The sequence below is a fragment of the Oncorhynchus kisutch genome, linkage group LG10 (assembly GCF_002021735.2).
Source record: "Oncorhynchus kisutch isolate 150728-3 linkage group LG10, Okis_V2, whole genome shotgun sequence".
Classification (NCBI taxonomy): domain Eukaryota; kingdom Metazoa; phylum Chordata; class Actinopteri; order Salmoniformes; family Salmonidae; genus Oncorhynchus; species Oncorhynchus kisutch.
This window is the reverse complement of record NC_034183.2, coordinates 34,676,264-34,820,442: the sequence shown is the minus strand read 5'-3', so window position 1 is coordinate 34,820,442 and position 144,179 is coordinate 34,676,264. Positions and strand designations below refer to the sequence as shown.

The 144,179-nt window shown below is 42.6% G+C and overlaps 1 protein-coding gene across 6 annotated transcripts; it reads right to left on the bottom strand.

The window, feature by feature from the left end:
* Positions 1-51,954: 51,954 nt before the first annotated feature.
* LOC109898080 (CMP-N-acetylneuraminate-beta-1,4-galactoside alpha-2,3-sialyltransferase) lies at positions 51,955-143,552 on the bottom strand. 6 transcript variants are annotated; one of them, XR_004211213.1, is made up of 12 exons: positions 143,339-143,552; positions 140,001-140,127; positions 123,754-123,796; positions 112,148-112,240; positions 93,223-93,317; positions 84,274-84,337; positions 83,038-83,133; positions 82,593-82,779; positions 75,549-75,695; positions 67,462-67,608; positions 59,964-60,531; positions 58,704-59,754 (listed from the first exon to the last, which is right to left on the bottom strand). XR_004211213.1 is itself a non-coding variant. In XM_020492859.2 (11 exons), the coding sequence occupies exons 2-11, from the start codon at positions 140,116-140,118 to the stop codon at positions 52,408-52,410; spliced, it is 1,095 nt and encodes a 364-aa protein (XP_020348448.1). In that variant the 5' UTR covers positions 140,119-140,127; positions 143,339-143,551; the 3' UTR covers positions 51,955-52,407. The 6 variants fall into 6 exon arrangements, 5 of the variants coding, with proteins under 5 accessions (XP_020348448.1, XP_020348449.1, XP_020348450.1 ...); XM_020492859.2 differs by lacking the exons at positions 58,704-59,754; positions 59,964-60,531 and adding an exon at positions 51,955-52,512 and having other exon boundaries at positions 143,339-143,551; XM_020492860.2 differs by lacking the exons at positions 58,704-59,754; positions 59,964-60,531 and adding an exon at positions 51,955-52,512 and having other exon boundaries at positions 140,001-140,124; positions 143,339-143,551.
* Positions 143,553-144,179: the final 627 nt, after the last annotated feature.

Genomic DNA, 144,179 nt, shown 5'->3' with positions numbered 1-144,179 from the left:
TTGAGAAGTCATGATTAGAAATGGGCTATATTTAAGCATTCTTCCAATTCACTTTGAATCCTGATACAACACCATCCTATATGTGTACTGTAGTTTAAAAAAAATGACAGAATGTTCTGGTTCAGATAAATAATTAAGTGATAACGCCAGAGAAGCCGGTGTTTGTTGGAGTGCTCTGGAAGGTGTCTGTGAGTTTCCATCGGTGCCACGTCGTTGGAGAGTCCAGACCAGGGTTCCATGGTGCGCATCCCCCCCGAATATGCCGATTTGGCAATCGCTTTCAGTAAAAAGAAAGCGACTAAATTACCACCTCATCGACCGGGAGGGGGTACTGTCACGACTCCTACCGAAGGTGGCTCCCCTTCCTGTTCGGGTGGCGCTCGGCGGTCGTCGTCACCGGCCTACTAGCTGCTACTGATTCTTTCCTCCCCCTCCTTGTCTGTTTATTGGTTACACCTGTTATGTATTATGGTGATTAGTTGGGCTTTATTAGCCAGCCTGCTCTTTGTGCGGGATTGTTTGTGTGACATTTGTGCACGTTTGAGGTGAACGTGTTTTTTCCCTGTTCGTTGGTTTTGCTGGACTGTTTTAGTCCCTGTGTTTGGGGCATTTGTTTTTGTGAGCGTCTGTCTTGTCCCTCTTGATAAATGAAATTATTCTGAAATCTGTCCGTTTGTTTGTATACAATGGCTTGCGAAAGTATTCACCCCCTTGGCATTTTTCCTATTTAACCTGAAATTAAAATACATTTTTTGGGGGGGGTTTGTATCTTTTGATTTACACAACATTGAAGATGCAAAATATTTGTATTGAGGAACAAACAAGAAATAAGACAAAAAAACTATTCACACCCCCAAAGTCAATACTTTCAAGGGATACCTTTTATTTGAACTATTTTCATAGTTCCTTACTCATGATGATACATTTGTGTAAGAGCTTCCCGCAAAGCCATGCTATAATTTTGGGGGGAGATAATAGTTTTCTGCATTGCAAATGTGTAACCACGGACACCATGCTCTGTTTGTTTCTATGGCAGAGGCTAAACCCTTGCCTGTGCTAATAGGCAAAGTGAAATTATACAAATTACTTTGCTCAAATGATACAAATTTAGCAACCGCCTAAAAAACACTGTCTAAGAGGAACTGGGAGAGAGAATGCTTGGATCTCCAAACGTGTCCACACTAAAGACCCTGTCTTTTAAAGATAATTCGTAAAAATCCAAATAACTTCACAGATATTAATTGTAAAGGGTTTAAACACTGTTTCCCATGCGTGTTCAATGAACCATAAACAATTCATTTACATGCACCTGTGGAACGGTCATGAAGACACGAACAGCTTACAGACGGTAGGCAATTAAGGTCACAGTTATGAAAACATAGGACACTAAAGAGGTCTTTCTACTGACTCTGAAAAACACCAAAAGATTGGATGCCCAGGGTCCCTGCTCATCTGCGTGAATGTGCCTTAGGCATGCTGCAAGGAGGCATGAGGACTGCAGATGTGGCCATGTCCATACCATGAGATGCCTAAGACAGCGCTACAGGAAGACACAACGGACAGCTGATCGTACTCGCAGTGGCAGACCACGTGTAAAAACACCTGCACAGGATCGGTACATCCGAACATCACACCTGTGGGACAGGTACAGGATGGCAACAACAACTGCCCGAGTTACACCAGGAACGCACAATCCCTACATCAGTGCTCAGACTGTCCGCAATAGGCTAAGAAAGGCTGGACAGAGGGCTTGCAGGCCTGTTGTAAGGCAGGTCCTCACCAGACATCACCGGCAACAACGTCGCCTATGGGCACAAAGCTACCATCGATGTACCAGACAGGACTGGCAAAAAGTGCTCTTCACTGACGAGTCACGGTTTTAACTAACCAGGGGTGATGGTCAGATTCGCGTTTATTGTAGAAGGAATGAGCATTACACCGAGTCCTGTACTCTGGAGCGGGATTGATTTGGAGGTGGAGGGGCCGTCATGGTCTGGGGCGGTGTGTCACAGCACCATCGGACTGAGCTTGTTCTCATTGCAGGCATTCTCAATGCTGTGCGTTACAGGGAAGACATCCTCCTCCCTCATGTGGCACCCTTCCTGCAGGCTCATCCTCACATGAGCCTCCAGCATGATAATGCCACCAGCCATACTGCTCATTCTGTGCGTGATTTCCTGCAAGACAGGAATGTCAGTGTTCTGCCATGTCCAGTGAAGAGCCCGGATCTCAATCCCATTGAGCACGTCTGGGACCTGTTGGATCAGAGGGTGAGGGCTAAGGCCATTCCCCCCAGAAATGTCTGGGAACTTGCAGGTGCCTTGGTGGAAGAGTGGGGTAAAATCTCACAGCAGGAACTGGCAAATTTGGTGCAGTCCATGAGGAGGTGATGCACTGTAGTACTTAATGCAGCTGGTGGCCACACCAGATACTGACTGTTACTTTTTATTTTGACCCCCCCCCCCTTTGTTCAGGGACACATTATTCAGTTTCTGTTAGTCACATGTCTGTGGAACTTGTTCAGTTTATGTCTCAGTTGTTGAGTCTTGTTATGTTCATACAAATATTTACACATGTTAAGTTTGCTGAAAATAAACGCAGTTGACAGTAAGAGGACATTTCTTGTTTTGCTGAGTTGATGTGGACATCCCTTCAAATTAGTGGACTTTGCTATTTCAGCCACATCCATTGCTGACAGGTGTATAAAAATCGAGCACACATCGACAAACATTGGCAGTAGAATGGCCTTACTGAAGACCTCGAGGCACTGTCATGGAATGCCACCTTTCCAACAATTCAGTTCATCAAACTTCTGCCGTGCTCTAGCTGCACCGATCAACTGTAAGTCCTGTTACTGTGAAGTGGACATTTCTAGGAGCAACCACGGCTCGGCCGTGAATTGTTAGGCCACACAAGCTCACAGAACTGGACCGCCAAGTGCTGAAGCACAAAAAATGGTCTGTCCTCGGTTGCAACAATACAGAGTTCCAAACTGCCTCCGGAAGCAACGTCAGCACAATAACTGTTCATCGGGATCTTCATGATGGGTTTCCATGGCCGAGTAGCCGCACACAAACCTAAGATCACCATGCGCAACTGCAAGCATTGGCTGGAGTGGTGTAAAGCTCGCCGCCTTTGGACTCTGGAGCATTGCAAACTCGTTCTCTGGAGTGATGTATCATGTTTCACCATTTGACAGTCCGACAGACAAATCTGGTTTTGGCCAGGAGAACGTTACCTGCCACAATACATTGTAAATAACTGTAAAGTTTGCTGTTAGAGGAAAATGATCTGGGGCTAGGCCCCTTAGTTCCAGTGAAGGGAAATCAGCATACAATGACATTCTATCTAGACAATTCTGTGCTTCCAACTTTGTGGCAACAGTTTGGGAAAGGCCCTTTCCTGATTGCCTCATGCACAAAGCGAGGTCCATACAGAAATGGTTTGTTGAGATCGGTGTGGAAGAACTTGGCTGGCCTGCACAGAACCCTGACCTCAACCCCATCGAACACCGTTGGGATGAATTGGAATGCCAAATGCGAGCCAAGCCTAATCGCCCAACATCAGTGTCCGACTTCACTAATGCTATGGTGGCTGAATGGAAGCAAGTCTCCGCAGCAATGTTCCAACATCTAGTGGGAAGACTTCCCAGAAGAGTGGCGGCTGTTATAGCATCAAAGGGGGAACCAACTCCATATTAATAGCCATGATTTTGGAATGAGATGTTCCACGAGCATGTAGCGTATGTCCATGTGTTTACAGTTTAGAGAGAGACAATGTGAAGTATGCTTACAACAGCACTGGGGAATGTGACGTTGCGTCACTAGACTGCTACCCTGGAACCCAGATCTGTTAGTGCTGTCTTGTCATTTACTATGTTCATTGTCATGTCAAACATGAAGGATGTGGCTATACAGCACCAACAGATCTGTGACCAGGCTGCTAGGAAGTTTTTTTATACTCATCCTCCACTATTTATCATCACGACTATAATGATGAGTGACTGGTGACTAATCATCATGGGTTTCAACCACAGATACACATCACATAGAATTGAACTCTCTCCTGTGTGGGGAGTGAAACATCACTAATATATGCTTCTGATATGTTATGGTAGGTAGGAAATCAGTAAACTGAAAGAAATTCATTAGGCCCTAATCATTGGATTTCACATGACTGGGAATATAGATATTCATCTGTTGGTCACAGATACCTTTAGGTGGGGGCGTGAATCAGAAACCCATTCAGTATTTGGTGTGACCACCATTTGCCTCATGCAGTGTGACATCTCCTTTGCATAGAGTTGATCAGGCTGTTGATTGTGGTCTGTGGAATGTTGTGTCACTCATCTTCAATGGCTGTACGAAGTTGCTGGATATTGGCGGGAACTGGAACACTCAGTTGTACATGTCGATCAAGAGCATCCCAAACATGATCAATGGGTGACATGTCTGGTGTGTATGCAGGCCATGGAAGAACTGGGACATTTTCAGTTTCTAGGAATTGTGTACAGATACTTGTGACATATGGACGTGCATGATCATGCTGAAACATGAGGTGATGGCAGCAGATGAAGGACACAACAATGTGCCTCAGGAACTTGTCACAGTATCTCTGTGCATTCAAATTGCCATTGATACTGTCATGACTTTCTCCTGGGTGAGGATCAAAGGTGCCAGATAAGCTTGGCAAATGGCTGACAGATAGCCAAACCCACCCTCACTCCCACAGGAGAGGAGAGGAGAGGAGGAGTTGTGCTGGTTTTGACACCTTAACACCCAGTCATAAATTGTGTGCCGCAAAAGGGTCTTTCCTGCCCTACAGTATTGGGAAAGGATTGTGTGTAGAGAGAGACTCTTGCCGCCAAAACTCTTCTCTCAAAAAACTGAACATTGGAACATTATTTCTGACATCCAAATGTTTGGAATGGTCAGTGGGGCTCTAAAGAATAATCATGTCATATTGTTTATTATTTTGTGATGTCATTAAGGATGGCATAACGAAATAACTGTAACTCAGAATGTGTACACATTCTATTTGCCAAATTAACATCTTAATGTTCTATAAAATATATGATTAAGTATGAGAGTATTTTGGTGAAGATAGGAATGTGATTTTAGTCTTCTAATGAGAACTGTTTTTCTTATAAACTTTTGCCCAGTCAGTAACAGACATTGTGTCGGCGTGATAGATTTGACCCCTTTCTACCCAGTGATAAAAGCCTTGGTAACGAAATGTTCATTCAGACCAGAAAACGTGAGACGGTAGTCTAAACTTTTGAAATGGTGAGACCAGCATACGGACAGCGTGAGCTGGACGTTACGAATGGTTGAAACTCTAAGACTCAACACGAGGTGAGAAGATAACCCCACCTATCAGACCAGAAAAGCATGGAGCGTTGGCCACATGTTGAAATGGTTATAAACTCTGAAACTCTCAACACGAGTGAAGAAGATGAAAATTAGACCAGAACATTTGACAGTCCGCAGCTGTGTATGTAAAGGGATCTAGAACTTGACTATCTACCCGAGAAAGGAAGGAGAAGATCCCATCTTAGACTATTATTGGTGCACCTGAAGAAACATCCACTACAAGCCGGAACAACTAAGAAGGACATTTTGACCTCTGGTGGACCTCTGGTGGACAACCAGAGCCTTACATCCATCCAGCCCCTTCCTCATAGAAGGAAGAGAGATGACGACATTGCATTTATTACCCAAACGGGCAGCAGTTCGTGTGCAAAGTATTAGTATTACTTTGAGAGTAGTTTCCAAATGTACGATAAGTTTGTCTCTGTCTCTCCCTCTCTTTATCTACCCTTCTCTCTCCATACGTCTAACAAGCTGCTATATCTTGTCTCTCCACTAGGGACTTTTGTCTCATGTAAGTGTGTATGTGTATTCTGTGTTATTATTTAGTTAGTTAGTAAATCAATTATTAAATCAATTTGTGTAGTACTGAATAATCAGAATGGCTGGGGTTCTTACGGATTCAAGAGGCCTGCGACGTTCAGAATAAAACTGATATGAGGTAATGATTAATATGTGACTGTTATCGATATATAATTGATATATATATATCTTTGACTTTAATTCGGGAGATGGTAACTCATTAAATAACTTCTTCCATGGTGCCCCAAATTCCTAATGAGTTAATTGTTACATGATTAATTTAATCGAGTAATAATTCAACATAGTTAGTTGATTCAATAAATAATAGTCATCACATTAATGATAGTCACGTCACGACAATACAATGCTGTTGTGTTCATTGTCCATAGCTTATGCCTGCCCATACCATAACCCAACCACCACCATGGGGCACTCTGTTCACAACACTGACATCAGCAAACCGCTCACCACATAACGCCATCTGCCTGGTACAGTTGAAACCGGGATTCATCCGTGAAGAGCTCACTTCTCCAGCATGCCAGTGGCCATCGAAGGTGAGCATTTGCCCACTGAAGTCAGTTATGATGCCAAACTGCAGTCAGGTCTTGATCCTGGTGAGGATGATGGGCATGCAGATGAGCTTCCCTGAGACAGTTCCTGTGACAGTTTGTGCAGAAATTCTTTGGTTTTGAAAATCCACAGTTTCATCACCTGTCCGGGTGGCTGGTCTCAGATGATCCAGCAGTTGAAGAAGCCGGATGTGGCGGTTCTGGCTGGTCGGTTGTGAGGCCAGTTAGGCATATTGAAAAAGTTTCTAAAACTACGTTGGAGGTGTCTTATGGTAGAGAAGTGAACATTAAATTCTCTGGCAACAGCTCTGGTTGACATTCGTGCAGTCAGCATGCCAATTGCACGCTCCTTCAAATCTTGAGATGTATGTGGCATTGTGTTGTGTGACAAAACTGCACATTTTAGAGGGACCTTTTATTGTCCTCAGCACAAGGTGGACCTGTATAATGATTATACTGTCTAATCAGGTTCTTGATATTCCACACCTATCAGTTGAATGGATTATCTTGGAAAAGGAGAAATGCTCACTAACAGGGATGTAAACACATCTGTGTGCAACATTTGAGAGAAATAAGCTTTCTTATTTCTGGGATCTTTTATTTCAGCTCATGAAACATGGGACCAACACTTTGCATGTTGCATTTATATTTTTGTTCAGTTTATAAAGAATATAGGCAAATCCTTTCTAGATCCAATATAGGTTCAAAACTAGTGTAGCCTTCCCCAGATTGGGCCTATGTTAAATGATATCTAGAAATGTCACTAAAATGCATAGGCCTGCAGTATATGCATATTACGCACTCGTCAGAATAGGAAATTGGTAACACTATCAGGCAGGACATTATTTAAAGATGATTTTTATTTTATTTTTTATTTAACTAGGTATGTCAGTTAAGAAAAAAATATGATTTACAATGACGGCCTACCCCGGCCAAACTCTCCCCTAACCCGAACGATGCTGGGCCAATTGTTCGCTGCCCTATGGGACTCCCGATCACAGCCGGTTGTGATACAGCCCGGGACCAAACCCGGATCTGTAGTGACACCGATGCAGTGCCTTAGACTGCTGCACCACTCAGGATCCCCGGGGACGTGTCAAAACAATACTGCAGCTACCTCAAAGAGGGACACAGCCTGGCTGCCCGTGACTGAGCCATCATGGAGGTCCAGTTTCCTTTCAGACTGTGAAAAGTAGAACCACTAAACATACCTGAAGACCTGTTGGCTCAAGGGAGAAAAAAACAAGAACAATACTGCAGCTACCTCACTTTTTTAACAATAAAGTATTTGTCCTTCGAGAGCTGACAGGTGATGTTACTTTTGACCATGAGAGTTGACCAATGGAGTAGCTGTTCAGTTTAAGTGCCATGGTCACAAACAGTAACACTTGTTTTGCATGTTACAATCTGTCTAAAATAAGTCTTGAAACACAGTGAAATCCTTCATTAGGCAATGGGTACTCAGTCACGTCATCTATAACCTAACAGAAGTCTGAGTAAGACTAATGATGTTTGACAGGACTCCTGTTGACCAGATCTGCAACAAATACTTTGCACACCCAAACAACTAAAGTGGCTTGTGGTTCAATCGGGATTTAAAGCATATTAAGCATACTATTCTACCATGGGCACTGCTGTATTTACAATATACATTTACAATCCTAGAAATCTGATTCTTCAAACAAAAACAACCTGTCAGAAACCCTTCTACATCAAATGAAGCACATTTAGTTACATTAACATAATAAGCATCACTACCTTTGAACAATATACAGAAGTCACCCATGCAGTTAGTTCCTGTACTGAAGTTACAAGATGGAAGGTTCTGGAAGGTACTGAAGGTTCCAGAAACCACCCTTTCATGTCAAGTCTACTTGAGCTATGGCAAAACAAGTGTCATAGTAGGACGTGAGGGTATGGTGGCATATCATGCCGTATTCAGCGTGACAGCCCTGCATTCATTAAGGTATTTAAATAGCATGCAGCAAGTGTTCACAGATGGATGCCTATATCCCTGGTTACAGTGACTTGTTTCACTAGAATAATTCACTAGTTTAATATCAACACAACACAATATAAGTATGTAATAAAGAAGGAAAATGATTACTAAAAGAGCCTTTATCCAGATCCCCTTTACCCTTCAGAGAGTAATCACCTTCATCCATTTATCCAGCGTGAGAATACCGTAATACACAGCAGGTTACAGTCTAGATAACTCTCCACTGAGAAGAAAGCCAAAGGTACTGTGGCTAGGGCTCTATTCAATCAGATCTGCTTTAGTGATATAGAGGTTGTTTTGAAGGTGTCGGTAGGTGGAAGTGCGTTAGAGCTGTGAAATCCACAAGTGGCTCCTGGCATTATACCTAAAGCAGACATTGCCATTGGCTGCACAGAGTCACATTAACAGAAATCCCTTGCAGCCTTTTTTACACGTTCGAATCCTGAAATGTGAGATGTAATCTAAACCCTCCATTAGCATGATAGAAATCTCCATTATTTGGTTGAATGACTTTTCAATTTGACCATAATTATTTTTATATAGCCTACACTTTCTCGTTCTGAACTTCCAACTCGAGTGGTGCAGGTGTGGCTTGATGACAAGGATGGCAAGAGCAGCTGCTCACCAATTTTGATGGCTCCAACGCAGTTCCAGCTCCGACACTGCCAAAACATCAGCAATGCAGGTGTCTGCTATCGCTGGTCTGATTGAATTTAGGCCTAATATGGAATTCAGACCTCCAATCGTCCAAACAAAACACTATTCCACTTCCTTAAAGGCGCAATTTGGACTTACAAATTAATGATATGTACCCATTGATTCTTGATTAATTTAACTTATAAATGCCTCATGACCTTAGTTCAACTGTCATACCCCTTCAGAATCCAAAATATAAGCTTGTTTTACTCCAATGTTTCTACACAAAGTAAATGTAAGCTAATACTATATAGCCTCAAAACATGGTCACAACTATAATTTGATATCATGGATGGGCAGTCCTTACAGCCATTAGCTCTGTCTATGAATTTGAGAGTGGTTACATTTCTCTAGCCCCATCACTCAGCTTTTTACTGAAACAGGGGCGGAGAGTCCACTTGTTTTTGTTTCAACTGCAGATTGGCCCCTTTAACAGTACACTACCGAAAAAACACTATATTTAGATGAAATGTATGTTTATGTGTGTATTACAAGTTAATTAGTAGAAACTCTTATCCAGAGCAACTTACAGAAGCAAATAGGGTTAAGTGCCTTGCTTCAAGAGCACATCGACAGATTTTTCACCTGGGATTCAATGCTCTTAACCGCTAGGTTACCTGGCCTACTATGATATTTTAAAGCGTTGTATGTGTGAGCGTGCGTGTGTGTGTGTGGAGCAGTAAACAGAGCCAAAGCCCGCCCACACAACCCAGCGGCCTGGCGGACCCACTCCGAGCCTCTTGATGGATGAGTCCCTGTCTGGAAGACATTTTATAAATTTGGCTTTTACAAATTAAGTGGAGGCTGTTTGCATTCCCAGCATGCTCCTTCCGTGTGAGCGTGACTTGTGTGGAGCAGATGTTCAGCTGGGCTAATAGTGAGGCTGTGAGGCCGCAACTGCGCTATGAGTCTACAGTGTAAAAAAATATCCTGTCATTTCTACAGTAAATTACTAGCAGCTCAGAACCCGGTAAATTAGTAGATTTACAGGACCTGTACTGAAACACATATTTACAGCATATTTGTGGAACACCTGACTACAGCAACATGCTTTATTTCTAGAATGTACAGTGCATTACTGGAAGGAAAGTGGATAGTGAACTGTTGCAGATTTACAATGCAAGTAACTAGTGCTAAAGACGGGCAGTATTTCTGTTACATGTATTTGATATAGGTTTTTCAATAGTTTCAATGTTTTGAAAAATGTGTATTTCACTGCCATGAACTACAATGCATGTAGAGTATTTTGTAACAGTTTAATTGGAATGCATGTATTTTGTATTCTCTAATACAAAAATAAACTTGAAAGTACCCGCTGAACTACAACAACATTCTCGGTAATGGTATGACTGTGATTTGTTTTTGTTTATCTATCTTAGTTTAATGCACTGACTGTAAGTTGAAATACAAAATATTTGAGGGCCAAGCTCATTAGAATAGTACCCAGCAGTATGATTGAAAGAGTTGATTTTTACATTTACGTTTTGGTCATTTAGCAGAAGCTCTTGTCCAGCGTGACTTACATTCAGTGAGTGAGACTAAGGTTGATTTTAAAAATACACATATCAGTCATAGCAAGTAAAACGTTTCTGTAACCATTACTGAGAATGTTGTTGTAGTTAAGGATACATTGTTCTTCAAGGTACTTTTGTATTAACTTGCTTGACCATGCTGCAGGTGATATAACTGCTTGTTACATGCAATGTTGGCTTTGTGGACTTCATTGGAAAGATGTTGCTATCATGTTTTGTGCTATATAAGTAGTTGAATTTTTCCGCCACTGTTTGCCTGTTGTCTTTTTGTTGTCACCGCCTTGTTGTATATCACGGTGGTGTATTAACCAATGGGTTATAGAGTAAACAACGGACTTATTACAACTTAATGTAGGTTGTAATACGGATTTTTTTTTACTGGTCTGGCTTGGCTTCCTCGGTGATTTTATCTATGAACCGCTACTGTCCGGAGCAAAACCATTTAATCACACAAGTAGCAGGTGCATTGTCGCCCTCTTTGGAGAACGCTTAAGAGGCGTTGACTTCAATATTACCACACAGACTGACATCTGTGTGATCAGGAAAATAAAGTGACCAGTCACCCCGATGATTTAAAAAACAAACAAGCCGGAAATCACAATTTATCTGTGCGCCAGTTTTTCCCGCTCGCGCTCTAAGAAATATCAGTCCATGATCCGCATTTACGCATAGTGTGGCTGAGATGTACATTTTACTATCCAACTGCGTAATCAAATAAACGTTTGACTTTCCAGGTATTTTAACATCTCTTTCTTTTACAATGCTTTATTGTTATACATTCTCTGCATTTCAAATTAGAAGATACATATATTTAATTCATTGTATGCTGCCAAGTGAATATATGCTTTAAAAACACAAATATGCAGACAGAAAAGGCACAAGCTAACATTTGTATTGAATGGAATTAAAGTTTGATTGTTTGTTATCAATAACTTTATTATCATTATTGTTATTGCTATTATTATTATTGGACTATTACTAATAATGTCGTTATTATGACCACCTTAATCATGCGTTGTAGTAGTAAGATATAATCAATATCAGTTATTATGATAAGTAGAAGTAGGATTAGTATTTCTGCTATCATTGGTTTTATCAGAGTCTGATAGCAATACAAACGATTATAGGTTACATGTAATTACATGCATATTTGGCATAAAGTCAAATGATCATTACAGAGCCCGGTAGAAAGGAGTCCAGTTCAAGCCGCGCTGGAGTTTGAACATGACTGCAATAACTAAGCTGCGCTTCCTGACATATTCTATATAGTATAGGCTATATTAACTTTGTTTGCTTGTGTAGGCCCATTATATAACCTACAACATTAACATTTGTTGTAAGCAAAAACAAACAATACATTTGAATAAACATTGATTATTATACAACTATCCCACAAAACAACAGTGTTTATTTTATTCTTACCTTTAACGACTCTGACAAGCTTCCCAATCATGGACGTGTGTATGAGCAGAAAAATCTAAACGTTATAAAAATACATCTAAATGCAATGGCACTTTACCCCCTAGAAAGCTTTCTTTGGATACCTCTCTTCTAAGCATGGCATAGTAGCACAATCACAGTTTCAATTAAAAAAATATGCGGCCACATTTTTCTCAAAAACGTCCACATTGCCAGGCTATAAGAGTTCTAAACTTCGCCTGACCCTGGGATTCTGTATGTTCCACAATGGGCAAAAATGCGCACGAGATGCGTTATGGACCGAACGCGCAACAGGTATCGTTCTCATTGAATAGAAAACGTTTCACTCTTTCTTCACTGCAAACTGCAGATGTTAGTGTTAAATTGGAACTCCAAATACAGATGTGAGTTGGCTCAGCTTTTTTAAAGCCTGGGGTGTCAAATTCCACCATCTATCACATGTCCCACACACAATACACAGGTTGCTTTCTGCGACATGACACTAAACCTACAAAAGCTTATAACAAGGCCTACTTACAGATTTTTGTTCCTTCTTTTAATGTAACTTGATTAAAATTAACTTGATTCCTTATGTCGTTCTTTGACCTGAAAGTTGACCCGGTTCAGTTTGAACGTCTGGCGCGTTCCATTAGTAGGTCTCCAAAGGCTTGCGCCCGACTGGCGGTGTCTATTAACTGCGCATATAAATGAGCGCTTCAAGGCAACAGATATGAGTTACACCCCTTTTATTAGCGCCAAATGCTTTCACACTGCTGCTGAGCTCAGCCCTAGGGCATTAACTTTACACACTGCACTGCAGTACTTGTATAATGTGTCATATCATGAAAAAAAACTATAGACCTAAATTACCTCTAACAATCATAATTTGCCACCCATAAAAATGTGTAATTGTTATATTGTCTTCTCGTTTTGCCTGTTGAATGACCTTTGTGATATTTCGACATATCAGTACTTGATTGACTTGAAAGAGTTTGTATTTCAAGTGGTTTTCAGGGCAAGTACTTATCAATACCCAGACTTCTATCTGACAGCAATTGACCCAACGCTTTAAGAAAGGGACGTTGTATTGAAAGAGGTTGTATTTCAAGTGGTTTTCAGGGCAATTATTTGCTATATGTGGAATCAATACCCAGACTTTTCTATCTGACCACAATTGACCCAAAGCTTGTTGTTTCGGAGATAAAGCTATTCAAACCAGCAGTCACACACTTGATAAAACAAACCTCAGTAATGAGCCTGGTTACTTACCAAATGGCAGTGCACTATGGGCCCTGGTCAAAAGTGGAGCACTAAATAGAGAAAAACACTCCGACAAAAAGGTTCCAAAAGGGTTCTTTGTGGAGGGATAGGGAAAAAACATTTTGATCTGAATAACCCTGTTTGTAGCACAATAGTTCTTTGTAAGGCAAAGGGTACTACCTATAACCTTTGACATACAGACCGTTTTTTGGAAGAAAGGGTGTTTGATGATTCTTTGGAAGGCAAGAAGGATTCTTTGGGAGGCAAGAAGGGTTCTTTGGGAGGGAAGAAGGGTTCTTTGGGAGGGAAGAAGGGTTCTTTGGAAGGGAATAAGGGTTCTTTGGAAGGGAAGAAGGGTTCTACATGTTTGTTTTAATATCTGTGTTGTTGCATGCAAATGGATTGATACATTCTATGCTACACAAAGATAAATAACATACTTTTTTTTTTAAACTAATCCCATTTGTTAGTAATTAGACAATTTATTGCACCCCTTGGGATGGTTGTTCCAGTTTAGAGGATTGAGGTAGTATCCATATTCAATTTTTTCTACCCTGGCAGTCATTCTGAATGCAGGTTGCAGGTGACAAAAAGATTCCACTTCTTGGATATTCTAACTCTGGCTGGATTCCAATAGGAATTACACATCACTTTGCAAGCCGGCATAATGTGACTTGCAGGCCTCATGTGGCCTGTAAACTAGTTATGGAAAACCAATGCTTTCTGATGGAGTCTTTTCACATTCACCAAATTGTGCCGATAAACGGTTCATTACTCTGCGCTTCATTATCTGTTCACAATACAAATTAGTGACATCTGCTGGTCAGCAATAAATAGCATTGTATGATTATCAGATCTAAAACAATTTTCTCTACTCTTTTCATCAAAACTCAGTAGTACAGGGGTACGTCATTGGCATTTAATAGCCTATAATCAAATATAATACCAGAATCACATCATGCTTCCCTTTTTTGCCAAGTTTAAAACATTTCAAAAACAGAATATATGGCATTATTTAGCATGCTTCAGAGATAATTACAGTGCCTTGCGAAAGTATTCGGCCCCCTTGAACTTTGCGACCTTTTGCCACATTTCAGGCTTCAAACATAAAGATATAAAACTTTATTTTTTTGTGAAGAATCAACAACAAGTGGGACACAATCATGAAGTGGAACGACATTTATTGGATATTTCAAACTTTTTTAACAAATCAAAAACTGAAAAATTGGGCGTGCAAAATTATTCAGCCCCTTTACTTTCAGTGCAGCAAACTCTCTCCAGAAGTTCAGTGAGGATCTCTGAATGATCCAATGTTGACCTAAATGACTAATGATGATAAATACAATCCACCTGTGTGTAATCAAGTCTCCGTATAAATGCACCTGCACTGTGATAGTCTCAGAGGTCCGTTAAAAGCGCAGAGAGCATCATGAAAAACAAAGAACACACCAGGCAGGTCTGAGATACTGTTGTGAAGAAGTTTAAAGCCGGATTTGAATACAAAAAGATTTCCCAAGCTTTAAACACCCCAAGGAGCACTGTGCAAGCGATAATATTGAAATGGAAGGAATATCAGACCACTGCAAATCTACCAAGACCTGGCCGTCCCTCTAAACTTTCAGCTCATACAAGGAGAAGACTGATCAGAGATGCAGCCAAGAGGCCCATGATCACTCTGGATGAACTGCAGAGATCTACAGCTGAGGTGGGAGACTCTGTCCATAGGACAACAATCAGTCGTGTATTGCACAAATCTGGCCTTTATGGAATAGTGGCAAGAAGAAAGCCATTTCTTAAAGATATCCATAAAAAGTGTCTTTTAAAGTTTGCCACAAGCCACCTGGGAGACACACCAAACATGTGGAAGAAGGTGCTCTGGTCAGATTAAACCAAAATTGAACTTTTTGGCAACAATGCAAAATGTTATGTTTGGCGTAAAAGCAACACAGCTCATCACCCTGAACACACCATCCCCACTGTCAAACATGGTGGTGGCAGCATCATGGTTTGGGCCTGCTTTTCTTCAGCAGGGACAGGGAAGATGGTTAAAATTGATGGGAAGATGGATGGAGCCAAATACAGGACCATTCTGGAAGAAAACCTGATGGAGTCTGCAAAAGACCTGAGACTGGGACAGAGATTTGTCTTCCAACAAGACAATGATCCAAAACATAAAGCAAAATCTACAATGGAATGGTTCAAAAATAAACATATCCAGGTGTTAGAATGGCCAAGTCAAAGTCCAGACCTGAATCCAATCTGTGGAAAGAACTGAAAACTGCTGTTCACAAATGCTCTCCATCCAACCTCACTGAGCTCGAGCTGTTTTGCAAGGAGGAATGGGAAAAAATGTCAGTCTCTCGATGTGCAAAACTGATAGAGACATACCCCAAGCGACTTACAGCTGTAATCGCAGCAAAAGGTGGCGCTACAAAGTATTAACTTAAGGGGGCTGAATAATTTTGCACGCCCAATTTTTCAGTTTTTGATTTGTTAAAAAAGTTTGAAATATCCAATAAATGTCGTTCCACTTCATGATTGTGTCCCACTTATTGTTGATTCTTCACAAAAAAATACAGTTTTATATCTTTATGTTTGAAGCCTGAAATGTGGCAAAAGGTCGCAAAGTTCAAGGGGGCCGAATACTTTCGCAAGGCACTGTATTTTAACAACAGTACAGAAAGTGCTGTTTTTGGTGATCTAGCCTACCACTGTAGTGTCATCTGCAAACTTGATGATTTAGTTGGAGGCGTGCATGTCCATGCAGTCATGGGTGAACAGGGAGTACAGGAGGGGGCTGAGCACGCTCCAGTGTTGAGGATCAGTGAGGTGGAGAAGTTTTTTCCTACCTTCACCACGTTGGGGCTGGCCCGCAGGAAGTCCAGGACCCAATCGCACAGGGCAGGGTCGAGACCCAGGGCCTCAAGCTTAATGTTGAGCTGGAGGGTATTATGGTGTTGAATGCTGAGCTGTAGTCAACAGCAATCTTACATAGGTATTCCTCTTGTTCAGATGGGATAGGCCAATGTGCAGTGTGATGGCGATTGGATTGTCTGTGGACCTATTGGGGCGGTATGCAAATTGCAGTGGTTCTAGGGTGACAGGTAAGGTGGAGGTGATATGACCCTTGACTAGTCTCTCAAAGCACTTCATGATGACAGAAGTGAGTGCTACGGGGCGATAGTCACTCGGTTCAGTTACCTTTGCCTTCTTGGGTACTGGAACAATGGTGGCCATCTTGAAGCACATGGGGACAGCAGACTGGGATAGGGAGAGATTAAATATATCCGTAAACACACCAGCCAGTTGGTCTGCGCATGCTCTGAGGACGCGGCCAGGGATGCCGTCTGGGCCGGCAGCCCAGGAGTTCTACCAAGAACCATTTTATCATCTAAAGGTTCTTGCTAGAATCTTCTATGAAGAGTTCTACCGAGAACCATTTAATCTTTGGAGGGTTCTTCCTAGAACCGTCGATGAACGGTTCCATCAGCCTTATTAGACAATAATGACGTATATCATAAGGCCTTTCACTCCTAACACATTGGTGTTAGGAAACGCCTGGTTTACAGTAGTGATGTTACGTTTGATACTGGAGCTCATAGGCATGCATCGAAATCTCTAAGCAGCTAACTTGGAAGCAGTGTGCCAATGTGTGTATCACTTTATCAGAAGGATGTCATCAATGACGTCCGAAACTTCATTTGATTACGTGCTTTTTCTCAGATTCCAAGCTGCTTTCAAACACCGAACTCTACTGGACACCGAACTTACAAATATAGTTAGGGTTTTGTACCAAAAGCTTTTTGATTGGTAGAGTGGAACTGTGGAACATTCAGGGACGTGAGGGTATAGAAAGAAACCTCCAAAGATTAAATGATTCTCGGTAGAACCCTTCATATAGGATTCCAGAAAGAACCGTTAGATGATAAAATGGTTCTTGGTAGAACCCTACATAGTGAATTTTAGGCAGAACCCTTCATATAGGGTTCGAAGAATAACAATATACTGGGGGTTTTATGAATAACTCTACATAGAGGGTTCTAGGTAGAACACTTAGGCAAAGGGTTCTAACTAGCACCAAAAAGGGTTGTCCTATGGGGAGAAACCGAAGAACCCTATATGGTTCTATTTAGCACCTTTTTTTCTAACAGTGTATTGTGCCATTTGGGACGCAAGCTTTCATGACCAAAGTTCCCGAAAGCGACTGGGGTGCAATCTAAATCTCAAGCTTTAGAGGAGTTATCAAGATTGGCCTGTAATCAAACCCACCCGACTGACTACAGGGTCAGCCAGCTCTAAACATTAAATGTCCTTCCCAAATGGCACTCTATTTCCTATGTTGTGCACTGCTTTTGACCAGGAATCATAGGACTCTGGTCAGAAGTAGTGCGCTATATAGGGAATAGGGAGCCATTTGGAACGTAGTAATTTCCAGATTGCGGATCTCTTCTCCACCCCTAACATGAAGCCATAGCATCGCCAAACAGCAGATTAAAGCCCCACAGAGGGTTGCCTTCTTTGGGCAGCGGTGGAAGGCTGACTGGCTCAATGGATGCTGCTGGTGCTTGACCTTGCCACCTTCCGCTGATCAAGCAGTGCCTAGCCTGGGAGGTTGTCTGACGGTGAGAGACAAGCCCCTGTGCCAGCCTACCTGGAGCTAGGGCTGTGAGACAGGACAGGATGCTGACTGGGGCTTGACTGGGGCACCGGGGCAGGAGACAGAAGGGCTCACAGGGGCACTGAGGAGTGACTCCAGGTCGCACTGTTGACTCTGGGGCCAGGTCATTATTCATGACTGCTCAGTGAACAGCATCAGCAGGACCAAAACGACCACAACCAAAAATTTATAAAACCTGAATTTGATTCAGTATCCTCACTGTGTTTTGGGTTACGAGTCACAGGTGACTGTGGAGGGGTTGGACAGGGGCAGCAGGCATCCCTGGAGTCTGTAGAGCCATGAGGAGCTAGTTGACCCCTGGACTGTGACCAGTGACTGTGAGTAGTGTTGTGGTCTAAAGGTGTGAGGTCCTGGCAGCAGACTGTTGTGGTCCAAAAGCATCAGGACGTAGTTGCCTCCCGGACTGTTCTTGTGTAGTGGTTTAGAGGTACTGTATGAGGACCTTGTTGACCTCTGCTCATAGGGAGAATATTAATGAGGTCCTCCAGCGGGGTTGGCACAATCCCGCTGGGTGCCTGCGAGACAGGCACCCAGGCACCCAGGAGACCACACTGCCAGTCCCTGACTTAAAGCAGAAAGCCTTGTCCTTTCCAGCCCACACAGGCCCTCCCTGCTCTGGCCTGGAGTAGATGCTAAGCAAACATGGGCCCATATGCTCTGTCTCTGGAGCTCCAGACACTTGGCTAGCCCACTGCCACAAGCCCATCTCCCATCCACCTCTTTCAGAAGTTCAGATCTCCCTCACCACATTCCCCAAGCCTCTCTCTGCTATAGCCTCCTACTGTAAGCGCAACCGGCTGATTAAATTCACATGTACGTCTACCGCAAACCAATGACCATGAAATAATGTTCTCAGTGCTTTCCAGGCTGCACAAGTGGACTTCCCTATGGATAAAATTAACTTTCCTTCCCTCTCTACATGAATGATGGCTGAACCCTTCAAAAGGAATTGATGACTGAAATAATTGTATTTCAAATAGCCATTTAAACTCAATTTGGCCTCTGTCAGAGTGATGTATTTTCAGTCGTATAGAATTCAGCTGGAACAACAGAGAGCTCATTGACTGCAACCCAAATGTCACCCTGTTCCCTACATTTAGGGAATAGGTTGCCATTTGGGACACCGTCATTGACTGTTAGGATAGATAATAGTAGGGAAATCGGATCCCGGGCTGACAGTGTGTGCACAAACCGAAACCTGGGTATGTGTTTAAACGGGGAGAGAGTTATTTGATGTAGTTTTCTATAAAAATAAAAAAACTTTATTCCATTCGATCCAGAGTGCTTTTTTATGCCTTTTAAGTGAATTACAGTATTGCAACACAGCAGAGATGTAGGCTATATTTCTCACGAAGCAGAACCTGTTTGTTTAGAGCAAAGTGAAATACAATAGGTTCCACATTGCCAAACCACACATGTACGTTCTGATAAGACATGCTCACACTGTACCTAAGAGCCTCCTTAGACTTGGGCTAAGGGAGAGTTTAGCCGGGGGCTAAGCGAGTGTTCACACTTGCACATTCTAAAGTGGGCTAGCACCAACCTTAGCCCAGGGCTAGCTGGCCGTAATACGGAACAGGGTTAGCGCCGACTTTTTGGGGCTGGCCCCAGAAACACGGTGCCAAAATAGCCAGTGTGAAACGGGCTCAAGAACAACTCATAGAGATTTCACTGTCCAATCACAAAAGCAGCACTTTCACTTAATTTGCATATGCTTGTGATGGTTGTGATGCAATCTGCAAACTATTTTAATAAGTACATTTATACTATTTCATCCATCTATCTGAGGACAAAAACCTGAGAAAAAAACAAATACTTTCATCTGTGCTAAAGTATTGGTTGCTGTGGCTAACAAAAACAATTGTTATGCAGGCTGGGTAATGTCTTCTCACTTACTGACTTCGCTAGCCAACTGAAACCACAAACTCTACAGCCGGAAGGGCAGCCAATGCTCAATATTCATCTGTTTTCATAGCTTTTCTATTTACATTTAAATGGATATAGCTATCCATGATAATAATATTTTTGCATGATTTTGCCTGGATCAGAAAAGTTGATGTGTTGTCTGTGCACAGCATTCTCTGTACATGGGCGACATCACATTTCAAAAGTGAAACAGTTTCCGAGGTCGGACAGGCAGAAAGCAAGGTTTATACAAACCATCATTTTTTGGAAATAAAATGCGAGGCTAGAAGCAAGAGGGAAATAATGGCGTATTACTTATAACATTGGTCGTGTGCCAGAGATAGATTGTTGGTTGCATGTGTGTTTGTCCGTTAGTCCAGGGCTTTGGAATACACGTGTGAATCCTAAAGCTTATCCCAGGGTTAACTAATACCTGTGTGAACACAGGATAAACTAGCCAAGGGCCAGTCTTAGCCTGGGGCTAAGATAGCCTGGGGCAAAGAACAATGCAGCGTGAAAAGGCCTATAAAGAGTTCACAGTAGCTGCATCAATAGGTTACATATACAGTATATTCCAACTAAAGCTTTATAGTCACCAACCGTCCTTCCAGTCTAAAATCATCACAACTTATCACTCTGTGAATCCAAAACAGAACATGACCCTAATTAACCTGTGCCCTATAGGTCAAGCCCCCTGTTGTGGTTGGCCGGTGAATCCATCCACCCACCCACCTATTCCAATGGGGTTTCTGTCTATAAGGAAACTCGTAATCTTGGCATCTGAGTAAGGCTCACAATGGCACTGGGGGCTAAGTTTAGAGAATTAGAGAAAGGTTGATTTATCTGATATCTCTTTCGACCTGGGGTCTACTGGTGAGGTAGGGTTAGAGGTCAGGGGTCAGACAGTTTTTGCATGGTCTGGCATGGTCCCCCTGGATCCCCCTGCTGTTCAAAGCTACCAGGTTCCTCAGCTCTCCTGCTGATTCACAGCATCCAGGTATTGTGAATGAGTTGGTGGCAGAGGATTCCTCCCAGGCTTAGGATGCCTATATCCGGGGAACACTGGTCTGTTCTGGTATGCACGGGGTATTGTTACAGCCCTCTGTTACCCAGACTGGAGACTTCTATTCAGATGCCATCTCTAGTTGAGAACCTGTTAATTATAGAATGGTTTATGCACTGATTCTACTATAACAGAATGCCCTCGTAAAACACTGTGGGGTAGAGTACAGAACAAAGCAAGCATACACAAATATATGCCTATTACTCACATTGCTGTATTGAGGGAGAGAGAATAAGGAGAGTGAGACAAGTCTCAGTGGATAGGCTTCTGGTTCTGTAGTCAGCACCTCTCTCTTTCTCTTTTCTAACTCACCTGTGGCCCAGAGGGACCTGTAAGGAACTACTAGATGTAGTGATTCCACTCCACTGAGCTAGGAACACAGTGAACCACTCGGTCTATTTCTGGAAAGCATACTAAACGTGACGATATCTCTAAAGCATCGGGCGACCTGAGAAAACAAGCAGTTGATCAACGTTGTAAAAGAGGATTGCTGAAGAAACCTGGTCCACATTACATTACAACTTGTTCCAGAGCACATCACGTCCTATAATCTATCCCGTCAGTGTCTGACATACATTAAACATTATAATTGGAAAAGAGAACTTGTAGTGACCAGACCACCTGTTTCTCTGTCTTCTGTCCCTACTGTAGATGTGAACTGTGTATGTCAGGGTTCCAGAACTGGCAGCTCAAGGGCCAAATCTGGCCTGCCAGCAATATTATTTGGCCCCCCCATAACCCACCAAATAAATTATCAATATTTTTTGCATAAAAATAAATGTCATTATAAAAACATCTCGGACCCAAGATGCAAAAAGTCCCAAATGCAATGTCCCAAGAAGGACGTTAGCTTGCCTAAATAATGCAAAAGTTACATATCAAATCAAATCAAATTTATTTATATAGCCCTTCGTACATCAGCTGATATCTCAAAGTGCTGTACAGAAACCCAGCCTAAAACCCCAAACAGCAAGCAATGCAGGTGTAGAAGCACGGTGGCTAGGAAAACCTCCCTAGAAAGGCCAATACCTAGGAAGAAACCTAGAAAGGAACCAGGCTATGTGGGGTGGCCAGTCCTCTTCTGGCTGTGCCGGGTGGAGATTATAACAGAACATGGCCAAGATGTTCAAATGTTCATAAATGACCAGCATGGTCGAATAATAATAAGGCAGAACAGTTGAAACTGGAGCAGCAGCACAGTCAGGTGGAAGTTGAAACTGGAGCAGCAGCATGGCCAGGTGGACTGGGGACAGCAAGGAGTCATCATGTCAGGTAGTCCTGGGGCATGGTCCTAGGGCTCAGGTCAGTTGAAACTGGAACAGCAGCATGGCCAGGTGGACTGGGGACAGCAAGGAGTCATCATGTCAGGTAGTCCTGGGGCATGGTCCTAGGGCTCAGGTCCTCCGAGAGAGAGAAAGAAAGAGAGAAGGAGAGAATTAGAGAACGCACACTTAGATTCACACAGGACACCGAATAGGACAGGAGAAGTACTCCAGATATAACAAACTGACCCCAGCCCCCCGACACATAAACTACTGCAGCATAAATACTGGAGGCTGAGACAGGAGGGGTCAGGAGACACTGTGGCCCCATCCGAGGACACCCCCGGACAGGGCCAAACAGGAAGGATATAACCCCACCCACTTTGCCAAAGCACAGCCCCCACACCACTAGAGGGATATCTTCAACCACCAACTTACCATCCTGAGACAAGGCTGAGTATAGCCCACAAAGATCTCCGCCACGGCACAACCCAAGGGGGGGGCGTCAACCCAGACAGGATGACCACAACAGTGAATCAACCCACTCAGGTGACGCACCCCCTCCAGGGACGGCATGAGAGAGCCCCAGCAAGCCAGTGACTCAGCCCCTGTAATAGGGTTAGAGGCAGAGAATCCCAGTGGAAAGAGGGGAACCGGCCAGGCAGAGACAGCAAGGGCGGTTCGTTGCTCCAGAGCCTTTACGTTCACCTTCCCACTCCTGGGCCAGACTACACTCAATCATATGACCCACTGAAGAGATGAGTCTTCAGTAAAGACTTAAAGGTTGAGACCGAGTTTGCGTCTCTGACATGGGTAGGCAGACCGTTCCATAAAAATGGAGCTCTATAGGAGAAAGCCCTGCCTCCAGCTGTTTGCTTAGAAATTCTAGGGACAATTAGGAGGCCTGCGTCTTGTGACCGTAGCGTACGTGTAGGTATGTACGGCAGGACCAAATCAGAGAGATAGGTAGGAGCAAGCCCATGTAATGCTTTGTAGGTTAGCAGTAAAATTTGATCTTAATTCAAGAGGAGAAAGAATGCAGGAGACAGTCAACTAATAAAGCAGGCAGTGGACCATTATGTGGTGCTGAAACGTAAAGCTACAAACACAGCGCAATCAATAGGAGGTGAACAGCAGCTGGTGATGCAAATATAGATAACTTATTTTACAAGTGGCGCACAGCAACAGATGGAGAAAAACTACACCAGATGAGTAACTCATTTTAACAATAATCTTCATTTCAATTTGACTTTACAAACAAAAAGTGGGCTTAATTGGAGTATATTTTTTACGAGCCTAGGCCTATATAAAATAACTTAACTGGCTGAGATAGACTATGTGTCTTAGCAGTATCTTTCACAAGAAAAAAAAAATGGTCTAATTTAATATATGTATTTTTTTAATAGAAGTGGGATTTTTTTTAATTAGGCCGTCAATTGCAACTGGTCAAAAATGTAACAACCGACATGGTGACGTCTGTGTCTGAATGTCTGTATCGGTAGTCCCGGAATAGCTTGCATCTGTAATGACAGAATAAGCAGAAAATACTGTCAGCATGACACCTAAATATCTCTGGATAAGCACTTTACTTACTTACTTAATGGGAAAAGTTGCATTTCCCTTCTTGTGGAGGGAAATACGATCTTGTGGATGTCGGGTGAGAAGGATGTGATTTTAATGCCCAGGCAGTCCTCAACTGAGTTATGTGAAAGCCAGTTACTCTCATGAGTCTTGATTGCGTTCATAGAGGAAAAGGAGGACTTGCAGTATCGTAATTATCACAAGTCGATCCAAACATTGTTAGCCCATAAAATGCAAGTTTCTTTATGGTGCTGTATTCCTCTGAGCATGCCACCCAAAACGCACACAAGAACTCAGCACTCCTGAGCGCATCACTGATTTGGCTCAATGTCTGGAATTCAATCAGCTCAGTTTGAATTGCGGCCTTATCGAGGAAGGGTATCGTTTTCTTAGCAAGGGAGGAGAATTCTCCACCTGGGCGGACTGTGAGAGGATCACGGACAAAGACAATGATATCCTTGGGCATGCTGTAGTCTTCAAATCTGGTGGAGAAGTTGTCCCTCAGCTGCTTGATGAAATCTTCCATCACCTCTGTGACAATGCTAAGGCCTGGTCCTTCTGCCTGTCATTTCTTCGTTGTGCTGAAGTGCAGTAACCTTACAAATGACAAGTCGAAATCTGGGCTGTACCCTTCCCAGTCCACCAGGCCTGAGGAAGGAAACACGAAAAGAGGGTGAGATCGGGTAGTTGGTCGGGAGTTGTAAACAGTAAATTACCTCATTGACCCTCCGGAAGACTTTGAAGGGCCCCACAAACCGGGGGCTCAGCTTCTGGCAGAGGGCAGGCGGGGCGGGAGGTTCCTGGTGGAGATCCAGACGCGATCACCAGGATGGAACACGGGAGCCTCACTGTGGTGGCAGCCTGCCTGATCCTTCTGATGGCAAACGGAACCACTTGTCCACTGCAGGGGCCTCGGTCTGGCTCAGAGTCCATGGAGCCAGGGTCGGTTGATATCCCAAGATGCACTGGTAGGTGTCAGCCCGGTGGAGGAGTAACGAAGTGAGTTTTGGGCGCACTCTGTCCAGGGAAGGAACCCGGGCCAACTCCCCTGTCGGTCCTGGCAGTGATTCCTTAGGAACCTCCCCAGCTCCTGGTTGGTCCTCTCCACCTCCATGTTGGACTGAGGCCACAGTCGGAGATGATGTCCTCCGGAAGGCCATAGTGCCGGAAGACCTGCTGGAACAGGGCATCAGCGACCTGGAGAGAGGTATGGAGACCAGGGAGAGGGATAAAATGGCAGGATTTGGAGAATCTGTCCACAACAACCATAACAGTGATGAAACCATCAGACTGGGGGAGACCGGTAACGAAGTCTACAGACAAATAGGACCAAAAGGCCACTGAGGCACGGGAAGGGGAAGTAGTTTCCCTGCTGGAGCGTGCCAGGGAGATTTGGTTTGGGCACATATGGAGCAGGAGTTGACATAGCGGGTGATGTCCTGCGCCAAGGTGGGCCACCAGTATTTATTGGAGAAGGATTGGATAGTGCGGGTGATACCTGGGTGTCGAGTGGCGAGGGATGTGTGCCCAGGTTCTCAGCAGATCTCTTACCCCTGTTGGAACATCGATGCATTCTGGAGGGCAGGTAGCAGGAGCAGTTTCCCTCTCCAGAACCTGGTGGATGTCCACATCTACGTCCAAAAAACGCAGGGCCAACGATATCGGAGGAATGATGGATGGGCTGGAGAGTACTTACAGGATTCTCAACCGGCATGGAACCACAAGGTACGGGAAAGCAACTCTTCCGGCATCATGGACCCCAGGAGGTGATTTTCATCCTCGACCAGGAGATGGTAGGGTTATGACGTTGGAGCCAAGGGAGGCCGAGGATGATTTTGTGTACGGGTGCAGTGCTGATGAGGAAAGGAAGGCTTTCCTGGTGCATGGGTACCACAGTGAGGGTGAGTGGTGCTGTGATGTGTGTGATTGTGCCAGATCTCAATGGTCGCTTATCCAGGGCTTGCACCGGAAAAGGAAAGGAGAGGTATGAAGTTATGTTCAGGGAGGAGGCGAGGGCCTGGTTGATGAAATTCTCATGGCACCGGCCTCCACTAGAGCTGTAGAGACAAAACCTGAGGGACAGCCAGCCAGTGAAATGGGAATTAGAAAGGGTTTGGCGGAACACGATGATGAATACTCATGCGGGCCCTCTGCCCTAGTGGACTCTGGGTTGGCACGCACTGGACACCACTTAAGCTGGTGCCCCTCCTGGCCGCAATAGGGACATAACCCCAGCAGTCTCCGGCGACACCGCTCTGCCTGGGAGAGGTATGTGGCTCCTAACTCCACGGTTTCAGGCTCTGCCTCACTACAGCCAAAGGAGGGAGGCGAGTGGCGAGGTGGCACCGTGGCTCCCGAAGAAGGTTATCCAGACGGATGGCCATCGCGATGAGTGGATAGGTTGTCATCCCGACACGCCAACTCTGTCTGGACCTCATCATGCATTTCTCTCTGGAAGAGAGTGCGGATCGCAGGCTCATTCCATCCACTGGAGGCTGCCACAGTACAAAGGGGGGCATACTGAGGGCATACTTCGCAGCAGTTTGGGCACCCTGCTGGAGTTGGAGAAGTCGCTCACCTCCCTCTCTGGCCTCTGGAGGATGGTTGAACCTCTTATAGGAACCCACCTCCTCCTCTCCCCTCTCCCAGACAGCCGACTCCAACGCCCGCCCGGTTAGCAGGGAAATGACAGTGGCAACCTTGGACCTCTCGATGGTGGGGGCTCCCGTCTGATGGGTGAAATAGAGGGAGCACTGGAGTAGGAAGCCACAGCATTTCGATGAAGTACCGTCATACTTCTCTGGAAGGAACAGTAGGGCATTGCTGACCTGGGCAGATGGCTGGGTAGGCTGGGAGACTGGCTCACTGTGATGACCAGTGGTACTAATCAGATGTGTTAAAAATGTTGTTCAATTTGTAGTATAGGCCTATTAATTGTGCTAATATTATTTGCTAATTATGTTCTGGCCCGCCGGCTATTAGCTCAGAAATGTGATCCATTTCAGGAAACTAGGCGTATGCCATTACTTCACAGGAGATATGTTTGAATGTAAACTTTTGTTTTTAATCTAAATGTGTGTTTTTTGGGCAGAAATGCCTTCTCGAACTTCTTGCCTTCTTCTTATTGAACTTTCATGTGACTTGACAACAAACTTGTATGCCATTTACAGATGAGAGTGTGCAAAGTTGTCAACAACGCAAAGGGTGCCTACTTTGAAGAATCTCAAATATAGCATAAATTTGGATTTGTTTAACACTTTTTTGGTTACTACATGATTCCATATGTGTTATTTCATAGTTTTGATGTCTTCACTATCATTCTACAATGTAAAAAAAAGTACAAATAAAGAAAAACTCTTGACTGAGTAGGTGTGTCCAAACTTTGGACTGGTACTGTATATACAGTTTATGTAGCTGAAAAGCTGTAAAAACAAAATAAGATATGTGTCCTCCGAAGAGGAGTGTGGGGATAAAAAATATGTATTAAAAAAAATGACACAGGATGATCATTATTCTTCATGACAATGCCATAAAGTGTATTTTCTACAAGTTATTAAAAAATATCATGAGAAAAACATGACTGCAAAGAATTCATTACAACAGCAAAGGATTTAAGAAACAAACTTTCACCTGAAAGAAAACTTATTGGCAGGGAAAAAAGTAATTTGAGTAAATGTTGGTTTTGACACTCTTATGTAGGTGTCATGACCAGCTATAGAATAACGCAATGTATGTCACAACAGGTGTAATTATACGTGTCATGACAGTGTTATCACCATATTATGACACGTTATGTCAGCTTTTAAGACATATCATGACATGTTATGACACTGAGTATCAAGTAAAGTGTTAAATGTTTTTCATCTGCAAGTGTCTTCCGTTTTCAAGTAAATACATTTTCTAGGTCAGCGTTGTAGCAGCCATGATGCAGAGTCAGTAGAAACAGGTTGTGGAACCTGAGATTGCACAGACACACTCTGCTGGAGAACAGTGCATGGGCGGACCAAAACAGGGTCAGGGTTTAATTAAAACTAAATGATGTGACCCACCAACAAGAACCAGGGCTCGTATTTCAGGTCAGACAGAAGATGAAGAAAAATAAGATCAAAAGACTTGGGAGCAGCGACTGAACCCAGTCTGGCCTTTTCTGCTGGTGGTATGTGAGAGCTGTCCCCTTTCCAGGATATCCATGTTGTCACTCAGATCTGAGGCCACCTAGATAGAGTAGAGAAGACCAGACCACCTGTCTGTGTGCACTCTACCAAGCCCCCGCCCCCAACCATAACCTTAACCTTAACCCTAACTGTCACGGCTGTGTGTAGAGACGGACCAAGGCGCAGCGTGCTCCGAGTTCCACATCTTTATTTTGTGAAACTTTAAAAAAACTAAACAAACAACGAACCGTAACATAAGAGGTGCTACATGCACTAACTTAAAACAAGATCCCACAAAAAAAACTGTGGGGACATGGCTGCCTATATACGATCCCCAATCAGAGACAACGATAATCAGTTGCCTCTGATTGGGAACCATACCAGGTCAACATCGACATAAACCAATCTAGATAACCCACCCTAGTCACACCCTGACCTAACCAACATAGAGAATAAAAGGCTCTCTATGGTCAGGGCGTGACCCCCCCCCCCCTCCCCCCTCCCCTCCCCCCAAGGTATGGACTCCGGTCGCAAAACCTGACTCTATAGGGGAGGGTCCGGGTGGGCATCTAGCGTCGGTGGCGGCTCCGGAGCGGGGTAGAACCACGGGTCCGGCCATGGAGCCGGGTACAACGCCGTGCCCGGACTGGGCTTGGCGCAGAGGAGGTCCCTGGCCATGGAGCTGGGTTGAACGTCACACCCGGACTGGGCACCGGCGCCGAAGAAGACTCCGGCACAGGACGTACTGGACTGGGGACACGCACTTCACAATGACACACTCCGCACGGTGAGTGCGGGGAGCTAGCACAGGATGTACTGGGCTGTGTATGCGCACTGGAGACCTGGATGTACCTGACTGAGAAGGCGCACTTGAGGGAGAGTGCGAGGAGCAGGCACAGGACGTACCGGAACGGTGACACACACTTCAGGGCGAGTGCGTGGAGGAGACACAGGACATACCGGACTGGGGAGGTGCACTGGAGGCCAGATGCGTGAAACTGGTGCAGATGACACTGGACTGGTGTCACGCTCCTCATCACGCCTGCAGCGACTTAATTACAATATAGCAATTAAACAGTGGAGTGATAGATGTGCAAAAGATGGGTGTGCAAGTAGAGATACTGGGATGCAAAGGAGCAAAATAAATAAAATAAATAACAGTATGGGGATGATGATGATGGATGGGCTATTTACAGATGGGCTATGTTGCAGTGCAGTGATCTGTGAGCTGCTCTGACAGCTGGTGCATAAAGATAGTGAGGGAGATATGAGTCTCCAGCTTCTGTGATTTTTGCAGTTTGTTCCAGTCATTGGCAGCAGAGAACTGAATATAACATGATTTGACGTCATTTTGTCTGTGGCCAATGACTTTGAGCCTTCTTGGATGGCTACTTCTAACGTAACTCTATGGCAGCACCCAAGGGGCTAGAATTGTCGGTGATGTAGTGTCCCCATGAGTGACAGAACACTGAGCCAATCACAGCGCAACTAGAAAACATTACCAACCCCTACACTCCATATTATTTCCCGCTGCCTGCCCGACAACCACAGTAAGCATGGAGCTGGGCTGAAACACCTGCATTTTGGAGCTGCCTTACTCAAGAAAGCAAAAAAGAGACCATGTTTGTATGCGGCTTCATTAACTCAAATTAACTTTTTCATTGTTTGCAAACTGATATGTGACACATTTTAATGCCAAAATAACATGCAAAACAGCAAAACAGGTGGGGCCCAAAACAGGTGGGCTCTGCCCCAACTGCCTTGAATGAAGGGTCGCCGGTGGACAAATGTGAAACCAGTCATGTAAGCAAACAGAAAAGCATATCAACATGACAGGTATTTCTGCCCCTTTCCCACAGTTAAGTATAAAATGATGTGACCTAAATTGTATGGCCTTTTAACTTGCAGTGATGAAACTTGGAGACTCAAGACAATGGGTAGGCTAAGTGATGATGATGATGCAAAGCATTGCACAATGACAGTCACACCAAATTGAACCTTTGGGCAGTCTTGAAAGTTGTAGTTATATATCCCGACTTTCTCTGTTTCCTACTATTTCAATCACCTTAGATATTAGCCAATACTATAAATGTCAATGTGGTCATTAAACCCATTGCACTTACAGTGCCTTCAGAAAGTAGTCATACTCATCAACTTATTCCACAATAGGTTGTGTTACAGCCTGAATTCAAAATAGATTAAATTGATAATGATTCTCACCCATTGAGAATCATCAGGTCATCAGGTCATCAGGTCTTCATGGTCGATTGCTGCAAAGAAACCACTACTAAAGTACACCAATAAGATGAATAGACTTGCTTGGGCCAAGAAACATGAGCAATGGACATTAGACCGATGGAAAACTGTCCTTTGGTCTGATAAGTCGATATTTGGGATTTTTGGTTCCAGCCACCGTGTCTTCCTGAGACGCAGAGTAGGTGAACGGATGATCTCAGCATGTGTGGTTCCCACCGTGAAGCATGGAGAAGGAGGTGTGATGGTGTGGTGGTGCTCTGCTGGTGACACTGTCAGTGATTTATTTCGAATTCAAGGGACACAACCAGCATACTCTTGTGCTACCACAGCATTCTGCAGCAATATGCCAACCCATCTGGTTTGCGCTTAGTGGGACTATCATTTGTTTTTCAACAGGACAATGACCCAACACACCTCCAGGCTGTGTAAGGGCTATTTGACCAAGAAGTGGAGTGTTGGAGTGCTAGCATCAGATGACCTGGCCTATACAATCACCCGACATCAACCCAATTGAGATGGTTTGGGATGAGTTGGACCGCAGAGTGAGGGAAAAGCAGCCTACAAGTGTTCAGCATATGTGGGAACTCCTTAAAGACTGTTGGAAAAGCATTTTAGGTGAAGCTAGTTGAGAGAATGTCAAAAGCCTGCAAAGCTGTCATCAAGGCAAGGGTGGCTACTTTAAAGAATGTCAAATATAAAATATATTTTGATTCCAGATGTGTTATTTCATAGTTTTGATGTCTTCACTATTATTCTACAATGTAGAAAATAATAAAAATAAAGAAAAACCCTTGAATAAGCAGGTGTGTCCAAACCTTTGACTGGTACTGTATGTTAATGAGATATTTCTGTATTTCATTTTCAATAAATAAGCAAACATTTCAGAAAACATGTTTCACCTTGTCATTATGGGGCATTGTTTGTACCCACTCTAACGAATGGGTGAAATAAATAAAATATATTTCATCCATTTAAATTCAGGATGTAACACAACAAAATGTGGAATAAGTCAAGGGCATGAATACTTTCTGAAGGTGCTGTAAAATATCAGAGTACATTTACTTAAAGTGATTTTGTAGTCATTGCTAAAACCGATAGAGTCACTGTGACTCTCTAGTTCCCTCAATCTCAACTATGGACCTCAAAGCAAGTTACCCTGCATTTGTCATTGTTCCCCTCTAATCAGGGACTGATTTAGACACCAGGTGGGTGCAATTCATTATCAGGTAGAATAGAAAACCAGCAGGCTCCGGACCTCATTTAACCTTTATTTAACCAGGAAGGGCTAATTGAGATTTGAAATCTCTTTTTCAAGAGCATCCTGGCCAAGATAGGCAGCATCAAGTCATTACACAATTACAGACAGATGAAAAACTACAGGTAATCTAGTAAAAAACACAGAATTCACAAGAGTATAACAAAATCATAAAACAGCCAATTTAAAACATTGACAGGTCAGGGAATCTGTCTCGAAATTCTGCATCAATGATTAGAAACTCCAATCGGGACAAATTCTTCCAGATGAAAAGCATTATGTAAGGCGTTCCAAGCCGATGGCGCAGAGTACATAAAAGCCATTTTACCAAATTCTATAAAAAAAAATTAAATTCTCAGGATAAAGTCCTGCGAAAGAAGAGAGAACCCGCCACATTTGCAAACAATAAAAATGTCCCCCCAAAAATGGTGGTAAATCCAAAATGGCTTTGTAAATAAAAGTATACCAGTGACTGAGCCAACGATTGACAAGGTGTCAATTGATATCAAACACTGAGGGGATGCATTCATATCTAAAATACCCCCATAGTCTAGTATAGGCATAAAGGTAGCTGATACTAGCCTCCTTCTGGCTTCAAAAGAAAAACAGGCCTTATTCCTCAAATAAAATCTCAACTTCAGTGTACATTTTTTTGTAAGTTACAATAAATAACAGTATCATCAGCATAAAAGTAAAGTTGCGCATTTTGCACATTTTTGTCTAAATTATTTATACAAATAGTGAATAAGAGGGGACCAAGTACAGAGCCCCGGGGCACACAATTACAGACAGACAATTTAACAGACATGAGCACATCAAATTGAGTGCACTGAGTTCTATCAGACATATAGTTAGCAAACCATGCAACTGCATGTTCCGAAAGACCAACGCTCAATAATCTCTGCCTCAGTATAGCATGATCAACGGTATCAAAGGCATTAGAGAGATCAATAAAAAATGAGACCCAATGCTGTTTTTGTCAAGGGATTCAGTGAAATAATTTAAAACCTTCATGGCTGCTGTAATTGTGCTATGCTTCTTCCTGAAGCCCGATAGGTAGATTGATAAAATAGAGTTAATACAAGGTATTTAAGTATTTTCACCAGGGGTGAGAGCTTTGAGATTGGCCTATAATTATTTAAGAGATCTCCCCCTTTTAAAAAGTGGTAGGACAAGTGCTGATTTCCAGATCTTTGGAATTTCATTACGTTCCAGGGTTCAATTGAACAGATATGTAAATCAAATCAAATCTTATTTGTCACATACACATGGTTAGCAGATGTTAATGCGAGTGTAGCGAAATGCTTGTGCTTCTAGTTCCGACAATGCAGTAATAACCAACAAGTAATCTAACTAACAATTCCAAAACTACTGTCCTATACACACAAGTGTAAGGGGATAAAGAATATGTACATAAAGAGATATGAATGAGTGATGGTACAGAGCGGCATAGGCAAGATACAGTAGATGGTATCGAGTACAGTATATACATATGAGATGAGTATGTAAACAAAGTGGCATAGTTAAAGTGGCTAGTGATACATGTATTACATAAAGATGCAGTAGATGATATAGAGTACAGTATATACGTATACATATGAGATGAATAATGTAGGGTATGTAAACATTATATTAGGTAGCATTGTTTAAAGTGGCTAGTGATATCTTTTACATCATTTCCCATCAATTCCCATTATTAAAGTGGCTGGAGTTGAGTCAGTGTGTTGGCAGCAGCCACTCAATGTTAGTGGTGGCTGTTTAACAGTCTGATGGCCTTGAGATAGAAGCTGTTTTTCAGTCTCTCTGTCCCAGCTTTGATGCACCTGTACTGACCTCGCCTTCTGGATGATAGCGGGGTGAACAGGCAGTGGCTCGGGTGGTTGTTGTCCTTGATGATCTTTATGGCCTTCCTGTAACATCGGGTGGTGTAGGTGTCCTGGAGGGCAGGTAGTTTGCCCCCGGTGATGCGTTGTGCAGACCTCACTACCCTCTGGAGAGCCTTACGGTTGTGGGCGGAGCAGTTGCTGTACCAGGCGGTGATACAGCCTGCCAGGATGCTCTCGATTGTGCATCTGTAGAAGTTTGTGAGTGCTTTTGGTGACAAGCCGAATTTCTTCAGCCTCCTGAGGTTGAAGAGGCGCTGCTGCGCCTTCTTCACGATGCTGTCCGTGTGGGTGGACCAATTCAGTTTGTCTGTGATGTGTATGCCGAGGAACTTAAAACTTGCTACCCTCTCCACTACTGTTCCATCGATGTGGATAGGGGGGTGTTCCCTCTGCTGTTTCCTGAAGTCCACAATCATCTCCTTAGTTTTGTTGACGTTGAGTGTGAGGTTATTTTCCTGACACCACACTCCGAGGGCCCTCACCTCCCCCCTGTAGGCCGTCTCGTCGTTGTTGGTAATCAAGCCTACCACTGTTGTGTCGTCCGCAAACTTGATGATTGAGTTGGAGGCGTGCGTGGCCACGCAGTTGTGGGTGAACAGGGAGTACAGGAGAGGGCTCAGAACGCACCCTTGTGGGGCCCCAGTGTTGAGGATCAGCGGGGTGGAGATGTTGTTGCCTACCCTCACCACCTGGGGGCGGCCCGTCAGGAAGTCCAGTACCCAGTTGCACAGGGCGGGGTCGAGACTTAGGGTCTCGAGCTTGATGACGAGCTTGGAGGGTACTATGGTGTTAAATGCCGAGCTGTAGTCGATGAACAGCATTCTCACATAGGTATTCCTCTTGTCCAGGTGGGTTAGGGCAGTGTGCAGTGTGGTTGAGATTGCATCGTCTGTGGACCTATTTGGGCGGTAAGCAAATTGGAGTGGGTCTAGGGTGTCAGGTAGGGTGGAGGTGATATGGTCCTTGACTAGTCTCTCAAAGCACTTCATGATGACGGAAGTGAGTGCTACGGGGCGGTAGTCGTTTAGCTCAGTTACCTTAGCTTTCTTGGGAACAGGAACAATGGTGGCCCTCTTGAAGCATGTGGGAACAGCAGACTGGGATAGGGATTGATTGAATATGTCCGTAAACACACCAGCCAGCTGGTCTGCGCATGCTCTGAGGGCGCGGCTGGGGATGCCGTCTGGGCCTGCAGCCTTGGCGAGAGTTAACACAATTAAATGTTTTACTCACCTCGGCTGCAGTGAAGGAGAGGCCACATGTTTTGGTTGCAGGCCGTGTCAGTGGCACTGTATTGTCCTCAAAGCGGGCAAAAAAGTTATTTAGTCTGCCTGGGAGCAAGACATCCGGATCCGTGACGGGGCTGGTTTTCTTTTTGTAATCCGTGATTGACTGTAGACCCTGCCACATACCTCTTGTGTCTGAGCCGTTGAATTGAGATTCTACTTTGTCTCTATACTGACGCTTAGCTTGTTTGATTGCCTTGCGGAGGGAATAGCTACACTGCTTGTATTTGGTCATATTTCCGGTCACCTTGCCCTGATTAAAAGCAGTGGTTCGGGATTTCAGTTTCACGCGAATGCTGCCATCAATCCACGGTTTCTGGTTTGGGAATGTTTTAATAGTTGCTATGGGAACGACATCTTCAAGGCACGTTCTAATGAACTCGCACACCGAATCAGCGTATTCGTCAATGTTGTTGTCTGACGCAATACGAAACATATCCCAGTCCACGTGATGGAAGCAGTCTTGGAGTGTGGAATCAGATTGGTCGGACCAGCGTTGAACAGACCTCAGCGTGGGAGCTTCTTTTTTTAGTTTCTGTCTGTAGGCAGGGATCAACAAAATGGAGTCGTGGTCAGCTTTTCCGAAAAGAGGGCGGGGCAGGGCCTTATATGCGTCGCGGAAGTTAGAATAGCAGTATCCAAGGTTTTGCCAGCCCTGGTTGCGCAATCGATATGCTGATACAATTTAGGGAGTCTTGTTTTCAGATTAGCCTAAAATCCCCAGCTACAATGAATGCAGCCTCAGGATGTATGAATTCCAGTTTGCAAAGAGTCAAATAAAGTTCATTCAGAGCCATCAATGTGTCTGCTTGGGGGGGAATATATACGGCTGTGATTATAATCGAAGAGAATTCCCTTGGTAGATAATGCGGTCGACATTTGATTGTGAGGAATTCTAAATCAGGTGAACAGAAGGACTTGAGTTCCTGTATGCTTTTGTGACCACACCACGTCTCGTTAGCCATAAGGCATACGCCCCCGCCGCTCTTCTTACCAGAAAGATGTTTGTTTCTGTCGGCGCGATGCGTGGAGAAACCAGCTGGCTGCACTGACTCCGATAGCGTCTCTCCAGTGAGCCATGTTTCCGTGAAGCAAAGAACGTTACAGTCTCTGATGTCCCTCTGGAATGCTACCCTTGCTCGGGATTTCATCAACCTTGTTGTCAAGAGACTGGACATTGGCGAGAAGTATACTGGGGAGTGGTGCACGATGAGCCCGTCTCCGGTGTCTGACCAGAAGACCGCTACGTTTCCCTCTTTTACGAAGTTGTTTTTTTGGGTCGCCGGCTGGGATCCATTCCGTTGTCTTGGGTGAAAGGCAGAACACAGGATCCGCTTCGTGAAAGTCATATTCTTGGTCGTACTGATGGTGAGTTGACGCTGCTCTTATATTCAGTAGTTCTTCTCGACTGTATGTAATGAAACCTAAGATGACGTAGATGATGTAAGTGGTTCAGCTATGAAATGAGCTGATAGATTTAAAAAGCAGGGATCAAGAAGATCAGGACCTGCAGGCTTTCTCTGTTCTAAGTATTTCAGGGCTTTATGTACCTCCTGCAGAATGGCAAAAAGCTAAAAGTTTGACCAGCTCTCACTGGTTTATCCACACAGGGTTGTACAGAGACAGAGGATACTCAAACAGCCTACCAGATGATACAAAGTGCTAATTGAAACAATTCAGCATTTCAGTTTTGTCATATACAGCAACAGACTCAATACCCATGAAGGTAATTCATTAACATTACTGTTACCAGACATAGACTTAGTAGCCTTCCAAAACTTTCTAGGGTCATTCAGGTTATAAGGGATAACAGACATAAAATATTCGGACTTGGCCTTTCTGAGACGAAAATAACACTTGTTTCGTAGCTGCCTAAAAAGAAGCCAATCAGCATCAGAACATGATTTCCTTGCTTTAGCCCAGGCTAGATTACATTTTTGAATAATACAAGACAGCTCAGAAGAAAACCATGGATTATCCCGCCCATTAACTATGAACCTGCAGAATGTGGCATGTTTGTTTACTATTTGGAAAAAAACATCATGAAATAATTTCCAGGCAGTTTCCACATCAGTGTTAAGCTCAATCTTGCTCCAGTCAAAATAAAAAAAAATCATGAAAGAAAGCCTGCTCATTACAACTTAACATTTCTCTAACGAATAAAGCATGGGTTTGTTTTAGGAACCTTTCTAACAGCAACAACAGCAAGGGGTCCAGATTAGAGTTGTATCAACTTGAACATTTTGAGTAATGAAAATCGGTCTTCTCAGGAAAACATCTGTAGTGACCTACAAACTATTATGACCACTCTATGGGGGGGGGGGGGGGGGGCGGTCCTAAAATTCCTAATCAAAATGTTCAGGTTTTCCAGAAGTCCTGGTTAGACTTTTCCTGGAAACGGATAAAGAAAATCCAAAATCCTTCATTCAGGAAGTCACCGGAACTTTGTAACCCTATTTGCAGGCCTGATGTGGCCTGATGTGTGAACTGGTGTACAATTATGCACTTATAACTAAAGGTACAAAGGATGACCTTACAGGGTACCACTGAGCTGCAAGTGTTTATATCCCTTTAAGAACAAATCAAAAATGTTTTTTTCTGAGTGTAATATTTTGGCCTTAAACTCATGGTTTACAGGCCACATCAGGCCTGTATGTCACATTATTCTGGCTTGCAAGGTGTTGAGTAATTCCTATTGGTATCCAACCAGTGTGGGGATTTCCAACTTTTTGCATTTTTAATCACCTGCAACATGTATTCAGAATGATTGCCAGGGTTGGGAAGACTAAGCAATGACTCTACATTTCTTATTGCTCAGAGATTTTATAACTACTTCTTTTACTGACTTGAGAGTAATGATTAGTTTTACTTGTTCGTTTAAATTGCTGGCCGCAATTAATTCTATAGCAAGATTACTCCGCTGGTGACTCTGGAGACGTGCTCAGACCAACAACTGTCTGTTATATGTTTAGAACTGATAATTGATGGTGCAAGAATGAATGCATATAATTGATTATTGAATGTTATGATGGATACCGCTTTGTCGAACCAAACTTTACACAGCCTCTGCTCAACAAACTCAAACATGAATCGTTTGGGGGGGCTACAGTTCACGAACGATATTGTGCTTATCAACCTCACGGCATTCAAGCAATGCATTAATCTAAGAGTCATTCACAATATAGTCAAGTTGCAGCAACAACTAGACTTAATTTTAAATAATCGTATTTGTATGCCTAGCAATCAACACATGTACATTGTACAACACATGCACGCTTTTACAAGTCTCAGTCACAAACGACAGCTTCAATAAGCACCTTACAGTGAACAATATGTGAACCAGAAGCTTGTAGAATTATGACTATTTTAAGTTTTCAGTTCATCGTTCGCTGGTAGGGGGCCCTGCGTGCGCTGGGCATTACTGAGTCAAATGTGGAAAAACACCTAACTTCCCATCACTATTGGAGACCCTGAAGGCATCTAAACTGGAACAACCATTTCAGTAACGTGTGCAATAAGTCAAGTAACATATTGGATTAGTTTAGTAATTTATATTAATGAATTAATGAATCAATCAATGACCATGCACAAACATAGATACGGAAATAAACAATTCTAAAAATCAACCTGCTATAGAGCATGATGGGAAATATGATACTTTTGTTCAAAGTTATATATATATATGAGTTTCAGGACTCTTTATTATGGTAAAACTAGGCCCTCAAAATAAAGACTTTTGAAATATGTATGGTATTGTGTAATAAATTTAAAAAATTATATTAAAAAGTCAAAATCAAGTTTTTTTAAAATTAGATGATATTTGAATGAGACCAGATCAAAGTATGATGATCAAAGTATGAACAATAACTGTTGCTTCTATGACTGGTCCCCTCACCAATGTCAAATAACTTGGATTCATTATTAAGGGAACATCGTGACATATCCTCTTATCTAATTGAAATAAATACCGTCTTGTAACCAACATCAGAGAAGGCATGTTTGGAGAGGGGCATGGTTTATACAGCAAGATAACTATTCCGCTGGTGCTAAAATTTGACTGTAGGGTGTCAAAGAATTTATTTAAAAGTTGACCCTATTCATCTATCACATCTACTTATACAGTATGTTTCCCATTTCATCTGTGTCTGGTTGTCAGCTAGTTACTGGCTAGGTCTTCAGCCAGCATGGAACAATAGGGGGGGAAAGGGTCATTGAAAACTCTGATGCAGTTATCAAGTTAAAATATCTGTCAGTGTTGCTTTGAATCGCATCACAAGAGACGTGACAAACAGGAGATGTATACAAATAGATTGATGAAATGTCAATGTTGTTTGAGATGCTTTGTGTATCACCACATTAGCTTGCGATGATTTTACTGCAATACTGCATCCAAGTTGCTTGACATAGGCGTTTCAACGAGCTGCCAGTCAAGGCGAGCTCATGAATATTAGCTCCCTGTCCACTCAGTCTGTCTTTTCATTCTTTCTGGTAGTTAGCCAGGAGAGAAAATGGACTTTTCAGTATGGCTGTTCAGGACCATTAACACTGTTCCGGTGTGTATATGGGTCCACGAACTCCACACTATCCGTCATCATTCATAAAAATAAAATGTACCATTGTATTCATGTACTATTCATGTACTAATGCAACCCTATTTTTGTCATTCGTGACTTCATTAGGTAAAATCACATTAGGCTGGGTAATAACCTGATGTTGTCTACATCCCAAACGGCACCCTATTCCCTACGTAGTGTGCTACTTTTCGTCAGAGCAAAAAGTTATGCACTTTATAGGGATTAGGGCGCCATTTGGTGATGCAACCCTATTGGTGTGTAAGGGTGGCCTTTGTTAATCCAGCCGTTCAGGCAGCACTCCTAAATTCAACAGAAATAGACACAAATTCCCTGTGGAAGAGCAAAACATACACATTAGACTCCAGCCTCTCCTGGCTTCTCCTGTTTCTCTCTACAGAGATAAGTTATGCAGTCTTAGCCAACGCCACAGCTCTCTAACTTGTCTAAGCCACAGCTTTGATCTAACTTGCAGACGAAATGGTTGGGTGGGACTCTCCCTCCTGGTTGAAGGCAATAAAAGCTTTGGTAGCTCACCAACACTTCTGGCTCAATACAAAAAAGGTATAGTTACAATGAAATAGTAACCATGGCAAAACCTATTTCCGTCCATCTGTTGTTTCTCGTTCTTGACCTTTTCCACACAAATATCCTGCTAGAATCCACCCAGGAAGGCACCAGACCTGGGTTCAAACACTATTCAAAATCATTCCAAACACTTTATATGTGCTTGATTGAACTTGCCTGGATTAATGGATGAATATAAGATAATAAAAAAACTTTTAAAAAACTGCAACAGCCACCTACCTGGCATTCCAGGCAGGATAGAACAAACTCTGAAAGAATTTGAAAGGTTTCGAATACTAGTTGAACCCAGCTCAAAGCACAAAGATGACTCAGATCCATCAGTTAAATTGAACATGTTTACCTGCACACTCCTATAAACATGTACTGTTTGTTGATGCCACCTATGAGAAGGGGAATAGTTTACAGCTCTCAAAAGTAGGACAAGAAAAAGCAGAGATGATCTTTCTGATAAGGCGTATCCACTACTGGAACACATGGATGGGTGGGTGGAGGACATATAAATACAAACATACTATATCTAAACAACATGGCATTAGAAAACAACACATAGAATTTGCTGTTTGCAATATCAAATAGATGCTTTGTAAATGCCCAAAACACGTTTTCTAGGGAAGACAGTAGATTTTATATTAAATTAAACAAGTTGTATGCATTTCATGTAATTACATGGGACAGAGTCAGGTGATACAGTTTTTTAGAATCTGTTTTATTTCGTTTGTCAAACCATGACGCATGATGATCCATAGTGTAGTCTGTGTATGAGCAATGAGAAATACATAATACATAAGTGCTTTGGCTTCCGCATACGTTGTTTTGTAATTTTATCAGTAACTTACTGTATTAATCAACAGTATAATACTGTATAAACTGAATACAGTAGATTATCATAGAATGCACCGTAAAATACAATACATTTGTGTTACAGTCACTGTCGGAAACAGAAAAAATTACTTTCATGCAAGAGAGCTAAGTTATAGGTACAACAATGCATACAATTCAAACTGGAGTTCTTCTAAACCGACAGTGACTACAGGGAAAATCAAATGACATGGCTAGCTCAACCACTCAACCATTAAAGGTTTGAGACTTGCTTCCACACCGATCTGTCCCCTACGTACATTTAATTGTTAAGGAAACCTCTACTTCGTATCACTTAAATTGGTACATCACTCTCACTGACAGGGGCAACAAATTTAGGCTCTTACAAGACATGCCTCAAAATGTTATTGAGTGAGAAACAACAATACCACACACCCACTGGTGTTCAGAAGGTTGTTGGAGCTCCAAAGATGCCGTATTGGTACTGTGTTCTGAATTACAGTTAATTAATGGGCAGCAATTTGCTAGGCTTCAAAATTGGAAGTTATTTAAAAACACCAAATATCAGTTAGTATGCTGTAATATATCATTCAATATTCACTATTAGCAATTGCTGAATTTCTTTTCAATATAATTCCACAATAAAGTAATGTATTTCTGTTTTGCTATATATTTACTGCATCATACATTAACTTACGGTGCATTGTGGAGAAATATTGTGGGAGGAAAGAATCGCTGGCTCATTGACACATTTTAAGTTCCTATATTTGCTGCACCCATTAGAGTCCTGTACCAATTTAAGTTATATTTGGTAGTAATTCCCTAACAATTAAATGCATATAGGAAAGAGATTGTATTAGCACTATCCAGAGAGAGTCAGAAATATCTTGTTGTAATTACAATTATTTTGAAGACCAATATGTGTCCTTAAATACAACAGCCTGGGTTGAATGCACTGACTGAATAATGGCGCCGGAGGGGATGACTGCTGTTTTACAGGTTTCTAACCAACCAACAGCTATTTTGTGTTTTTTTTCCGCATTGTTTATAACTTATTTTATACATAATGTCGCTGCTACTGTCTCTTATGACCGAAAAGAGCTTCTGAATATCAGAACAGTGGTTAATCACCTCGAACTGGTCAAAGATGTTTTCTTTAATGAGTCCGATGGAAAGGATATACTGCATCTCTGAGACCAGGCCCAAATCAACGTCATTCGTGTGAAGAAAAGACGTCAATACAGGGGGCGGAGATCGGGGTGCCATGTGAGAATTCGTTGGCGAGTGGGTAACCCGCTTCTACCATCCGTTCTATTGGCCAAGGTGCAATGACTATCTTGTGTTTCACGAGTCGTGGCTGAATGACGACACAGATAATATACAGTTGGCTGGGTTTTCCGTGCATCGGCAGGAAAGAACAGCTACATCCTGTAAGACGAGGGGTGGGGGTAAGTGTCTATTTGTCAATAACAGCTGGTGAGCGATGTCTAATATTAAGGAAATCTCAAGGTATTGGTTGCCTGAGGTAGAGTACCTCATGATAAGCTGTAAACCACATTATCTAACAAGAGAGAATTCATCTATGTTTTTCATAGCTGTCTATTTACCACCACAAACCAATGCTGGCACTAAGACCGAATTCAATGAGCTGTATAAAGCCATAAGCAAACAAGAAAATGCTCATCCAGAAGCGGCATTCCTAGTGTCCGGGGACTTAAAGACAGGCAAACTTAAATCCATTTTTACCTAATTTCTACCAGCATGTCACATGCAACCAGAGAATAACAACTCTAGACCATCTTTACTCCACACATAGAGACAGATACAAAGCTCTCCTCACCCTCCATTTGGCAAATCTGACCATAATTCTCTCCCCGATTCTTGCTTACAAGCAAAAACTATAGCAGGAAGTACCAGTGACTCGCTCAATACGGCCATGGTCAGATGACGCAGATGCTACGCTATAGGACTATTTTGCTAGCACAGACTGGAATATGTTTCGGGATTCATCCAATGGCATTGAGGAGTATACCATCTCAATCACCGGCTTCATCAATAAGAGCATCGATGACGTCGTCCCCACAGTGACTGTATGTACATATCCCAACCAGAAGCCATGGATTATGCATCGAGCTAATGTCTAGAGCTGCCGCTTTCAAGGAGAGGGACACTAATCCAGGCGCTTATAAGTATCCTTCTATTCCCTTAGACGCACCATCAAACAGGCAAAGCATCAATCCTACTACATTGGCTCTGACGCTCGTCAGATGTGGCAGGGCTTGCAAACTATTACGGACTACAAAGAGAAACCCAGCTGCGAGCTGCCCAGTGACGCGAGCCTACCAGATGAGCTAAATGCCTCGGGGTGGCAGGGTAGCCTAGTGGTAGAGTGTTGGGCATCCGAATCCCCGAGCTGACAAGGTACAAATCTGTCATTCTGCCCCTGAACAAGGCAGTTAACCCACTGATCCTAGCCGTCATTGAAAATAAGAATTTGTTCTTAACTGACTTGCTTATTTATAATAAGGTAAAATAAAAAAAGAAATGCTCACTTCGAGGCAAGCAACACTGAAGCATGCATGAGAGCACCAGCTGTTCTGGACGACTGTGTGACCAGGCTCTTCATAACCGATATGAGCAAGACCTTTAAACAGGTCAATATTCACAAGACCTCTGAGCCAGACAGACGACCAGGACTTGTACTGGAAGCAATGGCGGAGAAACTGGCAAGTGCTTTCACTGACATTTTCAACCTCTCCCAGACCGAGTCTATAATATCTTCATGTTTCAGGCAAACCACCATAGTCCCTGTGCCCAAAAAAGCGAAGGCCGAAAATGCCCCCATTACCATCGACAGAGCTGTAGTGGAGCGGATCAAGAGTTTTAAGTTCTTTCTGTCCACATCACCAACAAAATATCATGGTCCAATCACACCGAGACAGTCCTGAAGAGGGCACGCCAACACCAACGGCAGACTGGCCGTCGGGGGCACCGGGACATTTTCCGGTGCCCTGAGGGTTGTTTTGGCCTACCGGGAATAGTCAACTTGACCAGCGATAATATTGCAAGCAGGAATGAGTTGACGGAGAATCCACGCATCAGGCGCGACTCTCACTCTCTCGCTGCAGTGTCCCTGAGCGATGGTGCGGCGCCAAAAATGACAGAAATCAGGTCTCTCCTCGACACACATAGCAACCATCTATCCGCATCGCACAGCGAAATGGATGGTCAGAAAAGGGAAGGTGGAGCAGAGAGGGAGAGAATAAAAAAGAGGAAGGCCCTTGCCACAGACGCAGCTAAATGCTGCAAAATAAGCGACATGTTCGTCAGTAAGCGACCAGGTCAGTCAAAAACACTAGCTAAAACACCCACACGACACCCAGCATGGCTAGCTAAGTAGCCTAGCTAATAATAGTGACACAACAGCCGGTAGGCTAAACAGTTTGCACGTCTTACGTCTTCGTGGAGGAATTATATCATAGCAGTGAGTGCAACATAGCGATCATAATATGACATTGAAGGCAACTAGTAAAAAATAGTAAACCTAGACTATGGACATGCCAGCATTCGGTCTTGACTCATGTCACATAAGCTAAGGAAAGTGCACATACACTGTACAGCGAAACAGGCTACAGTAACTTTAACCATAATAAATCCATGAACGTAACACAGTAGCCTGTGTGACACAACACAGACAATGATAAAGTCCATTAGAGCCATTAGTACCAGCATTACAAGTTACTACAATAATATACAGCTCTGGGGAAAATTAAGAGGCCACTTCAAATTAAGAGACCGCTCTTAATTTTTTCCAGAGCTGTATTACACTAATGATAGTGTCTTTGATAATAGAGTATTTTCTTTGCAAAGGTGGAGAAGGAAGCAGCAGCAGCACTAGGGCTTCAGGTGCTCCTGCAGAACTGGAGATGGTGGTCAGTTCAGAGTCAGACTCCGAGCAGGAACCTTCAGGTACAACGAAAGAGCACAAACCTAAACATGGAGGCTATGATTTCAGATTAATATGTGCTTTATTTATGAGATTATAAGTAGGACTGTAATCGGTGGGAATACAATCGATGACTGCACAAGTAATACAAGTTTAAGTTGAGGTTATTTACAATGTTAATCTCATTCTGCAGAGCAGCCAGATGTGCAGAGAGAGAGAGGTTCAGAGCCCAGTACAGGGAAAATAGAATGGGACAGCGAAAGCACTGAAAATCCATTTGATTATTTTGCCTGTCCTCAGTCCAAGGATTTTGACTTATTTTTTCAGTATCATCCAAAACAAACCCCTCAATTAGTCATTCCCAATGTATTCCACTCCAAAGATGGCACAAACAGAAAATGGATGCAATAACAGTAGCGAGGTAATAAAAGTAGCGAGGCTACATATAGACACAGGTTAGTAAGGCTGATTGAGGTAGTATGTACATGTAGATATGGTTAAGGTGACTATGCATATATGATGAACAGAGAGTAGCAGTAGCGTAAAAGAGAGGTTGGGGACACACACACACACACAATGCAAATAGTCCAGGTAGCCATTTGGTTACCTGTTCAGAAGTCTTATGGCTTGGGGGTAAAAACTGTTGTGAAGCCTTTTTGTCCTAGACTTGGCACTCCGGTACCGCTTGCCATGCGGAAGTAGAGACAACAGTCTATGACTGAGGTGGCTGGGGTCTTTGACAATTATTACGGCCTTCCTCTGACACCGCCTGGTGTAGAGGTCCTGGATGGCAGGCAGCTTAGCCCCATTCGCACTACCCTCTGTAGCGCCTTGCGGTCGGAAGCCGAGCAATTGCCGTACTAGGCAGTGATGCAACCAGTCGGGATGCTCTCGATATTGCAGCTGTAGAACCTTTTGAGGATCTCAGGACCCATGCCAAATATTTTTTGTTTCCTGAGGGGGAATAGGCTTTGTCGTGCCCTGTTCACGACTGTCTTGGTGTGTTTGGATCATTCTAGTTTGTTGTTGATGTGGACATCAAGGAACTTGAAGCTCTCAACCTGCTCCACTACAACTCCGTCGATGAGAATGGGGGCGTGCTCGGTCTTCCTTTTCCTGTAGTCCACAATCATCTCCTTAGTCTTCGTTACATCGAGGGATAGGTTGTTATTCTGGCACCACCCGGCCAGGTCTCTGACCTCCTCCCTATAGGCTGTCTCATCATTGTCAGTGATCAGGCCTACCACTGTTGTGTCGTCTGCAAACTTAATGCTGGTGTTGCCTGGCCATGCAGTCGTGGGTGAACAGAGAGTACATGAGGGGACTGAGCACGCACCCCTGGGGAGCTCCAGTGTTGAGGATCAGTGTGGCAGATGTGTTGCTACCTACCCTCACCACCTGGAGCTGGTCCGTCAGGAAGTCCAGGATCCAGTTGCAGAGGGAGGTGTTTAGTCCCAGGATCCTTAGCCTAGTGATGAGCTTTGAGGGTACTATGGTGATGAACGATGAGCTGTTGTCAATGAATAGCGTTCTCACATAATTCTCACATGGCTACGGACGTGAGTGCTATGGGTCTGTAGTCATTTAGGAACGTTGTCTTTGTGTTCTTGGGCACAGGGACTATAGTGGTCTGCTTGAAATATGTTGGTATTACAGAATCAATCAGGGACATGTTGAAAATGTCAGTGAAGACACCTGCCAGTTGGTCAGCACATGCCCGGAGCACACGTACTGGTTATCCGTCTGGCCATGCAGCCTTGTGTTTGATGACCTGTTTAATAGTCTTACTCACGTCGACTATGGAGAGAGTGATCACACAGTCGTCCGGAACAGCTGGTGTTCTCATGCATGCCTTAGTGTTGCTTTCCTCGACACGAGCATAGAAGTGATTTAGCTCGTCTGGTAGGCTCGTGTCACTGGGCAGCTCGCGGCTGTGCTTCCCTTTGTAGTCTGTAATAGTTTGCAAGCACTGCCACATAAGACGAGCGTTGGAGCCGGTGTAGTATGATTCAATCTTAGCCCTGTATTGAAGCTTTGCCTGTTTGATGGTTCGTCGCAGGGCATAGCAGGATTTCTTGTAAGCTTCCGGGTTAGAGTCCCACATCTTGAAATCGGAAGCTCTACCCTTAAGTTCAGTGCGAGTGTTGCCTGTAATCCATGGCTTCTGGTTGGGGTATGTACGTACAGTCACTGGTTGGGGTATGTACGTACAGTCACTGGTTGGGGTATGTACGTACAGTCACATATGGTGTTACTCACATGTAATCAACCTTGTTCTAACTGACATCACTGGGGTTGTTGTGGCAAGTGAATCCATTTTCTCACTACTGAATGATATTGTAGTGTTCGTTCGAGATTCCTACAAGCGCATGAAGCTATGGGAGGAAACCGGTGAGGACAGGAGACACACACGGCTTGATGTAATTGCTGAAACACGCTGGTGGGCCAAAGACAAGGCCTTGAGGAAAGTATTTGGAAGCTTTGCAAAGCCTGACCATGCACTTTACACGGATGTGGTCATCACTATCAAAATAATGGAAAAGAATGTAACAATAAAACCTGCAAGGCCCAAGGGTACAAGGATGCTCTCCCAAAGTATGAAGCCATACTTACAACTGAGGTTTTTCTCAAGATTTTTGCAATACTTGCAAACAAGTGGCATGGATATTGTAACAGCACAGCACTTGGTTACGGGAATGGAGGATAACCTGAGAAAGTGTGACAAGACTTTGAGGGTGTGAAGAGGGCAGCAGACGACTTTGTTGAGTGGGCCAATGGCATTCTGGAGGAGTAGCAGGGCTGTGATGCCGAAGCGCAGACTGCTCTCCCAGAGAAGAGAACAAAAAAAAGAAGAGAAAGCCAGGTGAGTTGGCAGAAGATGAGCCCATTGCTAATGCAGACATGGATTACAAAATCAAGATCCACAATGTGGTATTGGACACTGTTGGTGAAAGTATTCACCTCCGTTATGCGGCAAATGCAGTGCTGTATACAGATGTCTCATGCATGAATCTGAAGCATTTTCTCAGATGAGAGAAAAGGGCCTTCCAAAGACAGCCATGAAGGAGCTCAGCAAATGCGTATTGGAATTTGATGAACATGCCCCTGTTGAGTCATTGTAGGCTGAACTGATCAACCTTGCACAACAATGGGAAAGACTGAAACAGTCAGCATTCGAGGAGTGCAACACCAGAGCCAAAGAAGGCTTTGAGGATCCTGATCAAAGTGTAGAGTTGGTGAGCAGACGTTGTTGCCTGATATGCTGCTATCTTCTCCTGTCTCAGTACAATCTGCTCACGGACGCATATCACATCATTGGTTTGGGCTACAAGTTCCTCCTCGACCTATCCATCACTCAGGTGGCTTGTGAGACGACATTCTCCACCCTGAAATTTGTGAAGAACCGCCTAAGAACCTCCCTCACTCAAGAGAACCTTAAAGCGTTCCTTTTGATGGCAACAGAGAAGGAGGCTCTTATGGGACTTGACAAAGATGACATCATTGTCAAGGTGGCAAAGAGCAGTGAGTTACTGTGCTGCCTACTAGTTTACTAGTGGTAATTTCCCACTGGTTACTCTGAAGTAGCTATGATATGACTCTTCCTTAACAGGCTGATAAGGGTGAAAGGCATGTTTTTGGACTTTCGTATTATACTTGCAGTTATGTAGCTAATGTTCAATTTCAATGACTCAGTGTATAGATGTGTCCATAAAGCAAACAGCACAAAAATAAACACCAGTGAGTGAACATTGTAGTCTACATTTTTTTGTAGAAGAGTGCTTTTCCCAACTTTTGTATTAAACTTACTTTACATTGTTGTAGCTTATGTTCAAGTTCAGTGAATGTGTGTGTGAAGTTTTTTGATACTTTTGATATGCTTGATGCTTGAATATAATCATTTGAACATTTGAGCTAACTCTGTACATCTCATTCTCTCATTCTCTTTATAATAAGTGTAGGCCAATTGTTTTGTGTGTCTAGCCTTGTACATTTGTATGTGCTATGATTGGTGTATTCCTAGTGAGTTTTTGAGGGTGCACCCATAGCCATAGCATACCTTGACAACTCAGTGTTCAGATAGGCTACTTGTTGGTCAGTCCCAAATGTTTGTATTTTGTAATGTGGATAACTTTCTTCCCAGATGAACACAGTGGCCAAATGTATAACTAGTTTGGTACCCGTTACATAAAAAAATAGGGTTGGCCTACAAAATGAGCGGTCTGGTGGTTTGCGTGAACAGGGTAGCTTGGGATGGAGTCAAATTCCCGGCCTGAATCATTGTTTCAGTCCGCCCCTGGCCAACACCTTTTCCCCCTCAGGAGACTGAAAAGATTTGGCATTGGTCCCCAGATCCTCAAAAAGTTCTACAGCTGCACCATTGAGTGCATCCCCGCCTGGTATGGCAACTGCTCCGACCATAATGGGCGGCGTAGCCTAATGGTTAGAGTGACGGACTAGTAACCGAAAGGTTTCAATATCGAATCCCCGAGCTGTCATTCTGCTGCTGAACAAGGCAGTTAACCCACTGTTCCTAGGCCGTCACTGAAAATAAGAATTTGTTCTTAACTGACTTGCCTAGTTAAATAAAGGTCAAATACAAAAATAAAAATAAGGCGCTACAGAGGGTAGAGTACATCACTGGGGCCAAGCTTCCTGACCTCCAAGACCTATATACTAGGCGGTGTCAGAGAAAAATTGTCAAAGACTCCAGTCACCCAAGTCATAGACTGTTCTTTCTGCTACTACATGGCAAGCGGTACCGGAGCGCCAAGTCTAGGTCCAAAAGGCTCCTTAACAGCTTCTACCCCCAAGCCATAAGACTGCTGAACAATTAATCAATTGGCCACACGGACTGTTTTTACACTGCTGCTACTCGCTGTTTATTATCTATGCATAGTCACATAGTCACTACCCCTACATGTACAAATGACCTCGACTAACCTGTACCTCCGCACAGTCCGGTACCCCCTGTATATAACCTCGTTATTGTTATTTTATTGTGTAACTTTTTATTACATTTTTTACTTTAGTTGATTTAGTAAATATTTTTTAAACTCAATTTCTTGAACTGCATTGTTCTTTAAGGGCTTGTAAGTAAGCATTTCACGATAAATTCGACACGTGACAAATAACATCTGATTTGATTTGACTGTAAATTGCTAAGGACAAGAGCACACGCTAAATGACCAAAATGTAAATCTCAAAATGAGAACTTGCAAAGAACACTGCGTAATATGTCGCTGCATGGGTAATTCCAGTAATATACTGTAAATTAGATTACAGTAAAAATGTTGGTAGCGTAAAATGCATTACCGTAAAATAGATTACAGTAGTTGTACTGTCAAATTAATTACAGTAAATTATTGGCCACTTTCTTCCAGTAAGTTACTGTAATCCATTTTAATGTCATGTATTTTACTCTACCAAAAAGGTAGAAAATAAGATAATATGTTATGATCAGAGAATGGCGGATAAGACACCACATATTATTACTTAAAAAATGTCAATGAATTTGGGCAAAAACAAAGAAAATTATAATGTTTATACAACAACTGACAGTAGTCAGTAGTAAGACTGAGTATGTTTGTGGGCCATGCAGAGGCCTGACATAAAGGATGCATCCCAAATGACACTCTATTCCCTAAAGGGCTGCAGGTAGCCTAGCAGTTAAGAGCATTCAGGTTGCTGATTCAAATCCCCTAGCCAACTAGATAAAAATTGTGCCTTTGAGCAAGGCACTTAACCCTAATTACTCCTGTAAGTCGGACTGGATAATATTGTCTGTTAAATGATGTATAGGCTCCTGGCCAAAAGTAGTACAGAACATAGGCAATAGGGCAGGGCTCTCCAACCCTGTTCCTGGAGAGCCACCCTCCTGTTTGTTTGTTTCTCCAACTAACCTGATTCAGTTTATCAGCCAGCTAATTATTAGAATCAGGTGTACTAGATTAGTGTTAGAGCGAAAACTTACAGGATGGTAGCTCCCCAGGAACAGAGTTGGAGAGCCCTGTAATTGGGTGTCATTTGGAACTCAGGCAAAGATAACAGCATTAAGACCATGGGTAACAGTGTGAAACGTGATCCAGGACAGTTCAGTGTTTGGGAACCACACTGATGGACATAAGATCACACAAAGCCCAGTGTTTCTCACAGAGAACAGTAAAAATAAAATATAGGCTCTTACAAATAATATATGTCTATCCAGTGAGGGGATTGATTGTTCACTCATCTTCTTTGCTTTGAAAAACAAAAGACAGAGTAGAACAAATGAATCTCTAAAGATAAATAATTGCAATAAATGGTAAAAGGTGGGAAGGAAGGAAGTTGTGGAGGGCTTCTAAAAGTCATGAGCATCTCTGCTTCCAGATACAGTAGAACAGAATACGTATGCTCATTATTTGCTATCCTGGCGTCAACCATCCTATAATGACGAAGCCCAGATAAAGAGGGCACCGCAGCCATTACGAGATATGAAAATAAATAACAGTTTAAGAACAGTAACAGCAGTTTCTGTGATGTGTATGTAGTGACTGAATATATTCAAGTATACTGTATGAGCAGAGGTATGCACTTCTTCCTCCTCCAAAGATATTCTCGGTCCATCTTTTCATAATGCTGTATTGAGTCAGCAGTTTTAAGTTCCTCGGTGTCCACATCACTTGTCATGGACCAACAACACCCCCACTCTTGTCAGCGTCTGTAATTCCTAAGGCGACTGAAGAAATTTGGCATGTCACCCCGGGTCCTCTCCAAATACTACCGATGCACCATCGAGAGTGCCCTGACCGGTTGCAATACGGCCTAGTACAGGAATCGCTCCATTCACGGCCACAAGGCCCTCCAGCGAGTGGTGAAGACGGCCCACCACATCACTGGGACCGTGCTCCGACCCATCTAGGACATCTACTCGAAACGGTGCCTGAGGAAAGCTCCAAGCATCATCAAGGACCCCGCACACAAATTGTTTACTCGCTTACCGTCAGGCAGACGGTATCGGAGCATGAGGTCTGATACCAACAGGCTCAGTGACAATTTGTATCTACCAGCCATCAGACTACTGAACATTTGAACTTGACTGACCACCTTCTCTGATTCTCGGCACCTTAGCACACCTTAGCGTGCGCACACACAGGCACACACACACACATGCACACACACACACGCACACAGCAAATGCTGCTTCCAGACATATTGCGATTGCTAAATACTGCACAATTTAAACACTTGCCCCCAAATCCCCTCTTGCCCAAAACCCACAGATAAATACTGGACTATAAATTGTGCCTTCCTGTATTATACTTATACAAAAAATATATTATATTCAACTGAGCCATTTACTTTATGTTCATATTCTTATCATTTATTATTTCTTACTGTTGTTGCATTGTCGAGAAAGAACTTGCAAGTAGGCATTTAGTTGGACGGTGTATACCATGTTTATCCCATACATATGACTAATAAAACTTCAAACTATTGTCACACTGCAGCAAATCATAAAATAGAACAGTATAACTCCGTGTTCAACAGAGTTCAAGTTCCCTTTGTTCTAGAGTATTCTAGAGTGTTGTGTATCTCTCCAATGAAGTCCAGTGAAGATGCCATCTACCACAGTTATCTTCTGTCAGAGATAGGAACGCTTCAGAACCCTTCACCAGCCTTCTGTCCTGACAACAGTATGCCTCAGCCAGTGGTGAAGGTTAGGTTGAGGGGAACAGAGCAGGACGTCACAATGCTGCCCCTGTGTTTCACCTCCATATCTCTCTGCGATCTGGGATTGGCTGGATGTTGTCATCAGCACCCCGAGCCACAGATCCCATGGGTCAAGTCCTGTATAACCCCGGCCTTCACCAGCTTAATCAGGAACTCCTTCTCTCTAGAAATGTTATGAGTCCAGGACTGCGAACAGGAGACAGGGAGGGAGGAGAGGATAGGTGGGGAGAGAGGGAGGATGGAGAGACAGAAAGGACAGGGGGGTAGAGGACAGGAGATGCAGAGGAAACAATTAGGTACTTTACAGGGGATGGAGGTAAAAAAGTAACATTCTTTGAAAATGGAGGCAGGGAGGATGACAAAGCTGTTGCGTCCACATACTATTACTTTACTTTCAACTTTTGATCACAGAGATTTTCTCAGTGGAGGCAAAGGCGAGAGGTACAATAGAAGACCGAAAGTAAACAGACCATTGAGGTTGACAGGGACACTATTGTGTCTTTTTAAAAGGAGCTTTCTACACTTACGGAGCTACACCTTAAATACAGCGGATGAGAGAGAGACAACACCACATGACTGTACAATGTGGTTCACTAAACGTTGTGGCTAAACCATTTTTTTTTTACCGTGGGCTGTTGGATGCAAAAGATAAGAGAGAAAGAGAAGTGATTTATTATTATGGCTCCACGAGCTAAATGCGAAAACCATTCACAGCTCAAAACAGCCATGTCCATAGTGAAAGATCTGATGGAGATGCCGGTACATGACGGTAAATGATGATGGGAAAACTAGTGTCATTGCAGGCATGTTCAAAACCTTTTACTAACCACGACCACATCCTTTACAGGAACAACCTATCCCATACTTGCCTCTGTATCGTGTGTCTGGTCTAAAATATCACCCTTTTTGATTCCAGGTAGAACCCTTTTGGGTTCCAGGTACAACCCTTTTGGGTTCCATGTAGAACTCTCTGTAGAAAGGGTTTTACATGGAACCTAAAAGGGTTCTACCTGGAAACAAAAGAGATCTACTGGGAACCAAAAAGTGTTATTCAAAGGGTTATTATATGAGGACAGACTAAGAATCCCTTTCGGTTCAAGATATTACCTTTTTTTCTAATAATGCAGTGAATCCTTTAGGTATCATTAGAAAGAGTATATGATAAGTGTTTGAACAGTCTTAGCTGTTCAGTACATAGCTGTGTTTGTTTGCTCCATTCAGAGGCAGGATAGCCTGTTGGACCGAGCGGTTCTACAGGCACAGACCCAAAGGACTTTGAGTGTGAGGCCCAGCGTTCATCTTGGAATGACAGCTTCACACGGGCCCTGGGTCACCCACAGAGAGAATAATGTACTACCACAGCTCTCAATTATACATGGCAGGGGGGTGGGAGTGGTGCTGCGATGGGTTTGTGCCACTGCAAACTAAAACACAAGTTGACACAAGGAGAGTGCACACTGACATCTGGTTCAAAACCAATCTAATTGTATTGGTTACATGCACCAAATTTAACTGGTGTAAACTTGACATGGAAATGCAGAATACAAAAATAAAAATATTTGCTACATAAAAAAGAAATAGTAACACAATTAAAACAATAACGAGGTAATATACAAGGAGTACCAGTATCGAGTCAAGGGGCAGGGGTACTAGGTAGTTAATTGAGGTAATAGCGAGATATTTCCAAGAAACTGAAGATCTTGTACAATGCTGAGTTGCAAAGAAAAAGCCATATCTCAGACTGGCCAATGAAAATATAATATAATATTAAGATGGGCAAAAGAACACAGACTATTTAATGAAGCTGCCAGTTGAGGACTTGTGAGGAGCCTGTTTCTCAAACTAGACACTCTAATGTACTTGTCCTCTTGCTCAGTTGTGCACCGGGGCCTCCCACTCCTCTTTCTATTCTGGTTAGAGTCAGTTTGCACTGTTCTGTGAAGGGAGTAGTACACAGCGTTGTACGAGATCTTCCGTTTCTTGGCAATTTCACGCATTGGACTAGCATTCATTTCTCGGAACAAGAATAGACTGATCAGTTTCAGAAAGTTATTTGTTTTTGGCCATTTTGAGCCTGTAATCGAACCTACAAATACTGATGCTTCAGACACTTAACTAGTCTAAAGAAGGCCAGTTTTATTGCTTCTTTAATCAGTACAATAGTTTTCAGCTGTGCTAACATAATTGAAAAAGGGTTTTGTAACGATCAATTAGCCTTTTAAAATTATAAACTTGGATTAGCTAACACAATATGCCATTGGAACACAGGAGTGATGGTTGCTGATAATGGGCCTCTGTCCGCCTATGTAGATATTCCATAAAAAATAATCAGCGGTTTCCAGCTACAATAGTCATTTACAACATTAACAATGTCTACACTGTATTTCTGATCAATTTGATATTATTTTAAAGGACCAAAAATGGGCTTTTCTTTCAAAAACAAGGGCATTTCAAAGTGACCCCAAACATTTGAACGGTAATGTACATGTAGGTAGGGGTAAAAGTGACTAGGCAATCAGGATATATAATAAACAGACTAGCAGCAGCGTATGTGAAGATGGTGAAAGTGGGTCTATGTGTGGCATCAATATGCAAGTGTGTGTGAGAGTATGTAGTGTGTGTGTGTGTGTGGAGTGTTAGTGTAGTGGGAATGTGTGGATAGAGTCTAGTGAGTGTGCATAGAGCCAGTGCAGGGGTGTCAGTGCAAAACAAGTGCAAAACAATTAAGATAAAGAGTAAGATAAATAATACAATAATAAAGGGGATCAATGTAAATAGTCCAGGTAACCATCAGTCTTATGGCTTGGGGTTAGAAGCTGTTCAGGTACCTTTTGGTCCCAGACTTGGTGCTCCGGTATCGCTTGCCATGCGGTAGCAGAGAGAACAGTCTATGACTTGGGTGGCTGGAGTCTTTGACAATTTTTAGGGCCTTGCTCTGACACTGCCTGGTATAGAGGTCCTGGCATTGTCGTGCCCTCATCATGACTGTGTTGGTGTGTTTGGATGATGATAGGTCCTTAGTGATGTGGACACTCCACTCCAGCCCCTTCGATGTGAATGGGGGTGTGTTCAGCCCTCCATTTCTTGTAGTCCACGAAAAGCTTATTTGTCTTGCCCATATTGAGGGAGTGGTCTGCCAGGTTTCTGACCTCCTTGCGATAGGCTCATTAGCCTTAGTGATCAGGCCTATCACCGTCGTGTTGTCGGCAAGCTTAATGGCGGTGTTGGAGTAATGCACGGCCACGCAGTTTGGGTGAACAGGGACTACACGAGGGGAATCAGCACGCACCCCTGAAGGGCCCCCCTCACCAACTAGGGAAGTCCAGGATACAGTTGCAGAATGAGATGTTCAGTCCCAGATTCCTTAGCTTAGCGATGAGCTTGGAGGGCACTATGTTGTTGAATGCTGAGCTGTAATCAATGAACAGCATTCTCACGTATGTGTTGATTTTGTCCAGGTGGGAATGGGCAATGTGGAGTGCAATAGAGATTACGTCATCTGTTGATCTGTTGGGGCGGTATGCGAATTTCAGTGGTTCCAGGGTTTCTGGGATGATGATGTTGATGTGAGCCATGACTAGCCTTATAAAGCATTTCATGGCTACAGAAGTGAATGCTATGGGGCAATAGTCATTTAGACAGGTTACCATGGCATTCTAAAGGCACAGGGACTATGGTGATTTGCTTAAAAAATGTAGGTAAACTACATGACCAAAAGTATGTGGACAACTGCCCGTAGAACATCTCATTCCAAAGTCATGGGCGTTAATATGGAGCTGGTACCCCCCCTTTGCAGTTATAACAGCCTCCACTCTTTTGGGAAGACTTTCCACTAGATGTTGGAATATTGCTGCAGGGACTCACTTCCATTCAGCCACAAGAGCATTAGTGAGGTCGGGCACTGATGTTGGGGTGATGAGGCCTAGCTCGCAGTTGGCATTCCAATTAATTCCAAAGGTGTTCGATGGGGTTGAGGTCAGGGCTTTGTGCAAGCCAGTCAAGTTCTTCCACTACGATCTCGACAAACCATTTCTGTATGGACCTTTTTTTGTGCACAGGGGCATTGTCCTGCTGAAACAGGAAAGGGCCTTCCCCAAACTGTTGCCACAAAGTTGGAAGCACATAATCGTCTAGAATGTCATTGTATGCTGTAGCGTTAAGATTTCTCTCCACCAAACCCAGATTCGTCCGTCCGACTGCCAGATGGTAGAGCGTGATTAATCACTCCAGAGAACGCGTTTCCACAACTCCAGAGTCCAATTGGCAGCTAGCTTTATAGCCACTCAAGCTGATGCTTGGCATTGCACATGGTGATCTTAGGCTTGTGTGCGGCTGCTCGGCCATGGAAACCCATTTTATTCAGCTCCCGATGAACAGTTATTGTGTTGACTTTGCTTCCAGAAGAAGTTTGGAACTTGGTAGTGAGTGTTGCAACCGAGGACAGACAAGTTTTAAGCACTACATGCTTCAGCACTCTGCGGTCCTGTTCTGTGATCTTATATGGACTACCACTTCACAGCTGAGCCGTTGTTGCTCCGAGACATTTCCACTTCACAAGAACAGCAGTTACAGTTGACTGGGGCAGCTCGAGCAAGGCAGACATTTGACGAACTGACTTGTTGGAAAGGTGGCATCCTATAACGGTGCCATTTTGAAAAATTTACTGAGCTATTCAGTAATGCCATTCTACTGCAAATGTTTGTCTATGGTGGTTGCATGGCCGTGTGCTTGGTTTTATAGACTTGTCAGCAACAAGTGTGGCTGAAATAGCCGAAACTACTAATTCAAAGGGATGTTCACATACACTATATATACAAAAAAAACTGGTCAGCGCATACTCCGAGTACGTGTCATGGTAATCCATCTGGCCCTGTGGCCTTGTGAATGTTAACCTGTTTAAAGGTCTCACTCACAACGGTTACGGGGAGCATGATCATACAATTGTCCTGAACAGCTGGGGCTCTCACACATGCTTCAGTGTTGTTTGCCTCGAAGCGAGCATAGAAGGCATTTAACTCATCTGGTAGCCTCCCATCACTGGGCAGCTCTCAGATGGGTTTCCCTGTGATAGTTTGCAAGCCCTGCTATATCCGACGAGCATCAGAGCCGGTGTAGAAGGATTCGATCTTAGTCCTGAATTGATGATTTGCCTGTTTGATGGATTGTCCAAAGGCGTAGCAGAGTTGTGTGTGTGTTTGTGTTCTAAAGGTGATTGCATGTCAGCCATGGAGGGACCAGAGCAGCCACTCTGGGCTCTGACATCCCTCAGTAAAGAGTGATTTATGACCAGGCAGAGTGCTGTGTACTTAACCAGCAGATCAGATGGCCCCTGTAGACACAGGGACTTGTGTTTGTCTGTGTCCTTAGTGTCTGTCTGTGTCCCTATTCCCTATAGTGCACTACTTTTTTTAGGGCTATGGTCTAAAGTTGTGCACTATTAAGGGAATAGGGTGCCATTTGGGACACACACACTGTGGTGCTTGTGGTAGTGTCTCCTCTTTAGAACTCAGCACCCACAGGCTCCTATGCACTTGACTTTCTTTACACATCCTACTTCATATCCTACTCAACATCTCGCCTCTCATGTGGTGGTGGGAATTGGGAAGTAAAATGATGAATATAAGAGAGTAACCACGAGACTCTTGGGTATTAAATAATGACAGAAAGGTTTGTGTAAACTTCCACTGGGGAGAAGTAAACTATCAAAGCTAAACAGACAGGATGTTGGTGGGCAGGGGAGACAGGGACACACGCTTAGCAGGGAATGCTAACACATAATCACCGGCTGGCTGTAAGGTTCATAGCTTTGGACTTTGAGTGGGCAGATGGATGGGTGGATGTTACTGGTATGTTCCAGTAACTAAGGGTTCAGAGAACAGCCGATACCACAGCAACACAGTCAGTGACCTGTATGACTCATCATCAAAGGGATCCCCCGCAACATTGTCTTTTTGTCTCTTTCAGATCAACCTAACTCTTTCATAAGGTGACCCTTTCACAACTTTACCCTTTCACAACCTAACTCTTTCAGAACCTAACCCTTTACAAACTAACCCTTTCACAACCTAACCCTGTCAACACACTTAGAAATAAAGGTACTATCTAGAACTTAAGTGTACTTCTGCTGTCCCCATAGGAGAACCATTTAAATAACCATTTTTGGTTTCAGGTAGGACCCTTTCCACAAAAGGGTTCTCCTATGGGGACCGCCAAAGTTGCCTTTTGGAACCCTTTTTGGAACCCTTCTGCACTGAGGGATTCTAAAGTGAAAAAGAGTAGCACTAACTGGCGGTGTACTCCAATAGAGGTTCTGCTTTAACATGTTGGTACAACTGTCCTCTGGTAGAAGGCAGATAATGACAAGTAGGAGACAGATGTACAGAACACGCTTTATTCCACATTCAAGACAGACAGGCACACACACAGCGATAGGAATTGGACTGATGGTGAAAGGGATAGTGGTTGTCTAGGAATCAGACAATGTACAACTGTTATAGCTGCATAGGAAGTAATAACAATGTAATTGTAATGCTACCGTAGTAATAGCAGTGCTAAGAACTGCATCATTGTAAAGTGGGGCAAGCAATATATTGGCTAATAGCACACAATGAACAGAACATGCTACAGGATGTACAAAGGAATAGTAGTAGCATGAGAAGTATAAGTACGTTAGCAATAATGGCTACACAGAGAGGCTAGTAGGACCCAGATAATGTAGCACACAATGTGACAGTATACATGTAGCACACTAGGTTAGGCAATAACAGGCTAGTAGTACGGGACAGTATATACAGAGGCAGGATAGCATGCTAGGCTGATAGACCACAGGCTCTTGGACATGGCAGACAACGTAAAAGCTATACAGTTAGCGCGCAAGGCTAATAGATAGCATTAGCATGCAAGGATGTTAACGTGTAGACAATAACAAGGTCATGGGGGCAGGCATTTCGGGAGAGGCCAGGACGTGATGATGTTATAGGCCGGCCATCTTGGGTGAGTGTGAGACACAATAGGCTGGCAGCCATCTTGGCTCATGGAGTGTAATGGGGAAAGATTTTACCTCATAGCCTGAACATGAAAAAAGTATGTACCCCTGAACTATGCCATAAGGGCCAGATAAGCAGGACTAGTGTGGCTAGTACACAGGCCTGAGATAGTAACATTTAACCCTCAAATGAATAAGCACACAGTAATTACACAGTAGTTACACAGTCCCAAGGGACTATTATATAGAGAGGCAGAATATACACATGAACCCTAAAGTCCACTTACATGGTCAGTGACACACTAACACATGGTTGCACAGTCCACGCTGGAGGCTTGTCCTCGTAGGAAGGATCCAGTGGTGAGTTTTGTTGAGGTGGTGCAAAATATTTCTGACCTGTTGTCTCTCTGCACCCCAGCAGTAAAAGGCTACAAAGTTTGTCTCTTCAGTATCAGAGATAGGGAGAAGGTTTGAATGGTTAATGTCTGAGGATTTAATGATACAGGTTAGAGGGTTTTGTACATAAAGGCTGCAGGTATAAATTACGCACTTCAGGAATTAATCACTGGAACCTAGGATAAGATAATGATCTTTAGAGTCTTCTATAAATGGGCGGTAGGTAACCTGGCGGGTAGGAGCATTGGCTAGGTACCCGAAAGGTTGCTTGATCGAGTCCCCGAGCCAACATGGTAAAAATGTGTTGTTCTGCCCTTGAGCAAGGCAGTTAACCTTTGTCGGTTTACTGCTTAGGTAGGCTACCATCCCCTGCCTCAGCTTGACCCCATTGTACAGTGGCAGAGACCACTTCACACCTCTGAGTTAGGGACCAGGTTGCTAGGGTAAGGACACAAAAAAAACAGAGGCAGTGGGAGAACCTATTTAAGTAAGTAAATACATTTTGAAAAATGTTAAAACAGTAATAGTAGTAGGCTACTTTGTAGGCTAACTCAACTGAGCTGCTAGCTAGCTAACTTTACACACTGTTTAGCTAAGTTAATTAAATGTAATCAGCTAGCTAACTTTGTTTTCACTAGCTACCTTGATGTAATCATTGTAAATTAAAAAGACAGTCCCCAAAAGCATTTGTAGAAAACAGCCATGGAATTATTGACAAGTGTTACTCCCCTTTTCCGGGACGGCTAAAAAGCCCTCCCCAGCGCCCTTCCTTCAGCAAATCAGATCATGCCTCCATTCTGCTCCTCCCTTCCTATAGGCAGAAACTTAAACATGAAGTATCCATGTTAAGGACTGTTCAACGTTGGTCTGACTAATCAGAATATATGCTTCAAGATTGTATGTTGATATGTTCTGAGTTGCCTTTGAGAATAACATTGACGTATACACTGACTCAGTGACTGAGTTTATCAGATCAAATCAAGTTTTATGTTTTTTTGCCAACCGAGGCAAGGAAACCTCTCGAACCAGCTAAGGTGTGGAAGCCCGACGAGCCAGCTGAGGCAGAGGCACCCCTGGTTCCTACAGCAGTGGCACCCGGGCCCGACATCACCAACAAAACAGAAAACAAAAACCTCCCTGATGCTTCAAATATTGGTGTCAGCATTCTGTAAGGACAGACGCTGGAGATGAGAAGCAAGTACAGGGAGAGGACATTTAATGAAACATGGACAGGAATAGAATACGGACAGAGTCTGGGCAGGGGAAAACAAAATAACAATAATGCTGACACAGGGGAACAGACAGATATAGAGGGGCCAGGTGTCCAGGTGTGTCCAGGTGTTTCAGATGAGTGCTGATGTGTGTAATGATGGTGACAGGTGCGCGTAATGATAGAAAGCCTGGCACAAGAGAGGAGGAGTGGGAGCAGGCGTAACACAATGACACAAACCGAACAACTAAAAAGGAAGGAAAAGGAAAAGCTAAGGAAAAGAAAAGCTAAAAAGATGTGTCCATGGTCCACATATGTCCAGAGTTTCAGTCTCCCTCAGGTTCTCTAGCAGGCTATTCCAGAAGCATAATAACTAAAGGCTGCCTCTCCATGCCTCTTGGTCCTAGGCTTTGGGATAGTTAAAAGGCCAGTGACAGAGGACCTGAGGGACCTACTGGTTACATAACTTAAAAGCATGTCTGACAAGTACTGGGGTGCACAATCATGGATTGTTTTAAAAAACAATAGAAGAATCTTAAAATGTATAATAAAACTCACAGGCAGCCGGTATTCATAGAGGAAGTGCATAGAGGATGTTGTTCCCACTGTGACGAATAAAACTTATCCAAATAAAATAAAATAAATTAATGGCAGCATTCGGACAAAACTAAAAGTGTAAACCACTGCAATTAACCACGGCAAGGTGACTGGGAACATGGACGAGTACAAACAGTCCAGCTATGCCCTCCGTAAGGCAATAGAACAGTCACAATTCAATGGCTCAGACACGAGATATATATGGCAGGGAGTCCAGACAATCACTGATTATAAATGGAAAACCAGCCACGTCGCTGACACCGACTCCTTGCTCCCGGACAAGCGAAACATCTTCTTCACCCGCTTCAAGGACAACAAAGTGTCCCCGGCACGGGCCAACACCGGTCATGAGGAATGTGAGCTCTCGTTCTACGTGGCTGACATGAGTAAGACATTTAAGTGTGTTAACCCTCGCAAGGCTGCCAGCCCAGACGGCATCCATAGCCGTGTCCTCAGAGCATGTGCAGAGTGTATAAAGACATATTGAAGCTCTCCCTATCAGTCTGTTGTCCCCAATTGCTTCAAGATGTCCACCATTGTTCCTGTACTCAAGAAAGTGAAGGTAACTGAAGTAAATGACTATCGCCAGGTAGTACTCACATCTGTCATCATGAAGTGCTTTGAGAGGGTAGTTAAAGATCATATCACCTCCACCTTACCGGACACACTAGACCCACAACAATTTGCATACCACACCAACAGATCCACAGATGACGCAATCGCCATGGCACTGCCCTATCACATCTGGAAAAGAGAAATATATATGTAAGATTGGTGTTAATTGACTACAGCTCAGCCTTCAACACCATAGTGCCCTCCAAGCTGATCACGAAGCTCAGGACCCTGGGTCTCGACCCACCCTGTGCCACTGGGTCCTGGACTTCCTGACAGGCCGACCCCAGGTGGGGAAGGCAGGCAACAACATCTCCACTACGTTGATCCTCAACACGGGGACCCCACAAAGGTGCGTGATCAGCCCTGTCCTGTACTCCCTGTTCATCCATGACTGCGTGGCCATGCACGCTTCCAACTCAATCATCAAGTTTGCAGACGACACATCAATGGTAGTCCTGATTACCAACAACGACGACACCGCCTACAGAGAGGAGGTGAGGGCCCTAGTGGAGTGGTACCAGGAAAATAATCTCTCTCTCAATGTCAACAAAATGAAGGAGCTGACCGTGGAATTCAGGAGGCAGCAGAGGGAGCACGCTCCCATCCACATTGACGGGGCCGCAATAGAGAGAGTTAAAAGCTTCAAGTTCCTCGCCGTGTACATCACTGACAACCTGAAATGGTCCATCCCTGTTCAACCTCACTCTTTAATCTCAGGAGGCTGAAGACATATGGCTTGGCCCCTTCTACAGATGCACCACTGAATGCATCCTGTCGGACTGTATCAACGCTTGGTACGGCAACTGCACCATCCGCAACAGCAGGGCTCTCCAGAGGGTGGTGCGGTCAGCCCAACGCATCACTGGGGGCACACTGCCTGCCCTCCAGAACATCTACAGGCTGTGGCCCGAGTCAGCTAGAGACCACTAGCTGGCCTGCGCCCAGTAGCTCCCTGAACGTTGGTAATTTTTACTAGCTGGCTACCACCCGGTATTTAACCCTGCACCTTAGAGACTGCTGCCTTATGTGAATAATGTAGTCATTGAGCACTGGTCACTATAATAATGTTTACATACTGTTTTACCCACTTCATATTGTCGTGTCTTTCCTATCATTAACTGAAGACTGATAGTTTTTATCAAAGATTCTCTGTAATTAGTTACTACGCGATCAACTGATTAATCACATAACTAATTAACTAGGAAGTCGGGGCACCAAAGACAAATATTCAGATTACAAAGTTATCATTTCCTAAAATAACTTTTCAGATATTTGATCTGATCAATTAGTCTTCGAATTAATGAATTATTTACTTGACCTCACGTTAGTCTCATTCCAAACGTCGTAAATGGTTGGTTATCTGCACGAACCCAGTCTTCACTATGAGTCATCCATACATCAATTGTCTTAAATAATTTATTTATTACTAACTAAGTAATTCACAGAAATGCATAAACAAACAAACAAGGTAAATGTAATGATAGGAGAATGTGCCCTAGTGGGCTAAACCGGCATGGCGGCTTGTTAGACAAAGGGGGAAGTGGGGGTCGACTAAGAAGTCACTACAAAGTTATAATTATAACAATTGAAATGCTAATCCTTTGCACATGAACACTCACTCATTCGGGAACAATTGCAATCAATATATATATATATATTTATGCTCAGTGTGTCGTCTTGAGCGATGGTGAAAAGTTAATTTATTTTGTAGAATTTTCCGTCTCTCTCCCTCTCTCTCACGGTTGTGGTTGGAGGGGATTGTATAGAATGGATGTTTCGGCGGTTGTTGTTCTTCGCGTTCAATGATACCGAATTCCTAGCTGCAGACTAGTAATTAATATCAAAGACTTGTTCTTATTCTGTCGGTATCGATAGTCTAAGAGTTTAACCACGCGGTATGGTTAAAAGATTCAGCAATGGTCTACAACTCTTTGTCCTCCCAATGGAGAAAAACATGGTCTGCAACCTTTAGCCATCTCGTAATTGAGGTAAGCTCGGTCTGCTGATAATTTCTCAAAGTTGGGTTTTATTCGGAATGGCAGAAAAGGAGCTGTCCCAGGAGGCCATAAGCATTTTGCTACACCCACGATAACATCGGCAAAATATATGTACATGACCAATAACATTTTATTTGATTAGGAAGATGATGGAATTCCAACTCCAGCTGTCAGTAAAGGGAGAGTGTAGGCTACTGGATAGGCTAGGTAACTTTCAGGGAGGACATTATGAAAAGATTCTCATGTTCCAGTCCCTAGAGGGAAAGACAGAGAGATAATAGCCACATAATATTCAGTGCTGTCTAATTTGAGTATAATGAAGCCTGTTTTTTTGTTTTCTGTCTTCAGGTATGTACATCAATGAAAACCTGTGTTCACAGATGAAGAGAGGGGTACCAATGAATGTCCCAAGAGACAGATTTCCATACAGGATTTACCCCAGTGTTTTACCCAAAAGGCTCAGACTTTTCTGTTTCCATCTATGCAGGCCGGCACCCGTGTCTCACTGGGCCATGGCTCCAGCGGACCTGCTCTCACTTGGGGCCAAAACCTTCTCATAAAGCAACTGTGTATACCAGCATTATTTTTTGTGTACAACATTTGCTAACATACTGTAGATAGGCTACCTATATGCCATGAGTTACATGTGTAGGCCCACAGTACCTATATTAGCACGTTATACACATTGTATACGTTATATTACTCACAATGTATCAACCTATTACAACTGGAGCAGGTCAACCCTGCTGGAAGTCTGCATCAGCCCAGCAATAACACACCGGATTCAACTTATCAACCCTAATGAGGTGATAATCAAGTGTGCTATTGCTGGGCTGAAACAGAAGTCTGCTCACTCAGTAGATCAGGGACCAGTGGAGCAAGGTTTGCCACCGTTGGTATTGATTAGTTTTTTTCTCACCTGAAATGATTCTTTAGTAATAATAGCCTACTTGTTACTACTCAATTATTTATTGTTGTTGATACCTAGATGTCTAATCTTTAAATATGAGTTAATTTATTTGTACATTTTGTAGTGATGAAGAGTTGATTCTTTGAAGAGAAGTGTTTAAAGCTGCAATATGTAACTTTTAAGGGCGACCTGACCAACTTCACATAGAAATATGAGTTATAGAAGAGGTATTCTATGTGCACAGTTTCTATGTTTCCTTTTCATAGGTTTTACATTTGAGTCTTTTACTTTCGGTATTGTACACCAGCTTCAAACAGCTGAAAATACAATATTTTTGGTTATTGAAAGGATATTTCACAGTGGTTTAGATGGTACAATTCTCTTCACTATATATATCGTTTGTTTTGTCACCTTTAAACTTGTAAATATATTTTTTTACTATTATTCAAAATGAACTAGTGTCAATGTTGGTTAATAACATATCACAATCCTGTAATGCAAAGGGGAAGGGGTTCTGTCTCTAATGTGTCTGTTTCTGTGTTGTATTCACAAATGAACATTTCCTTTTTGTCTAGTTATAAGAGCTCCAATCTGTTTTATTTGATCGTCAATCTGTCTCAGTATATCTGAATCAAATTTAGCAGTTTATCATATGGCATGCATGGCCAATGCAGCCACAGGCCTGTAGCACTCAGAGAACAGCTAAACTCACACATTGTTTACATGTTGAGCTATATGTTCTCAATTTAAAATGATTCCAGTAGACAATGTATATGAGGCAAACCATATACCAGATTTTGTACATTCCTTTGAAGTGCTGACATATGAAATTGTCTAGTGAAATTCAAACCTTGTAATTTAGGTGCAGTATGAAAAGAAGATGACAACAATTAGGCTACAGGAGATGAGCATTACAGGTAACATATTATGAGGTTCATTTAATTCAATTCAGCAATGGTGCTTGCAAAAAGGAAGTAGTTGTCTCCATAGCAGATCGACCAGGGGTAATTGAACTCTTACCCTACGAGGTCCGGAGCCTGCTGGTTTTCTGTTCTACTTTATAATGAAGTGCGTCCACCTGGTGTCCCAGGTCACCCTGTATAAGCTAGATACTCGGTCACAGCTATACCTTTAGATCAATAATATGCTGTTTTTATTCAAATGTTGTTATAATCGTGAGAGAAATTAAACTAGCTAGTAGCTAACGGTAGCTAGCTAGTTATACCTTACAAGGTTAGCTGACTTTTCTCAAAACAAAACTCATTGTAGCTAGCTACATCTTGTCCCTCATGCTAGCCTGCACAGTCAAATTTCACTCCAGAAATGTACAAATTACATTTATATGGCCAGCATTTGAGACCATTTATCCCCTCTTGCTGCAGCTTTAGCTCATCTTGAATAACAGTGAAATGCTGTGAAAACCAGCGTGCTGCAAATGTTCTAGAATGTTTTGTCACCAATGCTTGTTTGTTAAAAACATTTTGTCCGCTTGTACATTTGCTCCTACAGCACTAAACTGGTGGGCACCTTTCGAGCTCCGCCAAGCAAGGCATTTGATTGGTTTGACGTGTTGTGAGGCGTCAGTGATTTACACTGGATTCACACTCATCTTTAGCTGATTTCTGCCATGAACTTCCCCAGGCTTCCCGTACTAGGGAAGCCTGGTTTGCGGCGAGGCTAACCTAACTCTGGCTTTCACAACCTAACTTAGGAGACTAACACCTCAGCTCACACAAGTTTGCGGCTGCGTCCTAAATGGCAGCCAATTCCCAATGGACCCTGGTCAAAAGTAGTACACTATATAGGCACTATAGGGAATAGGGTGCCATTTGTTACGCAGGGTGAGTGAGTGCATGGAAAGCTCAGGTTTAATTGGAAATAGTTTACAATTACCGTGCCAATTATGGTTCAAATATTCAGGTAAATTTTGTCTGTAAATTTCCTTCTTGTTTTACAAGATATTTATAAAAGCTTTTCTTAACGAAGCTATTTTGACCTTGGCACCAAACTAAGCCATCAGTTCTTCTCACTTTGATGCTGTGTGGAATGTGTGCATGTGTGTGTGTGAACATGTAGTTGAGAGGTGAGTTGCTGGGTAAGGATGATACAACCATCATCCATAGTTAACTATCAGACTGACAACATACATTACACATGCCCCTCTTTCAGCTTCCATTATTTCAACAGGACTGCTAGAAATCTTAACAAACCTTCTGCTATACAGTAGGTCAGTGTGACCTCATGGTCAGATGAATGCATTGTATACAAAATAGATTACATATTTATTTTCATGTTTCCATGATGTATGTAAGCGTGTGTGTGTGTTTGTGTGTGTGTGTCAAGGCCCCACTGTGACCCTTTAAGGGGTCGACAGAGAATACGTAGACGGGGCAAATGGCTGTTGTCAGTGTCAGGTCACATGTACCTGTTTGATGGCCACCATCCTGATCTTCTCATAGTAGTGTAGGGGAGCGTGGGGGGTACTCATGTCATAACCAAATCCAGCCACGGCTACCTCATCACAGTTATGGAGGGCCATTGTTATGGCAACAGTCCCCAGTGTCGGAATATTCTGGAAAACACAGAAGAGAAGAAAAATGTTCCCTGAAACAAGACAGTGAGTAAAGTTGACTACCTGAACTACTGGAGGTTAATAGCACATGGGGTAAGAAAGAATAAATGTAAAAAGGTTACCAAACAGTAGTAATCGAACTATTTGAAAGACTTTAGTCACAGCTGAGTCAAGATTTGAAAAGATGGCGCCGACAGACATGGTCGTCCAGTTCCTAGCTCCTAGCCAACTTTGCAGTATTTAATTTTTTTTGTGTGTTATTTCTTAAATTATTTGCTCAGAACATTTCTTGCATTATTACCTACAGCCAAAAATAACGTTTGGATATTAGATTTCCCGGTCACTCACCATAATTTCAACCATAAATTAGACTTTCCTGAACTGGCTCCTTTGTTCGTACCTCCCAAAACAGTTCCACTCATCACAGGGGCTGCTCCAATACGCCCTCAAAGCAGAAGAGGAATATGGAGTGGGCTTTAATTTGCAAACCATCCACTGCCTCCAAGTATATTACTCACTAAGGTTTAGTCCATGGACAATAAAGTAGACAAGCTCAGGACGAGGATCTCCTTCTAGAGAGACATCAGGGACAGTAACATCATCTGTTTCACAGAATCATGGCTCTCTCCGGATATGCTGTCCCCATCCATACAGCTAGGTGGGTTCTCCGTAACATTCCTTGAACAGTAAGAAAGAACTCTCAGGGAAAAAGAAAATCGAAGGTGTATGGTGCATGCTCAGCCCCCTCCTGTACTCTATTGTTCACCCATGACTGTGTGGCCAAGCATGTCTCCAGCTCAAGCATCAAGTTTGCAGATGACAGTTGTAGTCCTGGATACCAACAACAACGAGACAGGCTACAGGGAGAAGGGGAGGGCACTGGCAGACTTCAGGAGACAGCAGAGAGAGCACGTCCTCATCCACAGGGCCGCAGTGGAGAGGGTGAAAAGCGTCAAGTTCCTCGGCGTGCACATCAGTGACAACCTGAAATGGTCCATCCATACAGAAAGTGTGGTGAATAAGGTGCAATAGCACCTCTTCAAGCTCAGGAGACTGAAGGTGTTTGGCTTGGCCTCTAAGACCCTCACAAACTTCTAAAGATGTACCATTGAGAGCATCCTGTTGGGCTGTATCAATGCCTGATACGGCAACTGCACCTTCTGAAACCTTTGGGCTCTCCAGAGGGTGGTGCGGTCAGCCCAACGCATCACCGGGGCACGCTGTCTGCCCTTAAGGTCATCTGCAGCACCTGGTGTCACAGGAAGGCCAATTAGATCATCAAAGACCTCAGCCAGCCGAGACACTAACTGTTCACCCCACTACCATCTAGAAGGCAGACAATTCAGGTGCATCAAAGCTGGGACCAAGAGACTGAAAATCAGCTTCTATCTCCAGGCTATCAGAGTGTTAAATAGTCACCACTAACCGGCCTCCGCCCAGTAACCTGCCCTGAACTTTGGTCATTTTTACTAGCCGGCTACCACCCGGTACACTACCCTGCACTTTAGAGACTGATGCCCTATGTACAGTTGAAGTCGGAAGTTTACCTACACTTAGGTTGGAGTCATTCAAACTCATTTGTCTACGACTCCACAGATTTCTTGTTAATCAAGTTGGTTAGGACATATACTGTACTTTGTGCATAACTCAAGAAATGTTTCCAACAATTATTTACAGCCAGATTATTTCACTTATAATTCACTGTATCACAATTCCAGTGGGTCAGAAGTTTACATACACTAAGTTGACTGTGCCTTTAAACAGCTTGAAAATTCCCAAAAATGATGTCATGGCTTTAGAAGCTTCTGATAGGCTAATTGACATAATTTGAGTCAATTGGAGGTGAACCTGTGGATGTATACCTTAAAACTCAGTGCCTTTTGCTTGACATCATGGGAAAATCAAAAGAAATATGCCAAAATATCAGAAAAGAAAATATAGACCTCCACAAGACCAAACACCAAACGCCTGAAGGTACCACGTTCCTCTGCACAAACAATCTGAACAAACAATAGTAGGCAAGTATAAACACCATGGGACCACGCAGCCGTCATACCGCTCAGGAAGGAGATGCGTTCTGTCTCCTAGAGATGAACGTACTTTGGTGCAAAAAGTGCAAATCAATCCCAGAACAACAGCAAAGGACCTTGTGAAGATGCTGGAGGAAACAGGTACAAAAGTTTCTATATCTACAGTGAAACAAGTCCTATATCGACATAACCTGAATGGCCGCTCAGCAAGGAAGAAGCCACTGCTCCAAAACCGCCATAAAAAAGCCAGACTACGGTTTGCAACTGCACATGGGAACAAAGATCATACTTTTTGGAAAAATGTCTTCTGGTCTGATAAAACAAAAATATAACTGTTTGGCCATAATGACCATCGTTATATTTGGAGGAAAAAGGGGAGGCTTGCAAGCTGAAGAACACAATCCCAACCGTGAAGCACGGGGGTGGCAGCATCATGTTGTGGGGGTGCTTTGCTGCACGAGAAACTGGTGCACTTCACAAAATAAATGGCATCATGAGGCAGGAAAATTATGTGGATATATTGAAGCAACATCTCAAGACATCAGTCAGGAAGTTAAAGCATGGTCGCAAATGGATCTTCCAAAAGCATACTTCCAAACTTGTGGCAAAATGGCTTAAGGACAACAAAGTCAAGGTATTGGAGTGGCCATCACAAAGCCCTTACCTCAATCCAATAGAACATTTGTGGGCAGAACTGGAAAAGCGTGTGCGAGCAAGGAGGCCAACAAACCTGACTCAGTTACACCAGCTCTGTCAGGAGGAATGGGCCAAAATTCACCCTACTTATTGTGGGAAGCTTGTGGAAGGCTACTCGATACATTTGACCCAAGTTAAACCATTTAAAGGCAATGTTACCAAATAATAATTGAGTGTATGTAAACTTCTGACCCACTGGGAATGTGATGAAAGAAATTAAAGCTGAAATAAATAATTATCTCCACTATAATTCTGACATTTCAGATTCTTAAAATAAAGTGGTGACCCTAACTAACCTAAGACAGGGCATTTTTACTAGGATTAAATGTCATGAATTGTGAACAACTGAGAAGTTATTCCTTATCAAGGTGTATATAAACTTCTGACTTCAACTGTACATAGTCATTGAACACCGGTCACTTTAATAATGTTTATGTAACGCAGGTCAACTAATGTTGAATACTTATCGTTACTAGTGAAATTCCAGTAACCAATCATATCATACTATATTGCTATGTTTAAGTTGACAGCTATTACAAATCAGCTGTCAGAAGCTGCATGACGAGCAGTTTATTTTGAGCCAATCAAAACTCAATATTCTCTTTGTCCCTCTCCTAACCTCACGTTATACACCATTCGGCACCAACATGCTGAAAAAAGAGCTAGAACATGAAGATACCGCCATTCCATGGAAGAAAAACAGTTTCAAATCTTTGAGAAGTTGTATAAAACTGAACTAAAAAGAGCAAACTGGATCAGGGCGGTTGGTAGCCCAGTGGTTAGAGCATTGGACTAGTAACTGAACAGTTGCAAGATCGAATCCCAGAGCTGACATGGTAAAAATCTGTCGTTCTGCCCCTGAACAAGGCAGTTAACCCACTGTTCCTAGGCCGTCATTGGAAAACAATAATGTGTTCTTAACTGACTTGCCTAGTTAAATAAAGGTCAAATAAAACACATTAACACGCACTTATCTATACAAATGTGCTGTGAAGGGATTGACGCCAGGATTTGGTGAGTTTTCAGAAGGAAAACGAGCTGCTAGCGATTAGGCTAGCTAAGCTATTGCTAGCATTTTGTGCGCGTTCATACTGAACCAAGCATACGCACAAGCCGATAACATTTAGGCTAGCTCAGCCATCGATCAATTGAAATAAAATTGAAATTGAAAACACTAGTGATCATGTAATCATACATGGTGAACTATTTTAGTTTTCATACTGTTATAAAATAACAAATCAAATGTGACCTAGTATCTTAATCCATTTTCGTACACTTATGTCATAGATTACTTCATAAGAAATTACGTTTAGGTGTAAGCACTAGTACTTTTAATTTGCCCGGGCTAGTCTATTGTTCAGTCCACATGAGCCTGGTGCTGTAGTTGAAGTGTAAAGAATTTTGACTAAGTTTTATTTTCTTTTTCCTGTAAGAGAATGAAGCTAAGCACTGAATTAATGGTTTTTGAAAGGTACTCATGGTATATATATGTGCTGTGATCCTGTTTGTAAAACAGGTCAGTTTTTTTGAGTATTTAATCAGTTCCACCAAGGATGGCGAGCTGCCAGAACACAGGACATCAAATCAAATCAAAGTTTATTTGTCAGTGCAATGCTTACTTACAGGCGCTAACCAATAGTGCGAAAAAAAAGGTATGTGTGTGTGTGTAAGTAAGTAAAGAAATAAAACAATAAAAATAACAGTAGCAAGGCTATATACAGACACTGGTTAGTCAGGCTTATTGAGGTAGTATGTACATGTAGGTATGGTTAAAGTGACTATGCATATATGACGAAGAGAGAGTAGCAGTAGAGTAAAAAGAGGGGTTAGCGGGTGGTGGGACACAATGCAGATAGCCCGGTTAACCAATGTGCAGGAGCACTGTTTGGTTGGGCCAATTGAGGTAGTATGTACATGAATGTATAGTTAAAGTGACTATGCCTTGCGGTCGGAGGCCAAGATATTGCCGTGCCAGGCAATGATGCAACCGATGGTGCAGCTGTAGAACCTTTTGAGGAACTCAGGAACCATGCCAAATCATTTTAGATTCCTGAGGGGGAATAGGCTTTGTCATGCCCTCTTCACGACTGTCTTGGTGTGTTTGGATCATTCTAGTTTGTTGTTGATGTGGACACCAAGGAACTTGAAGCTCTCAACCTGCTCCACTACAGCCCCATCGATGAGAATGGGGGCGTGCTCGGTGCTCCTTTTCCTGTAGTCCACAATCATCTCCTTAGTCTTGGTTACGTTGAGGGATAGGTTTAGTCCCAGGTTGCTTAGCTTAGTGATGAGCTTTGAGGGTACTATGGTATTGAATGCTGAGCTGTAGTCAATGAATAGCATTCTCACATAGGTGTTCCTTTTGTCCAGGTGGGAAAGGGCAGCGTGGAATGCAACAGAGATGGCATCATCTGTGGATCTGTTTGGGAGGTATGCAAATTGGAGTGGGTCTAGGGTTTCTGGGATAATGGTGTTGATGTGAGCCATTATGTCACGTTTGTCATAATGATTGGACAAGGCGCAGCGTGCGTAGAATTCCACCATACCAGGCCAACATAGAAATAAAAATCACAGAGATAACCCACCCTAGTCACACCCCGACCTAACCAACATAGAGAATGAAAAGCTTTCTATGGTCAGGGCGTGACACATTACCAGCCTTTCAAAGCACTTCATGGCTACGGACGTGAGTGCTACGGGTCTGAAGTAATTTAGGCAGGTTGCCTTTGTGTTCTTGGGCACTACGTATTACAGACTCAATCAGGGACATGTTGAAAATGTCAGTGAAGATACCTGCCAGTTGGTCAGCACATGCCCGGACCACATGTCCTGGTAATCCGTCTGGCCCCACAGCCTTGTGTATGTTAACCTGTTTCACGGTCTCACTCACGTCGGCTACGGCGAGCGTGATCACACAGTCGTCCGGAACAGCTGATGCTCTCATGCATGCCTCAGTGTTGCTTGCCTCGAAGCGAGCATAGAAGTGATTTAGCTCGTCTGGTAGGCTCGTGTTACTGGGCAGCTCGCGGCTGTGCTTCCCTTTGTAGTCTGTAATAGTTTGTAAGCCCTGCCACATCCGATGAGCATTGGAGCCGGTGTAATATGATTCAATCTTAGCCCTGTATTGACGCTTTGCCTGTTTGATGGTTTGTCGTAGGGCATAGCGGGATTTCTTGTAAGCTTCCGGGTTAGAGTCCCGCACCTTGAAAGCGGCAGCTCTACCCTTTAGCTCAGTGCGAATGTTGCCTGTAATCCATGGCTTCTGGTTGGGGTATGTACGTACAGTCACTGTGGGGACGACATCCTCGATGTACTTATTGATAAAGCCAGTGACTGATGTGGTTTATTCCTCAATGTCATCAGAAGAATCCCGAAACATGTTCCAGTCTCTGATAGCAAAACAGTCCTGTAGTTTGGCATCTGCTTCATCTGACCACTTTTTGAATAGACCGGACATAAGAAGATTTGCATGCAAATATGTATTTTCCTTGGAGATCACTGATTTTGCACTTCCATACTACGGTGTGGTAGGATGTTTCTTGCAAGACATCATTGCATCATAAATTGCAGTGGGATTGTTGCACATGCTACACTTAAACATCTTACAGTGTTTATTGATAGGCACAGTCACTCACATTTGATTCCATCTCATGGTCGTTTAAGTCAGTATTTGTGAATTGGTTTGTGTTTTTCTGTGCATTCATGTTATTGTATTGCTATTGAATTTTGAACATTGAAATCTGAGAGATCCTCAGATTAAGATAGAGTTGGGTGGACCCTAGGCAGGATATATGGCCGATATCTAAGTTTATTGTACTATTGATGTGTTTAATTCATATTGAGCTCATTGCACAAATATCTATATTTACTCAAGGTGATACATTTTTTGTAAGTATTTTTTATTTACAAAACACAAGACGGCCTCCTTTCCCTAAATTACTCAGTCGTGTGGTTTTCATTTCTCCCTACTGCTCCAGTAGCGGACCTAACTGGTCCAATATACAGTTTAAGCTTAAACATACAGTAGCCCAATTAAGCAATTGTTACATTTACATACTGATTTAACCACTTCATATGTATATATACTGTATTCTTGTCAAGGCTCATCCTATATTACTACTGCTGTACACACCTTTTCTATTCACATACTGTACACAATGTCTATACACACCATCATATAGACCAAAATATACACTGAGTGTACAAAAGATTAGGACCACCTGCTCTTTCCATGACAGACTGACCAATTGAATCTAGGTGAAAGCTTATTGATGTCACATGTTAAATCCATTTCAGTGTAGATGAAGGGAAGGAAACAGGTTAAAGAAGGATGTGTAAGCCTTGAGAAAATTGAGACATCATTGTGCATGTGTGCCATTCAGAGGGTGAATGGGCAAGACAAAATATTTAAGTGCCTTTGAACGGGGTATGGTAGTAGGTACCAGGCACACCAGTTTGAGTGTGTCAAGAACTGCAACGCTGCTGAGTTTTTCACGCTCAACAATTTCCCGTGTGTATCAAGAATGGTCCACCACCCAAAGGACATCCAGCCAAATTAGACACAACTGTTGTAGGCATTGGAGTCAACATGGGCCAGCATCCCAGTGGAACGGTTTTGGCGCCTTGTAGTCCCTGCCTTTGACGAATCGAGGCCTACAGTCCTTGCTCCCTCCATGGCTCGGAGCCATGCCTATATAGGTGTGGATGTTGCAACAGGGAAGCGCATCTTCTTTAGACGCTATGGCAAAGCTACTGATTGATAAGAAGGGCCAACCAACTCTAGCCTCCACATCTCCATCCCAGGTCTACTAGGTGTGGACATTACAAGGATGTTACTAAAAGCTACTACTATCGGGCACCTGGAGGGTCAGCTGTGTGTCTACAGTGTGTTAGGGTAGTATGTTAGAGCTGACCTGGTCTGCTGTGTGTCAGGGCTGACCTGTCCTGATAGGAGCAGACACACAGACAAGGAGAGAACATGAACCAGTGCAGCCCAGCCCAGCCATTAACGCATGCTTATGTGTGAAACAGCTGAGTTTTTTTTTCTTAATATTTCATTTCTTAGAATGTAATTTAACTACCTTGAGTATCCTGGTAACACATATTCTGCAAGCTATTTATGTAAATGACTAGTTGTTAGCTGTATAAAACCAGGGCCTGATTATTGCGGTTGATGGCATTATGTTTCGATCAGTTAGTTTCCCAGTCTCTCACCCCTCTCCCCATCTGTCCCTTGTTGTGTGGCAGGCCAATGAACCTGAAGGCAGCCTCCTGGATGAAGTAAGGGTTGAGGATCCTCATCTCACTGGGCTCCCTGGGGACATGATGGGCCACAGACTTCCAGAACCCATCTGTACTATGCTAGTGAGAGAGAGTGAGAGAAAGAGAAAGAGAGAGGGAGGGGGAGAGAGGGAGAGAGAGAGAGAGGGAAAGAGAAAGTGGAAGAAAGGTTAGTTTGAATAATAGCATTAAAAATGTTAAAAACAAATTAAGACATCAGTAATACATTTACCACTTGCTATGAGAATGTGATGTCTCTCTGTTGGTGATCTCCAACAGCACAAGTCATCCAGCTTTTAGACCTGACCATCAATTACAAGGGAGCTCAGCCAGCCCAGAGCACCTCAACATCTCTTCTCATCAGAGCTGAGTTCAAATACTAATTTAAATCATTTCAAAAACTTTGAGCTTTTGCTTTAGCCTGCTTGGAATGCCAGATGGGCAAGATTTGACATTTTGGGACTATTCTATTGGTTCATTAAGTCAGCCAAGCAAAATCAAACACAGACGATATATTTGAAATTATTTCAGTTTAATATTTGAACCAAGGTCTGCTTCTCATGTTCTTCTGCCTCATGATTAGTCATTCATTCTTCTCTTCAGCTGAGAAACTGGCAAAGTGAGAGCTGATGCTTAGCAGTTGGTCAGTGAATTTTTAACACACGTCACCTGTACAAATAAACCAGAGTGCTTCCTTTGATATTTCCAAATAAAGAGTGACTAAAATATGGCCAAGTGGCTTTGAGGTGGTTTGGCTGTGTGCCCAGGACAAGCCCAGACACAACCCACCTCTCTGTCAGACCAGTTCTGAATAAAGAGCCTTTCTGATTCTAATGGGGCAACAATATCACAGCAAGGGACACATAAAGCCAGGCCCAGGGACACAGTCCCCCCTCCCCTAGGTAAACCAAAAACATATGGTCTCAGGTTTCACCTGGTTGTTCAGAGGGTGAAAAGTGATGGAAGATGACACCTACTATTGAGTATTGCCTTTATTTGATTTATGATGAAGTATATTGTCCATGGTCTTGTTCAGATTCAACATGCCATAATCAACAGAATATACCCAATGTTTTTGTTATGTAGAACCTGTCACATGTCAGTCACACAGACAGAGTTCCAGGTCCTGTAGCAAGATCCCAAGCTAGGTCTGATGGGCAGGGAGGAGAGCCCAAAATATCCAGGTCGTAACCTAGCCTACTGTGGTGGGAGGAGGTCCAGGAAATCAGGGCTTATTTTTCTCTGGGGAGACCCCTCTACTGCACTAAGCATGCTGTATATACTTCACAGAGGTGTTCAAGATAACCTCAGACCGGTTTAGTCACATGGGGTTCCTTTTATGGGCTATGAGTTTATAAAAAGCAAGTAAAGAACATTGTATTCTATTTCCAGCAAGACTGTTCAAGCCATCGACTCACTGATGGTTGAAGATGATGAGTGATCGGCAAAAGCAATCAACATCGCTCGAATTACAGTCAGAACGAAAATGGCGCCGGAGAAGATGCCTGACGTTTTACGTGCTCCTAACCAACTGTGCTATTTTGTTAGTTTTTTTTGCGTTGTTTGTCACATATTTCTTTACTTATTTTGTACATAATGTTGCTGCTACCATCTATCAATAACAGCTGGTGCGCGATCTCTAATATTAAAGAAGTCTCGAGGTATTGCTCGCCTGAGGTAGAGTACCTTATGATAAGCTGTAGTCCACACTATCTACCAAGAGAGTTCTCATCTATATTATTCATAACTACTGTATCTATTTACCTCCAAAAACTGATGCTGGCACTAAGACCGCACTCAACCAACTCTATAAGGCCATAAGCAAACAAGAAAATGCTCATCCAGAAGCGGCGCTCCTAGTGGCCGGGGACTTTAATGAAGGCAAACTTAAAACCGTTTTACCTCATTTCTACCAGCATGTCACATGTGCAACCAGGGGGAAAAAAACTCTAGACCACCTTTACTCCAAACACAGAGATTCATACAAAGCTCTTCCTCGCCCTCCATTTGGCAAATCTGACCATAATTCTATCCTCCTGATTCCTGCTTAAAAGCAAAAACTAAAGCAGGAAGTACCAGTGACTCGCTAAATATGAAGTGGTCAGATGACGGGAATGCTACGCTACAGGACTGTTTTGCTAGCACAGACTGGAATATGTTCCGGGATTCATCCAATGGCATTGAGGAGTATACCACCTTTTAACAGCTTCTACCCCCAAACCATAATACTAAATAAATAAAATGGCCACTGGACTATTTACATTGACACCACTCCCATTTGTTTTTTACACTGCTGCTACTCACTGTTTATTATCTATGCATAGTCACTTCACCCCTACCTATATGTCCAAATGACCTCATCTAACCTGTACCCACACACATTGACTCGGTACCGGTACCCCCTATATGTAGCCTCGTTATTGTTATTTTATTGTTACTTTTTGTTCTTTTTTACTTTAGTCTATTTGGTAAATATTTTTTTAACTCTTTCTTGAACTCCACTGTTGGTTATGGGCTAGTAAGTAAGCATTTCAAGGTAAGGTCTACACATGTTGTATTCGGCGCATGTGACAAATAAAGTTTGATTTGACTCCAATCAAGTTGTAGAAACTTCTCAAGGATGATCAATGGTAACAGGATGCAACTGAGCTAAATTTCAAGTCTCATAGCAAAGGGTCTGAATACTTATGTAAATAAGGTATTTAAAACATTTTTTTCTTCATACATTTGCAAACATTTCTAAAAACCTGTTTTCGCTTTGTCATTATGGGATATTGTGTGTAGATTGATGAGGGGAAAAAACGATTTAATACATTTTACAATAAGGATGTTATTTATCAAAATGTTGAAAAAGTCAATGGGTTTGAATACTTTCCGAATGCACTGTATGTATTTGTGTAATGATGTTATATGATATACTGTTTTATTTTATTGTATGATATGCCTAATGTGTCTGCACCCCAGGAAGAGTAGGGGATGCAACAATAAATAGAAATACCCACCTGTCTGTCACTGTGTGAATAGTGATCCAGACTCACAGGACCACCCCAGTGATATGCCTATCATCCATCCATCTATCCATCCATTTACTGTCTGTCTATGGGCATTGGGCAGGCCAGGTAAGCCCAGATCTGAGATACTGTTGCTCTCTGATGCGCATCAGACCCCTGAATCCCATAGCCTGTCAGCCTCCAGCCCTGCCCCTCCCCAACCCTCTGAACCCCACACACCCTGACCCACCTCCTGCTCTAAGTGATCAGAGCATGGACAAGGACAGGAGGGAGTCTGTCTATGGAGCCCCTATAGATGTCCATATCCATGCAATTTATGCCAACATCAGATACAATACTATAGGATTTGACTCTGACCCATCCTTCTATAAAGATTGGAGAATGAAGAGAGGAAGGGAGAATAAGGTATGCTGTTATTTTGAAAGTAGGAATGTGTTGTATGTGTTCTATTCGCATTCAACCATGAAGGAATGACCATAGTGACTGTAACCAGAGCTAGACATTTTTCTTCTCAGAGACCAAAACCATGTCAGTCACAGCCCTCTACAAAGCAACCTTAAAATGTCATAGCCCTCTATACTAAAAAGCAACATTGGAATGCTGCTCTAAAACTTTGGATTAAAATGTACTGTATGGTTATTATTACATTCACATTCATTTACAAGCAGGGATTAAATGAAGACAGAGAAATTCCACAAGGACAATGACACCTCCCAAACCTATTCTGTGTCCCCACTTGCTTCAAGATGTCCACCATTGTTTCTGAACCCAAGAAAGCGAAGTTAACTGAACTAAATTACGATCGCCCAGTAGAACTCACTTCTGTCATCATGCTTTGAGAGGCTAGTTAGGAACATATCACCTCCACCTTACCCGACACGCTAAACAGACTACAATTGGCATACTGCCCCAACAGATCCACAGATGACGCAATCGCCATCGCACTGCAAACTGCTCTATCCCATCTGGACAAGAGGAACACCTATGTAAGAATGTTGTTCATCGACTACAGCTCAGCCTTCAACACCATAGTGCCCTCCAAGCTAATCACTAAGCTCGAGGCCCTGGGTCTGAAACCTGCCCTGTGAAACTAGGTCCTGGACTTGCTGACAGGCTGACCCCAGGTGGTGAAGGTAGGCAACAACACCACTGCTACACTGATCCTCAACAGGGAGCCCAACATGGGTGCGTGCTCAGCCCCCTCCTGTACTCCCTGTTCACCCATGACTGCATGGTTACGCACGTCTCCAACTCAATCATCAAGTTTGCAGATGACACAACAGTGGTAGGCTTAATTACCAACAATGATGAGACAGCCTACAGGGAGGAGGTGAGGGCCCTGGTGGAGTGGTACCAGGAAAATAAACTCTCCCTCAAACTTGAAAGTGTATTCCAGGGTTTCTTCTGGATCAAAAAGTGGCTTAGCTAGTGGCTGTGGAAGGGGGCATGGCAATGGATGTGGTTGGCCAATTGCCTTGGCTGAATTTTAAAGAACATTTTAGAGGCTCCCATCTTGGCGGTTTAGAAAACATGTTACAGGTTTAAAGCAAATTTCCTGCGTTTTCTACATATTCTGCCATGGAGCTGAGAGAAAATGTTGCCGTCTTAACACTCATTTCCTGCAATTTTATGCATTTGCCATGGCTAAGGATGTGTTCTTATAACAAAATACATACAGCTAAAATAATTGTTTTGGGAACTTTCATTTCTCCCAGACTGTTTAGCTTTTATTCTGGTGATAAAAATATCTAGATACATTATCTTTTCTACATGTTGTATATCTGTTTTGGTCATTTAAGCTTACACTGAAAACGGTTTTCCATCCCAAAAATGTATTTCGTTTTTTTACATTGTTTGGACTGAGGCGGCCCCAAAAAATACATACATATTCTTCATACAATTCAGTATGGTATAATGGTACAAATGGTATAATGACAGTAAATATGAATTCTCCAGTCACAACAAGTGCGGAGTTCCAAAGTCAGATTATAAGGCTACTATTATCTAGTATTATCCAATTGAGATAAACAGTGTGGTAAAGATGGGTATAAGCAGGTAAGTGACAAAATAATGAAACACCAACATAAAGTGTATTAATACGACATTGGGCCACCATGGGCCAGAACAGCTTCAATGCACCTTCACATAGATTCTACAAGTGTCTGGAACTCTATTCGAGGAATGCGACACCATTCTTCTTTGAGAAATTCCATGATTTGGTGTTTTGTTGATGGTGGTGGAAAACACTGTCTCAGGGTCCGCTCCAGAATCTCCCATAAGTGTTCAAAAGCGGAGGTGCATAAAGATGGCGGCTGGCATGCACTTACCACAAATTCCAAGTTCGCTAAATTCCTAAAATAATGTTTATGGTCATTAGTAATGTATACATGATCCCAATTTTAGCTTTAAGATGCTGGCAATTATTGGCACATTAAACCATATCGCGCTCCCTACTGTAGTTTAAAAACTCAGTGGATAGTGAAAATGTCAAGAACTTTGAACGTTTCTTCAAGTGCAGTCGCAAAACTATCAAGCACTATGATGAAACTGGCTCTCATGAGGACCGCCACACTAAAAGAAGACCCAGAGTTACCTCTGCTGCAGAGGATACGTTCATTAGAGTTACCAGGCTCAGAAATTGCAGCTCAAATACATGCTTCATAGAGTTCAAGTTACAGACTCATCCCAACATCAACTGTTCAGAGGAGACTACGTGAATCAAGCCTTCATGGTAGAATTGCTTAAAAAACACCACTACTAAAGTACACAAATATGAAGAAGAGACTTGCTTGGGCTGAGAAACATGAGCAATCAACATTAGCTTGGTGGAAAACTGTCCTTTGGTCTGATGAGTCCAAATTTGAGATTTCTGGTTCTAACCGCCGTGTCCTTGTGAGATGCTGAGTAGGTGAACGGATAATCTCTGCATGTGCGGTTCCCACCGTGAAGCACAGAGGAGGTGTGATCAAATCAAATCAAATGTATTTATATAGCCCTTCGTACATCAGCTGATATCTCAAAGTGCTGTACAGATGGTGTGGGGGTGCTTTGCTGGTGACACTGTCTGTGATTTATTTAGAATTCAAGGCACACTTAACCAGCATGGCTACCACAGCATTCTGCAGCGATATGCCATCCCATCTGGTTTGCCTTTAGTGCGACTATTATTTGTTTTTCAACAGGACAATGACCCAATACACCTCCAGGCTGTGTAAGGGCTATTTTACCAAGTAGGAGAGTGATGGAGTGCTGCATCAGATGACCTGGCCTCCACAATCACCCGACAATGTAGAAAATAGTAAAAATAAAGAAAAACCCTTGAATGAGTAGGTGTCCAAACTTTTGACTGGTACTGTATATGTTTTGATAAAGTTTGAATAACAACTAAAGTAGCCAAATCACTTCTTAAAATTAAGCACGTTAATCTGCTTTACAAGGGTTGTAGAGCCTAACTGGCATACATAAGCACTGCCTGAGTTTCAAGTTTGGGGAAGATAATTTTCACAATAAAAACTGATTTAAAGATAGTTTGCATTCAATTTCAATGCTAAATGCATTAACTCCAGTAACAGAAATTTGCCCAATTATTTTTAAACATTATAACTCATGTTTAAAAATTCTAAATAACAATTCCATTTAAATTATTTTTATTTTCCAATTCAATTCCAATTCAGGCAGTCTGAATTCCAATTCCATTCCAGGGATGATTTTCTTTTACAATATGACAATTTAAATCCAATTCAATTCCAAAAAAAAAAAATATGATTGCTACAATTCCAATTGAATTCCAAGTAAATTCTCCACTTCCTGCTTGAATTCCAGAATTGAATTTGAAATTAAATTGAAATTGACCCCAACCCTGATGTTCTCATGACATGGCTTTAACGTTTTCTCCATGAATTGGGATTCAATTGGAACTTTACCTAACGTTGTAGGAACGGTCACTCTTTGCTGGATTACCACTTACCAGCCTCTCTTTAAAGATCATGGACCGCAGCCATTTGAAGTCGAGAGCTTTGAAGGCAGAGAGAACGAAGAGGGAGTCCTGTTCGTAGCGTTCAGTCTTCTGGATGGCTCCCTCTGGGTAGGTGATACGCATAGTGGTCCGGGAGCCCACATCTTTCTCATAGCCACTCACTGGGGCCTCGTTCAACCTGCAACACACACAGGTCAACTGGGACTAGGAATCTATAAACATATGGTTCTCACAATCACTGGCTCTTACTCAATTGGTCTTTCCTTAATTCCTCGCATCTTCTCTCTTCGCCTCCTTCTCAAAACAAATTGGAGAAGGTCAGAACTTCGGCTGTTCTCCTCTAGTGCTCTTGAGAAGGAGGCGAGGATAGAGGATGTAAGGAATCTAGAAAATATTATTTAAGAACCCTGGAGGTGATGTGCCTTTTAATACTGACCTTGCAATCACATTGTACTCGTCAATCCTTGCACCCATAGACTTGTTGGTCAGAATAGCACCATTTCCCATGATTATACACTTTTTACAACTCAGACTAGAAGAGCAGGAAAAGAACAGCAGAAAAACAAAATTTCTGTGAGGTTTGTGAAGAGAGGAAAATGACAAGTACTGCAGTGATTTATTCTGATATTATGTGTAGTTGTGCAATTGCTATCAGGTTCCCTGACAGCATTATGTAGTAGAGAATGTGACCTCTGTTAAGTCTGAGTTCTACATTCCAGGTGGAAAATTAAACACATTCCCAATTTCCTTAGTTGATGATATCAGGTCGGCAAATAATGGTTGTGGAAAGAACCAAGCCCTTAACAAGACAAAACACTGGAAAATCAGCAATGGTAGAACATATTTTTTGCCTGGTCCCAGACACCCATCCGTAGCACGCGCTCCAGCAGGTGTATCTTACTGATCATCCCTAAAGCCAACACCTCATTTGGCCGCCTTTCGTTCCAGTACTCTGCTGCCTGTGACTGGAACGAATTGCAAAAATCGCTGAAGTTGGAGACTTTTATCTCCCTCACCAACTTCAAACATCAGCTATCTGAGCAGCTAACCGATCGCTGCAGCTGTACATAGTCTATTGGTAAATAGCCCACCCTTTTTCACCTACCTCATCCCCATACTGTTTTTATTTATTTACTTTTCTGCTCTTTTGCACACCAATATCTCTACCTGTACATGACCATCTGATCATTCATCACTCCAGTGTTAATCTGCAAAATTGTAATTATTTGCCTACCTCCTCATGCCTTTTGCACACATTGTATATAGACTCCCCCTTTGTTTTCTACTGTGTTATTGACTTGTTAATTGTTTACTCCATGTGTAACTCTGTGTTGTCTGTTCACACTGCTATGCTTTATCTTGGCCAGGTCGCAGTTGCAAATGAGAACTTGTTCTCAACTAGCCTACCTGGTTAAATAAAGGTTAAATAAAAAAATAAAAAATAAAAAATCTGTTTGTGCTGTATAGCCAACTTATATGGTTGTTTTGGCGTGACATTGACCAAAAATGGGCAAATCAGCACAAACATATTTGGGACCAGGCTAGAATATTTCTGAGTAAGCTGAGAGTTTGCATACTGGAGGTTAGTTTCTGAATGTCTTGAGAAACAGGCATGACCCTTTAAACACCCCAAGATGCCCCCTGATGTTGCTGAGTTAGAAGTGTGAAATACCTGTCCAGCTCATCTTCCAGACCATAGCTCTTTGTGGCCGTCAGAATATTATCTATGATCTTTTCTGAGGAGAGAAGAGAAGATTTTTAAACCAGCACATTCTCTGGGCAGCAATCCTTGGACCCCAAGGAATGAGGTTAGGTTTCCCCAAGGATAATGCCCCCACTATGTTAAAGATAATTTAAAAAACTATAAAAAAATTAATTAAATAAAAACTGTTGTAAATACTACAGTAATATCTGCAAAAACACTAAATGAATTACTATAGTATTTACAACAGTTTTTACTAAAGTAATACTACAGTATTTATACTGCGACTCGTTTCAGGAAACTAGACGTATGTCGCGCATCACTTCACAGGAGAGCCATTTGAACCTAAACTTTTGTTTTATCAAAATATTTATTTTTTGGCAGAAATACCTTCTGGAACATGTGAAATGTCATGTGACTTAATAACAAACTTGTACGCCATCTGTAAATATGAATACAATTGTTAAATTACGAGCCTAGTTTGTTCAGCCACCAAAATATATAGGAAACTTCCGACTAGTCAAGATTGGCTGAGATAATGAGAGGACTGGACAAGGCGAGACATGAGTTCGGATTTGTCTGCCATGTAGCATGCTTCTGTCTATAACATGAGCTGGTAGGTATGTGTAGCTAATCCTTTCTAACGCAGCTTTTTTTAACAATATCACATAGTAAAACCGTAAAAAGTGAAAGTGTTGCTCTCAGGTGGAATTAGAGTATGATAGCTAAGGAGACTGAGAAAATTCTGTCGTTTGATTGGAAATATGCAGAGGTAGTCGTAAAGAGAACACACAGAAGGCTATTGTATAAAACACCTGTCCCAGGACTACTTCAAATATAGGGCAACCATGGCATCTGTGACAGAGAGGGAGAAGTGTCTATCCATGTATACAGGTAAGATAGTCTAGCTAGCTACAGTTGAAGTTGGAAGTTAACATACACCTTAGCCAAAAACATTTAAACTCCGTTTTTCACAAACAATAGTTTACATACACTCAATAAGTATTTGGTAAAATTGCCTTTAAATTGTTTAACTTGGGTCAAACGTTTCAGGTAGCCTTCCACAAGCTTCCCACAATAAGTTGGGTGAATGTTGGCCCATTCTGGTGTAACTGAGTCTAGTTTTTAGGCCTCCTTGCTCCCAAGAATGAACCAGACTTGTGAAGGTCTACAATTTTTTTTCTAAGGTCTTGGCTGATTTCTTTAGATTTTCCCATGATGTCAAGCAAAGAGGCACTGAGTTTGAAGGTGGGCCTTGGAATACATCCACAGATGCACCTCCAAATGACTCAAATTATGTCAATTAGCCTATCAGAAGCTTCTAAAGCCATGACATCATATTCTGGAATTTTCCAAGCTGTTTAAAGGCACAGTCAACTTAGTGTATGTAAACTTCTGACCCACTGGAATTGTGATACAGTGAATTATAAGTGAAATAATCTGTCTGTAAACAATTGTTGGAAAAATTACTTGTCATGCACAAAGTAGATGTCCTAACCGACTTGCCAAAACTATAGTTTGTTAACAAGAAATTTGTGGAGTGGTTGAAAAACAAGTTTTAATGACTCCAATCTAAGTGCATGTATACTTCCGACTTCAACTTCACATTTTCATATATTACACATTTCTAATTTTGTCAAAGTTGTTTATTTAAAGCTTACTGTTAGCTAGCTGGCTAACGTTAGCTAGCTGGCTCGCTAGCTAACGTTACGTGTATAATGTGTGTTACTTTAGTAATATTATTTGTATCTCAGATCCATTTGCATTGCTAGTTATAGTCTAATGTTAGCTAGCTAGCTAACATTGTAACTGGTTGGTTAGCTACCTGCAGATTCATGCAGGGTAGTAACGATATGAGTTGAGATTATGGTTCATTGTTTAGCTAGCTACATGTCTAAACAAAAGAGTCCACTATGCAAGTAGCCATTTCAATAGAATCTTCATGATGTCACTGTGACAACTGTCAATAGACGTAGATGGTAAATTCGCTCTTGCTGTCTACTCCGATTTCAGAGCACTTGTCTGAGTGTGCCAGAGCGCAGAATAACTGACGAATTTACGAACGCTCAACCCCCGTTGAATATGGCCGATTTCAGTAAAAAAAGTGTCATTAAATTGTTGCCAGCAGCACAGTTATGGTCACCAAAGCTCTGGATAACATAAAAACAGCCTAACCAGCTCTGCTAGGGGGAGTAAAATGGTCAGTGAGCTCTTCTCTCATTTGTGTCTGGAAGTAGCTAGCAAGCTAGCCAACGATAGCCAGTTACCTTGAGTGCTTGACTGCTGTTGTTAGGTCAGAACGCTCGGCTCAACCCTACTCCTCGGCCAGAGTGTTCAGTGTGCGCTCTAAACGCCCCCTAGAGCGAAAAGCTCTGAATTTGCGAATGGACAATCTGACAATGCTCTGAGTTTACGAATGCCAAGAACACACTCTGGTACACCAGATTGAATTTACGAACACACCCGTAGTATAAACCAGCCTTAAGTCTTGAAATCTTGGGTTGTTTAGTACATGGCCTTACATGTGAATCCTTAAAGAGATGGGTGCGGCTAGGGCTTAACAGGGTGTGAACGATGCTGAATGGGTGCAGACAAAGAGCTCTCCAGTAGGTGTACCAAAACATTCAAGGGCCATCAACTTTCAAAGCATAATAACTTTCTCATTGTTCCTCAACTGCAGGGTATGATAGACCATTTTCTAGCTCAGAGTCTCTACTTTTATCCAAGGTTAAAAACACCACTTCAAATTTAGCAACATAAGACCAAATTGAGCCGGTCGGTCAACTATAGTAAACTTTACTACCGTATACTAGTTATGTCCACAAAAACACAACAGTGAATACTACAGTAAAGCCCATAAAAACACTACAGTGAATACTATAGTATACTCCAGCAAAAACATTACAGTGAATACCATATTATATAAATATATGAATGCTTCAGTATTTAGAGCATAGTATTTTTCATATGGGCACCGGGAGGCCCTAAGTCTTTCTGTAAACTCTACAGTAAACAAATGCTCTCACAACCTCACTTTGTTTCTTGTCCTTACACACTGCTGACCTTTATGCATCTTTGAAGTATGCTTCCCTTAAACTGAGATGCCCATTGTCTGCCTGTTCAACAACTCTTGCTATTTATCTAGTCAAGTTATAGTTGGAATACATTATTTTATAGGAAGGAAAAACTTAAGTACTGTTTCCTAGTCCATACTTTCCCTGGGTCTTTCCACTATTTACATAGCCATTTATTCTAGCAAGTCCTAGGGAGTAACTATGAAGTACAATTTCCTATAGTCCTTAGACTGAGATGCTCCTGTCTGCACAACAACACTAGCTAGGCCTATTTATATAGCCAGTTATTCTAGGAAGATATAAAAGGAAAGGAATGACTGCAATCCGGATGTTTTCCATACAATTGACAAGGGTAAATACACTTGGCCTATAATTCAGGAGATCAAGTTTAAATTAACAGTAATTGCCTAAACAATTGTGAGAGCTGAATCGCTGGACCATCTGTCACGAGATGAAAGTCCACATGATTTGACTGTATTCTGTAGGCTTAGGCCAAGTAGGCTACTTGCGTGCTATTCGTGATTATTGACGTTAAACTAAATTCCCAGAGCATTAAATTGCTATTAGGCACTTGCGTTCAATTCTCAGATGCAGTGGAGATCATAAAAACCATGACCCAAAGACCATGACCCATATGTTTTTCAGTTAGCATACTTTTTTGAACATAATTATTACTGTAATTGGAATCAGCCCATTGTTAAAACAATATTGCCTATAGCAGTGTTTCCTAATGCTGGTCCTGGGGACACAACAGGTGCACATTTTAGTTTTTGCCCTAGCACCAAACCCACAATTTCACTAGTCAATAGTTTGATCATGAGTTGAACAGTGCAAAAACAAAAATGTGCACGCTTTTGGGTCCCCAGACCCTGGATTAGGGAACATTGACTATAGTGAATTATACTATAGTAGATTGTGTCATGGGATGTGTCAGTATGACACATGATTTAGAAAAAATTACACATCCCGTGACACAATCTACTATAGTATAATTGAGGATCACTCAGAGGCAGTGAAAAGCATAGATGTAGAGACAGTCTCAGCTCTGTCCAAAAGGACTTGCATATCTGCATTGTAACTAATACTGGAGAGATGGGGAGTGAGAGGGCTGCATAATAAAAGGTATCCTTCTCCCAAAATAGTGCACTACTTTTGACCAGGGCCTATAGGGGTCTGATTAAAAGTAGTGCACTATATAGGCAACAGGGTGCAATTTGGGATGCAGCCAGGGAGAAGAGTTGTTGACTACTGTGGTGATATCCTAGATATAAACAGACAAGATCAATCAGGCTGGATGGGAATCATTTGAAAGGATTGTCTCTCCTTCCAGCCAAACCACACAGCTGATATCAGATGAGGGCTAGGCTACCATAGCACCATCTGCAAGGGTGAGGCACCTAGGCTAGGCACACTCCTGAAACAGCCCAAAGTCTGACAATGTCAAATCAAATCAAATCAAATTTTATTTGTCACATACACATGGTTAGCAGATGTTAATGCGAGTGTAGCGAAATGCTTGTGCTTCTAGTTCCGACAATGCAGTAATAACCAACAAGTAATCTAACTAACAATTTCAAAACTACTGTCTTATACACAGTGTAAGGGGATAAAGAATATGTACATAAAGATATATGAATGAGTGATGGTACAGAGCAGCATAGGCAAGATACAGTAGATGGTATCGAGTACAGTATATACATATGAGATGAGTATGTAAACAAAGTGGCATAGTTAAAGTGGCTAGTGATACATGTATTACATAAGGATGCAGTAGATGATATAGAGTACAGTATATACGTATGCATATGAGATGAATAATGTAGGGTATGTAACATTATATTAGGTAGCATTGTTTAAAGTGGCTAGTGATATATTTGACATCATTTCCCATCAATTCCCATTATTAAAGTGGCTGGAGTTGAGTCAGTGTCAGTGTCAGTGTGTTGGCAGCAGCCACTCAATGTTAGTGGTGGCTGTTTAACAGTCTGATGGCCTTGAGATAGAAGCTGTTTTTCAGTCTCTCAGTCCCAGCTTTGATGCACCTGTACTGACCTCGCCTTCTGGATGATAGCGGGGTGAACAGGCAGTGGCTCGGGTGGTTGTTGTCCTTGATGATCTTTATGGCCTTCCTGTAACATCGGGTGGTGTAGGTGTCCTGGAGGGCAGGTAGTTTGCCCCCGGTGATGCGTTGTGCAGACCTCACTACCGTCTGGAGAGCCTTACGGTTGTGGGCGGAGCAGTTGCCGTACCAGGCGGTGATGCAGCCCGCCAGGATGCTCTCGATTGTGCATCTGTAGAAGTTTGTGAGTGCTTTTGGGCGACAAGCCAAATTTCTTCAGCCTCCTGAGGTTGAAGAGGCTCTGCTGCGCCTTCTTCACGATGTTGTCTGTGTGAGTGGACCAATTCAGTTTGTCTGTGATGTGTATGCCGAGGAACTTAAAACTTGCTACCCTCTCCACTACTGTTCCATCGATGTGGATAGGGGGGTGTTCCCTCTACTGTTTCCTGAAGTCCACAATCATCTCCTTAGTTTTGTTGACGTTGAGTGTGAGGTTATTTTCCTGACACCACACTCCGAGGGCCCTCACCTCCTCCCTGTAGGCCGTCTCGTCGTTGTTGGTAATCAAGCCTACCACTGTTGTGTCGTCCTCAAACTTGATGATTGAGTTGGAGGCGTGCGTGGCCACGCAGTCGTGGGTGAACAGGGAGTACAGGAGAGGGCTCAGAATGCACCCTTGTGGGGCCCCAGTGTTGAGGATCAGCGGGGTGGAGATGTTGTTGCCTACCCTCACCACCTGGGGGTGGCCCGTCAGGAAGTCCAGTACCCAGTTGCACAGGGCGGGGTCGAGACCCAGGGTCTCGAGCTTGATGACGAGCTTGGAGGGTACTATGGTGTTGAATGCCGAGCTGTAGTCGATGAACAGCAATCTCACATAGGTATTCCTCTTGTCCAGATGGGTTAGGGCAGTGTGCAGTGTGGTTGAGATTGCATCGTCTGTGGACCTATTTGGGCGGTAAGCAAATTGGAGTGGGTCTAGGGTGTCAGGTAGGGTGGAGGTGATATGGTCCTTGACTAGTCTCTGAAAGCACTTCATGATGACGGAAGTGAGTGCTACGGGGTGGTAGTCGTTTAGCTCAGTTACCTTAGCTTTCTTGGGAACAGGAACAATGGTGGCCCTCTTGAAGCATGTGGGAACAGCAGACTGGTATAGGGATTGATTGAATATGTCCGTAAACACACCGGCCAGCTGGTCTGCGCATGCTCTAAGGGCACGGCTGGGGATGCCGTCTGGGCCTGCAGCCTTGCGAGGGTTAACACGTTTAAATCTCTTATTCACCTCGGCTGCAGTGAAGGAGAGTCCGCATGTTTTCGTTGAAGGCCGTGTCAGTGGCACTGTATTGTCCTCAAAGCGGGCAAAAAAGTTATTTAGTCTGCATGGGAGCAAGACATCCTGGTCCGTGACTGGGCTGGTTTTCTTCTTGTAGTCCGTGATTGACTGTAGACCCTGCCACATACCTCTTGTGTCTGAGCCGTTGAATTGAGATTCTACTTTGTCTCTGTACTGGCGTTTAGCTTGTTTGATAGCCTTGCGGAGGGAATAGCTGCACTGTTTGTATTCGGTCATGCGAATGCTGCCATCAATCCACGGTTTCTGGTTAGGGAATGTTTTAATCGTTGCTATGGGAACGACATCTTCAACGAACGTTCTAATGAACTCGCACACCGAATCAGCGTATTCGTCAATGTTGTTATCTGACGCAATACGAAACATCTCCCAGTCCACGTGATGGAAGCAGTCTTGGAGTGTGGAGTCAGCTTGGTCAGACCAGCGTTGAACAGACCTCAGCGTGAGAGCTTCTTTTTTTAGTTTCTGTCTGTAGGCAGGGATCAACAAAATGGAGTCGTGGTCAGCTTTTCCGAAAGGAGGGCGGGGCAGGGCCTTATATGCGTCGCGGAAGTTAGAGTAACAATGATCCAAGGTTTTTCCACCCCTGGTTGCGCAATCGATATGCTGATAAAATTTAGGGAGTCTTGTTTTCAGATTAGCCTTGTTAAAATCCCCAGCTACTATGAATGCAGCCTCCGGATAAATGGATTCCAGTTTGCAAAGAGTCAAATAAAGTTCGTTCAGAGCCATAGATGTGTCTGCTTGGGGGGGGGGGGATATATACGGCTGTGATTATAATCGAAGATAATTCTCTTGGTAGATAATGTGGTCGACATTTGATTGTGAGGAATTCTAAATCAGGTGAACAGAAGGATTTGAGTTCCTGTATGTTTCTTTCATCACACCATGTCTCGTTAGCCATAAGGCATACGCCCCCGCCCCTCTTCTTACCAGAAAGATGTTTGTTTCTGTCGGCGCGATGCGTGGAGAAACCCGCTGGCTGCACCGCCTCCGATAGCGTCTCTCCAGTGAGCCATGTTTCCGTGAAGCAAAGAACGTTACAGTCTCTGATGTCCCTCTGGAATGCTACCCTTGCTCAGATTTCATCAACCTTGTTGTCAAGAGACTGGACATTGGCGAGAAGAATGCTAGGGAGTGGAGCACGATGTGCCCGTCTCCGGAGTCTGACCAGAAGTCCGCCTCGTTTCCCTCTTTTACGGAGTCGTTTTTTGGGTCGCCGCATAGGATCCATTCCGTTGTCCTGGTTGAAAGGCAGAACACAGGATCCGCATCGTGAAAATCATATACTTGGTCGTACTGATGGTGAGTTGACGCTGATCTTATATTCAGTAGTTCTTCTAGACTGTATGTAATGAATGTAAGAAATAAAACGTAAAAAAAACTAAAAACTGCATAGTTTCCTGCGAGGCGGCCATCTCTGTCGGCGCCGGAAGGACTCTAGTTCTGCCAACCAATCAATAACAAGACAAAGGCTTACAGTATGACTTTAATAATCTATGTTCAGGCAGGAGTGGAAACCACATGCTTAGTGTGATCCCTCAAACTGCCCTACTACCGAGTCACAGAACAGAAAACACCCAGAATGTGTTGGTTAGTTGGGAGAATAGAGGGTGTTGGTTGGGCTTCCTGGTTCCTATCAGCCATGAGGATGAGGGCAGGCAGTCAGGCCACAAATAGCTCACTGATTATTACTGATTAATAGGTCTCTCTTACAGAAGAGATTACTTCAATAACCTGTATAAATAAAGGTTAAATGAAATAAAACTGATTAGATGATGCTGTGTTGAAGACAGGGTAGTGGCTGGCTACATACTGTAGCTAATCATTCCACAACTAACATGTGTTTGGGTGGGAGAATTGTGGCATGAGGAACAAAGGTGTGGGGCTGAGACTGGGCTTTCCAATTAGGGCCTGAGACTGGTAGGCAGAAGGATCTGACAGTGGTCCTGTAGTGTGTTGGTGTTTTCTGCACATGCAACATGGAGAGCTAGACTACAAAGTCATCCTCCTGATACCTTTCCAGGGATATTTATATATTTAGCACAATATGAGTGCACTGACACCATCATTATCGTCATTACATTTAGACAGATTTCTATTAAAACAGCTATAACATTGATATTTACGTCAAATGAACCCAAATGTGTAACATCAACTTTACAAGGGATTTGATGAGATTAAACACGAGTTAAATTGGTGATCAGATTGCTTTAAAAAATATATGCTTTGCTTAGCTGTGATCCCTGCATAGCTAGGAGAAACAGTGAGGTTATTCTCAATAAGGCCAGTATTTGGACATTGTGTACTGTATCTAAGCAGTCACCCAAAGCACTACCTCCCTTAGTTGAGCTAGTGGTCAACAGTGTCCTCTCCCAGGGGCTCCCCATTCCTCATGGTCATCCAAAATGAAATAGATCTAAAATGGAGGTCCATACCTTGCATTTTCATTCCAAAGGGTGGGAAGAATTTGCTGATTTTGGTGAATCGTCTAAAATTCGGATCAAGGAACATGGGGACTGGTTTAGTGAACCTGGAGAAAAACAGAGAGGGCACAAGATATAACAAGTGAGAGTGAGGCTAATGAGAATTAACAGGCCATAAATAGTGCATTCGGAAAGTATTCAGACCCCTTGACCTTTTCCACATTTTGTTGTTACAGCCTTATTCTAAAATTGATCAAATCGTTTTTTCCTTCATCAATCTACACACAATATCCCATAATGACAAAGGAAACACAGGTTTAGACAATTTAGCAAATTTATTAAAAAGCACCTTTGGCAGTGATTACAGCCTGAAGTCTTCTTGGGAATGACACTACAAGCTTGGCACACCTGTATTTGGGGAGTTTCTCCCATTCTACTCTGCAGATCCTCTCAAGCTCTGCCAGATTGGATGGGGAGGGTGGCTGCCCATTTATTTTCAGGTCTCTCCAGAGATGTTCGATCAAGTTCAAGTCTGGGCTCTGGCTGGGCCACTCAAGGACAGTATTCCTTATAATCAAATGCCGACCGCATTATCTTCAAGATAATTCTCTTCGATTATAGTCACAGCCGTGTATATCCCCCCAAGCAAATTCTATCAACATATCGAATGAGTGACACGAGCTGGCAGAATTCTGGATCATTGCTACTCGAACTTGCGCAATGCATACAAGGCCCTGCCTTCGGAAAATCTGACCATGAATCTATGTTGTTGCTCCCAGCCTATAGACAGAAACTAAAACAGGAAACGCCCGTGCTCAGGTCAATACAATGCTGGTCTGACCAATCAGATTCCACGCTTTAAGATTGCTTCGATCACGTGGATTGGAATATGTTCCGGATAGCCTCAGACAACAACATTGATGTATACGCTGACTCATACCCGCTGTGACTATTAAAACCTTCCCTAACCAGAAAACATGGATTAATGGCAGCATTCGCGCAAAACTGAAAGCGCGAACCACCGCTTTTAATCATGGCAAGGCAACCGGAAACATGACCGAATACAAACAGTGCAGCTATTCCCTCCGCCAAGGCAATCAAACAAGCAAAGCGTCAGTATAGAGACAAAGTAGAGTTGCAATTTAACGGCTCAAACACGAGACGTACGTGGCAGGGTTCTCCAGTCAATCACGGATTACAAAAAGAGAACCAGCCCCATTGCGGACATCGACGTCCTGCTCCCAGACAAATTAAACAACTTCTTTGCTCGCTTTAAGAACAATGCAGTGCCACTGACACGGCCCGCCACCGAAGCCTATGGGCTCTCCTCCTCCAACGTGAGTAAAACATTTAAATGAGTTAACCCTTTCAAGGCTTCCGGCCCAGACGGCATCCCTAGCCGCGTCCTCAGAGCATGTGCAAACCAGCTGGCTGGTGTGTTTATTGACATATTCAACCAATCCCTATCCCAGTCTGTTGTCCCCACATGTCCCCACAAGGTCACGGAACTAAATGACTATCGCCCCATTGCACTCAATTCTGTCATCATGAAGTGCTTTGAGAGACTAGTCAAGGATCATATTCCCTCCACCCCACCTAATACCCTAGACCCACTCCAATTTGCTTACGCACCAATAGGTCCACTGACAATGCAATCGCCATCCCACTGCCCTATCCCATCTTGACAAGAGGAATACCTATGTAAGAATGCTGTTCATTGCTGTTCATTGACTACAGCTCAGCATTTAACACCTCCCAAACTCATCATTAAGCTCGAGACCCTGGGTCTCGACCCCGCCCTGTGCAACTGGGTCCTGGACTTTCTGACGGCCCGCCCCCAGGTTGTGAAGGTAGGAAACAACTTCTCCACCCTGCTGATCCTCAACACTGGGGCCCCACAAGGGTGCATTCTCAGCCCTCTCCTGTACTCCCTGTACTCCCTGTTCACCCATTACTGTGTGGCCATGCACGCTTCCAACTCAATCATCAAGTTTGCAGATGACACTACAGTGGTAGTGGTAGGCCTAATTACCAACAATGACGAGACGGCCTACAGGGAGGAGGTGAGGGCCCTCGGAGTGTGGTGTCAGGAAAATAACCTCTCACTCAACGTAAACAGCACCTCTTCAACCTCAGGAGGCTGAAGAAATTTGGCTTGTCATCTAAAACACTCACTAACTTTTACAGATGCACAATAGAGAGCATCCTGTTGGGCTGTATGACCGGCTGGTATGGCAATTTCACCGCCTTCAACCGCAAGGCTCTCCAGAGGGAGAGCGCATCACCGGGGACAAACTACTTGCCCTCCAGGACACCTACAGCACCCGATGTCACAGGAAGGCCAAAAAGATCATCAAGGACAACAACCACCCAAGCCACTGCCTGTTCACTCCGCTATCATCCAGAAGGCGAGGTCAGTACAGGTGCATCAAAGCTGGGACCGAGAGACTGCAACACAGCTTCTATCTCAAGGCTATCAGACTGTTAAACAGCCATCCCTAACATAGAGAAGGCTGCTGCCAACATACAGATTCAAATCTCTGGCCACTTAAATAAATGGACTTAATAAAGGTATCACTAGTCACTTGAGATAACGCTATTTTAATAATGTTTACATATCCTACATTACTCATCTCATATGTATATACTGTATTCTATACCATCTACTGCATCTGGCTTATGTCGCACGCCATCGCTCATCCATATATTTATATTGTGGCAAAGAAGGGGGTTGAGTGATAAATGGCAGATATGTGAGAGCAGAACTAATAAACGGGCTCTGCCCGATCACTAAAATGGCCACCCCGATCAGAACTACAGATCACAAAATGGCTGGCAGCCAAAACTACAAGTCACAGAAGCAAGGGGAACCCTCAGAAGGTGGAGCCGACCCACAGATAAAGGGTCAAGAAAACCAGGAATAGGAAGAGAGAGAGAGAGGGCTAGAAGGATCCATGAACAATAGAGAAAGAGACAATAGAGATTGGCTCGATTTACCGTGTATGAGCTGGACTGTTTTGGACTTACCTGTTGGCGTTTGGACCTGGACCTACCAAGAACCAGATTCGTGTACCGAACCCTGCTACCCTTGACCTTTGCCTACGGCCTGGGTGGACCAGGACGGAGAAACAAACACACAGGTACTGTCCTGTTCGAAATAACTCTCATTCTTGGGTGATTTGGTGACAGTTTCCCCACTTAATTTGTGACAAACGCTCCTAACCTTGAAGAGGTTTGCCACAATATGTACATATTCTTTTCATCCCTTTACATTTGTGTGTATAAGGTAGTTGTTGTGAATTTGTTAGATTACTTGTTAGATATTACTGTAGAGTCGGAACTAGTAGCACAAGCATTTCACTACACTCGCATTAACATCTGCTAACCATGTGTATGTGACCAATACAATTTGAATTGATTTGATTTGATTTGTAAAGCTACAAAAAGACACACAAAACATAACAGTATTAACAATATGGTAAGCTATGCATAATTATGCATGCATGAAAACCAAAGTCTGAGACCATGACAATTCCTATTCTCTCTTCACCTGACTCTATGCCTACAGGATACTTTTCTGCTGAATTCCACAAAAATGAATGCCCTAAAAAGCCTCCTCGTGCTATCACCCAGACTTCCCCTTTCCGGCCCCAGGTTCCGAGAGGTGTTCCCAAGCCATGTCATTTTCACTTTGTTCCCCATCTCCTCCATTGCCCCCTGATAAACACATGGTTATCCCTAATCAATGCTAAATCCTCTTGAGGTAACTCAGCGTTGTACATGCTTTCACATCAATGCCTTCAAAATGTTGTTTAGAGTACAATTATCCCAACTATCTATCCTCTTTCATATGATGCATTAACCAATGAAGCAGCTAACCTAAACCAACTATGATGTTTAAAAGTAGCTCCCAAACCCAACCCATCTGTATGTCTACAGTGGAATCTAGTCTCCCTCTCTTTAGCTCCACTTCCTCTGTCATGGTGTCTTCAAGCTCACCCATTATGCAGCTGGACCTCATGTAAGAACTATGCACCCCACCAAGCAGAGACCTGGCGATCTTTACCGCTGCAGGTGCAGTAAGGAGTACTGTGTGTGGACCAGACCAACACTGTCACAAACCCCCAGCCTGGTGTATCTTGATGTACACTTTGCGTTATCGCAAAACACAGATTATGAGCCTTGTATGCAATTCATTGTACAGTATCATCCAGCCATCTCAACGTATCCATGTGATTTAACATTACAATTCTGATGACATGGTAAAACAAAAGAAAACAAAAAAAACCTTCATGATTGACCCAAGCTATCATCCAGTGAGTTCTCGAACAGCCTCACTGTCGGAAGATACTTAGAGATAAGGTTTCTGGAGCCTCCTTAGGCCTAATAAATTTGAGCAGCGCCCCCACCCCTCACCGTTCGATAGTAACTATCTCTCGCTGCATCCGAATCATAACTAAAACGTTTTATAAATGATCCAACCCAAATTCAGAATGACAGTCCTTAGTGCTTAATTTGATTCTATGACTCAAATTCAAGCTTCTCAACTTAGCACACATCATCCCGGCTAGAATGTACATTTCTAAATGGAAACTTTTAGTGCTGGTAATAACTCTTCTCATTACAGCCCCCCTTTGTCCCTGGTTTCCTGTTGCAAGTGGCCTGGTAATGAAAGATCAGTATCTGAAATCATACTTAGTCTAATCAATCAAATCAAATCAAAGTTTATTTGTCACGTGCGCCGAATAAAACCGGTGTAGTAGACCTTACAGTGAAATGCTTACTTACAGGCTCTAACCAATGGTGCGGGAAAAAAAGGTGTGTGTGTGTGTGTAGGTAAGTAAAGAAATAAAACAACAGTAAAAATACATTTGTATATAGCCTTGCTATTCTTTTTTCAAACACCTTTTAGTCAGGCTTATTGAGGTAGTATGTACATGTAGGTATAATTAAAGTGACTATGCATATATGATGAACAGAGAGTAGCAGAAGTGTAAAAAGAGGGGTTGGCGGGTGGTGGGACACAACGCAGCTAGCCCGGTTAGCCAATGTGCGGGAGCACTGGTTGGTCCGGGCAATTTAGGTAGTATATACATGAATGTATAGTTAAAGTGACTATGCCTTGCGGTCGGAGGCCGAGCAAGTGCCGTACCAGGCAATGATGCAACCGGTCAGGATGCTCTCGATGTTGCAGCTGTAGAACATTTTGAGGATCTCAGGACCCATACCAAATATTTTTTGTTTCCTGAGGGGGAATAGGCTTTGTCATGCCCTCTTCACGACTGTCTTGGTGTGTTTGGACCATTCTAGTTTGTTGTTGATGTAGACACCAAGGACCTTGAAGCTCTCAACCTGCTCCATTACAGCCCCGTCGATGAGAATCGGGGTGTGCTCGGTGCTCCTTTTCCTGTAGTCCACAATCATCTGTCTTGGTTACGTTGAGGGATAGGTTGTTATTCTGGCACCACCCGGCCAGATCTCTGACATCCTCCCTATAGGCTGTCTCGTCGTTGTCGGTGATCAGGCCTACCACTGTTGTGTCTTCTGCAAACGTAATGATGGTGTTGGAGTCGTGCCTGGCCATGCAGTCGTGGGTGAACAGGGAGTACAGGAGGGGTCTGAGCACGGACCCCTGGGGAGCTCCAGTGCTGAGGATCAGCATGGAAGTTGTTACCTACCCTCACCACCTGGGGGCGGCCCGTCAGGAAGTCCAGGATCCAGTTGCAGAGGGAGGTGTTAAGTCCCAGGTTCCTTAGCTTGGTGATGAGCTTTGAGGGTACTATGGTGTTGAATGCTGAGCTTTAGTCAATGAACAGCATTCTCACATTGGTGTTCCTTTTGTCTAGGTGGGAAAGGGCAGTGTGGAGTGCAATTGAGATTGCATCATCTGTGGATCTGTTTAGGCGGTATGCAAATTGGAGTGGGTTTAGGGTTTCTGGGATAATGGTGTTGATGTGAGCCATTACCAGCCTTTTAAAGCACTTCATGGCTACGGACGTGAGTGCTACGGGTCTGTAGTCATTTAGGCAGGTTGCCTTTGTGTTCTTGGGCACAGGGACTATGGTGGTTTGCTTGAAGCATGCTGGTATTACAGACTCAATCAGGGACATGTTGAAAATGTCAGTGAAGACACCTGCCAGTTGGTCAGCACATGCCCGGAGCACACGTCCTGGTAATCCGTCTGGCCCCGCAGCCTTGTGTATGTTGACCTGTTTAAAGGTCTTACTCACGTCAGGCTACGTAGAGCGTGATCACACAGTCGTTCAGATCAGCTGATGCTCTCATGCATGCCTCAGTGTTGCTTGCCTCGACGCGAGCATAGAAGTGATTTAGCTCGTCTGGTAGGCTCGTGTCACTGGGCAGCTCGTGGCTCTGCTTCCCTTTGTAGTCTGTAATAGTTTGCAAGCCCTGCCACATCCAGCTCAGTGCGAATGTTGCCTGTAATCCATGGCTTCTGGTTGGGGTATGTACATATGGCCAAAATTCACCCAACTTATTGTGGGAAGCTTGTGGAAGGCTACCCAAAACGTTTGCCCCAAGTTAAACAATTTAAAGGCAATGCTACCAAATACTAATTGAGTGTATGTAAACTTCTGACCTACTGGGAATGTGATGAAATAAATAAAAAAAAGCTGAAATAAATCGTTCTCTCCACTATTATTCTGACATTTCACATTCTTAAAATAAAGTGGTGATCCTAACTGACCTAAAACAGGGATTTTTTTACTCGGATTAAATGTCAGGAATTGTGAAAAAACTGAGTTTAAATGTATTTGGTCAAGGTGTATGTAAACTTCCGACTTCAACTGTACATCCGTTTCTCCCACGTACAAGTCTATCACCTGACCCTTTTTAACTTCTTATGTGTTCATTAACCAATTCAATTCAAATACTCAGTCTGTACCCAGAGTTTGTAATGTTCTGGGGGAAATGAAACAGATGGAGACCAGTCAAAAATAGTCAGTGACGTTTATTCTCGAGAGCTCTGCCCATCATTTCATGTACATTGGTTTATATACCTCTCATTACGTCATAAATGTCCCTCCTCCTCTAAGACAATGACAATGCTGTTTTTCAATTCCATTCCAACACATACATATTGCTTAGCATATGCTACTACGTTACACAATCTACTGCAAGCCCAACGGTTTCTCCCGTCCCTGGTTGGGGACCAGACATCTTTACTGTTAGTTTCACTGTGGTCACAGGTTGTCTGTTAACACTTCCTCTTTGCCTATGTACAAACATTCTTCATCAGACAGGGTAGAATTCTGTTAGTTACAATCCTGCGTTAAATGTATACATAATTTAGTCATTATTCATAAAATCCCATAACGGGTTCACACACACCTGTTTGTGGTCAAATTATTCCTACCATGCATTAAGACATGATCTAATATACCCTTCCATGATAACCTCAAAAAAGAACAAAAAAAGGACCCCCGCAGTTACCGTTTTGATCACAGGGTTCAAACCTGCCATCAAAGCAGACGTGCAAGTTATATCAATGCACTCCTGTACCCAGTCTTTCTGTGGCTGAGTACTAATACTAATTCCAGTTTTATCAGTTTGTATTTTTTTGTTGATAGAATGCTGACATCAAAATGCTGGTATATTGAGCTTTTTGATGATTCTTTGTCATTGTGCCAAGTCATAATTGCCTCCCTGAATTCTTTATTTGATTAGAATTCTCTGTTAGCAGGGAAATGTTGCACGATTTTTATGCAGTTTGCTAAATTTTTCCCATATTCGAGACAAATTTGTAGAATGCTTGTGCACTTCTTTCAGAGCCTCCATTGCTTTATTAAAATCCTCTAGCTCCTTATTACAGGGAGAATCGGGGCCATTTGTTGCCATATCAATAGTTATTTCCTAACCTCTCCCGAAGGTGTTCAGGGTATTTTAGATTTCTTCACTCCCGTCTATAATGCGCACCTTCTATTAACTATTTTCCAAGGTAGCGCTACCCACTTCCCCGGATAATAGTTATGGTATTCGTACCTATGAATTGGTTACGGACCTTAATACCTTGTATTAGAACCTATACTATAGAATCTGCAAATGTATTACTGGAGAATATGGATGACTTAATGTCTTATTCCAGTATTGCGCCTTAAATATCACTGTTGTTGATAAGCCACATCTCCAAAATTATTCACACTTCTCTTCCTATTTCCACATAATCTTTCATGGTTCACCACCCCAACAGGGCATAAAACCAACCTCTCTTTATTGCCATATAACCCGTTTTTGAGGATGCAAACCTCGTCTAGCACAAAAACAGAGGCCTCAAACCTTACAATAGCGGACTCAAACCCTTATAATAGAGCTTGTTCAAACCTTCATACACACCCCCACACACACTCACACTCTGCGCTCTCACGGCCAGTGCAACTGAGACCTTCACCTTCTTGTTACAGGTTTAGCGGGGAACAAACCCCACCAGGGTCTTACCTGCAGAGCCAACTGTTCTAAATCTAATTCTGAGGTTCTAATTCTCAAATAACTCAAAGGGAAACTATGAAAGCTTAACTATGTTTAATTCTTCCCAGAGGATCAATACAGCTGCATTATACAAAACATGTTTCCACCACAAGTATATATACTCCAGTTTAGGCACTCCTCCTTCTCTCCAATCCTTATATTGGGAAGGCAGGGTAGCCTAGTGGTTAGAGCATTGGGCTAGTAACCGAAAGGTTGCAAGTTTGAATCCCCGAGCTGACAAGGTACAAAATCTGTCGTTCTGCCCCTGAAAAAGGCAGTTAACCCACTGTTCCTAGGCCGTCATTAAAAATAAGAATTTGTTCTTAACTGACTTGCCTAGTTAAATAAAGGTAAACAAAAAATAAACATCTTATGGTTCGACAGGAAGATGAAGTAATAGGGTAATAAACCATCATTTCGCCCTTAAGGGGATCTGACCTGACCTCAACCCCTCATTTATGCACATATGTCCATCCATATCCAATATAGCAATACTGTGACTTCCTCCTGTCCATCCAACACATTCCAAAGCCAACTGGGCCGTACAGATAACCATTAACCAGTCTCTAGGAAAGCAACATTTCAAGTTTAACACAGAACCCAAAAGTGCTTATGGTCGTTGTCCTGTTGGAAGGTGAACCTTCGCCCCAGTCTGAGGTCCTAAGCACTCTGTAGCAGGTTTTCATCAAGGTTCTCTCTGTACTTTGCACCGTTCATCTTTCCCTCGTTCCTGACTAGTCTCTCAGTTCCTGCCGCTGAAAAACATCCCCACAGCATGATGCTGCCTCCACCATGCTTCACCATAGGGCCAAAGAGTTTAATCTTAGTTTCATCATTCATGTTTCTCATGGTCTGAGAGACCTTTAGGTGCCTTTTGGCAAACTCCAAGCCGGCTGTCATGTGCCTTTTACTGAGGAATGGCTTCCGTCTGGCCACTTTACCATAAAGCCGTGAATGGTGGAGTGCTGCAGAGATGGTTGTCCGTCTGGAAGTTTCTCCCATCTCCACAGAGGAACTCTGGAGCTCTGTCAGGATGACCATTGGGTTCTTGGTCACCTCCCTGACCAAGGCCCTTCTCCCCTGACTGCTCAATTTGGCTGGGCGACCAGCTCTAGGAAGAGGTTTCAAACTTGGTGGTTCCAAACCTCTTCCATCTAAGAATGATTGAGGCCACCGTGTTCTTGGGGACCTTCAATGCTGCAGAAATGTTTTTGTACCCTTCCCCAGATCTGTGCCTCGACGCAATCCAGTCTCGGAGCTCTATGGACAATTCCTTCGACCTCATTGCTTGTTGTCTACTCTGACATGTGTCAACTGTGGGACCTTATATACACAGGTGTGTGCCTTTCCAAATCATGTCAAATCAGGTGGACTGAAATCAAGTTGTAGAAACATCTCAATGATGATCAATGGAAACAGGATGCTGCTGAGCTTAATTTCGAGTCTCATAGCAAAGGGTCTGAATACTTATTTAAATAAGGTATTTCAGTTTATTTTTAATACGTTTGCAAACATTTCAAAAATGCTGTTTTCACTTTGTCGTTATGGGTTATTGTGTGTGAGGACTTTCTTTAAATATATATTTTCGAATAAGGCTGTGACGTAACAAAATGTGGAAAAAGGGAAGGGGTCTGAACACTTTCCGAAAGCAATGTCCAGACACCAACTAGACAGACAGAACCCCCATGTGGACGTAAGGCAGGAGATGCTCTGATTAATGTGAGGCAGCATGCTTTACAGGATTACAGGAGTTGTGTTTCAGATCATCTACTGGCTGTCCCTGTCTTTATCAGCACCCAGAGTACAGCGAGGGAGGGATGGGCAGAGAGAAAGAGAGAGCGAGCGAGAGGTGACAGCATCCTTCATCCAACATAGAGTGAGAGGAAATGCAGAGATGCATCTAAAAACAGATCAAGACATAGACTTAGCTGAGCGAACGCTGTCTGGACAACTGTCAGGAATGCATGGGAACACTACAATAACTACAAGGGGTTATGCCTCAACGGGAATCTCCTGCTCACTGTTTCAAACAGTTGCCAATCCACTGACAGAAAGACTAGTTTGTAGCATCACCACTATGTTGTTTTGACAAACAAACCTTACTGCTGTCTATCTTCTGTCTGTGAATGATTAGCCACATCGTCTTGACAGACCACACAAAGGTAAAACCTATTGAATATGAAAAACCTGTGATGAATGTATGTGCCACGCTACTAACAAAAGCAATGGTTCCATCATCCATTGAAATCAGATGCTTTGTGACATTCAGTAGTTCCACCCCTCATTGCAGGTAGTTGACTGATTCAGGGGCATATGATGGTGGTGGCAAGGGTGAGAAAGAGCTGTCATTCTGCACAGCATTGTATCTCATTGGTCTTTACAGTGAGAGGGAGCAACAACAGTTCACCCAGAGGCCGGAAAACCTCCTTCAAAATGCCCTGCCACCTGCACCAATGAAAATAAATTCTGCATGACCTCAGTGTAGATGTTTACTGTCCTCAACATGTCACCTGATATGTCAGATACGGGTGAGGGTATTTTCCACAGTAAGGGTATCATCACAGTAAGCTGATCATTCTACCACAGGACTTATAGTAACTGTAAGACTCCTACAAACAACATTTCCAATTGATGATTCTCCCTTTTTTATAGAGTTTTTTTCGCCATACATCTGAAGTCCGATTGAGTTTCAGGGTGCATGTTCAACAATGCATGTAAAATGCATATTACATAGTTAACAAGTCTTTGATTTAGTGTTTCAGCTAGCATTGTATTATGTTGTCTATTTACTGCTCACAGGTCTTCACTTTAAGGCATTCTGCCTCAGATGTACAGTGGCTATATTATTATGTTCCCAAAACACACAAACTGTCCAGTTGTGCAGATGACTCTACAATGGCAGGTAGTCTAGTGGTTAGAGCGTTGGGCCAGTAACCAACAGGTTGGTGGATCGAGTCCCTGAGCTGCCACGTTCAAAATCTGTTGTTCTGAATAAGGCAGTTAACCCACTGTTCCAAGGCCATGTTATAAATAAATAAGAATTTATTCTTAACTGACTTGCCTATATAAATATATATTAATTTTTAAAAGTGTCTTTTAGGCTGCAAAAACATTCACTTGATGTTACAAGAACGTTCCCAGAAAACATTTAGTCTCTTTAAAAGGTTCCCAGAATGCTTATTTAGGTTGTGGAAACATTGTGGGGATATGACAAGAAATTCCTAAAACACTAAAACTGTTCAGTTGTGCTGACATTAAGATATTATTTGTATCAGGGTGGGGCAGATCGTTTAAAGGCCCACCTCAAGTTCCACATCCAAGACCGAAGCAATACATATTCAGGAATTGGGGTGGGAACATTGTGGTGATTTCCACATGTAGCAGAGAAATAACAACAAATAGGGCACAGACTGACAGCTGTCAGTGTAACTAGCTAGCATGCTAACCTTAGTTAGCTAATGGAAGCTATGAGAGCACCTTTTCAGTTAAGACAGGCATACTGTAAGTCAGGTGAACATCATTATTTCAGAAAAAGACTACCAGTTCTACAGAGCATGCTGGGAAATATTGGTTCTATCGCATGGAGATTTTCAGAATAGTTTGTTTTACTGTAATATGTGTTTTTGTATGAACATTGATTGGTTAATACATTTTATACTACACAAAGATAAATAACATACAGTTTTCTAAACCAATCTAATCTGTTGGATTTATTGCACCCGTTACTGAGATGGTTGTTCCAGTTTAGATGATTGAGGTAGTCTCAGTATTCCATCATTCCTATCCTGGCAGCCATTATGAATGCAGGTTGCGGATGATTAACAATTCCACTTATTGGATTTCCTAACTCTGGCTGGATTCCAATAGGAATTACACATCACTTTGCAAGCCAGCATAATGTAATTTGTAGGCCAAACCAGGAGATTCCTAACACCACTGTTAGGCCCTCAAAGAAAGGCCTTATAAAATGTAATGTATTGACATAAATAATACAAAATATAAGGATAATCAGACCCCTTCCCTTTCATAGAAAGGTTCCACCATAACCCTCCAAAGACAAAGGGGTTCTGGGTAGAACAGTTCTAGGAAGAACATTTAGATTATAAAATGGTTCTAGGTAGAACCATATACAGGGGGTTCTTTGAAGAACCCTACACAGAGGGTTCTAGCTGGAACCTCTGGAAAGGTTTCTAACCAGCACCAAACAGGGTTCCCCTATGGGGACAAACCGAAAAACCCTATATGATTCTACTTAGCATCTTTTTTTTCTTAAGAGTGTACCTGTCTCAGCTAAACCATGCCTATACAATCTGTTGACATGTTAAGGGTTGACATTTTACTCTTGCCGTTTGATAATTCCAGTGAAACCGTGTTAATTTTTGGACATGCACACGGACATTATCAAATACCGATATTCTTTGTCCCGGTCTTATTTCAGCAAGCTAGCAAGCTGTATATCAATGACTATCTAAATTGTGACCTTGAATCTGCCATAGAAATAGAAAGAATATGAGCTCAGTTAATATGGATAACCTAAATAGGGAACAGTTTGGAGCATGTATTGAAGCAATGGGTGAGATCGTTTTGCATGCCCTGGTGTCCCGGGTGGATGGAGATTTCTCTTTAGGGATCAATGGAATGGTCAAACGAGCAAACCCTGCACACCCGGCCATGCAACACAAATTTGCCTAAAACGTTATTGGTCAAGACCATCTTGGGGCGACGGGGGGAGCCGGGTTCTAAAATGCAATCATATCACACAATTTTACTATTTATAAAATGGTGATTTATTTTTATGCAGACTAGGTAAAAAATAAGTAAACCTTTACAAATAATCCAATGAATTGTGATAAGTTTGCTCCATGGCAAGGTGTCCAAGTGTAGGGTCATCATTAGTTAACACAGCCACAAAGTCGGAAACACTTAAATGTTCTCTTCTTAAAATCACACTGCTAACCTTTAATTTAAGGTTAGGCTAAGGGACAAATCAGAATTGACAGAATAGTTACCTGGGTTCAGTGAATTGTTTGTAGCAAATATTTCAATATAACAGGCAGGAAGGACTGAGTACACAATCGTTTAATTTTATTTTTGTATTGGGTGTATCTACCAACTGCATGTAAAGGTCCGGAAAGATAATCCTTTGTTTGTTTTTTTTACTCTGCCTGCAAACACGCTAGATGATTCAGAATCCATTGAAGAGCTTGAACGAGGAGGCGGATGCTGGTAGGAAGCGGAACATGGCGGAAGCAGAAGTGTCGTATGAGGCTGAAAGCATGTCGAGTACAGTTAGCGAGAAAAATGTGTGGACAACAGTGAAGTCCAAGAATGGAACAAAAAGAGCTAAAATTGTTGTGGAAAATGAGTCTGACTCAAAATGAGCCTGATGAACAATCTGGACTTAAATGGCACTGTACTACATGTCACCTGATATGTCAGATACATCTGATGAGGGTATTTTCCACAGTAAGGGTATCATCACAGTAAGCTGATCATTCCACCACAGGACTTATAGTAACTGTAAGACTCCTACAAACAACATTTCCAATTGATGATTCTACCTTTTTATAGAGTTTTTTCCCCATACATCTGAAGTCCGATTGAGTTTCAGTTTCAAATATCCACCTGACCAGCCACCCCTCAGAGCCTGGTTTCTCTCTAGGTTTCTTCCTAGGTATCTGCTACTCTAGGGAGTTTTTCCTAACCACAATGCTTCTACATCTGCATTGCTTGCTGTTTGGGGTTTTAGGCTGGGTTTCTGTACAGCACATTGACATCTGCTGATGTAAAAAAGGGTTTTATAAATAGATTTGCTTGTTGGACTATTTTTTTTTTGGACAATGATGCAGTCAAGGTAACCAGGAGTGGCGTGGTGTTGACATCGTGTGTATCTAAAGAGCAAAAAGAGTGTGTGCATTGTGGCTCGCATGACGTGAACAGCTTTGATATTCCATATCTAAGGTAGTGTTACAAAGGGTCGGAAACTTTCTGGTAAATTTCCGGGATTTTTCCGGAAGTTTTCCATTGGAAGTTAAGCCTGGGAATTTGGGGAATTTTGCTTAAATTCTTCAAAAGAGTTAACTTATAATAGTGAATATTTTTGTTGGGATACACTTAAGGCAATTCTAGGTCTTATGGCATATTTTGGTTAAACTATCCCCAATTCAATGGAATTGCAACCCTCTACATGCACAGTGCATTCTTCCATCACATGTACAGCTGATTGTCAAGATCTTGCACACTAATGAGATGCATTTGGGCCCAAACTACTACACTGTCTGAGCCAAGGACTACATTCTTTCTGGCAAGCTTTGATTACAATACTGGGTGGGGTGAATATATTTTATATGACATGCATGATGATTTGTTAACTAGTAAATAGTAGCCTACAGCAAAGTGTGTTTAAATCATTTCTAACTTGTTAACAATTTATGCCAGTTAGTTTTTGCTACCATGTGGGGTTTAGCTTGCTTGAGGAGGAGTGTTAATTCACCTGTTTCCATACATGTTTCATTTTAAAACATTTATCTTTCAATGGAGTTGTTTAATCTAACTATTTATCTGTTCATGGAATTGTATTTGTTTTCTTTTCTACTCATTGTTTTCTAATCTTTTCAGGAAAATGCCACGGGCACTATCTGATGTATGGAGACATTTCACTGCCACTAATGTAGAAGGAAAAGCTGTGTACATTTGCAAATACTGTGCCAAATCATATGTGAAGAATGCAACAAAGATGCACAATCATCTGGCCTTGTCAGCTCAGGGATTTGAACTTGGAACCTTTTAGTTACTAGTCCAACGCTCTAACCACTAGGCTACGCTGCCGCCCCATTGGGAGGGCAGCTCCCAATGGTGGAACCAGCTTCCCCCTGAAGTTAGAACAGCAGAGTCCATCTTCAGAAAACATTTCAGATCCTACTTCTTCCAAGAGTATCTTAAATAATCTCACATCACCCCCCGAACTAACACTCACACTTGACTTTTTCTGCCTTACTAGCTCTGACTGATTAGTACATGTTTCCTCAAAGTAGCTTACTAGGACTGTGATATGTGGTTGTCCTGTAAACTAACTGTAAATCGCTCTGGATAAGAATGTCTGCTAAATGAATAAAATGTAAATAGGATGGGTGAAGTGATAACTAATCCAGGGAAATATTGGTATGTATAAGAAGGTTTGAAAGAAAGCGTGGAATTCCTGATTAACCATACTGACATGGCTATAAACTGAAAACATATGGGAGAGCGCTTCTCTGCTGGTGCAGAGGATAAAAGATCTGAGCTGTGTTCGAATACCCATACTAACAATGTATACTACTTACCTAATGAGTATATACTACATACTATTAGTTAATTTAATTATCATGTAAACACTGTATCGTTTCCGGTGAGCGTACTAGGGCTTTGCCTGTCTAACGGAAGTTGCTGCTGTTGCAATGCAACCTCTTGCTAGCTTGTTAGCATATCAAATTACTAGCTAGACATTTTACAATTTTGGGTGTGTTCGTAAATTCATATCTGGAGTGCCAGAGTGCGCTCTGGGCGTTCCAAAATCAAGAGTTGACAGATTGTCCATTCTTAAATTCAATGTGTTTTGCTCTCGGTGCGTTCAGAGCACACACTGGATAATCTGGCCGAGGAGTAGGGTTGATCTGAGCATTCTGACCTCGGCAGTCAAGCACCCAAGCTAACTTTGGCTAGATTGCTAGCTACTTCCAGACACAAATGAGAAAACACCTCACTCTGACCATTTTACCCACCGTAGCAGAGCTGGTTAGGCTGTTTGTTGGTGACTGTAACTGTGCTGCTGGCAACACATTTTAATTATGTTTTTTCTTTGCTGACGTTTACTAACACCGGCCTTATTCATCGGGTGTTGAGCGTTTGTAAACTCATCAGTTATTCTGTGCTCTGACACACTCAGACGAGAGTGCTCTGAAATCAGAGTAGAGAGCCAGAATTAACAATGTCCATTGAGAATGCACAATGACTATACCACTTAGCTAAGAATGACATGAATAATCAAGACAATAAACATTGGGTAGTTAGTTAGATAGCATATATATATATATATGCTATTGTTTTTTACCCCTTTTTCGTGGTATTCAATTGGTAGTCACAGTCTTGTCTCATTGCTGCAACTCCCGTACGGACTCAGGAGAGAAGTGCATCCTCCAAAACACAACCCAACCAAGCTGCACTTGACACAATGCCCACTTAACTCAGAAGCACCAATGTGTCGGAGGAAACACCGTACACCTGGCGACCGTGTCAGCATGCACTGCGCCCGGCCCACCACAGGAGTCGCTAGTGCGCAATGGGACAAGGACATCCCTGCTGGCCAAACCCTCCCATAACCTGGACAACACTGGGCCAATTGTGCACCGCCCCATGGGTCTCCCGGTAACAGCCGGCTGCGACAGAGCCTGGACTCGAACCAAGAATCTCTAGTGGCACAGCTAGCACTGCATGCCTTAGACCACTGTGCCACTCTGGAGGCCATGATAACATATAGTTAATATACTGCCTGGCAAGTTCGATGTATTAGTAGCCAACTAACATTAGGTAGCTAGCTAACATACCGGTACATACAAGCAACTGCTGTAATGATATGCTATGTGGTTCATAAGGCTCACATAGCTAACAAATTGTCAGCCAATGTAACGCAACTTATTTGAAAAGTCATTACTTTATTATATTGCTCAACATTTTCTTAACATTTGTCATAATTAGTTAAAGTAATGAATTTGTATCCGCTCTCATCAGACTTCAGCTGCATATTTTCTGCCATTTTCTTCAAATGTGAAAACATTGTGAAGCCATGCCCATTTTTCTGATGAATTGCATTATGGGTCCTAAAAGCTGCTTGTATACTTCATATTTTGGCGAATGTAGTACGCCATCCGGGAACTTTTGGCATATTAACTATATCCATACTATGACCAATAAGCATACTACATATTCAATTTGCGTCACACATTAAATCAAGAGAGAAACATAAAGGGAATGTATTCCAATCTGCTTTGTCATGCTTTACGGAGCTAAAAATGTGCATGTTGAGAATGTTGTGGTAATATTAGATCAAACTTAAATATAAAATGTTCTATATGTTAGAAGGAGAAACACCTGGATAGACAAGAACACAAATGTGAACTGGATCGGGATCGCTCACTGACCAAAGTCTTCTCTTGTCCCCAAAAAGACAAAGTCAACATTCACTACACAACATGATCGTTCCTTGCAAGCTTTGAGAAGGTATTTGTGTATGTATCGTTCATAGTGAATTACGCTTTCCTTTTAATAACGACCAATATCAAAACAACCAAATAAAGTTCACGTCAGTGGTAACTTATTGAGACATCTGACATTTGTAATAGATAATGATGTGTAAAATAGAATGTGCCTGACTTTTGTAATGACCCAGTATGAAAATGTGTTTCCATAGTGTTGTGGATGGTAGGATATCAGTGATCTTTCACCAGGCAGTGAAAGATTCTTATCTTGTATTATTTCTTATTGTTGTTGCATTGTCAATTAAGAACATGCAAGTAAGCATTCCGTTGGACAGTGTATACCCCCCCATACTCAATTGGCGGACTGTGGTCCGGATATGGACCCAGAAAGGGGTCTTGGTCGGGTCTATCTCAATTTTTATTTCCTTGATTCCTTGTGCCCTCTCTCCTCGCCTCCTTCTGAAAACACACTGGAGGAGAACATCCGAGGTCCTCTCTCTCAGATCTTCTCCACCAATATTTTTTGAGATGGCAAAGAGAGAGGACCCAAGGAATCAAGGAAATAAAAATAGAGAAAGACGCTTTGCCTGGTGAAAGGTCACTGATATCCTACCATCCACAACGCTATGGAAACACATGTTTATACTGGGTCATTACAAATGAAAGATTCATTGAGATGAATCCACAGGAAGGTCATCTTCACTGGGAGTCACTGAGGGTGCCCTGACCTTTAACCCATGATCTGTCCAATGAGAGGACCATCTGAGTCACCTATGACTCTCCATGGCTGCCTCTAACTAGCTGCGGAGGGCCGGACAATGGGCCAGTAGCCTGTCAGCAGATAAGGAAATGGTTCTATGGGGAAGTTTTTTTCTGGATGGAGGAAGCGACTCATATAGTATCTGAGATGGAGCTGACAATAATCTGTGGGTTTATTGTGATCATGCTGAGCGGAATATATAATACAGTAGGACACTGGTGATTAGAAAGTACAACTGAATGTTAATGAGATGGAAAGGTGTGGTCAGAGAGTGAAATAAAATCTTGAATAAGGCCGTCAAATTAGCGCCATCATCTCAACCGGAAGTAAAACGCTTTACTTAAATGGGAGAGGAAATATTTATGGGGTGCTGAATCATATCAATGCATCAGAAACCAAATTATAAAAACTGAAAAACAGATCAGATGATAACACATGCACATTAAAAGATTTTTCTTACTTTGGATAAATGGCAGTCATCTTAGCAGCTGCATAGCCAGGCTTGCAGACTCCCTCGCTGAGATTGCCATACTTGTACATCAGCTCCAAAGGCCTGTAGAACAAAGAGGAAAGTCAGAGACGGTCACGCAAGGAGAAGAAAGGGAAGGGGATACCGAGTAAAAACTGAATGCATACAACTGAAATGTGTCTTCCACATTTAACACAACCCCTCTGAATCAGAGAGGTGCAGGGGGTTGCCTTAATCAAGGTTATCGGCGCATGGGGAGCAGTTGTTGGGGGATAACTGTCTTGATCAAGGGCAGAACGGCAGATTTTTCCACCTTGCCAGCTCTGGGATTTGAACCAGTAACTTTTCAGTTATTGGTCCAACGCTCTTAACCGCTAGGCTAGAAGAAAGGCCATTTACTTCATGCTCATATTCTTATCTTGTATTATTTCTTATTGTTGTTGCATTGTCAATTAAGAACATGCAAGTAAGCATTCCGTTGGACAGTGTATACCCCCCCATACTCAACTGGCGGACTGTGGTCCGGATATGGACCCAGAAAGGGGTCTTGGTCGGGTTTCAACCCCTGGTGTCATATAAACACAAATTAGACATGGAAAAATTTGTAGAATTGCAAATATTTTGCATCAAAATGACAAAATGTTCTCTCCACTAACAAGAGTGCCTTAGACTGCTGCGCGAGCCCAAATAGTACTTGAGTACCCCTGGTGTATCCTGTACATACGACTAATAAAACTTGAAAAAACAGAATCTAAAAGCCTAAAAAGCTGCATAAGCCTTAAAAAAGAACCAGGAGTACACTGTAAAAGTGTAACTGTTAAGAACAAACAACCAGATCATTGAACCTTTGAATCCATAATAAGATTGCAAAGTATAGATTTTGATAAATTTGATGGCTCTTACTTTAAAGATCCTCAAATTATACTGTAAACAGATTGTCATTTCTTTAATAATGCATAAGAGCATTTATACCCTCAAACTGTTTAGCCTCACATACCCGGAAACTGTTCTGACTGGAGCAGCTGTAGTGTAGCAGCTTTAATAAGGGGCTAATTGGTAAAAAAATCTGAAAATCTTTTCACCGAAAAGGGGGGGCAGCCCCTCAGCGCTGTCATTTATTTAACTCTCACCTCTATCCAATGATTCAGTGATAAAGGATGAATCATGCACAGTAGTGATAATTTTGATTAAACTTCCATTAAAGATTAATTGTTGACATTTTATTTGTATATCAAATTAAAATAGTAAAAACATATGTTTTACCTAATTTTCAAAACCTTTAAATTGAATTGAGAAAATCTCTATTTTACTCAGTAAAATGTTAATTATATGAATCTGAAACTTGATTGAATGACTTATGCATCTAATGAATTATGTTAGGTTAAGTGATTATTTAAACATCTATCTTTATTTTGCCATGAACTTGTTTTAGTATTGACATTGCCATTTAAAAGTAGTCAACTGGGTGGGTTTCCTACGGGCAGGGAGTGATCAGCCGATGATCAGAGAGCATTGTCTTCTTCAAACTGAGTGTCTTATGGTTTGTAAACAAAAGATTAAGGTAATATCCAGGAGCCAAAACCAAGATTTATACCAGGATATTGGTCCCAAGATCCAGACCCGGTGAGTTGAAACCATGACAAGTTAAAGACTGAATTTATGTAGTCTTCCATACCACTAGATCAAGAGTCCATGGGCCCTTACTTTGAGTTTCTTACAATTGAAGTATGTGAACCCTTTGGAAATACCTGAATTTCTGCATAAATTTGTCATAAAATTTGATCTGATCTTCATCCAGGTCACAACAATAGACAAACACAGTCTGCTTAAACTAATAACACAAAAAATTAAACGTTTCATGTCTTTATTGAACACACTGTATAAATATTCACAGTGCAGGGTGGAAAAAGTATATGAACCCTTGGATTTAAAAACTGGGTGACCCTCCTTTGGCAGCAATAACCTCAACCAAAAGTGTTCTGTAGTGGTGGATCAGAGCTGCACAATGGTCAGGAGGAATTTTGGACCATTCCTCTTTACAAAACTGTTTCAGTTCAGCAATATCCTTGGGATGTCTGGTGTAAACTGCTCTCTTGAAGTCAAGCCACAGCATCTCAAATCGGGTTGAGGTCAGGACTCTGACTGGGCCACTCCAGAAGGCATATTTTCTTCTGTTGAAACCATTCTATTGTTGATTTACTTCTGTGTTTTGGGTCACTGTCCTGTTACATCACCCAACTTCTGTTGAGCTTCAATTGGCGGATAGATAGCCTAACATCCCATTGAGCACATCTGGGACCTGTTGGATCAGAAGGTGAGGGCTAGGTCCAATCCCCCCCATTAATGTCCGGGAACTTGCAAGTGCCTTGGTGGAAGAGTGGGGTAACATCTCACAGCAAGAACTGGCATATCTAGTGCAGTCCATGAGGAGAAGCACTGCAGTACTTAACGCAGCTGGTGGCCACACCAGATACTGACTGTTACTTTTGATTTTGACCACTCCTTTGTTCAGGGACACATTATTACATTTCTGTTAGTCACATGTCTGTGGAACTTGTTCAGTTTATGTCTTAGTTGTTGAATCTTGTCATGATCATACAAATATTTACACGTTAAGTTTGCTGAAAATAAATGCATTTGACAGCGAGAGGACGTTTCTTTTTTTGCTGAGTTTATATTTTTCAAAGTAGCCACGTTTTGCTTTGACAGCTTTGCACACTCTTGGTGAAAGGATAACCTCCACATGTGTGGTTCCCACCGTGAAGCATGGAGGAGGAGGAGGTGTGATTGTGTGGTGGGGGGTCTTTGCTGGTGACTGTCAGTGATTTTAGAATTCAAAGCACACTTAACCAGCATGGCTACCACAGCATTCTGAAAGTGATATGCCATCCCATCTGTTTTTGGGACTATCTGTAACGGTTTTCGTCTGGTGCGTGGTAATGGTTCGTCATATTTTAATAGAAAAACTGAACACTACAAAATAATAACGAATAGAAAACGAAACAGTTCTGCCAGGTGAACATACACTAAACAGAAATTAAACACTCACAACCAAAATGGGGAAAACAGGCTACCTAAGTATGATTCTCAGAGACAACGAACGACACCTGCCTCTGATTGAGAACCATACTAGGCCAAACACATAGAAATATAACAACCTAGAAAAAAGAACAGACTACCCACCCCAACTCACACCCTGACCAACCTAACACAAAGACATAAAAAAGGAACTAAGGTCAGAGCGTGACACGATCATATGTTTTTCAACAGAATAATGACCTCCCAAAAATCGAGGCTGCGTAAGGGCTATTTGACCAAGAAGGAGAGTGATGGAGTGCTGCATCAGATGACCTGGCATCCACAATCACCTGACCTCAACCCAATTGAGATGATTTGGGATGAGTTGGACCGCAGAGTGAAGGAAAAGCAGCCAACAAGTGCTCAGTATATGTGGGAACTCCTTCAAGACTGTTGGAAAAGCATTCCAGGTAAAGCTGATTGAGTAAATACCAAGAGTGTGCGAAGCTGTCAAGACAAAGGGTGGCTGCATTGAAGAATCTGAAATATAAAATATATTTTGATTTGTTTAACACTTTTTTTGATTAATACATGATTCCATATGTGTTATTTCATAGTTTGTCTTCATTATTATTCTACAATGTATAAAGTAGTACAAGTAAACCCTTGAATGAGTAGGTGTGTCCAAACTTTTGACTGGTACTGTAAATACATTTCCTAAATTTGGAAACACGACTGCCCCTAAAAAAGCAACTTTTTGTTTGGAAAATGACCTATGAGGCATCAAAACATTTATTCTAGTGTCAAAATTGACAACCATGTGTAATTTTGGTCATAAAGTCAGTCTCGTTCAAAACTGAGATTTGCGAGATGATAGGAAAAAATTGTATGTCACAGAATGAAGGGTACCGCAACAGTTTTCCTTGGGTTGGGTTTATTTGGATCCTGTCAACATGCCCACAGCTGGCAGTACCCAAGTAATCATCAATTCGGAGTGCAGCTTGTTACAGGTTTTGTTTTTTTACATTTATTGATTTGAGATTGGACTTTAGCACATATAGCACATTAGCATGTAGGGCGCAGCTGGATTGTACCTCCAAAATGAAGGACGGGGCTGCTCCAATGTCTCGCAGAATCTTCACCGGCTGCCTTACAGTCGGCTTGTACCGCAGGGTTCATATCTCTGCAGAGTGGCGATGCTTTTAAGCAGCCGGTGAAGATACTGCGAGATATTGGGGCATCCCAGGCCTTCATTTTGGAGGGTGTTTTGCCTTTGTCTGACACTTCAGTAACTGGTTACAGTCTGTTAGTACAAGACATGGGAGATGGTTGCATGGAAGTTCCTTTGTATAATATGGATCTCAAGTCTGAACTTAAGTCTGAACAAGTTACGTTATCATTGGAGTGAGGCTTAGCCTACCGGTAAAGGGGGTCTCATTCATTTTGGGAAACAATGTGGCTGGAGGGAAGGTCGTTCCAAATCCTGTCATTTGTAAGGAACCCAGAGAAGAGAAAGCTGATGGGTTATCAGAAAAGTGCCCTAGAGTGTTCCTAGTGTGTGCCGTTACACATACTTTGTCTACGAAAGTCGCCGGGAGCAAGTCTAGTGTTGAGGAGCGATCCCACCCTGGTCGATCTGTCCGAGACATTTATGGGTGATCTGGATTTTGCTAAACCCCCTGAGTTGACCTCTCCTTTGAAAACCCCAAAGGTGAGCAAGTATCTTCTAGGACCACTGAAGGAATAGAGGGTCCCTACAGTTGACACTTGAAGCAGCTGATTGTAGAACAGAGTAAAGATGTTTCCCTGCCCCTCTTTTTGCTAAGATACTGAAAGTGGCTAGCTCAGGACTCTAGTTGTTTTGAGAGACCTTTAGTTGGCGCTCCCTATTTGATTTCTAGAAAAACATTCCTTTGTCTAAAATATTCCTTTTTTTGATTGCTTCCCGTCTTTAAGTTTGGTGTGGGATTTTATTTTGTTTGCCTCTTGAGCAAATTTACTGGATGCTCATGGTGGGTCTTTTAGGTTTGTTCCAGTTGTTGTTGCTAGTCAACTTTCAGAAGACAACCCCATGAGTGTCTTTCAGAACGCCTCCTAAAACCCCACCTGTTTTGCTTGTTGGTCAGTGGCCGTCAGTTCCCCCTCGTGTTTGGGCATCATTTTTGGTTTTCTTGCTGGGGAACGTAACAAGTTGCACGTCTGGTTTTACAGCGCCTCAGAATGGAACTTGAATGGGAGTCTATGGGTGCGTTCTGAGCGGATCCCTTTTGTCAAGTTGGTGACCATCGTTGGTGTGTGTTGCATTATGGGGATACAAGTTCCGACACTGCAGTTGTCAGGCTCACCAACTTTATCCTGCTGTCATCGCATGCATTGTGGGAGGCTCGTTTGTCAACCAATCATTAGGGTGTTTTTCTTAGAACCACGCGAATGTGACCAAAGACGTGACTGAAACAGGAACCAACTTTGCCACAATTCATGTATACAATAGAAATGTACAAATTAATGTGATATTTTAGGTTCTCTTTCACCAATTTATTATACAATGTACACACATACATTCTCAGTTTAAGTGTGTGATATGGTGGCTGGAGAACAACCTTTTATAAAGAATCGCAACGCTGCCATGTTGCACTTAGCCTTGCTGTTAGAAAACCAGACCAGTGTCAGACTTGGCTGTCAGATGCACCTCCCCCAACTTCACTCCTCGACTTAGTCTATTTTCACCCACTCAAATGAGCACTTACGGCAGGAGCGTCAAACAGCCACCAGTTTTTATTGGCTAATCTCTGTCCATCACCATCTAGTGCAACCCTTAGAACCTCCCCCCTACATTGTGGACTTCAAAGTTCAAGCAGCGCAAGTGATTTAAGGAAGTGAGTTAGAAAATCTGAAAGTACGCATCTTAGAAATAGTTTTTACACGTAAACTTTATATGCCCAACTCAATTGTGCTTCCCCAAAATAATATGGTTCATGTGATAGAACATCTTGTTTTCCACTCGCTTCCACAGCCACAAAGTAAAAATGGACTACAAAAATGCGCTTTTTGGTCATAATTTAAGGTTAGGGTTAGGCATAGGTTAGCAGTGTGGTTAGTGTTAGCTTTAAAATCAGATTTTAAGAAGAGGCATTTTAGAAATAGGCAAGGTTTATGGCTTTGTGGCTGTGTTAATTAGTGACAACCCTCTCCCGCCTCGATTTAGAGCCGCGCCTCTTAACAGAATTTGAATTGATTAGCATGTCACTCAGTAAATCCACTACCCCTGAATTCCAAACAGTCCCACACTGTTACCAGGCTCTATGCGCCAGCAATTCAAGCCTTGGGACGAGTTTATCCAAAGTCAAACCAACTTTGCCACGGTCACGCACCAGCTGGCTGAAGCTAATTGGCTAAATCATTTGTTTAACTCTTACCACCTACGAACACACGAGACACCCACATCAAACCACAACCCTCAACCAACTCACGGTTTAATTCAGTCATGGCTGCTATAATTTCTTAATGAACCAAATCTAAAACGAGGAACTAAATCAGAAAGTGCCACAGGAATTACAGTATCCCTGTTTCCAGCAAGCTAAATATATCCCCAAGAGGGCCCTAAAATTATTAGGAAAATGGTTTCTAGTCAAGGTGGGGCTGGTCGTTGGTGAGGGCACCAGTTGTCAACAGATCAATTAAGTAAAGAGAAAACGGTTGCCCTCACAGACAGCCTGTGTCCCAAATGGCAAACCTATTCCCTTCATAGTGCACTACTTGTGACCAGAGCCCTATAGGCCCTTGTCAAAAGAAGACATTATGAAGGGCATAGGGTGCCATTTGGGACGCAAGCCAGAGCGCCAGGCCCATATTCTGAAAACCATGCACATTGATATTAATTACTGCTCTGAACAGCAGATTTTAACCTCATCGTGAATAACCTGTTCAGTCCATAGCTTAGTCTAATAAACAGACAAGCCAGAGGAACTACATCAGTTGGGGAAAAGTAGGGCACAACACCATAGCATTGTAATACTAATCTATTCCACTTAGCAGACACGTTTGCATTTTATGAATGTGATCCCTGGGTCGTTCCACCATCTCAGATTGTTCTGAAATAGTTTGTTAGAAACAGATAAGATTAACATTCCTGCAACATTATTTTGTAGAAATATAATTTTATTAACCTAATTGATTGCACATATAATATTGAATAAATATAGTACCTAACTAAACTAACAATGTGTGTATAATATCAGTTTTCTATATTTAACAAGTAGTATGGAGCGGCGGCTCTGAGTATTGTTTCTTCATACTATGTAATGCACAGTATTCTCAGTGAATTGGTGATGTTTTTTCCCCCCTGTTCAGAGAAATTTCTCATTGAAGTTGTTGGGTTTGTCCCATCCTACATCCTGAATCCCCCCCCATTGTTAAAGGGAGAGTTCACTCAAATTACATTGGTTTTCTTAAGCAGAAAAACTGTAAGCAGCCTATGGACCAGAGGGGTATCCTATGAAGCAGGTTTGAGGAGTTAGTGAGGTAACTTTGGTCAACTCTGGGCTCAAATTGGGATAACCGTTCATCACTGAAAGTCACTCAATAAGCCATCAGCTAAAATACTTCAGATTGTAAGTTAGTCTTGCGGTCAGCAATCTAAACTTGCAGTAATCATGGTCTAATTTCCGACCGGGCAGCCCCCATTTGATTTTGTTAGTCACTCACAGTCAGATATCATAACAAAAACTGCAAACATTTCTCTCCACCCCATGGTAAAACGTGTAGAATTGCAGAAAATTTAGGGGCCCCCAAAAGACTCTGACTGCATGTGGTATGGATGTGGGTACGCGGACCCATGAGCCACTGGGGCCCCCCTTGGTGACTGATTTTTTTGTTGTTGTTGTTGACCCCCACTCGCATCAAATTTGCCCCTCCCTGCATTGAACATTTAGCAATGACAGAATGCATTTTAGACTTCAAGCACAGTAACACTTTTGTATGACTTAATAGAATGATTTTATCGATAGGAGTGGGGGAAAAAGGTGCTTGATCAGAATGGCCTACCATAAAAAATAATGGAGAAAAATGCATCCCATAACATTAACATGGAAACAGCTGTTCTATCATTCAGCCCACAGTAGCAGCAAATGTGTGGCATTAAATGTTGGTCTACATTCCGTGAGACCAAAAAAAAAACATGCCGGGTTTGACATTAACCTGTTTATCCACTTGTCCTTCAGACACGGAGGTGACTGAAAATGTTTCATGCAAGAAACCACTTTACAAAATAAAATGCATTATTATTCCCATACCATTATTACAGAGAACCAGACAAATTATGCCTATTTGCTACTTAGCTTATTCAAGACCGTCTCAAAATACAACACTGCCCTTTTAACACACAAAAAAAGCTCTTTACCTGACTTGCTTTTCAAAGTTGTCTAGAAATGCACACATTTTGTGTTCTTGTAGTAAGCAACCACTCCCACATTCTTGACTAGAAATGAGCTCTAACAAGGCTAATAACTCATTAACTAGCAAATAATATGATCAAATGTGCACAGGTGGCTGGCTATATGCAGCTCTCGCTTTGATCTCAAAACAAGCACGTCTACTCGTGACCGCTCATGCTGTAAACACAAAACAGTTGAAAGTGAGTGGCACAGATCCATATATGGTAATGCATATTTGCATATTAGGCCTACTTTATCTCTGACTGGTTATGGCATACCGGTCTATGTAGACCGCAAGACTTAGTTTTGCATACTAAGTCTTGCATAGTTGTTTTGTTTCGGTATGTTACATTGAAAGTGGCTAATATTGTGTTGATTTGAGCACAATTCCCATGGTAAAGCAAAACGTTGATAGTGTTAACTAAATGAGAACTCTAGAAAGTTGAGCTCAATCTCGTACTTCTCTGCGCAGGCTGATATTTATTCTGCGCCGGCAGTCTGCTGGGGAGCTGGTATGACAGCAACCCAAGCTTTGGTTTGTTTACCTGGCAACTGTTTCAAATGCTAACTTTTTTTTGCACCTGTGTACCTGGACCATTTCTTTTGAAATTCCTCATGTCGAACTCATTGTTAGGTTTGGTTCAAATAAGATGCTAGGTACTATAATTATTGAATATTATATGAATCCTATAAATTAAAATGGCTAATATGGGTGAAATCAATTAGCTTAACTTCTCAGAGATCAAATAATATTTCAACAAAATTGTCACGCCTTGGTCTTAGTATTTTGTGTTTTCTTTAATTATTTGGTCAGGCCAGGGTGTGACATGGGTTACTGTAGTGTGTTTTTGTCTTAGGGGTTTTGTGGGGTGTCTACGTAGTCTATGGCTGCCTGAGGCGGTTCTCAATCAGTCAGGTGATTATCGTTGTCTCTGATTGGGAACCATATTTAGGCAGCCATATTCTGTGAGTGTGTGATTGTTCCTGTCTTTGTGTTTGCACCAGATAGGGCTGTTTCGGTTTTCATTATTTCATTTCGTTAGTTTTGTAGTTTCTGTATGTATAGGTTTTCCTTCATTAAAATATATCATGAATCATCATCACGCTGCATTTTGGTCCGATCCTTGTTCTACCTCTTCGTCAGAGGAGGAGATAGAAGAGAGCCGTTACAAAAATAATGATTCCGGAATGCTTAATTTTTTTCTAACTACAGAAACGATTTCAGAACAATCTGGGTGTCATGACTTGCTGAAATGAAATGAACGACCCCCCTGTGAGAAGGGAAGCCACAACCTTGACGTTGCTAGTATCATGCTCGTACGTATAACTAATCGATTTAATCATTAACAAACACACACTAAAACACACAAAAATAATTATCTTGTGAAATAACTCGGAATACTTGTGATAAGGAGCCGAAGCAGTAACAGTCTTAAGAGTTTGATGACTGTCGAGGCTAACGAAAACATACACTGCTCAAAAAAATAAAGGGAACACTTAAACAACACAATGTAACTCCAAGTCAATCACACTTCTGTGAAATCAAACTGTCCACTTAGGAAGCAACACTGATTGACAATACATTTCACATGCTGTTGTGCAAATGGAATAGACAACAGGTGGAAATTATAGGCAATTAGCAAGACACCCCCAATAAAGGAGTGGTTCTGCAGGTGGTGACCACAGACCACTTCTCAGTTCTTATGCTTCTTGGCTGATGTTTTGGTCACTTTTGAATGATGGCGGTGCTTTCACTCTAGTGGTAGCATGAGACGGAGTCTACAACCTACACAAGTGGCTCAGGTAGTGCAGCTCATCCAGGATGGCACATCAATGCGAGCTGTGGCAAGAAGGTTTGCTGTGTCTGTCAGCATAGTGTCAGAGCATGGAGGCGCTACCAGGAAACAGGCCAGTACATCAGGAGACGTGGAGGAGGCCGTAGGAGGGCAACAACCCAGCAGCAGGACCGCTACTTCTGCCTTTGTGCAAGGAGGAGCAGGAGGAGCACTGCCAGAGCCCTGCAAAATGACCTCCAGCAGGCCACAAATGTGCATGTGTCTGCTCAAACGGTCAGAAACAGACTCCATGAGGGTGGTATGAGGGCCCGACGTCCACAGGTGGGGGTTGTGCTTACAGCCCAACACCGTGCAGGACGTTTGGCATTTGTCAGAGAACACTAAGATTGGCAAATTCGCCACTGGCGCCCTGTGCTCTTCACAGATGAAAGCAGGTTCACACTGAGCACATGTGACAGACGTGACAGAGTCTGGAGACACCGTGGAGAACGTTCTGCTGCCTGCAACATCCTCCAGCATGACCGGTTTGGCGGTGGGTCAGTCATGGTGTGGGGTGCCATTTCTTTGGGGGGCCGCACAGCCCTCCATGTGCTCGCCAGAGGTAGCCTGACTGCCATTAGGTACCGAGATGAGATCCTCAGACCCCTTGTGAGACCATATGCTGGTGCGGTTGGCCCTGGGTTCCTCCTAATGCCAGACAATGCTAGACCTCATGTGGCTGGAGTGTGTCAGCAGTTCCTGCAAGAGGAAGGCATTGATGCTATGGACTGGCCCACCCATTCCCCAGACCTGAATCCAATTGAGCACACCTGGGACATCATGTCTCGCTCCATCCACCAACGCCACGTTGCACCACAGACTGTCCAGGAGTTGGCGGATGCTTTAGTCCAGGTCTGGGAGGAGATCCCTCAGGAGACCATCCGCCACCTCATCAGGAGCATGCCCAGGCATTGTAGGGATGTCATACAGGCACGTGGAGGCCACACACACTACTGAGCCTCATTTTGACTTTTTGTTTTCAGGACATTACATCAAAGTTGGATCAGCCTGTAGTGTGGTTTTCCACTTTAATTTTGAGTGTGACTCCAAATCCAGACCTCCATGGGTTGATACATTTTGATTTCCATTGATCATTTTTGTGTGATTTTGTTGTCAGCACATTGAAATTTGTAAAGAAAAAAGTATTTAATAAGAATATTTCATTCATTCAGATCTAGGATGTGTTATTTTAGTGTTCCCTTTATTTTTTTGAGCAGTGTACATGAACGTCATGTAGTCAAAACACATAAAGCAAGGTGAAGGGGTAAAACACAACACACTGGAAAAGAGAATGTATTAAGGGAATACTTACAGATTACCATCCAACTTCAGCAAGAATCCCTGTTTGTCATACACTAGAGCGAGAAAGAGAGAAAGAGAGCGACAGAGTGAGATTAAGTAAATGTTGATGGCTAGAGAACAAGTAACAAAACATTGCAAAACAGATGAATACAAACTAAAACAAAAAGTGTAGTAATCAATGTTTACTTTCTTTCATATTCATTTAGCTGTGGATCATCTATAGACAAGGTGCCATGAAGCTTAAAAGAACAACTAGTGGAAAGCAATGAGAGAAAATTACATTTTTGGTAAGTTTCTGTTGGAGCCTGGGTCATAGGAAACGTCATGGATCATGAGGCAGTAGCTATTTCTACTTATGACATGGACACATGAATCTCTTACGACATGGGTACATTTTCAACTTCATAAAAACATGTCTGTCTGCAATCATCATATTATATTCATCATCAGAGGTCACTGGAGCTGTTCTTTAAACTGGTAATGACTGTGTTCTCTCTGCCCTTTATTTTCAGGCCTGGTACATGACTTCATGTTCTTATAGGAGTGGAACAGTAACACAAAAAACATAATATTTGCTCTTCTCAATGGTCTGGCTGGCAAATGTGTCTAGACAAATGATGTGGTTTAGTTGAACTGATTTACTGAGGTCAGGACAACTTAATCTCAATCTTAGCTTTCTTCATTCAAAATACTATTGTTAAAAACAAGAAAACAAATTATAGTTTTGAATCCAACATTTCCTGTTAAAACAAAGGTAAACAGAGGTCACACTTGTATTTGAAAAGCAGCAGAGCACTGTTCACCCTCTTTCAAAACAGTACATTCAGTCAACAAAAAAAAAAAGGTACAGATCTTTAACATTTGCCTGGCAGAGTTCAATTAAATTGACACTGGAGTAGCCAGATCTAAGGCCTCTCATTAGTTACTCAAGTTAGCAGCACCATGAAAGAGCTGGATATCTGCCTGCTAAAGCAAATAACTCTGTGCACCCTGCTGCTTAAAAGGAAATGAAGCACAAATAAAAAGAGAAGAGATCTTGGAGATCTTCAAGAACACTGAAGATAAAGCTGTAAATTGATCTAATACCATCTGGCTGTGGGAGACTAGACCACAGTGTGTGTTGTATGTGTGTGTGTTAGAGGTCGACCGATTAATCGAAAATGGGGGCCGATTTCAAGTTTTCATAATAATCAGAAATCGGTAATTTTGTATGCTGATTTTTGCCGTTTTTAAGAAAAAAAAATTGTACACTTATTTAATCTTTATTTACTACGCAAGTCAGTTAAGAACACATTCTTATTTTCAATGACGACCTAGGAACAGTGGGTTAACTGCATTGTTCAGGGCAGAATGACAGATTTTTAACTTGTCAGTTCAGGGATTCAATCTTGCAACCTTACAGTTAACTAGTCCAACGCTCTAATCACCTGCCTCACGAGGTGGGCGCCTGTTACGCGAATGCAGTAAGAAGCCAAGGTAAGTTGCTAGCTAGCATTAAACTTATTCAATCATAATCATTAGTTATAACTACACATGGTTGATGATATTACTAGTTTATCTAGCGTGTCCTGCGTTGCATATAATCGATTCCGTGCGCATTCGCGAAAAAGGACTGTCGTTGCTCCAACGTGTACCTAACCATAAACATCAATGTCTTTCTTAAAAATCAATACACAGATGTATATATTTTTAAACCTGCATATTTAGCTAAAAGAAATCCAGGTTAGCAGGCAATATTAACCAGGTGAAATTGTGTCACTTCTCTTGCGTTCATTGCACGCAGAGTCAGGGTATATGGAACAGTTTGGTCCGCCTGGCTCATTGTGAACTAATTTGCCAGAATTTTACGTAATTATGACATAACATTGAAGGTTGTGCAATGTAACAGGAATATAAAATAAACATCTGTTCCGTATTTCACTGAAAGAATAAACGTCTAGTTTTCGAGATGATAGTTTCCGGATTTGACCATATTAATGACCTAAGGCTCGTATTTCTGTGTGTTATTAAGTCTGATTTGATAGAGCAGTCTGACTGAGCGATGGTCGGCACCAGCAGGCTCATAAGCATTCATTCAAACAGCACTTTCATGCATTTTGCCAGCAGCGCTGCTGTTTATGACTTCAAGCCTATCAACTCCCGAGATTAGGCTGGTGTAACGATGTGATGTGAAATGGCTAGCTAGTTAGCGTGGTGCGCACTAATAGAGTTTCAAATGTCACTCGCTTTAAGACTTGTAGTATTTCTTCCTCTTGCTCTGCATGGGTAATGCTGCTGCGAGGGTGGCTGTTGTCGTTGTGTTCCTGGTTCGAGCCCAGGTAGGAGCGAGGAGAGGTACGGAAGCTTTACTGTTACACTGGCAATACTAAAGCGCCTATGAGAACACCCAAAGGTATATGAAATACAAATGGTATAGAGAGAAATAGTCCTGTAATTCCTATAATAACTACAACCTAAAACTTCTTACCTGGGAATACTGAAGACTCATGTTAAAAGGAACCACCAGCTTTCATATGTTCTCATGTTCTGAGCAAGGAACTTAAACGTTAGCTTTCTTACATGGCACATATTGCACTCTTACTTTCTTCTCCAACACTTTGTTTTTGCATTATTTAAACCAAAATGAACATGCTTCATTATTTATTTGAGGCTAAATTGATTTTATTGGTGTATTATATTAAGTTAAAATAAGTGTTCATTCAGTATTGTTGTAATTGTCATTATTACAAATACATTTAAAAAATCGTCTGATTTAATCGGCATCTGCTTTTCAGTCCTCCAATAATCGGTATCGGCGTTGAAAAATCATTATCGGTGGACCTCTAGTGTATGTGCATGTGTGTGTGTGTGTGGGAGGAGTGCTGTGGTGACAGGTTCATTGAGTGCTGATGGGATTGAGAGGTTTGTTGTGAAGTGTGGTGGGTTAGTTGGGGAGGAGATAAATAGGTGCTTCTTAATATTGCTGGGCAGAGAGTGAGATTTGTTCTAGCAGCAGTTTCCTGTTGGAAAGCAGCAAGCCTCTAGCCAGCTACTTCTGGGCTCTAGATTCCAGGGTCTGGAAATCAGGGGAGCTCATGGGTCCTGCTCTTACAACGATATCTCTCTTAACTGCAGGGTGGATTTTGGTCGACTATGGGTGTTTCTATGGCACGTTTTCATTTCCTATGTCAAGGTCATTAATGAGGTTGAATGATCCACATTTGGTTATGAAATTCAAAAGAAGGCTGGTTCTCAATGTACAGTGAATCATTAAAACATTAAAGGTGAAGTCTTACATACACATCCAAAAGAGAAATACTGAATGAAATTGTACATTTCCAGCCATTCTCTTCCTATAAAATTAACACATTTAGATAGAAGATAATTGTCTTTGAAAGATATACCGTATTTCAACATGTGGACATACCATAGAAGATTGAACTGGTGGCAGTTTGGAAATGTTTTAAAATGTTGGGAGGTGATGGATTTCAAAAAATTAAATATATAGTTTCAATAATACAGTGAATGACCACTTATCTGATATGCCAGATACATTATGTACAGCAGTTGCACTCAATTCTAGATGTTTGTTAATCAAATGTAAGCACACCTAAGTGAGTACTATGAGAAAGCCAGGCATTTGAAAATGCATATGAGTTCCTAAGATTGACAAAACCTCCCAACATGGATGCCGGGCTTATGTGGCAGGGTTGGCTTAACTCTAAACCTTAATCTATACTACCTGAGTGAAATAATCGTCCCACGGAGAAAAAACTATCCAGGTCTTTCTCTGAAACACAAGAGTTAAGTAACGAGTTAAGCCCCAGGGTAGTAAGTGTTCAGTTAGATATCGCTGGACAAGCCCTCCTATCCAAGGGAAAACCATAGAAATATAATTGCTTGCCATGGGCCCATCCATCACAGAACAATGACTTGAATGGGAATGTTCGTTGTAGAAATGTTATTTCTATGTGGAAAACACAGTGTGAAAACAGGTGGTTGATTGAGTAGTGTTCGTCATAGGGTGTGACATAAACAAGAATCCATATTAACCACCACCCTCATAATTTCCACGAACACTACCAGCACGCTTTGTAACGCCTGTCTTCGGAAGGAGTGGACCAAAGCGCAGCGTTAAAATGTTCATGATTATTTTATTAACAAAAAACACTCGAACAAAGTAACAAAACGAAAGCGAACAGCTCTGTCGGGTAACGGAGACTAAACCGAAAAGAACTACCCACAGACACAGGTGGGAAAAAGGCTGCCTAAGTATGATTCCCAATCAGAGACAACGATAGACAGCTGCCTCTGATTGGGAACCATACTCGGCCAAAACAAAGAAATAGGCAACATAGAATGCCCACCCCAAATCACACCCTGACCTAACCAAATAGAGAAATAAAACGGCTCTCTAAGGTCAGGGCGTGACACCCTCTCTCAGAAGAGCACATCCATCTCCAGTTCTGTTGCTCCTAGGCAGCTAGGCTCTACCGCCAACATCATCATTCACTGTCGTCTCAGCCTGCCATTTTACAAAGTGTTGGACAATATTGCAAATCATGAGATTAAGCAATAACCCTATTAAAAATAAACAAATTAAAGCTGTCATGACAGGGTGATTAAAAAGAGAAGTAATTCAATCAAGTTTACACAGTTGAAGGGAATGGTTTAAGGGTTTGATTTGCACATCATTGAGGATTCCAAACAAGTGAATAATACACATTCTGCCAAGTCCAAACTACCTCCTGAGAGGTGCATTGCTTGATGGTGGGTTCATAGGAAAACAAGCTATTGTTGTAGAACAAGCTGTTAGATAGGGCATGTGTCCCAAATGGCACCCTATTCCCTATGTAGTGTACTACTTTTGACCAGGGCCCATAGCACTCTGGTTAAAAGTAGTGAATTATGTAGAGAATAGGGATGCAGCCTCAAATCACGGATGAGGACCATTTTTAAAGAGGTACACCTTACAAACCACATAAAAGAAAGTTCAACACACCCAACAGCGACACCGCAGTTGGCGTAAATGTCCCGTAAAATCAGGACAGGGGATGTGAGGTTGTTGAGTTGCTCTTACAATATCTGTTGTTTGAGGATACCTGTTAGCCTGCTAAACTTTCTTTCTTTGGCTCATCTGCCAAAAAGCTTAAACACTCAGAGTAAAGTTAAATGCACTAATCTCCAAACGTTTACTTGGTTTTTACATAATGGGCTATTTTCAAATCAAGCCTGGACTCAGGTTGGCAGAGAACAAGAAGCCCTACGGCATCATGCTTGGCTCGCTCCTTCCATCCCTTTTTTCTGAACTTGGAAACTCAACTTGCATCTGTGGAGAGTGGTGAACAAACATATCTCTCAAATTGCTAACAAATGCTGATATGCCTGAGGTACAGGAATCATTTTCCGCTTTGAAATAAGTGTATTTTCACAGACCCTGGGTGCTAGTTGACAGAGTGAGAGGAAGGACATAAGAGAATGAAAGAGAAGAGTAGTGTTGTTCTTGTTTCTCCTGAGTTAGATATTTAACCTAAACATGTAAGTTAAAAAAACATCATGATTTTATACATAACTGTACAAAATACTGTACAAGAAAACTGTACAAAATAAACACGACAAAGTCGAGTAATGCTCTATAGCTGTGTAGTTACGTTGTAGGCCTACTGTATGTTGTTACATATAACTTTAGTTAGCCTAATCCGGTCATTTTGTTATTAATGTTATTAATAACATTTTGATATTATGCAGAGAAAAGCCCAGGCTGGAATAACATTATTTAACAGTATAATAATTCCTTGAAAGTAAGACTTGCCTAGGAGATTTCGAAACAAAAGTCTCCTTGGTGTCTTTTATACTGATAACAAGTTCAAACAGGTGCCATTAATACAGGTAACGAGTGTAGGACAGAGGAGCCTCTTAAAGAAGTTGTTACAGGTCTGTGAGAGCCAGAAATCTTGCTTGTTTGTAGGTGACCAAATACTTATTTTCCACCATAATTTGCAAATAAATTCATTAAAAATCCTACAATGTGATTTTCTGGATTTTTTTCTCATTTTGTCTGTCATAGTTGAAGTGTACCTATGATGAAAATTACAGGCCTCTCTCATCTTTTTAAGTGAGAGAACTTGCACAATTGGTGGCTGACTATACCCCACTGTACCTTAGATAACCCTTTAGTTCCACCTCCCACACCTGCGGCGACCTCACCTGGTTTAAATTATGTTTCTAGAGACAATATCTCTCTCATTAACACTCAATGCCTAGGTTTACCTCCTCCACTGGATTCACATTCTACCATACTTTTTTCTGTACATTATGCCTTGAATCTATTCTACCGTGCCCAGAAACCTGCTCCTTTTACTCTCTGTTCCGAAAGTACTAGACGACCAGTTCTAATAGCCTTTAGCCGTACCCTTATCATATTCCTCTGTTCCTCTGGTGATGTAGAGGTTAATCCAGGCCCTGTAGTGCCTAGCTCCACTCCCATTCCACAGGAACTCTCATTTGTTGACTTCTGTATCCTTAAAAGCCTTGGTTTCATGCATGTTAACATTAGAAGCCTCCTCCCTAAGTTTGTTTTATTCACTTCTTTAGCACACTCTGCCAACCCGGATGTCCTAGCCGTGTCTGAATCCTGGCTTAGGAAGATCCTGGCTTTGAGATTCTACTTTTAAAAATCCACCTTTCCAGAAACAAGTCTCTCACCATTGCCGCTGCTATAGACCACCTTCTGGCCCCAGATGTGCCCTGGACACCATATGTGAATTGATTGCCCCCCCCATCTATCTTGCTGTTAGGTGACCTAAACTGGGACATGCTTAACACCCCGGCCATCCTACAATCTAGCTTGATGCCCTCAATCTCACACAAATTATCAATGAAACTACCAGGTACAAACCCAAATCCGTAAACATGGGCACCCTCATAGATATCATCCAAATACTGTCATCAACAAGGATCTCAGCAATCACTGCCTCATTACCTGCGTGCGTAATGGGTCTGCGGTCAAACGACCACCCTTTATCACTCTCAAACGCTCCCCAAAACACTTCAGCGAGCAGGCCTTTCTAATCGACCTGGCAGGGGTATCCTGGAAGGATATTGACTTCATTCCGTTAGTAGAGGATGCCTGGTTATTCTTTAAAAGTGCTTTCCTCACCATCTTAAATAAGCATGCCTCATTCAAAAAATGTAGAACTAGGAACAGATATAGCCCTTGGTTCACTCCAGACCTGGCTGCCCTTGACCAGCACAAAAACATCCTGTGGCGTACTGCATTAGCATCGAATAGCCCCCATGATATGCAACTTTCAGGGAAGCTAGGAACCAATATACACAGGCAGTTTGAAAAAGCTAGCCTTTGCTTTCCTAACAGAAATTTGCAAAAGTTTTGGGACACTGTAAAGTCCATGGAGAATAAGAACACCTCCTCCCAGCTGCCCACTGCACTGAGACCAGGAAACACTGTCACCACCGATAAATCCAAGATAACTGAGAATTTCAATAAGCATTTTACTATGGCTGGCCATGCTTTCAACCTGGCTACCCCTACCCCGGTCAACAGCTCTGCACCCTCCACAGCAACTTGCCCAAGCCTCCCCCATTTCTCCTTCACCCAAATACAGATAGCTGATGTTCTGAAAGAGCTGCAAAATCTGGACCCCAACAAATCAGCAGGGGCTTGACAATCTGGACCCTCTCTTTCTAAAATTATCAGCCGAAATTGTTGCAACCCCTATTACTAGCCTGTTCAACCTCTTTCGTATCGCCTGAGATTCCCAAAGATTGGAAAGCTTCCGTGGTCATCCCCCTCTTCAAAGGGGGCGACACTCTAGACCCAAACTGCTACAAACCAATATCTATCCTACCCTGCCTTTCTAAGGACTACGAAAGTCAAGTTAACAAAACAGATCACCAACCATTTCGAATCCCATCGTACCTTCTCCGCTATGCAATCTGGTTTCCGAGCAGGTCATGGGTGCACCTCAGCCATGCTCAAGGTCCTAAACGATATCATAACCGCCATCGATAAGAGACAATACTGTGCAGTTGTATTCATCGACCTGGCCAAGGCTTTCGAATCTGTCAATCACCACATTCTTATCGGCAGACTCAACAGCCTTGGTTTCTCAAAAGACTGCCTTGTCTGGTTCACCCACTATTTCTCAGAAGTGTTCACAATGTCAAATCGGAGGGCCTGTAGTCCAGACCTCTGCCAATCTCTATGGGGGTGCCACAGGGTTCAATCCTCGGGCCGACTCTTTTCTCTGTATACATCAATGATGTGGCTCTTGCTGCTGGTGATTCTCTGATCCACCTCTCCACCTCTACCCCTTCTTTGGACACTGTGTTAACTAACCTCCAGACAAGCTTCAATGCCATACAACTATCCTTCCGTGGCCTCCAACTGCTCTTAAATGCAAGTATAACTAAATGCATGCTCTTCAACCGATCGCTGCCCGCACCTGCCTGCCCATCAAGCATCACTAGTCTGGATGGTTCTGACTTAGAATATGTGGACAACTACAAATACCTAGGTGTCTGGTTAGACTGTAAACTCTCCTTCCAGACTCACATTAAGCATCTCCAACCCAAATTAAATCTAGAATCGGCTTCCTATTTTGCAACAAAGCATCCTTCACTCATGCTGCTAAACATACCCTCGTAAAACTGACTATCCTACCGATCCTTGACTTCAGCGATGTCATTTACAAAATAGCCTCCAACACTCTACTCAGCAAATTGGATGCAGTCTATCACAGTGCCATCCGTTTTGTCACCAAAGCCCCATATACTACCCACCACTGTGACCTGCATGCTCCCGTTGGCTGGCCCTCGCTTCACATTCGTCGCCAAACCCATGGGCTCCAGGTCATCTATAAGTCTTTGCTAGGTAAAGCCCTGCCTTATCTCAGCTCACTGGTCACCATAGCAGCACCCACCCGTAGCACACGCTCCAGCAGGTATATTTCACTGGTCACCCCCAAAGTCAATTCTTCTTTGACCGCCTTTCCTTACAGTTCTCTGCTGCCAATGACTGGAACGAACTGCAAAAATCACTGGAGCTGGAGACTCATATCTCCCTCACTAACTTTAAGCATCAGCTGTCAGAGCAGCTCACAGATCACTGCACCTGTACGTAGCCCATCCAACTACCTCATCCCCATATTGTTATTTATTTATTTTGCTCATTTGCACCCCAGTATCTCTACTTGCACATTCATCTTCTGCACATCTATCACTCTAGTGTTTAATTGCTATATTGTAATTATTTCGCCACTATGGCCTATTTATTTCCTTACCTCCCTTATCCTACCTCATTTGCACACACAGACTTTTTCTATTGTATTATTGACTGTATGTTTATTTATTCCATAAATTCCATAAATAAATTATTCCATGTGTTGTTTGTGTCGCACTGCTTTGTTTTATCTTGGCCAGGTCGCAGTTGTAAATGAGAACTTGTTCTCAACTATCTACCTGTTTAAATAAAGGTAAAATAAAAATAAATAAACGTGAAAGATGGCAAAGAGGAAACATTGCCCTCTACCACTAAAAGTATCAACTAGTTACACTTTACAAGTAACCTCGTCCACAGGCTATTGTGTATAGCACATGTAAGCCTGGGAAATCAACGATTCAAAGTTGGCCTTAAGCTGATTTAAGCCAATGCGCTGGTAGTAACTCCTGGTCTTTCTGTATTGGCTAATGAAGGCCAAGTTTGACTCGTTGGTCCACCAGACTCTTCGCACACTTGGACAAGAAGTGTCTAGGAACAAGATTACTGTACAAGAAAGACACCCAAGTTGTGTTCAGTGGAGCACACCATAGCAAAATATGTTGCAACCGTTTTTAAACCCCGGCAACACATGCAATTGAATGCTTTAGTGAATCAAGTTGAATCTGTGAGAAGCTAGATGGCTAATGCTGGTATACAAAAGTGCTTGTCTTTATGCTTATGAAAGAGTAGGGCAGACACAATATCGCATGAAAAAAGATATTACAAATTAAAGACACAAAATAATGGTTGTGCAAATAATAGATGGAGAAGTAGAGGCACCAGTTCTAGCTGGTTCAAACATTACTACATGGTGTGATAAAACATGTCAGTTTGTTGCTAATGACATTAAACAAACAGCCTTTGCAGAATCAAAATCATTCTGGGGACAAAAAGCACAACTGAAAAGGACAGAGTATATAGAGTATAGTCGCATCAAATAAATTGATTGATAATCCATTAGTATCATGTCACAGCATTTGTTCAAATACACTGCAGTTTTGCAACTCCAACTTATTAAGTAGCCTACATGGCCCTCTTGTCCGGTTTTTCGTTTCAAGGTGTTTCAGATGAGCCCACCACTGCAATCTCAATCTGCGATGCAGCCTATTTACATATGCACATGCCAGATGTAGTATTAGTATTTAATATTTTATTGGGATGCCCAATTAGCTACTCTTCCTGGAGTCAAAACAGGAAAGAAAACACAACAAATAACACGCAGAAAATACATCATACACTTAGTGTACAAAACATTAGGAACAGCTATTTCCATGACAGACTGACCAGTTGAATCCAGGTGAAAGCTATGATCCCTTATTGACGTCACTTGTTAAATCCACTTCAATCAGTGTAGATGAAGGGGAGCAGAAAGGTTAATGATGGATTTTTAAGCCTGGAGACAATTGAGGTCAAAGGATTTGCAAGTAGAGCTCCGAGACAGGATTGTGTCGAGGCACAGATCTGGGGAAGAGTACAAAAAATGTCTGCAGCATTGAAGGTCCCCAAGATTCTTAAATGGAAGGATTTTTGAACCACCAAAACTCAGAGCAGTCCGCCCGGCCAAACTGAGCAATCGGGGAGAAAGGTCTTGGTCAGGGAGGTGACCAAGAACCCGATGGTCACTCTGACAGAGCTCCAGAGTTCCTCTGTGGAGATGGGAAAACCTTCCAGAAGGACAACAATCTCTGCAGCACTCTACCAATCAGGCCTTTATAGTAGAGTGGTCAGACGGAAGCAAGTCCTTAGTAAAAGGAACATGACAGCCCGCTTGGAGTTTGCCAAAAGGCACCTAAAGGTCTCTCAGACCATGAGAAACAAGATGATCCGGTCTGATGATACCAAAATTCAACTCTTTGGCCTGAATGCCAAGCGTCACGTCTGGAGGAGACTTGGCACCATCCCTACAGTGAAGCATGGTGGTGGCAGCATCATGTTGTGGGGATGTTTTTCAGCGGCAGGGACTGGGAGACTAGTCAGGATCGAGGGAAACATGAATGGAGCAAAGTACAGAGAGATCCTTGATGAAAACCTGCTACAGAGGGCTCAGGGCCTCAGACTGGGGCAAGGTTCACCTTCCAACAGGACAACAACCCTAAGCACACAGCAAGACAACGCATGAGTGACTTTGAGACAAGTCTCAATTTCCTTTCGAGCCCGGACTTGAACCCGATGGAACATCTTTGTAGAGACCTCAGAATAGCTTTGCAGCGACGCTCCCCCTCCAACCTGACAGAGCTTGAGAGAGAAGAATGGGATAAACTCCTCAAATACAGGTGTGCCAAGCTTGTATCATTATACCCAAGAAGACTTGAGGCTGTAACCGCTGCCAAAGGTGCTTCAACAAATTACTGCACAAACAGTGCAGCTATTACCTCCGCAAGGCTATCAAACAAGCTAAGCGCCAGTACAGAGACAAAGTAGAATCTCAATTCAACGGCTCAGACACAAGAGGCATGTGGCAGGGTCTACAGTCAATCACGGACTACAGGAAGAAATTCAGCCCAGTCACGGACCAGGATGTCTTGCTCCCAGGCAGACTAAATAACTTTTTTGCCCACTTTGAGGACAATACAGTTCCACTAACACGGCCTGCAACGAAAACATGCGGTCTCTCCTTCACTGCAGCCGAGGTGAGTAAAACATTTAAACGTGTTAACCCTCGCAAGGCTGCAGGCCCAGACGGCATCCCCAGCCGCGCCCTCAGAGCATGCGCAGACCAGCTGGCCGGTGTGTTTACGAACATATTCAATCAATCCCTATACCAGTCTGCTGTTCCCACATGCTTCAAGAGGGCCACCATTGTTCCTGTTCCCAAGAAAGCTAAGGTAACTGAGCTAAACGACTACCACCCCGTAGCACTCACATCCGTCATCATGAAGTGCTTTGAGAGACTAGTCAAGGACCATATCACCTCCACCCTACCTGACACCCTAGACCCACTCCAATTTGCTTACCGCCCAAATAGGTCCACAAACGATGCAATCTCAACCACATTGCACACTGCCCTAACCCATCTGGACAAGAGGAATACCTATGTACGAATGCTGTTCATCGACTACAACTCGGCATTCAACACAATAGTACCCTCGAGGTTCGTCATCAAGCTCGAGACCCTGGGTCTCGACCTCGCCCTGTGCAACTGGGTACTGGACTTCTCCCCGCTGATCCTCAACACTGGGGCCGCACAAGGGTGCGTTCTGAGCCCTCTCCTGTACTCCCTGTTCACCCACGACTGCGTGGCCACGCACGCCTCCAACTCAATCATCAAGTTTGCGGACGACACAACAGTGGTAGGCTTGATTACCAACAACGACGAGACGGCCTACAGGGAGGAGGTGAGGGCCCTCGGAGTGTGGTGTCAGGAAAATAACATCACACTCAACGTCAACAAAACTTAGGAGATGATTGTGGACTTCACGAAACAGCAGAGGGAACACCCCCCTATCCACATCGATGGAACAGTAGTGGAGAGGGTAGCAAGTTAAGTTCCTCGGCATACACATCACAGACAAACTGAATTGGTCCACTCACACAGACAGCATCGTGAAGAAGGCGCAGCAGCGCCTCTTCAATCTCAGGAGGCTGAAGAAATTCGGCTTGTCACCAAAAGCACTCACAAACTTCTACAGATGCACAATCGAGAGCATCCTGTCGGGCTGTATCACCGCCTGGTATGGCAACTGCTCCGCCCTCAACCGTAAGGCTCTCCAGAGGGTAGTGAGGTCTGCACAACGCATCACCAGGGGCAAACTACCTGCCCTCCAGGACAGCTACACCACCCGATGTTACAGGAAGGCCATAAAGATCATCAAGGACATCAACCACCCGAGCCACTGCCTGTTCACCCCGCTATCATCCAGAAGGCGAGGTCAGTACAGGTGCATCAAAGCTGGGACCGAGAGACTGAAAAACAGCTTCTATCTCAAGGCCATCAGACTGTTAAACAGCCACCACTAACATTGAGTGGCTGCTGCCAACACACTGACAATGACACTGACTCAACTCCAGCCACTTTAATAATGGGAATTGATAGGAAATGATGTAAATATATCACTAGCCACTTTAAACAATGCTACCTTATATAATGTTACTTGCCCTACATTATTCATCTCATATGCATACGTATATACTGTACTCTATATCATCGACTGCATCCTTATGTAATACTTGTATCACTAGCCACTTTAACTATGCCACTTTGTTTACATACTCATCTCATATGTATATACTGTACTCGATATCATCTACTGTATCTTGCCTATGCTGCTCTGTACCATCACTCATTCATATATCCTTATGTACATATTCTTTATCCCCTTACACTGTGTATAAGACAGTAGTTTTGGAATTGTTAGTTAGATTACTTGTTGGTTATTACTGCATTGTCGGAACTAGAAGCACAAGCATTTCGCTACACTCGCATTAACATCTGCTAACCATGTGTATGTGACAAATAAAATTTGATTTGATTTGAGTAAAGGGTCTGAATACTTATGTAAATGTATTTTTTGATTTTTTTTAATACATTTGCTAAATTGTCTATAAACCTGTTTTTGCTATGTCATTATGGGGTTTTGTGTGTAGATTGATGAGGAAAAGGGCTGTAAACATAACAAAATGTGGAAAAAGTAAAAAGGTCTGATTACTTTCCGAACGCAATGTAAGTGCCTTTGAGCGGTGTATGGTAGTCGGTGCCAGACGCACCAGTTTGTGTCAAGAACTGCAACGCTTCTGGGTTTGTCATGCTCAACAGTTTCCCGTGTGTATCAAGCATGGTTCACCACCCAAAGGACATCCAGCTAACTTGAAACAATTGTGGGAAGCATTGTAAGTCAACATTGGCCAGCATCCCTGTGGAAGACTTTTGACACCTTGTAGATTCCATGTCCCAATGAACTGAGGCTGTTGAGAGCAAAGAGGATGCAACTCGATATTAGGAAGGTGTTCCTAATGTTTTGTACACTCAGTGTACATAACAACATAAGACAATACAATGCAAAATACAATCCAAAATATATAAAAATGTCTGTCTCTTCACAGTCCCCATTGTGCTGTAATGTGTTCTTTTATCTGTTTTTACTGGTTTTATTACTAGCTTGAGTTACCTGGGGTGGCAGAGAGTTCCATGTATTCATGGCTCTATTTAATACTGTGTGTTTCTCAGCCTCTGTTCTGGACCTGGGGACTGTGAAGAGACCTCTGGCTGCATGTCTTGTGTGGTACCGATGAGTGCCCGAACTGTGTGACAACTGCTTGAACATACAATTCAGTACTGTTAACCCATCAACACCTTGCACAAACTCTGAGGAGAGAGTGACATGCATACCACTGACATTTGCCCTCCGTGTACATCTAAGCGCAATACGTGCTGCTCTGTTCTGGACCAACTGCAATTTTCCTATGTCCTTCTTTGCCGCACATGACCAGACAACTGGGCAGTAGTCTATGTGCGACAAAACCAAGGCCTGTAGGACCTGCCTGGTTGGCTTAGATGCCAAGAAAGCAGAACAATGCCTTATCATGGACAGACCTCTTCCCATTCTAGCAACCATTGAGTCTATATATTTTGACCATGACAGCTTGCTATCTAGGGTTACACCTAGCAGTTTAGTCTCCTCAACTTGCTCAATCGTCACATTATTAGTTTTTTAGATATTTACCACCAGCCTATTGCTAGTTACCCATTCTAAAACTGACTGGAGCTCTATGTTAAGGGTGTCCGTTACTTATTTTACTGTCTTCGCTTACGTGTATACGGTTGAATTGTCAGAGTACATAGACACACAGGCTTTATCCAAGGTCAGTGAAAGGTCATTAGTAAAAAAAAACAGAAAACAATAATTACCCAAGCCAGCTGCCCTTGTGGTTCACCACACTTGGGTAACTGTCAATCCATGATAAGGCAGAGGATGTAAATCCATAACGCCTATGTTTTTTCACCAAGAGGTTATGATCGATGATATCAAAAGCTGCACTGAACACTAACAAAACAGCTCCCACAATCTTCTTATCATTTTCTTTCAGCCAATCATCAGGAATTTGTGTCCGTGCCGAGCATGTTGAGTGCCCTTCCCTATAAGCATGCTGAAAGTCTGTTGTTCATTTGTTTTCTGTAAGATATCACTGTATTTGGTCAAACACGATTTTGCTAAGCATTGGTAACAGGCTGATTGGTCGGCTGTCTGAACCAATACGGGTGCTTTGGTATTCTTGGATAGTGGAAAGACCTTTGCCTCCCTCCATGTCTGATGGCACACACCATCTTCTAGGCCTAAATTGAAGATATGTCAAACAGGAGTCACAATGTATTCCGCTACCAACGTCAGCAATTTACCATCCAGGTTGTCGGTACCAGGTGGTGTGTCCTTATTTAGAGAGAGCAACAATATTTTCACCTCTCCCACACCAACTTTGCAGAACTCAAAACTACAGTCGTTGTCTTTCATTATTTGGTCCGTTATGCATGAATATAAAGGCTCAGCATTTGTTGCTCACATGTCATGCCTCAGTTTGCAAATATTGTCAACAAAAAATTATATTCAGGTGGTTGGCAATATCAAAGGGTTTTGTTACGAACAAGCCATCTACCTCAATAAAGGATGAAGCCGAGTTCGCTTTTTTTGCCTAGAATTTAATTTAAGGTACTCCAGAGATTTATACTATCATGCTTTATATAATTTCTTTATTCTATTGTGTAGTTCATTTGGTTTAGTTACGTGATTTCTGAATTTACTGAATATACAGTACATCTTTCAGTTCCATGTTTCCTTAGTTGCCTTAGTCTCTTAGCTCCCCCTTCTGGTAAGTAGTAGTATACACAAAACATGCTGCTACAATGACAGGAAACATTATGCTGGATGGGGGTGGGGGCAAAGCTTGGTGCATCATACTCATTATAAACATGTTTGGCATGACAATGAGTAACAATGATTTGGCATGACGGCACAAACAGACTGGCACTCCGTCTTGGACATGGGTAGTTGCTATAGTGTACTTACGTGATTTATGTCCCCAGCCCCAGGGGTGCAGTCTCCCAGAGGAGTAGTAGAGGAAGCCCAGGACCACCATGGGACAAAGCACCAGGAGCAGGTGACGGGTTGGCTTCATGATTCTCATCCCCTTCTACTGTGCATGGCACCATCCGCATTGTAGGTGAAGAGGATTGATTGTTATCAGGATAAATTCAATTTCAAAATGCATGGATATTTTTTTTTTATAGGAAAAAGTAGTATAGAATATAAGAGCATAGAATATGATACAATCCAATATATGGAATTACAATGCACTTTTTATAGAATAGTGTCAAAATAATAGAATAGAACAGGATAGAATAGCAGCAGGTTCGGTTCATTGATTGCGCAGAACTTCAACTGCACACCTAATTGAGGAACATTCTGTTCTCTAATATCAAGGCGAGAATTGAGTTTTGATAACTGGTTGCACGATGTGCTAGCAACAGCAATCAGTTGATACTTGTAAAAATGTCAATTCTGAAGACCCTTATCTGTACTTATGTTTATCCTGTACAACAACGGTCCTTCCACATAGTGTTCATATTCATACCTTTTTTTTAAATACATTTTTTAAATCGAACAAGTTAAAACCACCGACTTTTTCATCATTTGTGTTTTCAACTCAGCGCAAAAGTCAAGACATCTCAAACGTCAAGACATCTCCAGTTCAGCAACAAGTTGCTCCAGTTGAGCAACAAGGAAAAAGTCACTGGTTGTATTCCATAAAATATGTTATTAAAAGTATGATGGGCCGCAGTTGCAGGTAGACGTTTTCTGAATTGGCTTTTTTTTTTTAAGTATCGACTGATGACTTAATGTTGTTGCTAGCAAATCGCTTGACCACTTATCAAAACTCAACTCGGCCTCGATTTAAGAGAACGGAGATGAGCATTCCTCCGCTACCGCACCCCCTGCCTTGGCATCACCTGGGGACAAGCACCAGAATTTCATAACAATCGGAGCTCAGTCCTAAAGACCAGGGCTAAGGAGCTGGTGGGTCCGAGGAAAAAAAGTGCCTTTTCTAAAATAATTTCCTGTAATTCTAATTTTACATGAATGTACCACACAAATGATCAAAATGACAAGCTACTCTGACATGTACATACTGAGATCAATAAAACAAATGTCTTAAATGCAACCAATAAGGCCAATGAAAATAGTGGATAGGCCTACACAGTTTTTAGGCCTATAATATGAGGAGGAAATTATAGTCCAACAACTTTCCAGTGGCACTCAACTGTTCAAACAGGTTTTTTCCCCCCGCAATTGTATTTTGAAATATTGCGAAATACCTTCTAGCTGCCTGATTTTCATTGAACGCTTCACCTCAACAATCAACTGTTTAATATTTTCTGTGCGGGCTGCCCAATTGATGGATTTCCCGACAGTAGACTAGGCCTATGCGCTCTTAATGTGACAAAACATAATTTACAGCTATTGAAATATATATATATATATATATATATATATATATATATATATATATATGTATAGATCCTCTGTAGCGAAATTAATTTATGTATTTTTTATAGATACAGGAGTAATTATAATTTGGCAAATCCAGCACCCTTCCTTCATCGCTGTTTTCTTCCATGAGCGATGCTCTCTCCAATGCCAAATAATCAACACTTATTATTAATTCAATCGATTGTGGTCAGTAACCACATAACATGGGTTACTGTGTAGGTTGGCTTACTGTTACAATAATATTTAAAATTATATATCAGTAAGTAGCCTCGCTTACAATTACAAAAGAATAAATTCAGTAAGTCAATGAAGCCAATAGTGGTTTCAGTTTCAATGTTATTGAAACGATGTAGGCCTCATTAACATTTTAAACAATTCAAAAACAGTGTCATTACTTTAATAGCCTATGTGAAAAGTGTACAAATGTGTTTTCGCATCAGTAGACTAAGCGACTGAGATGCATTAGAAAAGTATTGGAAAGTTCAGGAAAACATCAGGGATGCTCATCAGGTAGTGTGTGTGTGTGTGTGTGTGTGTGTGTGTGTGTGTGTGTGTGTGTGTGTGTGTGTGTGTGTGTGTGGACAAAATCGCTTTCAATTGCTAGACTAATGAGCACTCACCTCTACTTAGCTAACATTTCCCAGCCTAACTGTGACCAAAGATCCGAACGGAGATTCAGTTAAAACAAAAATCGGGCATTGATTTATCCAAATCTATTTTTTTATTTTATTTATCAAGATGAGTTCCCATGCTTGTCTCAAATAAGTGCAATGACGCTGTCCCAATCAAAATGGTGCTGGAATTATCAGTTGACCACACATGGCAATTGCTTTACATTTATTATAACCAGTGGTTTAGTGCTATTTTTTTAAATAGATAGAACCATTTAAAAAAACGTTAGCTATAATTTCTGAATGAAAGTTGGTACCGACATGAAGCCTATGTATGAAATCATTTTAGAATATACATACAATGTACCAGCCTAATTGCATGATTGCCTATACCGACACATACTGTAAGTGGCTAAAGGAAAATGTAATATTTTTAAAATCCTAAAACCCCAAATTAAGCCTACCTTATTATAAATTAGGCCATCATCACTCAATCGTGAATGATAATTCTTCACGTTTTACAGGTGATAGTCAGTTTCATGGGAATATGCATTTCGATCTTGAATGATGTAAGGGTGGCTAACCAGCCGAACTAATCGAATTTTAGAACCGGTGGAGTTAAACTCTGGCATCGAATGAGAAAAACAATTCAACGTCTCAGCACAATCAGCCTAACTACTATAATAGTAGTCTGCTAAAATCATGCTAATTAATAATTAAGTGATCTTGCGAGACATAGCACCATTGTGAAAAGTGGCGAAGCGTCGCTCTGCTGCGCACCAGCAGCACTACACCCCTGATCATAACCTTTGGAGTTTCACGTGACCACAGCTCTATGAAGTAAGTGGCGCATTCAGTTGACTACATTTTTTTATACACCATTGCAGCAGCGCAAAAGATTCGGGGCTGACCCAAAATCAGCCCTGAAAGCCAGGTCCTGGTGACGTCCATGCTGTGCACCACCATGGTCGCCAGCCCAGCTCGGTCGTTCTTATTATAGCTCAGTGAGCTAGGTGGCTGTCAGATATATCTGGACAGCTAAGCCAGCTAGCTAGCTAAACGAACAGCATTGCATACAGTGAACAGAAACAAAGCGCAAGACCAAACATGTATTGCACAGGCTTGTCGATATGTTAAATACCGGTATCTACTTTACATTCTATCACATTCTACTATTTAAGCATGGCTGGTCACAGTACAGAAGCTAGCTAGCGCTATGCTAACTGTCACCTTTTGTGTCCTTACCGTTTATTTGATGATACGTGTCCCAGAAGTGACTGATAGCTAAGATAAACATTTCGTCTTTATATGCAAGCTAGCTGTCCATCTCCAGCGTCAATTTCAAATTGATATCCAGCAGCGAGTGTATGTGGAACCCTCCTCAAAAGGTAAATAGCGGTCACTGTACAGTTGCACCATCAGCACACATAACACAGTGGACCCAACACTGACAGTGGGAGGGAACATCTCTGAAACGCCAGATCAATGGCACACTGCTACAATGTAGCTAGTTGTGAGGGTTAACAAGAAGTCACGTTGTTGCGACTTGAATGTCAGTGCATTGGATTCAAATAGAAAAGCAGAAGGAAAGACATAGGAAAGATAATCATACATTCATAAGGCTGTTCAGCGCTTTATTTTCTTGTCTACATTCAAAAACAATGAGCAATGTTTGCTAAACACAAATGACATTCAACCTGTGTGAGAGCTGGTGCAAACCATAAACAGAGCAATATACAACTGCTATTTTTGTAAAGGCTGGGCTACTGTAATGTAAAGTATTCAGACCCCTAGACTTTTCCCACATTTTGTTACAGTACAGCCTTATTCTAAATTGTTTTTATCCCTCATCAATCTACACACAATACCACATAATGGCAAAGCCAAAACATGTTTATTTGAAATGTATCACATTTACATAAGTATTCAGACCCTTTACTGAGTACTTTGATGAAGCACCTTTTGCAGTGATTACAGCCTCAAGTCATCTTAGGTATGACGTTACAAGCTTGGCACACCTGTATTTAGGGAGTTTCTCCTATTCTTCTCTGCAGATCTGTCAGGTTGGGTGTGTGTGAAGTGTTGC

Excerpts from the sequence above, each read along its gene's own strand:
- LOC109898080 (XM_020492859.2), bottom strand. The coding sequence starts at position 140,118 with ATGAGAATCATGAAGCCAACCCGTCACCTGCTCCTGGTGCTTTGTCCC. Across the intron at positions 123,797-140,000 it reads GGGCTGGGGACATAAATCAC|TGTATGACAAACAGGGATTC; the intron begins GTAAGTACACTA and ends TTCTCGCTCTAG. Across the intron at positions 52,513-67,461 it reads GGATGGTGGCCATCAAACAG|TCCTGGACTCATAACATTTC; the intron begins GTACATGTGACC and ends TCCTGTTCGCAG.